The sequence below is a fragment of the Phalacrocorax aristotelis genome, chromosome 4 (genome assembly GCF_949628215.1).
Source record: "Phalacrocorax aristotelis chromosome 4, bGulAri2.1, whole genome shotgun sequence".
NCBI classification, from domain to species: domain Eukaryota; kingdom Metazoa; phylum Chordata; class Aves; order Suliformes; family Phalacrocoracidae; genus Phalacrocorax; species Phalacrocorax aristotelis.
In genome coordinates this window covers 55874739-56018917 of record NC_134279.1, presented here as the reverse complement: position 1 = coordinate 56018917, position 144179 = coordinate 55874739, and the positions used below count along the sequence as shown (strand labels likewise).

At 38.3% G+C, this 144179-nt stretch overlaps 1 protein-coding gene across 1 annotated transcript; it reads right to left on the bottom strand.

Moving 5' to 3' along the window:
- Positions 1-81479: 81479 nt before the first annotated feature.
- Positions 81480-136713, bottom strand: GABRG1 (gamma-aminobutyric acid type A receptor subunit gamma1). Its single transcript, XM_075092395.1, has 10 exons — positions 136569-136713; positions 130379-130424; positions 127826-128061; positions 119736-119803; positions 104167-104387; positions 101140-101222; positions 99741-99878; positions 99465-99617; positions 96157-96368; positions 81480-91242 (listed from the first exon to the last, which is right to left on the bottom strand). The coding sequence occupies exons 1-10, from the start codon at positions 136711-136713 to the stop codon at positions 90964-90966; spliced, it is 1581 nt and encodes a 526-aa protein (XP_074948496.1). The 3' UTR covers positions 81480-90963.
- Between the last annotated feature and the right edge of the window lie 7466 nt (positions 136714-144179).

The window sequence follows — 144179 nt, the reverse complement described above, 5'->3', positions numbered from 1 at the left end:
CATGTGGTGAAGTTTATATCAGAAATTCTTGTTGGAAAAAAAATCCTTCATGCAAAATGCATTACTTTTTCATTACTACTTTACCCAATTTTCCTAATTCTACTGCTGATTCGTTAAAACTTATCCTCTTTCTGTTACTCCATTCCTTAGTGCCATCTGATTCTTTCTGCATGACATCCTATACACAGGTCTTTCAGCACAAAGTTTGTCTGGTTAATATAATGTGTATTATCTAATACTTCCAGTAGAATTTTCCTGATCTTTTTTTTTTTTTCCTTCTGAGAGAATAAAAAAATGCTGGCATGGTATCCTGCTGGTCTGTTACTGACATTCTCTCCTTCGTATTTTTCCGGCTAGAAAAATCTGTATTGGGGAACAGCTTATCAGTTAAAAGTATTTCGCACCCCAACTACATAAGAAACAAAGTACACCACTACCTAGAGAATAATGGAGCCATTAAATCTTCAAGTCCCTCAGCACCTGCCATTGCTTTTTCAAGTCCCTCAGCACCTGCCATTGCCAAACTTAAGTGCTGGCAGTTAAGAAATACTAGTGATTTCTGGAATTTCATTGCTGTTGCAGGTGTGGCAGAGCTGGGACAGAATTACAACTAACAGAAGATGATCCATTCACTTTTAAATTACAGTTTGTTGCTCTAAAATGAGGTAGGCTTGGATTGTTTTCATTTTAGCACTTGGAACATGATGTTCTACTTCATCACTAATCTGTTGCTCAGATCTGCAGTTTAAAACATAAACAAGGAAACAACAGCAAACATTACTTCACTTAAGTGACCTAGTGTTTTTCCCTCTTCTCTGTAATCCTGTATAGAGCAGCCTAGAACAAGAATTTGGAAAGCAGAGAGCCTAAATCCAATTTTCTTCATTACAGTGGAAAGCATTTATGCTTATGTGTCGCCATCCAGAAGTCTTAGCAGCCTGTAATTTCTCCCTAGAAACAGAGTTTCTGTATTTCCTCTCCAGGAATGGGAAAAGAGGATCACTAACTTGCATGTGAGAAGCCATAAAATGGGCTGTCCAAGGAAGAAAGAACCTCCAAACAGTCTACAACCCTCCTGTGTAGCGTCCACAAACTCCAGCTTGAAAACCACCAGTATGAGCTTTGGAGAGGCTGTTACAGTGGCTGAAGTGCTATTGGCAGTGGTAGCTGTTAGGAGACCTGACACCAAAAAGAAATCTTAGGAACTCCAATATGTTTGAACTTTCCCTGTCCAAATCTTTTATAGGAGGAGAAATGGAGGAACCAAGGTGGGGGAAAAAACAGGTAATAGTGGCAACCTTATACTAATGAGGGATTTCAACATGGTGAGAAAATCTGTTCCTAACTAGCAAAGGTTTTATAATTCATTTGCAAACTGGCACAAAGCAGCTAAAACAAGCGACAGAATGTGTCACAGGCTCCCTGCCCCAAACGGACAACACTGCAGTGCAAAGCAAGATAAAAAAAACTGAGAACACTGAGGAACACAGGATGGGGCTCATTTTGAGAGGTAGTTTAACTACACATATTCATGGCATGGCTAGACATATATACATAGAAGCCAGAATATATTGTTTCTTTTAATTTAATTTCAGACTACACACATATTCATGGCACGGCTAGACATATACACATAGAAGCCAGAATATATTGTTTCTTTTAATTTAATTTCAGACTACAGCTTCAAAAGGGTCTGACTGATACACATTTCACCATCTTTACCTATACTCTGTGCATGCTGCAAGCTGAACGCTGTCTGCAATGTATCTTTAGCAAAAAGCACTGGCTGGTGACTGATACATGGTATGACTGGAATTCCTCTGCAAACAATCCATGCCAAGAGTTGTCTTCCATTTATTATCACCAGTACTCCCCTTACAGAATACACTGGCTTTGTATTATGCAGCCAAGGGGAGAAGTGCCTTTATACATCACTATGAACTACCTTGTATCATAGTCTGGAGCACATGTATCATCTCTGGCTGGCAGCATTTTTATTGTCAGAATAGAAGCAAATCTTTAAGAACTGATTCTAGCACTGTGCTCTCCTTACCCCAGAATCTGGGGGAAACATGAACTTTGGTTCATCTCTAGTTGTAGTTCGTGTAGGAGCAAGTTCTTCCAACCACTCCTCATTAGCACAGATGTATGTGATACGCTTCACGTTACGAGACTCTGCTCATTAGAGTAGGTGGTCAGCTGCCTGCTGACTTGTGGGAAGCTATTTAGGGATTTATGCTGGCCTGCATCTTTATTAGCAGAAAGTTTTCAGCTGATCTGTGGAAGCTGCCAACATGCTGCCTGAACCAGGTAGTATGGAGTTGTAAGTCAGTCCCTTCATTATTCCACACAGCAAAAACCTTTAATTTGTTGCAGAGCTTTCTCGACTGTTGTTTGCTGTGTTTCACTGTGGATATTAACTCAACACCTAGCTGAGTAACCTTTACTAAAAATAAATTACTGCAACTAAATGTCGTGTGGGGTTTTCAAAAGTTCTTTTTACAGTTACCAGAGGGAAATTACTGATTTATGACACTAATTAAAATTACATGTTTAATTTAAGCAAGCCAGCTAAAGCTGTGGTTGGGAGAAAGAGAAAATAATTCTCCTCACCTTAAAATAGGTGTATAAGGCAGGTGGGATGAAAATGCTGCCAGGGCTGCCTGCACTGAGCACAGAAGTATCCAAGACAGAATAGATACCTAATTTTTAAACAGCTAAAAGTAGGGCAAGACCCAGCCAATAGTGATGTATTTAAAATTAAGTACATCTTAATCTGATGGTGTTTATGTGCATTTACAAGATGGAATTTATATTTTTATGCATACAGCTCAGTGTATGTATATTGATGCATAAGCGCAGATATTGCAGACTTGTGTGCATGTGTGTAAGTGCATTTATAAAGCCTGCATCTCTTGTATGATTGTTATTGATCAACCATTGATTTTCTGGCACACCTTCCAATCAGATTTTTATATTAAACAGGAGTAAAAAGATGAAAGTGATTTCACAGACCGAAGAGCATTTTTTACAAATGTAGACAATACAGTTAAGAAGCTTACCGTTACACTGTAAAATTCATCAGCTGTTTGCTCCCACTATGCTTGTGGAAAGGTTATCTTAGAACTTTTTCCTTTGATATTTGGAATATTCTTCTAATTTACTCAATTAACATTCAAGTGCTTTTGGAGTATGTGTAAATGAGGTAATAGGTATTTTTAATAGTAAGTGCTCTCATAAAAAGTTAAGGAAGTCAACCAGTATTGCTTCCACTGCTCTTCCTTGCAAACTGCTTTCCTTTCTTAGTTTTCTTTTCCCTCACTTACCCATTCCCTGAAAGTACTTTTCAACTTTGTTGCTCTCTTCCTCCTCTTCATGAATCCAGCTGTTTCCACTGAGAGCAGTGTAGTCAGGCAGAGCAATTCTGGGGCCGGATGAGATGTCAGAGTGATGCTAAATTTTCAAACCTTTTCCTTCATTTCTACACCTTTCCAATGACAAAATTCTGCCTTAACATACGTGTATTGGTGCCCCCTTCTAGCTACTGTAGCCAGAGAATTATTTTTAGAAGCATTAAACAGCCAGCTGTGTTAGTCTAGGATTATATTAGTATTGTATTGAACTCCTGTAAGAAAGATAAGCTGAAATTGACCTTCCATATTTCAGCAACGTGGCTTTATATTTCAAATGAGATTTGGTTTTTTCCCCTGTAGACCTTTTCTACTATTTTTGTGATTTACTCAATCATCTCATTCCCCTAAGCACAAATGCCGGTGAGGTCTTTTCGTTTTTCATACAAAGGGACTTAACTTGTTCTCCAGATTCACAGAGTAGCCCTGAACAGCACCAGTTATTTGTTGCTCTCTCCCCCCCAACCCATTCCAACCATTTTACTCTTAGTAGGTTTCAAAAATAAACATATTTTATCCCCTTGAGCAATTCACAACATGCAGCCAAACCGAATAATATACTGTTTTTAGCTTGTTACACATGTATGATTTTAAATTTTCAGGAACAAAAGAGCTCAGGAATATGTAGAGATAGATATCCATGTATCTTTTAATAAAGTGTAATCAGATTTATTTTTGGTCCTGAATCATTGTGAGAAAAGATGTGCGGTTACTAGCGAGCATGCTTGCTTCAAGAATACTGCATTTCTACATGCTCAGAATAATTTTATGTTCATTTTTATTAGAGCAAACCGCTTACTCTCAAGAGGTTGACAAAGGTTAAAGATTTCCAGTTTAGTGGTTTACAATGACATCAAAGTGGCCTTAACTCTTTGCAAAGATCTGTTTCCTTGGTAACATGAAGCAAACTGTTCATTTCAGAGGTGCCTATAGAGAGCAACTGAGATTTTATTTTCATGTTAAATATCAAAACTTAATGTGGATAATGACATTGTACAAAATAACAACTGAGTTTAAAAGATGTTCAATCTTCAAGTAAATCATACTAATAGCCACTCTGGAATATCAATAATTTCTGATTTTATTTAGATCATATTAATTGTTGGAAGCCAAAGTGTGAGACGTTTTCATGTCTATGAAATGAATTTTAATTTAATGTAATTAAATAAATATGAGATTTTTTAATAAAAAACCCCAAACCCAGAATAATGACCGTGGAAAAGGCACCTGTATTAAGAAATATTTCATGGAAAAGTATTCCCCAACAATAAATTTTAAGAGTTTGCAAGTACTGTTTAGCTAACAATGAATTATTTCTCTGTCAGGAGTATCTTTCTCTGCTAAACACAAGCTTTATGCACACAGAATTACAATGAAAAATAGCTTATTTTATACAATCAATAAATGATTAAAACTCCTCGTCCTGGTTCCATTTATTTATTACACTATATTTGCTGATACTTGCTGTATCTTAACTAAGGCCCTGAAATGGAAATATATCTAAGCATGAGCTTGGCTTTGAAGTGGCAATTACCAGTACTGAAATGATCTGAGACTGGGAAAGATTTGAGGAAGACACGCAAAACCTACGAGTTCTTATGAACAGAATCACAGAATCACAGAATCACAGGTTGGAAGGGACCTCAGGGATCATTTAGTCCAACCATGATGTTACAGCTGAAATTATCACACTCTACGTGTAAATGAATACTCTTTTTCTGACAAAACATTTAAACACCTGTCTATCAGAGCATCTCCATGAAGGAGAGAAGTTACATTTAACACTCCAGTTATGATCAATAATCACTGTGCTAAAGGGTTCATTAGAAATGGGAAAATAACTATCCACTTTTTTCGTGATGGAAAGGGAAGAAATGCAATGTGAGGGAAAATCTTTGGACAGAGTAACAGCAGAAAGCAGTGAAAAAGAAATTCAGCAGCAGGACCCAGACAGAGAAACTTTATGGAGAGATACAGGGACCTTTAATGGGAGAAGGCAGGGAAGTGCTTTTATAATCAAGGAGGTAGTATACTATGAAGGCAAGGTGTAATTTATGGGTGCTGAATAAAATTCCTGCAAAGAATTCACCCCCTACCATCTTCCTATACACTCCTCCCCTAAATTATTTTAAGTAAGGGAGATGTAGATCTTTTATGGTTACTGTGATCGTCTGAATAAGCTTTTTTTGTAATGGCCACACAATATCAGCTTTTGTTTACCATTCCCTTGCAAGTCAAGCTGTAAGTGCACACAGTCGCCTCATGCCTGAAATTTTGTAAAGGTGCATTTAGTTTGCAGAAAATATCTAGTGCACTTCCTACAAAGAGTTGATTAGAGGATACAGTCCAACAATCTGCCTCATAACCAGAGGAATTTTACCAGATCTCTGACAGGACATCATGCTCAACACTAAAACATATAATAAGGTACTTATTGTTCTAGACTGTAAGTACTTTTTAATAGGGACTATGCATTGCTACAGGGGCTAGTACAATGCTACTATGCAAGTTAATAGCCAGAATGGGGCACAAAACATTACTTCCAGGGGATATTAGAGAACAATAACTTTTTTTTTTTCTTCCACTAGTTTCCATGCCAGTATTTTAGATAAAGTTAAAGACTCCTGTGAAAACTGAAGCTCTTTTCTGTGGACCATTGTGTTGAAAATTGATCTTTGAAGATTCAGAGAAAAATGACTTTTTAAAATTTCCCACAGAAGAGAAATGGCCACATTATTTACTAAAAGGCAAAGAGTCTTGTTTTGACCTTTCTGAAATATTTCCAAAGATCACTGACATGATTATATATGCTGCAGAACACAGTCGCCTGAACTCATCCCTTATGTTTTAGATGAAGACTTGCATTATCTTACAGTCTTTGGAGGACAATATTTACTTGGATAAAAACTGTACGTATGGATGCATTTTCCTTGATGATTCATGTTAATGCAAGCGTATAAAACTATTAATAGGATGATGGGCCTAACCTGGTTGTAGAGTATTTTCACTCATGCTGTTGGGTGCTTCAGGTCTGGATCCTTCTTCTAAGTCAGAGTAACTCAGGGTGGTAGTATTTGCCTTTTTATACTTCAGCTCAAAGATTTATAAATGAGTAATGGATGTGGTCCTGTCCAGCCTCATGGTTATAATATAGAAGCTAATTAAGCTGCTTTCAGTTCCCATTGTAGGATCATGATTACAGTTGATGGGTTTTGTTAGACCATTTGTTTACTTATTTAGTTTTGTTTGAGTAAGTTAATTCAGCTACACGTTTATCAGCTGGCCAAAATAGCTACCAGACAATCTAGTCTCTGCTGTTCTCAGCTTTTAGCCTATAACAGTACAGACTGTAATTAAGCACTATAGCTGTGAGCAACAATCAGCACCAAAAGGTGACAGGTTATTTAACGCCCTGATAAGTATTGAGCATAAGCAGCGCAGTGCACCCGTAACAGCCTTCCAGCAGGAAAAACCTAACAGTTTCAGAGAAGACATCTCACCAAAGAGCTGAATCACGTTGTCAAGAGGAATCATCAAGATCTAACTTGAGGTGCTGTGGATAACATGGACTCAAGGAGGAGCTACCTAATCTCACAGCCGTGAAATGCAGTAAATGTAACATAACTCTAGTTTCAAGGCTAAAGTAAGAGTGGAAAAACTACAATAATGAATCTTCATGTTTCATCACAGCTCTTCTCCTGGCAGATGGCACTTGAGGCATTGATTTAAAGAAGGTCTATTTTTAACAAATCTTTGCATTTTTAATGCCTTTTGTTTCTTGCATTCAAAACAAAACAACACATACAACTTGCAAACTACAAAACAAAGACTCCTGGAAATTATGTCTATTCCAGAAACTTCAGGAAGGGAGAATCAAGGTAAGTTATTTACATATGGTAGTAGAGTTATCAGTTTGTTTCACCTCCTGTGAAGGAACAGAGATACCAGAAACTTCTGCAATATGAACCTGGGTGTTCAGCACATGGGCTTCACATAGCTCCTCTTGCTTTACAGGTCAGACAAATCCTTCTATGGGCTTTTCGTCTAGCAGCTGACACATGAGTGTAGTTTTCTAGTACTTTCATATATAAGTCAGGAATCACAACTATAATAATGTTAGTATAATGCTTCCAACTTCACAAGGAGGGAAAGGGGAGAATCCCACTCCTCGAGGGAATAGGGTGAGGAGAAAGACTTCCCTGATGAGCGGAACAAAGACAGTGTGGGCCCTGTACATTGGTATGGAGTAGTTTGCTGGCAGAATTTGGGAAAAAGACACAATTTGGCAACAAGTTCTATCACCACAGAGTGAATTGCCGCCAGCAAAGACGTTGGTTACCAGTCACAGTTATAAAAAAGAACTTGCTGTGTTCTGAACTTATAATTTTATGTATCCAGCAGAAAAGGAGTATTTTATATGGCATGACGGTAGCAATGGTGATGGCAGTGAAAACAACACTCATAACAAGTAGAAAGTCAAATTTCCAGAATAGTCCTTCAAAGATGTTTTCCTTCCAAGTTAACCAAGTGACAGCAGGAAGCTGCAATATGTTTTCCTCTCCACAAGTAAACAGAGCGTTTGGTGAATGGCACCTTTTCTGGTGTAAGAATAACAGGAAAATGATTGCAAGATGAAGAAATCTTAACAAATTACTTTGGGGGAGTACTAGAATTTGCAAATATTTAACAAATGTGAGTAGAGTTGATAGGACCACGACTTTACAAAACTAAGATTTAAAGTTCGTTGCTGTTGTCCTGACAAAAGCTTTAGGATTTTTGTGTGCACATGAGAGTTAAACATGGAAAAGTTTTTTTAAAAAATAAAATCCATGAGTAACACAGATACATTTTTAGTGATCATTGGAGGAAAAATAATTTAGTCCAAAAGAGGTAACAAAATTAAATAATAATGAAATGTAATAGAGCATTAAAAAGACAGAACTATTCAATTATGGAATAACAGATTGATATTCACAAACTATCCATAAACAGAATAATGTGTGTAAGAACCTTGACTCATGTTAATACTTCTGTTTGGTTTTTGGTTGCTTTGGTTTTTTTTAAACTTGCAAACACAGCTGAACAGAATTCAAGACAAATGCTTAATTGTATTGTTTTTGCAAATCCTTTCATTTTATTAAACTAGTTGATATTCACTTTTAGCATTTTAATTTTATTAGTTAATGAATAAATTTTATTTAGTTTTAATTATTAATTTTTCTTCCTTTTACTCCTGTATTATCTGCTCCTGCTTGTTATATCATAGGGATTTTTTTCCAATTTTTTTTTCTTTAATAAAACTGTCTATTTCTACACTGAACGCCTTGTGTAAGTATTCTCACTCTTCAGACACTGTTAAGAAACCTACTCACCTGGCAGCAGAAAAAGCACTAAGAGGAATTATTTACTAGAAGCGAAATCCATAAATGTGACTATCAGACCTTTGAGCCTAAATCTTAAATCTTTATTGCCATGCAGCCAATTCACATTCAGCTACCTACCTTTTCATGCAAATTTATTTTATTCTACTTTGGCTGTAAGTGCATTAGCAATATATTTCATTTTGTTATTGAGAAATGTTACAGTACAACTCCACACTAATCTTGAGACATATATGTTATTCTCTTGGTAGTATACAGCACACATCTTTGGACAGTATTGCAACAGGATGTATTAGAGCTTTCACTGTAACCCCAGGTCGGCTCTCTGTCATATGACTGTCTGCCAAGAAGGCTATTGTCCAGCGTAATTACTTTCCCTGAGGAAAATATAAGCTCACTTGTAGGGATTCCATGAAAATAAAATGCTTTGATAACCTTATGAGTGCTGTACAAATGTATCATTGCTACTGGCCATTTTGCCTTTTCCTTTCAGTGTATTAGACAATTAGTCATTTGAACTTGTGCAGCATAAGAAGGTGTAACATAAAAAGCACAATATGTCTTCACAAGCATAAAGTCCAGTAGCAGAAAAGAAGTCTCACCACCAACCCAAATCCTTTCTTTTTTCTAGATGTTACCCTCTGGTTTCTCTTTGCTGTAATATTGTTAGAATACTCTTTTCTTTTTTTTTTCCCTTTCCTCCCCCAAAACACTTGAGGAAATTTACCATGTCACTGCCTCTCAAACAGTAATTTCCTACCCTTACTCCCAAGAGGATTCAAATTCTGCTAGAAAACTCAGAATTCAGAATCCTCCTTTTACTCTCCTTCTTGCTTCTTTTATTCTGACTCTACATCTTCTTGCTACAATGCAACAAACGTCTCTTTTGTCAGTTCCTGTCATCTCTTACAGGATTACATAGCTCCAATGATGTATCCTAAGGAAGGTTTTGTGTTTGTGGTGCAAAAGGTCTGTTGAGACAGTCACAGTTTCACTGTTCTCCACGCCCCATCTACTAATTCAGGAAAATTCTTTGTCCTAATCTTTGGAATTCCTGTGCTTTAAGACTTTAAGCTAGTTGTGGGAAAACCTGTGATCTTAATTTGTAGGTCTCTCGTGTGTGTCTGTGTATGTGTGTGTATGTGTACGCTGTCCTATATACACACAAACACACAGATACAAATGACACCTAGCAGAGAGATCCCAATTTCAGTTCCCAAGTATAAACAAAGTTGAATAAAAACATCTAGATGTTTGTATTCCTCAGAGTTTCAATTTATCTGGGCTTGTAATGTTTAACATTAAAATAGCATAACTCGGTAATATACAATATTGCTAAAGCGATTTATATAGAAGATGCTCTACATGTTGAATGCATACATTGCTGCTGATAAAGTGATATGCTGGAGCTGCTAATGAAAAACTAATTAGCCCTTAGATAAACAGATTATGGTTATGATGTGTGACATAAAGAGCAGTGATGAAGAAAATTAAGCAGTCTCCTAGCTCCAGAAATTGTATCAAAACTTCTTATTTTCGAGTGGAAAGAATATTCCTGGCTCCATGTGTTTAGGGCTGCATACGGAATTAGTCCTCTACCAAAGCACCAAGACAGGGAAGAGCTTCAAAATGGAAAGTGTATGTATGTATCAACTAAATTATGATATTTAACTAGTTTGTTTCCTAAATGATTGGTAACAGAATACAAATGAATTATGTGAATGTAGAAAATTATCTGTATGACCTAAAATAATTAAAAGACTTCAACATATATGGATATTTCTGAAGAACAAAATCAGTATGCCAACAAGAAAATAAGAAAAAGTATAATGTAATCTTGTACTATCAGAGCAAGAAAAATCCCTTCCTTCCAAGGCTTAAAGTTATAAAGTTTCAGGAGCTGGGAACACCACTTTCAGCTAGAGGTGATGCAGACCCTATCTCTCTGAAAGCAACACAGCTGTGCTAGGGCTATGAGGACTGAGCATGACAGCAGAAAGCCAGCTGGTCTTCTCCATGAGTGGGTCTGGGGCAGAGTTTCTTTACCCTGGAAAGATAACAAATGCCAAAGCCTTATTCCTCTGTTTTTCAGGAAACTGCAATGTAATGTTTGAGTAATTCAAATGATATACCTGAATAGCCTCAATAGGATGTGCCTCCATCAGTAAGAGCATCTTTCATTGAACGTAATTTCCCCTTCCTTAGGCCACTAACCCAGCACAAGTCATAGTCAACCTTAAATCTTTCCAGCTTGCTGTCTTCTTACAGTTTAAACTGGAAAAGAAAATAGGAGAATGGAATATACAGTATTTAATACCAAGTAAGTAAATACCAGGCAGAAAAATAATTCAAATACATGTACCAAGGCAGCACACATACCAACGTAGTCTAGGCAAAGGGACAAAACACATCTAAACTGATTTAAAAAATCTGATCATTTTTCATATTCACTAAAGAAACAGAAGCAGAGGGCCTGACTCTACAGAAAAGTACAAAATCTCAAGCTGCTTCTTCCTATCTAAGGAAATAAAACCAATAAAACATGAAATGATTCTTGAAATACTTTTACGGAAATGTCAAACATAGAGGGATACATGGGTGGGGATTTTAAAATAGACTTCAATTACACCATTTCAAATTAATTGTTAAAACATTTAAAAATCTATCCTGTCCAAGTTGTAAGAACAGCCAAACAGATTTTTGACCCACGCTATGGATCAGTTGCTTTCAATACATTTGAAGCCCAGAATCTATTCTTTTACCATATAAAACAGAAAACTGGACTCCAGGCACCCCTTTCCAGAGTCATTTGTGATCATGATACAGACCTCTTCGGGACACAGATGACTTCTGGACACCAGCAGGCTGATGTCTGCACCAGTCTAACCCGTGGACCTCTTCTCACCAGTGTTCTCATCTCTGACTTTGGTGATTTAAACTAAATCCTTTGCAGGAGGCTTATTTTTCAAGTACCTGGCATCATTTGGGAATCCTGAACCAAAACCAATCTAACTACAACAATTTTTTAGGTCAGTGAGGAAAAGAATCATCACAGAAAACACCCCAAAAAGCAACATGTAAAACCAGGGTTTACACTAGTCTTGCGTAAGAAATTATGAAAAGACAAAATACCAGTCAAGGCATCAAACACTGCATCAAGTAAATATCCACCCTTGAATTAGAAGTATCCAAGTCACAGAGTGTGAGAGCCTTTTCTGGTGAATACTGCACCCACCCATAAATTCTCTCAGTTATGAACAAAAGAAGGATTATGATGGCTCTTTTTGACTGGTCACCTCCAAACCAGAAAGAATCAGAGGGGTAGCTGGCTTCTCTAAAATGATGTATCCATTCCCACGTAATAAGTGCAAGGCATGATTCCATTATTTTGGATCTGTTTCCACAGCTGCAGGATAGGTCAGTGAAAATTAACCTCCACTCTGAAATCATGCCTATACTGATTGAACTAATCCTCAATGTGCTTTCAGTGTTCCTTCTGTTAAGATATAGACCGCCAAACTCTTAAAACTCAAGTGCAGAATCCCCATATAAAGAAGTCCAAAGCAATCTTTGGACAAAATCCTTGCTCATGTTTTTTGCCTAAGGTTCCTTACCCAAAGCAAGCCCCTTCCTCCCAAACTCCAGGTATCCCTTATTTAAGGCTCTTTCTGTAGCATTCCTGATGTTCTTTTCAGAAGCACAGTACTAATAAGTGTAAGCGGAAAGAGGGAATGGCACAAAGAAATTAAAGGACTTTTACAGTAGCCTTAAAAGAAAATTCTCCAGATTAATCACATCAAGCCTATTGTCATTCTAAAGATGTTACCTGCCATCATGCCTGTTTTTAATTAAAACCCATTAATGAGCTATATCCATTCACCCATTTACACTTCTGCGTCAAGTACTTTTGTCAAAGTACAGGTTACTATGAAATATAAGATTCAGCAGAAAAGACACTTCACACTGAAAGACATATCTTGAGTTATCAAAGAAGGGGACTGATCCCTCCTGAGACAAAAGGCTGTTATTGTTCAGTCACACACAAGAAATCACACCTGGTCTTACAAAAATATTGATGTCTATAAAGACAGGAACTGGCGCTATTTTAATTACAAGGAATGTTAAGACTGTCTTGTGAATAAGAAATAAATAAAAAGTTTCCTGGGGAAAGATAAAACTTACCTGAATGGATTTCAGGAATGAGATTTTATAGTCAGTTTGGTTTTTTTTTTAAAGTAAGAGCTAGCATGTTTCAGAGAAGTTATTTATTTGACATGGTCAGAGATCTAAGGCTTGCAGAAAGAAAGAATTCTTGAAATGGATGTCAGAAAAGTCTTTAGGAAGTCACATGGATAAAGGGTGAGAATTATCATTCCATCACCTCTGACTTCTAAAAATACTTGTATCAAGTCTGTCTATTTAGTTATAGTGAGCTTAATACTTTTGAGATGCATTTTACCTCTAATTGGCTTGAGTTAGGAGTGATTTCAACTGAATAATAGAAAAACATTTCTCTCCTGGGGGTGTGACAGGTTAATGCCAGAGCACTAGAAATATCTTTAAAAAAATTAAAAATCCCAAGCATAATTTGCAAGGCGTCCAAAGATAAAAAGAAGCCATACCCCAGGCACTGGATAAGCAGCTGACATCCCTGCCCTCAGGAAAGTAAGAAATACTTTATACATCTATCGGTAACTGGGAAAGCTTTCTGTCTTCCAGAGAGATTCTAGAGAGAAAATCACCATAAAAATCCAGCGGTGCCTCAGAGATATTGAGACAATCCAGCCCTGAAGGATTAAGGCCACTAAAGAGGACTGGGATTACAGCCTACCTGCTGCACTGGCATACCCTCCATCCCTCCTTATGTATATCAAGGCAGTAATTTAAAGTTACAGATCTCCCACCTAGTTTTTAGGTGCCACTTTGAAATATCATGAGACTCTTCCAAGTTCTGCATTATAACCTGACAGCCCTGCCAAACATATCATATGCTAACTTAGATCAGATGGCCTTGGAAAGGTACCTCAGGTGAATGAATCAAGCTCTTAGCCTCATTTTTACACTAATGATGGTAGTCTACTTCATAGAAATTATTATTCTTTGAAATGAGACAGATGTAGAAGACAAATCCAAATCTTTTTGTGTTTAATCCAAGCAGAACTGATCCAGCAGTAGTGTAGCCAGACAGTTAATGCACTAATCCTCACTAAAGAAAACTCTGCATCCCGTTACTATGGTCTACTTCCAAGTTTGTGGTTTGTAGACATTTTCAGATCACCTATCTTTCACCACAGACTGAGAAAAGTTTTGAAATATGAAGCATTTTCTGAAGTTTGGAAAAATCTTTCCCTATGTGGAATTTAGAGTCCAAAGCAAAAGCAGTAGATATATCTGTAAGTGTTTGCTGGATAAAAATTAGAGCAGTGCTGTAAGTAACTAGTTCTACATAAAGAAAAGAAAAAAGAAAAAAGAAAAAAGAAAAAAAGAAAAAAGAAAAAGAAAGAGAAAAAAAGAAAAAGAAAAAGAAAAAGAAAAAGAAAAAGAAAAAGAAAAAGAAAAAGAAAAAGAAAAAGAAAAAGAAAAAGAAAAAGAAAAAGAAAAAGAAAAAGAAAAGAAAAAGAAAAGAAAAAGAAAAAGAAAAAGAAAAAGAAAAAGAAAAAGAAAAAGAAAAAGAAAAAGAAAAAGAAAAAGAAAAAGAAAAAGAAAAAGAAAAAGAAAAAGAAAAGAAAAAGAAAAAGAAAAAAAGAAAAAGAAAAAGAAAAAAGAAAAGGAAAAAGAAAAAGAAAAGGAAAAAGAAAAATGAAAAAGAAAAAAATTAAAAAGAAAAAGAAAAATGAAAAAAGAAAAAGAAAAATGAAAAAAGAAAAAGAAAAAAGAGAAACAGCTGAAGTATGAATAACATTAATTTTTTTCATATAAATAGATGAAACGAGACAGTTCTATTTTCCCAGTTAATGGATTATGTACACTGGTGGTTTTAAGAGTATGTTTGAAAATGGAGGGGGAAGATAACAGACTATATAATATTACACATCAGCTAAAAATATTCATCCTGGAGTATTTTGGCTGAGGGGAAGGTATTGCCTCTAACTCCACCCACTTCCAGTAGTGTCTGGACTGGTTCCAGCATGCTTTTGTTCAGACCTCTGTCAGCAATGAAAACATTGAAGGATAATTTGCTGCTGTACTAATCAAAATAAATAACTTAATGTGAAAGCAAACAAATCTTGTCATATGTTCCAATAATTAGTTAATGGAACATCAAAGAGAGAATGAAAAAGACATAGCTGCAGCACCCTTAAGAGCAGATTAACTCACTAATTATGACTCAGACAACTTCTCCCCTTCCTCTCCATTGTTTGGAGATGGAAACTGTGAGGGCTAGATTAAAAAATAAACAAACAAATGAAAAACAAAACCAAATAGAAACACAGAGAAGACAGAAGGCTAAAAGCTACCTAAATCATAAGCTGTTCATCACCTATCCAACTGCTGCCTAATCCTGGAAGTATCTACACTCATCAGGTACATTCCCAGTTGACCTTGAAGGCTCCCAGGATACCTGGACTGGCATGCACTCCAAACTGCTGCAGTCTGTAGAAAGAAATACTTGACTCTTGTGAGGCAGAGACACCAACACCTCTGCCTCCGAGCTCTGTGCTTTGTCACATTTGGGGATAATGAGGTTAGCCCTGTAATGAATGCAGGTCTATAAACTGCCTTTAAAACAGCCCAGGTGTCAGGTTGGCACAGGGGCCAGGAGCTCCCTGGGAGCCAGGGGCTGCAGGAGTGGCAGGGCAGGCGTTGTAGCCTGGACCCATCCCACCACCTCTGTCAGGAGCTTGCAGCTGGAGGCACCATGGCAGCTTAGTGGTAAGAGTACACACACACGAGACAGGACATCTTGGTTCAGCATCCTCCTAGTCCACTGGAGTTCAAATCCATACATCTTGCAGTTGGATTAGATGATTGTTGCAGGTCCCTTCCAGCTGAACTATCCTATCCTGGAATATCCTAGACTATCAAAACTGAAATGCTCAGATGTTGCTAAACTCGAGCTGGCAGCAGAGATCTCCCATCCCTCTGTGGAAATCATGGCACTATATAACAAAGAGCATACGCTAGCAGGGCCAGTGCCCTCTCTCCGCTGTGAGCTGGTGGGTTCACTCTCTGGACTGCATGGCCTGGCACACCACTTCTCTCTCTTCACTCCCTCCTCAGCCATTGAAACAACACAAAAAGCATCTAGCATCTAGCAATTAACATTTTCCATCCTCAGCACAGATGTTATCACAATCAAGGGCTTGTCTGCACAGCAGACTCTGTCCTGTGCCATGATATAAAGTTACTATCTGCTCACTGCTCTGAACTAAATGGGTGCTCCTGGTATATTTCATGTGTGCATGGTACTAGCCAACACTGCACAGTTTCTTGAGCCAGAGAAAGCACTGTGCGCAAGAGGAGAAGACTGCAGCACTACTGTTTGCTACTTCTAAAGTTTCTCACTGAAATCTAGCAAGGATACTACCACACACCACCACAGTTTATGCATGCCCTCAGTGTGCACAGGAAGCATCCAGGGAAAGTATCAAGCTGAGATGGTTTCTTTCTGCTGTGAGGTGCTGGAGTAGCTAGGCAAGCTGCCAACAGAAACTCAGTTCCATGGAGAATAATTCCTTGCATGCCAGCTCTTAATGATTTCAAAATACAGAACGTTCCAACACTGAACTCATTCCAACTGGCTAACTGCTCTAGATACATAGTCATTAATGGGGTTTAACCTAATTCTGGCTCTGCAATTCTGCTTTGTAGAAAAAAAAGATAAAAGCTAACCAAGAAAAAGGCAGAAGTAAATGTGAGCAAGAACCGGAGCAAAGACTTTACACACTTGTGGCGATCTTAATCTGAGAAACCCTTCATAATTTCCTGATCAATCTACCCTTAGGAAGAAAGAGGACTTCAGTTTTGAAGTTGTAATGTATTTTAATTAGTGGAGTGGTTCCCAATAGATTTAGAACTTGATTTCCTCAGATTTCAGAAGAGTTTCACTAATATATGATAGTCCCACAAATATACACTTGACCTCCCAGTGCTTCAGTTTAATTTAGACTTGATTAGTTCTTTTAGACAACTTTGGATAGTATCTTGGACATGAATCATTTAGCATGTGATTTAGCACAACAACATATTTCCTGAGCAATTTAAATCCTCAGTGGCACTGAGTCCCTCCTGACTATCCTGGACTTGCAGAGAGACATTCACAGATATGTTGCTTTGAAGGATTGATCCTAATGAAAGTTTGCCTGTGCAAGGACATAGAGAGCTTGGACCTGAATCCTAAGAAATGTTTGGTTAATCAAACTATCTGAAACATTGTATCACAAATCAGATGAGAACACAGTTCATTCTGACATTTCCAGTCAAGTGGAGTGTTAAAGTACTTTCTTAAAGTTCCCACATATGATCTCAGCTGAAATTAAGAGCAGAAGCTCACAAGGATCATCATTGTAAAAGTTAAGATTTGTGCATAAGTTTTGATTGAATATTGCAGCAAAAAATGAAAGCAAGAGTCAATAGACAAGAAAGGCATGAGAAGCAATCTTTTTCCTTTTTTTAATCCTTACTTGAACTTAGATTCCCTGTTAAACTCTTCCTGGTTTGGGTCTCAAAAAATTTTAACAACTGAACATCACTTAAGGCAAGACACATGTACTTTAGTGGTGGCAGAAGTTGAAAGATAAGAAGTAACAACAAACTAGACTTCTATTTGTAAATATTCTTTTTTGTTTGTTTTCTCAGGTAGTTATCAACACTGAACTAATTCTGCTCCCACTAAAGTCAACAGCACTTTGGAACTATCTACAGCATTAGCAGAATTAGGGAAAGTTCTGAATGTGCTTCAGAAGCCTACACTATCATTTAAACAAAAGCATAAACATTAGGTGAATTCTTTGCCCTTTTTTTCCTTAAGAATTTCAAACTAGTCATCCAGATCACATAATTAACATGAAACCAATCAACTATCTAACAGAAACAAATTTCAGGTTATTTAATGATCTGAGCCCATAAGATTTAAAGGATGACTTACAACTGTAGGTTTGCTTAAAGCTCTGACATACCTGAGGCCTGCAAAGTTGTTGGGTATATGTTGCAGGAGGAATCAGAGATCACTCAGACAGATCTGATCTAGTAGTTAGTTTATTGAGTTCTAATCAGTAAATTTAGGTGCATAAAATATTTAATAAGTGTAGATGGATTGGCAGTCAATATTATTTACTATGCTTAAAGTTAGTATACAATACAAAGATTATCTGCTTAAGCTTACTATAAGTAAAAAAAAAAGTCTGTTACTAACCCATCGATGTTTGGTGTCAGGTAAGGGATCTCTCAGACTCAAGGGATAATCTTGAGAGGCATCCCTACTGAAGGGCAGATCACTGCTCCGCAGCCAGCTGCTATGGAGGGAGAGCTCAACAGGCCCTGATGGCTGCAGATATTTATAGTGTAAAGTGGTTGATTTGTAGTTAGTTTTTCTGCTGTGTTAATGCAGTTTCAGCCATTTATCAGCCCATTCTTCAGCCAAACCATTTTTGGGGGGGATTTTGGTGTTGAGTTCTCACTGATAGCCTTACACAACAGGATTAACTTTGATTAGGCCTACTTGCTGAGCATCTGCCTGGACAAAAGTTCAGTCAGTTCAAAAAGGAGTTGTCCACCCATCACAGTATATTGAAATAATACATCTAGAACTATGGAGACTCCTTCCTTGGGAGACTTTCCAAGACTGTAGAACAAACTCTTGTATGAAAAAAAAACCTTTTTCCGTTTCTGTTCAAAGACAGTTTTGACCATGTCTCCAATAATGTAGACACAAGAAACAGAAAACAGGTATTTTAGACTAACAGCGCAAATCAGTCCGAAAAACAAGTCCACTGACCACACTGTTTCTTTTCTTCTAGGGAAGATGCGGGAGATAAGGAAGAAATGCTATGAGACAGATATTAGTCATGGAGGTAAATACAACACTGGAAAATTTTCAAATTCTTGAAGTGACGGAAAGAATCTGTATAGAACAGAATAGACTTCTGGGAAAAACAAATTGTTTTGAATTTTTTTTAGGTTTTGCTCTGAATCATAGTCTAGCTTCCATAGAACATATGGCAATACTGTCCATGAATCTCATCATATTGTCATTGAGCCTGCTAAAAAAAATTGACCTGTTTCTGCCCTGATGTTAGAAGTCTGAGTGGAAACTGCTGGAGGAGATTCTCTCTTGCACAGCTAAAATCAGTTAAGAAAATATACTGCTACTGGGAGTCATAGTCTTGTGCAGAGCAATTCCCCGTGTAGCAATTAAAGTATGATAATCATAAAACCACTTTCTGTGTCAAGAAAAAGGTCGAATAGCACTAGCAACTGATGAGCCACAATACAGCTTTTAACCAACAAAAAAGATTTGTGGAGAAGTCTCTTCCCTCCTCCTCCTTGTTAACAGACGAGTTACTTTATGAACGTGCCATCCCTCAGCACAAACCATCAGTATGCTTAGCTGGAAGATTTTTATTAGTACAAGATCTTTCAAAAATGTCTTTCTAATTAAGTTAGAGATGAAGAAATACTAGTGAAGACAGAAAAATAGGAAAATGTCAACAAAAAGGAGAAGTATCTATGTGGAAAAAAATAGCTGAAAATTTATCACACTGCTGAGATCCTCAAAACTCTGCTTGCTGTGGGTTTGCCTATCTGCACAAAAGATAGCTGAACATGATAATCATCCATTTTTGTGTGTGTCTTACTCCCGCTTTTCAGTGTGATGCTTTCTTCCTCATGAAACTGTTCCTCTTAGTATGAACAGCTAAATATTATTTGGAGCAGAGATTCTGCCTGACCTTCTCTCATCTGAGCGGAGGGCCTTAACCAATAAAAAATGCCATTAGTTTATTCATCTTTAATATTTCCTCTGAACAGTATTTGTACATGACTAGTTACAATACAGCCCCATGTGAAATATCAATCTGCGTTGCTGAAATTAATGAGGACTGCACACTACTTAAGAATCAGCAGCCCTAGAAATACCGTAGTCTCTATATCCTTTGTATTGCAGTACTATTGTTTACTGAATCTGACATCTTTAATGGAAAAGTGGCAATTTTAATGAGAATTTCACCAGAAACTAGGCCTGTTTCATGGAGATCAAGCCTTTTCTCATATAAATTAGTGGGCTGTCACAGAGCCCAGAAAAGGCAAAGCTTATGTGTTAATAGTAACTTTGTTCCTCTTTGGTGTAGGACAGGGGATTAGATTTTTTTCCCTTCACATTTTTCCCTTTACATTTACTATTACTGTCTTAAGACATAAAGTACTAAAATATTTCCAACATAAGTTATTTAAAATACAGATGAAGGTATAAGAATAATCTGTCTGGTTGATTATTTTAAAAATAGCCATACAGTAATCATATTAAGAAAGGGTGTGTTAAAAATAAATGGCCTGAAATTTGGCAGAATGTCATTGGTTGCAAATGAGGTGGGCAGGTTGTTCTACCTACAAGTTAATGCCAAAGGAGGATGACTTTGCCTCTAGCTAATTGTCTAACTAATGATATGCTTAAGACAGCAAAGTGCACTGTACATAAATTACCATTTGTTCTTGAAAACTCAGTCTTTTGTTACACTGTAACTTTTTCTCAGACATCAGAAGACTTGCAAAATTCCCGAAAATATTTCATTTCTGCTAGCACAGAATGGACATTCTGACTAACTAGCACTTTGTAATTAAAGGACATTAAAATTTTTTCCATTATTAGAAATTACTTTGAACTTCAAGTGAGCCCATGTAGAATGTTTTAAATTTTTTTAAAGGAAAGATGAGTACAAAGGAAGGAGACTTTCAGTTTCTGAAAGCAAGTATTTTTATGCAGTTGTCTCATAATTATAACAATCTGATCTTGTTCAGTACGAAATTCAGGACAAGAACACATTCGTAAAATGGCAGATTGGAGTTCAGAAATGAAGAGACATTCTCTGGTTATAAATATATCACCTTAAACCAAACCATGACAAAGGGGAAAAAAATCAAAAGAGATTTCTTTCATTGGTATGTAATAGCTCTTAGATACCTGACTTACTATCTTGATTTAAGGAAACAAGATTACTTTCATCAACTTCAGTTTTTGACAAAAAAAAATCAACTTTTCAAGATATTTTCAAAATTGAATTTTGACCAAAGGCTGAATATAAATTGGTTTTAAGTAATATAAACTGAGAGTAGAATTAAAATGTTGGTCCATACTTGAAGAATTTTATATTAGTGGTGTAATACCGACTTTAAACCTGGTTTTCTTAAATGTCTTAAAATGTCTGGACCATATTATGTCCAATACTATCTCAAATGCAGTATCAGAATATTTTCTTCGCTTAAACAATGGTAGACAATTTTCTAAACACAGATTCTGCTAAAGCAAAGCTTCAGATTAAGTTTATTTTCTTGTATATTGTGTGTGTTTACTTTGTAAAAACTACAGGTATTAAAGCTAATTATAAATACTGCAGTTCATGATAATTGAATTCAGCATTTGAAGGAAAATCTATACTTCATAGAAAACTAAATGATATGTTAAGCACTTATCTAAACTGTGATTCAGAAAGAACACATTGCAAATTCTCTTCTTGTTGTTCTCCCTTTTTCCAGTAGAAGAAAAATGGTCACTTACTTCTCAGAGAAATACTACTGGCCTTAGATTTGAGAGAGATGAAAATGGCATTGCTGTCAGAAGGAAAGACTTCTGGGAATGCATAGAAAAAATCTTAAATATCAAAGTAAAACCTGTGGAGGTAAGAGGTATGGAAAAGCACTTCTAGGGTTTGGTGGCAGGTGCCAGAGGTTTCAGGATTGTAACTTCGAGCAAAAGCACGAAAATGAAATCTAAGTTCCATATTAAGCATCTAATAATGGTGGATATTACTACTGCTTTTAATTATGCTGGACTGCCCAAAAGAACATTGGCTTTAATTTAATTTCTGTACATGTGCCCAAATTTCTGAAATATAGGCAAGTGGAGATCAGTTCAAATGCATTATGCATCTAAATAAGCAAAACTGCTGATGTTGCTTCTGCCTGGCAATAGGAATCTTTGTTTGTTCCAGAAAAGGATTTTCTTACCTTACAGATTAAAAAAAAAAAAGCAGTAGAAAAGAAAAAAGCAACCCTTTACTTCCACAACAGTACTTTGAATGATATGTTCATTAATTCAATTAAAGTTAACTAGGTTCATGGTTTCCTGGGGTAAGGTCACAAAAAACTCATATGAAATTAAATGTTCTCTTAACAATCATATCACATCAAACACTCTAAGGAAAACCATCCAAAAAAGTTATGATTCTGACGCAACTGCAAATTCTTTCAGGATTACAGAAATTCAGAGATCCACAAGCAGGTTTTATAGAACTTCAGAAGAAGCTCCTCTAACCAGTTTAACAGAAAATCAGAAGTTTGGATGTATAGTATAAGCCTCATTCTCAGCTGCCCAAATCTTCCTCTAATTTAATACCATGAAGTGCTGTTCTTGTTTACCTTAGTCTGAGCAAGATCAGAATCAAATTCTTTACCTCATTCAGGAAGTCCCTGATTCCCTCAAGTAAAGCAAAGTTCAGAGGGAAATGGGGAGAAAAATGTGCAGACACAGATAATACTTTCATGTGTTCTTACGTTTGTTGATCCAGCGCTTACCAGGCACCCTTCTCCCTCCAGCTTTTCCCACTCTAGCTTTCCCAAACCAAAAAACAGAAAAGAATTAGCTACATAAAAAAGCACCAAAGAAAGAGAAAGAGAGAAGGAAGAAGACCTGTTAGAAAACAGATTTGTCAGCAGCCTGTCTTTCCTCTACTGGAACCTTCCTAGATCACTACAATAAACTAATTAATCTCACATCAGTAAGCGAGAGCATTAAAGAAGTGACTTGGAGCTTGGTAATAACAGTTTAGTCTCTGATTGCACTGGTCATAGATTTCTCCCATCTGAGGGGCGCTCTCACATCTCCTCGATCTCACCAAGTGGTTTTTATTTTCCTAGATGAGAAATTCAAGAGGGACTCGTTGTGAGGAACAGTAAATGTATGGAGAAAGGTGGCAAAACCTACTGCAAATCCTGGTGGAGGAAGCATTTATGTCTAGTCTACTGGGAAGTCAAAGGAAACAAAAAAGGCATAATAGGAGACACTTAAGAAAGAAGATGATGAAAGAGCTGTGGAAAGAGAAAATTAAGAAGTCAGGAGAAAGTGGCTGAGTGAGAAAGAGAAGCAGCCTTTGAAGCTCATGAAGAGGACAGCAGTCCATTGGGGAGAGCCTAGGAACAGAGAGGGAGAAAAGCACAGGACCCACCTCCTTTGATTTGGTCTTACAAAAAAGCAAGCATGATTAATACAAGATTACTAATGGAAGGCAGGGACTCCTTTATGTATAAAATACATTAGACTAGCAGGATGGAAGAGCAGTTGTATTTGGCAAGGGTGGGATGGCTCTTACCAAGCTGGTAGCATCATTAACCTAGCACCCATGGGAGTTTTTGCTTCTAGGATCAGCTAAAAGGTGGAAGAGATAGAGGAAAAAAGAGATGGCTCAGAAATTGACCGGAGAGGAAAGCCTGAGAAGTCCTGAAACCACAGATTCTTTGAAACAAATTCTTTTGCCTGCTGTGGATGCTTCACATTCTTTAGAAATGAAGCCTATCATTCAATGTACCAACTAAAATGTTAGTGCTGCATAGCACTGTGAGAGCACATCAGATGGTTAGGAAAGATGTACCTGACAGCTGTTGAGAAGTGTTCATTAAAAGTGAGGCAGAAGAGCACAACCCAAAGGTATTCTACAGGGATCAATACTGTGTTTGAAGTACATTCAGCACTTCATTGAATTAACTGAACAATTATTACATATAAACTGTGCAGGTAAAACAAAGGGTGGTAGCATCGTAAGTAGTAGTAGGGACAATGCAAAAGACAGGGCAATATTGCTGTCATGATAAACAGGGGTTAATTGCACTGAATGCCTTTTTTTAGCTACTGACAAAACTACACATATGCAATACAGGATGCTGAATATATATTTTAAAAATGGCAAAAGTATATGTTTTTAAAACATTTTTAAATGCTTTTGAAATCAGAAATATATCTGGGATTACTGAGTAACAACAGGGAAGTGATTTTCACTTCTTATGGCATGATAAGACCAACAGAAGCATAATGAGTAGCAATGGGGGTTCATGCTACACAAACACATTACTGAGAAATCACAAAGGGTGCAGAAAAGTATTCAAAGGCTAGAGAAAATGCCTTCCTGGGGAAGATATAAAGAATTCAATCACTACAGTTTATGCAAAAGAAAGTTAATGACACTGGCTTCACACTGTCCTAGAGAGAAAATTTCTGTTATTAAGGTATTTGGTGAGCTATAAGAGAAAAGAAATGCAAAACCAATGTCTGGAAGCTTAAACCAGACAAATCCAATACGAAAACACACAGTTTTACTACTGATTAATGAGTGGAAAAACAATTATCAGAGGAAGTGATAGATTTTCTTTCTCTTTTTATTTCTTCCCATTAAGACTGGCTTTCTAGAAACTAAACTGTAGACAAACCAGTTAATGGGCATAGGAAAGGGATAGCTGGAGATCAGCTGCATAAGCACTTACTGATCCTTCTAGACTTAGACATTCTAAGTCCCTGATTTCATCTCAAATTTGAGACATTAGCAGAGCACTCTTAGAGGGCATTGCTTCACTTTGGGGGAGGGTGATGGGAACTGGGGTTAATTTGTCACAATAATGGACAAGTAACCCTTCTCAGTGAACTTATGCTGCCCATTTGTATTTCCAATGGTAGCAAGGTGTAAAGCTCCTGTGCTTGATGAGAACAAAAGATCCACTTTGAAAATAATGACAGTTTGGGGAAAGTTATTCTGCTTAAGTAGGTGATGACCGCTTTAGATGCAGAGGTCACCACATGACTTGACAGTCGGGGGAGAAGCTCATTTCTTACTGGCCTGTACTTTATATCACTGCAACAGAAGCAAAAGTTGTCTCTACGTACTTTTCTTCTAGAGTTAGCCCAGACTGGAAAGTCCTTTAATTTGTACAAAGGTATGGAATGAATGAATGATAGGAAGTATATATTCTTTTGAGTAATGTGCCTTTCTGACATGACCCATCTTGAGGTTCTTGTCTCTCAGGAAATCTAGCATACAGGCAGCTAGAGGATAATGAAAGACAACAGTTGCTTTAATCCATCTTAGAAAAGCAGCTTTAATATGCTGTCAAGTGTTTGTTAAATCTCTCAATGTCAATCGTCTGCAGATATTTGTTGTTACAACTTCTAATCGTACAGCTGTAGCTTTTTCATATGGAAGGTAGATAATGAAGTTTTGTCTCTCTTGTTCTATATATGGATTATCAAAGTGATAATTGTCATCCAGCTTGGATTTACTTGGGTTATAAGATGTTCTGGGCCTGTTTCTCAGGGTAAGCTTCCTCTTAGAAGAAGATACGTGTGAATGGTGGTTTTGCCACATTTTTTTCTTCATATTATCTGTAGATGTAGCTGAATTCATTTATACTATCAAAAAGAGCAAAATACATAAAGGTTTCAAAATATTTTGTTTACAAATAATGCTACTGATTGTGCACTATAGAACTGTAGGGATAGACATTTTCAAAGGAAGAAAAAAGAAGCTCTCGTTGCAGAATTAGTGATAGAAGGCACCTGCACCTATAATGGACTTCATCAGTCTGAAATGTTGTTTTTTAACAATGTACTTAACCCAAAATGGTAAAAAATGAAGCATTTTAACAGCTGCTGATAGCTGCTGATATTTTACAACTGATTTAATTGACTATGCCATTTGAGACGTGAATGACATTTTAGCTGACAAAGCTCATGATAAATTCAGCTTCTGGCAGTGTAATTATCCTCAGTCATTTATTCATCTGTGTGTTTCCAAGTGGCAAGATTTCTGTGCTTTTGCAGATGTGATAGTTAACCGTGGCTCTTTCTTACATGATGATACCTGTGTTTCTTTTGTCTGTTTATTTGTTGTATTTCAGCCAAAATAATGATTGAATTTGGTTTAGTAGGAAGAGTACCTTCTTCCTAGAATAAGAAATACAGTACTGAAGAGTGGAAACTGGAGAAACTACCCTTTACAAATAATTCAGTGATATCCAAGGAGTAAAGGAGAAAGTTGAGTATTAGTTGTCAGAGTTTCTCAACAAAACAACATATGAAATCTTTTGCATAATCAGTGAAAAATAGGTCAACCTGAATATAAGCAGATAGTTTTAAATACGAATTTTCATTTTAGGATGAAAATAAAGCATAGGCTTGTAAATGCTTGTTTGCATGGAAGAGTTAGTGCAGCATAATTACATTGCAGTGATTTCTTTACACTAACTCCATGCCTGGAAAACCTCACTCTGTGCTGAGGGACCCTTTGCTGAGTCCCCTTCTAGATAAAGTTATCTCCTTTCTGTAAGTGTAGGGGAGCCTTGGGAGATCAACCTTACTAGCCTAAAGCTAACCTTTGTGAACTGGATCTAAAAGTGCTTGTGTGCTGTAATTTAGTAGCTGCCCAGGAAATATGTGCTGCTACAAATTATTTCCCTCATTAACTGCTCTGGGAAGACAAATGGTAAGTCAGCTGGGTGCCTTTGAAATCTATACTCACATTTTTATCTTCACAGAACAACTACTTTATTGTCATACTCAGACATAACAAAGTCTTGACCTGACCGAGATCTAGGAAGCAGCAGCAACTCAAAATCAATCTTTAGAAATACTCAAGGGCAGAAAATCAGGTTTTGGGGCAGTTCACTTTCTAAGAAACCACTGTAGGTTTCTGGTTGATTTCTAGTATTAGCTACAGAGGGAGTAATCACAAAAAGACACCTAATAGTTCATGGCACATATTTATTACACAATATTGCATTTTGTGAGGCATTTTTGCTGGTCAACTAAATTAAATGCGAATTAAGACAGCAGGGATCCTGGGTTTAAATACATTTTGTTTCTATTCTGATGCATATGAGCAAAGAGGACTTTCTGGGAATAGGGAAAGCCGACATCTAATAGACACTCGAAGCAGCTGATGTTGATTTCCAGGACATCCTTCGACTAGAAAAAATAAAGTAACAATATTCTTTTCTATTTTTGGTTTGTGCCTTTCTCTGATATTAGTAAATAGCAGTACTGCCAGCTGAAGATGTGATCTTGAATTTTTATTCTCCCAAAGTGTACAGAATGTTTGGTAAATTCTATCAGAACTTTTCAACCATTTCATTCAATGAGTTTTGCGTGTTAGCTGTCATGGTTTAACCCCAGCTGGCAACTAAGCACCACACAGCTGCTCACTCGCTCCCCACCCCTTTCTCCCAGGGGAGAGAATCAGAAGAGTAAAAGTGAGAAAACTCATGGGTTGAGATAAAGAGAGTTTAATAAGTAAAGCAAAAGCTGCGCACTCAAGCAAAGCAAAACAAGGAATTCATTCACTACTTCCCATCAGCGGGGAGGTTTCAGCCATCTCCAGGAAAGCAGGGCTCCATCACATGTAATAGTTGCTTGCGAAGAGAAATGCCATCACTCCAAACATCCCCCCCTTCCTTCTTCTTCCCCCAGCTCTGTATGCTGAACATGACATCACGCAGAACGGAATATCCCTTGGGTCAGCTGTCCCAGCTGTGTCCCCTCCCAATGCCTTGTGCACCCCCAGCCCGCTCACTGGTGGGGTGGGGTGAGGAGCAGAAAAGGCCTTGATTCTGCGTAAGCGCTGCTCAATTATAATAAAAATATCCCTGTATTATCAACATTGTTTCAGCACAAATCCAAAACACAGCCCCATATTAGCTACTGTGAAGAAAATTAACTCTACCCCAGCCAAAACCAGCACATAGCCTAGAGATCTATATATCTTATTTGAATTGCCACTTATTTTTAGCAGTTTTTATTAGCAAGAAATTATATTTGTAGTCAGGTGGGTTAGCAAAATCAATAAACTCCAGCACTTCGTTTTTAGCACTGTTTTAACATTGTTTTCCAGACTAAGGAAATGGTGTATAATTCTAATTCATTATATATAAGGCCTCTGGTCTAAATACAGAATTTTCTTTGGGAATAGCAGAGATACTTTGTTTGAATTATAATAGCTGTTATTGAGGTTGATGTATACATCACAGATTTGTTATGTGATAATTCTAAGTGTACTAGTCTTATAAAAACATTACATGACGTCTGATCATTTGTAAATGAATGGAGGAGTGAGAAGGCAGAAGAAAATAAGATGACCCACCCATTGTGGTTACTATGTGGCAGGTGGTTTAATACTGTTGAACTTATAACTCCAGGTGTGATGTTTAGAAAACTTCATAAGCCTAGTGATATCCCTACTGACTTCTGAATTAGCATGTGTAAGATAAAAGCAAATGCAATTCTTAAACCATTGCCATAGCAACATTATTAATGTTATGTTAGTTAAGACTGCAGCAATGTTTCTATTTTTAAAAAAGCAACAGTGCTTCCTCCTCTGTACTAGTTCATACAAAATGGAAAGTGTACAGAAATATTTACTTCATGTCTGCCTCAAAATGAGAGATTATCATCTCAAGTAATGTTCCATCACCACTGAAATCATATAAAATCTTTGGTGACTGATGCATTGTATTAAAAATTTGACATCCTAAAATAACAGATCTAAATATTTATGTTAAAACTGATCCACAAGCAATACTGGAAACTCCAATAAATCTTCTTATTTGGAGTGGTAAAGCCAATATACTTTCCACCCATTCCACCAGCTGCTACTTAAGGATACCTTTATGTGCATTTGCACACTGTATTTGCTAGGCAAAATTTTCACCACATTATTTGCCACAAATTACTTCAGCTCATAATTTTGGTACCTCAATATTTGCTGCCTTTGCAGCAATAGGACTCGCACGACAACATTTCTAATTACTGTTTGCAATTACTCAGAGGTAACAAATGTAATCCTATTCCTCTATATGCATGTAGCAATGCATGACAGTTACATTTTCTCTTTATTCTAGATTATCAACTTTTTTGCAATTCGCCTAGTTGTCTCCTACTATTGTTATCTTTTCTTTTCCTGGGAGATTAAATCCTAAAATATAAATGTATATTTTTTATCATGAAAAGAGGAAGAGGAAAAAAGTATTACTCAGGATATTGTTGATACATGGTCTTCTGAATTCTTCATCATTTCAATATTATGTCAACATTTTAACATGTGAAAATTAATTAACATTAGAATAATATGCTACAGGGGAGTTACACAGCTACTTGGGAGTAGAAATGCACCACAAGTCTCCCCAATGCTTTTATTTGCACAGCACTTGGATAACTTTCTTTTGCATTTCCAGATACCTGCAATGGAAACTGCCGTGGGAGAAGTTCCCAAAAACCTGCTGTGTCAGCCAGAACGATTGGCACATTATGCGATCTGCCTTTCTCCTTGCGTGTATGCGCCTCATTCTGGAAGGCATTCTGGGATGCAAAAGGATGAGAAGCAAGGTATTACTTGTAATCAGCCAAGAATCCTTGGCAAAAAAAACCCCGACACTGAGTTTTTTGCTTTCAGCAGGTTTTAAATTTTTTTCTTTTTTTTTTTCTTTTTTTGTTGTGTGTCTTCAGGAAAGGACAAGCATTTGTCCAGGCCTTACATAAAATAAATATAAAGTAATTTCTATTCCCAACAGTAATAAATTACCATTCTGAACGAATTTCTTGTAGTCAGCCTGAAATGAATAGCTTTCTCGTACTGCCAAAATCTTAATTTCTGAAATCAACTCCATATTCTCAATAAGGGATCTTTTTGCTGTAGTGAGGGGTTGATTTGCATGCTGTCATCTGAAATTACATTACTTCTAAATATATCCACATTTCCAGAATTTGGAAAAACACACAAAAGTGAATTTTTTACTTGTTGCTTTGAGATAACCAGATGTCATACTGATAGAAGGCTGCTAATCCAGAATAATTTGGTTTCTGTTAATGCAAGGTACCAGCAAGGATGAATTGTAACAGGAAGGGTGAAACTGCTCACTAGAGAGCAAGGGACTGCCTAACTGAAATTTGCAAAGTGAGGAATGAATCATGTTCTCTGTCCTGGAATGCTGTGAAGCTTTCAAAGGGAAAAAACCCTACTTCTTTCAGAATATTATCCAGGCTGCTTATGTGACCTAGCAAGCCATCTCTGAGTCAGAGAGCACTCAGTACACACTGACCTTCTGAAAAGCAAATTCGTCTTTTAAACTTTCAATGACCGTCTATGGAAGAGGTGGGGGGAAAAAGTATCTTGTTGTTACATGAAATGGAAGGTTTGGTTCTTTAAAAATAATAAAAAGAAAACTTCCCTTACCAATTCATTTTCCAGTGATGTTCCTACACTGATGATATATCAGATATATATATACAGAAAGCAATGCTATATCTTTAGATTTATACATTTGATTAAGACATATTCTTTATTACCAATAAGACATAAAAATTGTGTGACGCTGACTCAGGTCACAGTCCTACAATTTACCTGAAGTACTAAATTATTAATAACTGCTCCTCAATTGTAATTAGGAACTTAAGAGAGCTGCTGGATTAACATTTCTGATGGCCTATTTTCTCCTTTCCTTTCAGAAGTGCGAGTGTCTCTGTAGGTAAGTAATAAAGCATACAGTAACTTGGCATCCTTATAGGGATACTGGGGCAATGTTCCCAGGGATTCTGTTATTCTAGGATTTTTTACAGTTTTCTTATCCCAGAAAGCCTTCTTGCAACAGGATTAACCTCTTTACAGAGGAATGACTGTCCTGGGTCAGAACATATGTCTCTCTGCTGAACGTCTCATGCCCAGCAATGGTCAAGAGCAGATGCTGAGGGAAGAGCACTAGAACAGGGCAATCGAGCAACAGTGTTTTCCCAGAACACTCTCCAGCCTCCAATGTTTTACAGCTCAAGGACTTATTCTGCCAAAAGTCATATGCTTGTATTTAATAGTCCTTGGGGACTCCACTGATTTGCCAGATGGCTTTTTGAACTCATGTAAGCTTTTAACAATCACAACATGTCATGTCATGGAGCTCCATAGCTCAAATATCTATCATGGACAGATGCACTTCCTTTAGTTTCTTTTGCATAAGCCTATTGATAGTTTCTTCCCGCCCCTTGCTCTTGTACTGAAAGAAATAGTGAGCCGCATCTTTTCCAAGATCTTTATGATTTCGCAGTTTGTTACCATGCTTGCTCCACTGTTTCTTTTCTAAGCAGAGTCCCAGTTTTCCCACCTGTTCCTTGGAGAAAATGATTCCATATCTTTGATCATGCTTGTTACCCCTCTCCGAAGTTTTTTAGCTTTACCACAGTCTTTTTGAGAATGGAGTGGTGTGGGAGAGGCAAATGTTCAGAGCTATGCACATCATCCAAGATACAGGGGTACCTCAGATTTACTCAGTAGGATAACATATTTTTGTTAAAAGCCCAGGATTTCACTTCAGAGTACTAGTAGCCAGCTTACAGCCCAGTAGGTTTTAGATTTCCGGGTCGTTCCCTTGCCAGCAATATAATCTAAATTCTCTTTGCTTACTCCAATAGAACACTATGGCAACCAAGTCCTCCCACATGCTTCTGGAGTCACGTGTGGAGAGTATATAATCAATACTGCTTGGTGTCTTTAGTAATACCTCCCTGAGGTTTGTGCTAGCCACTGTCAGTCAAGAAGAAGGAATAATTGTTCCAGATGTTCACAAGTCAGTTATCAGTGGTGTAACTGCACAGAAACCAACAGTGACCTGATAAGATGCATTTAAAGGAAATGCTGGCTTCTCATGGGGAAAATAAAGCTTCTGCTCAGAATATAAAGGCTTTCAGATCATTTAAGCTTTATTTAATTTTGTAAAGTGTGCATGACCCCTGATTATCAGCAGCATTTTCTGCTTAATTTAACTAGGTTTTGTCACACAGTCCTATGAGTTTAAAAATGCTAAGTTCCAAACTGGCGCGCTCCTAACAATGAACTCTTTGCTTATATTTATTTTATGCAAAAAAAAAATTAACGAAGATTAATTATGTTTTCTGGGAGGTGTTACATTTCTGCCTCAAATCTTAAGTGGCCAGAAGCCGGAGCTTACACACTGACTCACTGTCATTCCAAAAATATTCCATGCCTACAAATTATTGTCCTCCTCGGATCAGCCAGTAGTCACACACGAGCTCAATGAAAGCTGCCAAGCTTAACAAAATAAGTTTTTCTTTCTCTCCAAAATATGTTCAAAATCAAGCTGGGTGAGACTGTAGCCCAAAACTACTTCTAGATTTAAACACAGAAATGGGCTTAAGCTCTTCTAGTATGCTATTGAACTGGCAGCTTTCAGTTGTTTCCTGTGAAGGCTAATAATGTCCTCAGTCTGTCCTATGTAAATGAGGACAGGTCCTGGTGGTTTTGGGGAGGTCTTTTTTTTTGGGGGGGAGGGGGCGTTGGATTTGTTTTTTTAATGTTAATGCAACAAAATTCAGAATGACTTTCAAAATTAAATTCCGCTGTTCTGTATTCATTATCTTACAATGCTTTCCAGCTCAATTTCCTCAATTGCAACGTAAAGATAATTTCCCCTGACTGGAAGCCTTGTAAACACATACAAGGATATGTGGGTCACTGCATAGCCGTGTGCTTGGAAACACACTCATGGTAGCACTGAGCAGGATAGTTTGCAACCCTTTCAACTGCCTTCATATTTTTAAGGAACTCAGTGTTTATGATTATTATCCCTGTACTAACATTAAATATAATTCATTATGTTTTAATATTAATGTTATTTATAGTACTGGGACACACTGAAGGAAGACATTTGAATAAAAATAACTCTTCTCCTACTTTGAATTATCATTTTAAAATACCATTTTAAAGAACCATAGAGCTAAACAGTGGTACTTTACTGCATAATTTATGTCTTTCAGCCAAAGATTTGGGTTGTGGACAGAAACAATTAAAACTCTACAGAAGAAAATACGTTTTAAGAAGAAATACTGTAACTCTGGGTGTTAAGTTTCCATTAGGCTCAATAAGTGAAAGACTTTTCACCCTGCAGACTGTTATAAGTCATTGTTACTCAAACCCTGAGGCAAACTCTGCTATATAATTGAAAAAGAGAAGCCACTGGCCAAAAGCATTTCCATGGGGAGAGCTGTTGTGTGTTTTTAATCCAAATTTTTTTTTCAATAAATTCAAGTAGCAGTAGGAAAACTCTATTTTGCATGTCTTTTAATGCAATATAGGTCTTATGATTTTGTTAAAATGGAAAAACTAGGAAGTTATGTTATAATTGTTGTCTAAATCTGATTTGATTGTTACCCAATGTGTAACTATCAGCAAAAGCTCAGCTAAATTGCTGTGCAATTTACCAGCTTTAGTTCACACAAATAAAAATTTCAGACCTTAGACCTTGTTACTCAAATTTCAAAGTGAATTTGTAGCTTACAGCTCTGGATGATTCTCACCAGGACACACAAAGTAGTTGGAAAAACTATGTTCTTTAAACCCTGTGAACAGTGTACTCAGCACATGAGCAACTCCGACACCAACACGTGGGAAAAAATACTGTGTTCAAACTGCCGCTCTCCTTACACTCCAAAGTTATGTGTCAGGGCAATTATTGACACCAACATTTTAGCTGACAGTCTCTGTTAGCATCATAACAGCAAACATTGTTTTGCGGTATCACTTTCCCATATGTGAATGTCTAGTCATGCCCTGGTGTTATTGGGTAGGAAGTCCCAAAATCCTGAAGAGTAGTTCACCAGCATCCTTCCTGTCCTAGGAAGCATTGCACAGTTTTACATAAGAGTCCTAACACTTAATCCAGTAATAACAATTTCAGTGACAATCTTCACTCCAGGTATCTTCTTCTACAGCTTTGCGCTACCAAGCGTAAAACCACATCTGAGTTGTTTCACATCAAGTGAAACATTGCACTCACAAGAGCAATGGATTCTTGGGACAGGATGATCATTACTGTGTTGTATTGGGTCTTCTTCATAACAGATGGTACGGTGATGTTTTGGATTTGTGATCAAAACAGTGTTGATAACACATTGATGTTTCAGCCGTTGCTGAGCAGTGCTTGCACAGTATCAAGGCTTTTGTTTCTCATGCTCCCCACTACACAAGTAGTCTGGAGTGTGCAAGTCGGCAGGGGGCACAGCCAGGACAGCTGAACCCAACTGACCAAAGGGATATCGCGTACTGTATGACATCATGCCCAGTAATAAAATCTGGGGAAAAAATGAGGAAGGAGAGACATTCAGAGATTAAACTGTCTTTATCTCAGCCCACAGGTTTTCTAACTTTTACCCTTCTCAGTCTCTCCCCCATCCCACCAGGGGGAAATGAGCAAGTGGCTTTGTGGGGCTGAGCTGCCTACTGGGGTTAATTGCCCACTGGGATTATTGTGGAAAACTATCACCTCTTTTCCACAAGAGTATAAATCTCTTTTAACAGCTGGTTTTCCTACTCGGCTCTGACTTTGTGTGGAGTTGCGGTGACTTTCAAAATCACCAGTGAAGTCCTAAATATTCTACTCAGGTGAAGCACCTTTCTAGTAATCATCTCCCTATTCAGAAACAGATGAAAGATGACAACTTTTGTACTACAAAAGCTGGGTCCCTACAGCTCTCTTTGGAGCATAAAACCCAAAGATTGTTATTGCAGTAAACTTTTGGAATTGTAGATAGGTAGCTAAATGTGACCTACACTTCAAATCACTAAAAGAGAAGAGAAATTGTTGAAGACAAAACAGCTCAAGTGTTTAAGGTTATGTCTGTAGTCTTTAAATGACAGTAGAATACAGCATCTACTTTTTTCCTAAATGTGAACTTAAAAACTGAGAAATTCTTTCCATTCTTTTGGATAATTTCTATGCAGTAAGCTCAAGTTTGTCTAAGATATTCTAGGAAAAAGAAAGTGAAAGTCAGAAAGGTACCTGGGGTAGAAGTAGTAGTAGATATACCAAATCGCCCTAGAATAAAGTGAACTAATGAAGAATAAGCCATAAACTCACCTCATTTAGTCCAAAAGAGTGATAATGGGAGAGAATACTGGCTGGCTGAATGTTTCAGAGATGTGCTGAGCATTTACACCTCTGTCCTGGTTTCAGCTGGGAGAGAGTTAATTTTCTTCCTAGTAGCTGGTATAGTGCTGTGTTTTGGATTTAATATGAGAATAACATTCATAACACACTGATGTTTTAGTTGTTGCTGAGTAGTGCTTGCACTAAGTCAAGGACTTTTCAGCTTCTCATGCCCTGCCGACTGAGAAGGCTGGAGATGCACAAGAAGTCGTGAGGGGACACAGCCACAACAGCTGACCCAACTGGCCAAAGGGATATTCCATAGCATAGGATGTCAAGCTCAGCATACAAGCTGGGGGAAAGCTGGCTGGGGGGTGCTGCTCGGGGACAGCTCGGCATTGGTCGGCAGGTGGTGAGCAATCGCATTATGCATCACTTGCTTTGTATATTCTTGTTGTTGTTGCATTTCAATTATTAAACTGTACTTATATCAACCCACAAGGTCTTTCCTTTCACTTTTACTCTTCTGATTCCCTCCCTCATCCCACCGCATAGGGGGAGTGAGCAAGTGGCTGTGTGGTGCTCATTTGCCAGCTGGGACTGAGCCACAACTACCTCCTACCATCTTCCCTTTCAGATTCAGAGAAAAATGTAGAGAAATGGAATAATGATCCTGAGTAGGACAAAGAAAAGGTGATAACAGTAAAATCAGTACTGTTACTGCATTATAAAACTGTTCATTAACACCTTTAATATCCATTAGAGATTTACTAATGCCAGAGATTACACAATAAGATTATACACCTTTTTCAACTCATTTGACAGGTAACACATTAATAAACGAACATTCTTGTCTAACGATTTGTCCATCAAAGAGTAAAATTATGTGATATTTCATGAATTGTGCAAAAATATAGATGCAGTATGAGAACATGTCTGTGAAGTGACCCTTCTAAAATGCTTTAACTGCCCAAACAGTTATTGTGTAATTTGCTGCAAGTTAAATTCACTGAATCATCCTTCAGCTGTCTAATAGAAGAGATAATGCACTGTACCAGGGGTTAATCTGGCTAACATGCATCTTTCTTTGGCATCTTCAAGCCTTGAGAAGAAATTATAAAGGTCAAAGTTTAAAAAGTTGTCTGCTATAAGGGCTTTTCTCCCCTAAGAATGCAAACAAAAAAAATCTTAATAGAAGATAATAAAGATTAAAATTATGATGATAATAAAGATTTAAAAAACCCTTTGCTCCATTTTTTTACATCCTTTGAGAATTAAATAAAATACTCATCAGAGAAAGATAAGCAGAAAGTCCTTAGTAACAGCATTAGACACACACTTTGTAGGTGAACCAAAGCTGACAAGTCCTAACAGCTCTATTAGTGGTTTGTCCTGCTGAAGCTTGCCATTTAGGCTGGAAGTAATCTTACTCTTCCCTTTAGAGCTGCACTGGTTGTCATTATCCTGGCAAAGTATCAGCTGTTGAGCCTGAGGGCAGTGAGGAAGGGACAGTGGGGAACGAGGGAAGTTTTTGCATCGTATGTGACTGAGCCAAGTTAGAGCTAAGGCTTGTTACTCCAAAACAGCAAAAGTCTAAACCCTATATTCTGCAATCTGGCAAAGCTGGAAACCCGTCTGAAAACTATTTCATTCTAATCAAATAGTAGATAGGATTAGGAATTTATTTCCATGGATGAGATATAGTAAATGAGGTTAAATTTGGATGTGCCAGTTCTGGGAAGATAGCAAAGTAACAGCCACAGTTTTTCGGTCTTGCCACAGGTTAGTTATTATTCAATGCTTGCTCATTCTTTTGTTAGAGTGTTGGCCTTAGACATTATGAATTATCCCTCTGTTATTAAAAGTATCAGATCCCATTGGGATTTCAATTATTCTTTCATTAAACAACTTTTTTTTCCTTAAATTCACCTCCTCAATATTTTAATCTGCTGTAACAACAAAAATGATCACAGAGATAGTCAGGACAAAGGTATAACTTTCATAAAATTATTATAATGACCCACATAAAGGTCTTTTCAGATTTTTATTAAAGGTTTTTTTATGAGATGCTTTATGGGTTCATCTCTGCATGTATTGAATGAATGAGAAGGAAAGCAAAATAGAGCCTGAAGTCACTGAGGGAAACATTGACTGTTACTCTCCCAGAGCAAAATAGGTGCCCCTAAGAAAGGGAGTAATCTTTTTTCTTGAAAGAAGTCATTAAGAACTAGCCTTCATTTTCCTTGGGACCATTTCCAAGTGTTGCTAACCACCAAATATTATATTTTTTTTTAATACTGGGTAACTATATTATTATTGGAGTAAAAGCTACTATTTTTTCCTAAGATCTTGTTACTCTATCAGTTATCCATAGACAGTGAACAGTCCAGAGTAGTTAACCCTGCATACCACATCCTGATGAATGAGCAAGATATTCAGCAGCCAGTGATTAATTTTCTGCTGCTGCAGTATCAGTCAGGAGCAAACAAGGTTAGTATGTCAGGCAGCAAACTGGAGAAGACTATATCACCTCTTCCTTATCTTTCAGTGGAACACAAGTTTTCATCATTCATTGTCAGTACTGACAACCACCTTTCAGCTCTCCACGTTTCCACCCACCTGCCCCAAAAATACTTTTAACTTGACAAAGCAATTATGGAGTCAGCATGGGATTCAGTTCTTCACATAGACAGATGTAAGAAGCTGTTACGTCTGCCATATTGTACGCTTCTGAGAGATGAAGTCTATCCACAGTTGAGAAGGTTTCAAAACAGACACTTTAGCATAGCTAAAGAAAGGTAATGTATTGAAAACACAACCCAACAAAAAAAAAAAGCCCAAACTTACGAGCTTTTGCAGCATGCTGAGTGCATAACTGTCATGACACGAATAACAGGGCTGCCATAAATTGGAAAGATGTATTGGAACAATGCTGTGTAAATGCAGAAATAACTTCTATTTGGTGAACATGAGTGTGGAAGAAAAAAATTTGAAAGCAGAGGAATGAACTTTGCAGTATATATTTTGATATCCATTGGCAGCAAAGGAACACCTAGGACAGGTAAGGTCATGGGCAGAGACAGAGAAGAGAAGGACAACATTCCCTAGGTGTTCAGCAACACCCTTTCATTATTTCATTGTTTCCCCTGTTTCTTTTCAAACATAAAAGTCAAGTTCCACGTGTGGAGAAATCACAGGATGCACCAAGTCTGTAAAAAAGACAAATTCATCAAAAAAGTTGGTCTGTACTGATCTTCAACAGTTTTAAGTACTTGTTTAAAGTTTTGTATGTATGGTCTTCCCTGAGTTCCAAATTGCTTATGGAGGAGCAAACTAATTCATCTTAATATCAGAAAATGTTTTAGAATTAAAGGTAAGAAAATGTGAATGTAACTGCAGAGTAGCATCTATTCTACACCAATTTAATTGCTCAGGAACTTAAATAACCTAGTGATCAATCTAAACTACCATTTTCCTAAGCATTACAAAAAGAAAAAAATATGGAATAGCATCTTTCGCAGAAATCTGAGTCCTTTAGCATTTAAATGAGATTTTTAATCAAGAATCCTTTTGGTTTTCTGGCACACATTTTTCTTTTCACAAGAACTGGAATTTGAGAACTCATACAAGAGTCTTTTAAATGACAAAAGAAAGCCTTCAATGACACTTAAAAGGAAAGAAAAAAAAAAGAAGACAAAGACAAAGAACAATTATCAACAGCCAACATCCCCCCCCAAAAAAGTATTTTTTTTTAGATACATTGAAAGGTAGTTTAGAATGTAATAGAATAGTAACAGAATGGAAACAAGATCAAACATTGTGCTACTCCACAGCAAATGGCAATCATAGCACCCTTGGATGCCCATCTGTGACAAAAAATACAATCCTGCTACATCAGGAGAATCCCACAGACAACATTAGTGTCTCTTATATGAGCTCTTCATTAATTTGTAAGGACAATATACATTCTTATGACAAGATATTTATAGTGACAAACCTGATGAAGGAACTGTCCAAAAAGGAAACTTGTAACTCTTAAAAAAAAAAAGGATGTTTGATTTTATCAGCAAGCCACATCTTACCACGTAAGAACCGGGAACTGCCCAAGCACGTGTTAAATGTGCAAGAAGTTCAAGGGCTCAGGCAGCAGCAAAGCTCCCAGCAGATATTTCTGAATTTCCAGATACTGTGTTGTTTAACTAGTGCAAATTCTACTGCATCAAATATATGCCAGGCTGTGGTAGTGTTTGGCCATATTTCTGAGCAACAGGAGCATCTCCTTTATTGTCTGGAACTGATTTCTTTCTCAGCTCCAGACTGTGTATGTGTAGCCCTGGATTCTGAAAAGGGAATTACTCAAAAGGTACTTAGCAACTAAAATGCTAGCCAGGAAGAAGACAAACATTGATGAAGTCCCATCTAATGTCAGACTCCCTGCACTGAAAGGAAGTTAATGGGAGGCACTCTGTATTTTCAAAAGCAGTCTAAAAAGTTATGCAAATAGTAAAGTGCCATTTCACAGACTGTAGACTACTCCTGACATTCCCAAGGTACTATCAGAGTATTTCTAAACTGGAATTGGATAGATGGTAAAAGTGCTACATCAAAAGCACACTGTTCCGAGCCTCACTGTGGAACCTTTATTTTTTCATAGGATTCAAAGAAAGAAAATTGATTTTTTGCAGGAAAAGTCTTACTTTGAATAAGGCAATGAAGTGTGAATTATTCAAGCTTACCTAGAAAAATCTCAGCTGCACATATCTGAGGGAATTACTGACTCCTCCACACAAGTCTAGGTGAAAGTGAAGCCTCTAATGTAGACATAAATTTCCTGCTATCTTCCTCTAGTTCATCACAAACACTAAGTTTAGTTGGCTTCTCTATTCCAATTTCATTCTGCATGCCACTAGAATGAAAAATGTAACAGAAACCCCAATTTATGAAGTTAAAGGGTAAAATCTATATTTATTCACTTACTCAGATGTTTAGAATTTCAAGTTAGCACTCAGTCATTTAACAGGGGATTTGAATAGCAATTTCATATAGGTAACTTGACAAGAAGGACCATGAGAATTTTGGTATTTCTTCTTTGACTTCATTTCAAGCCTTTGTCAATTTGTTCTTATAAATGAATTGTAACACAGCTTTATACAATATGGACAAATGCATCTTCACTGAAGTTAGTGGACTGTGTCCATTTACTACCAGCTGCAGATCTGGTCCATAATTCAATGTTTTGTTGAAATGTTCTATACAATGAAGTGAGTAAATGAAATCTATACCTTTGTGCTTAAAACCAGGCTTTGGAAAAACAGCAAGAATAGAACTCGTGCCAAACCATCTGCAAATCACAGGAATACAGTTCATCCCCTGCACATCCCTCTTCAGGAATATAAACTGGAATATTTGCCACTCTGTCTCTTAAGCTTCTCCATAGCTAACACAGGACATGCAAAAATTAAGCTTGTCCTCAGAAAAAGAAGTAATGTACCCAGTAGATATTAACAGGTGCATGCTATCTTAATATTAGAACAATAAATGTAGGCTTAAAAATATTTGTCGGCTTTTTCCCCAAGACACCTGTTACTTGATTTTCTCCATTTCTCCAGGTGACAGTGGGAAAGTCTGTCCAGGCGTCAATTAGCAGAAGGAGGCTTAAATGTGTTAACATTAAAACAATCCTTTTTTTCATCAGTATTTCTAGTTTTTAAAAGGAAAGATAATAATAAAAGCATTTTTTTCCCCATAGCTTTCTCTGCACTGTAGTTAAAACACTGGATTTGGATGTATTTTATACCAACAATGTGTTTTTATTACTTTTAAACATAAATACCTGTAAGAAAAAAAACAACAACAAACAAACCAACAATCACCTTATATGAGTGTTAATCAAAGTGATTTTTTTAACAAAGCAGTGAGAAAGACACCAGCAAGCCTAGTCCTTGTGTCCTGCTTAGGAGAAAATGAAGGGCAGGTTCTTTGCACTGAATATTGTAGAACAGCAAGTTTCTAAGATGAGAACAGGGTAGGCTCACTTTTCTTGGCTTAGGTGGGATTTTGCCTTCTCCTTCTTCTTTCTGTTCTCACTGGTGTCAGTGGATCCCACGACATGTGCCTTCTGGGAAGTGCCACAAAATGTCTTTAGAAGGATCTGTGCAACATCATTCAGCTGTAAGTTCTGGACAGTCAGTTCATTTTGGTTAGTGTACGTCATTAAGATGCAGCTGTCATTTAGCTGTTCACAATTCAAAACATAACTTTGCTCATCTAAACTGATGTCCTTTAGGGCATCATTCCCGATTTGAACTTTAGCATTGGTATGCCATGTGTTGTTGCTAGGATCCACTTTCAGTGAGAAGCCAGTCAAGATGTGGTTTTTCTGAGGGATCTTCAGGTACTTTATAAGTTAAAAGAAATGAACTTAAATTAATAAAGTCTAATGTCTTAATAAAGAACAGGCTGGTCTCAGTATAGTGATAGTAATGACCCAGAAGAAAAGCATTTACCTGTACTAGTGAAATTCAATATTCATTCTTACAACATAGTCATGCTTCCAGTTCTAATCAAAAGGAAATACTAGCGTCTATTCCTATAAGGATGTGCAACTGCCTAATAATTACTGGTAACAGTAGTTATATTCCCCACTTCAATTAATTTCACTAAAAGTTATCAGAGTGATCACTAGCTCATGGTTCTCCTACTTACTGTAGTTAATGCTGTGCTAGCACCTCAAAATCCCATCCAAAATTGGATTCCTGTAATATCTGATTTTACACAAACAAAAAACATGAAGACCAGAAAGTGGTCTTGAAGGCTGTGCAGTTCTCAGTTTAAGATTTAGATAGCATGTACCGGGTACACGAACAAAACAATTTCATGACCTATTCCTACTTCTATTATTCCAAGTTATTTTCTCCTTTTTCCTTTTATCTGCACAGCTCTGTGCAACAGAAGCAACACAGAAAAGTCAGATTATTTTGCAAAGTTACCACCTGCTGTTGGGTATTTATTTTCTCCTATTCATTTTCATAATGTACTCAGCAGTTTTAAATGGACCAGAAACGGTGTTTCTATTATTTGTCTAAGGGACTTATATTACCACTAATGGTTCTAAAAGTGAAAAGATTTAACCTCATCATTATCTTTTATGAAGCATTATTACAGAAAACATCAGTATCTACAAATGATAGCTATTCAAAGTTTACATACTGCAAGACTTTGAGATAAGTCTTGTTACGTGCACGAAGTGCAAGAATCATCTCTGGAAGCCAGTATGAATTAGCAGCTTCTGTGCAATAAGAAATGTTCTGTGTCAGTACATCCTGAATTAGTAGATAGATGTTAATAGAGAAAATTAAATGCAAATGGAAATATACAGCTATATTAAATAGACAGAACCTGGTTTTATAGGTTTCCCAATGGAAGAAATAGCCTATTATTTTCTCCTTCTGGTAAGTCAGAATTGGGTTTATTGACTAATATTACTGTAATATTAGCTAGCTTTGTGACAAACATTTTGTGCTTGGATTTTCTCATTGTATTTGTTTTGAGTTACATGCTTTGGCATCATTGAATTAAAAACACTATCTGTTATCTCCTTCTCCAGTATTCAACCTTACTAAGGTCTTAAATAACTATTAGATCTTGTTGGGCAGACTAATGTTTTTCATATTGCAAACACTAATAAAGAAATTGTACAACTTGTTTGAAATTCTCTGGAACTCTGCCAAGATGAGATTTTCCCCTTCTATTGAGTTTTAGCAGCCAAATTACACTGCTGAGAGAGATCAAACCTAGAAGCAATAACAATTCTTCATATATATAGAGATATGTATGTCCATATATGTATACATATATGTGTGTACATATATATTTACAGATTTGCATTCTTCCCCTGATCTGGAACTCTGAGCAAGGAGGAACCAGAACAACAGATGATGTAAAATGACCTATGAAGCCAGATGCATAAAGTCCCACTAAATTTATACTACAAAGATCTGCATTCCTCATTTTAACTTTTCAATAAACATAATACAATTGTTTGTAACAGTTCTAGTGCTGACAATACAAATTTGGACAAAAATGTTGGCAATACAAACATTGCCATACATTTTTTCTCCCACAAACCAGTAACATACAGTAAAGAACAAAAATAAAAGGAAGAAAAATGCAGCAGGCTTGTGGAAGGATGATTAGAAGGAACAGACAAACATCTGTTCTGTAAAAACTAAAAAAAAAAAAAAAAAGAGTAAATACTAGAGCTGAATTGAACAGGATAGATTAGCCTGTCATCTAAAAAAGCCATGTTCCATGATATATGTACACATATATGATATATGTGTGTGTGTATATATGTTGGGTTAACGGTTGGACTTGATCCTAGATGTCTTTTCCAACCTTAATGATTCTATGATTCTATATAAAGATATGTATATAATATTATATATAAATATAATATAACCTGTATATTACATACATGTCTAATGACATGCAGACAAGATATACACATAAAAATACATAACATGGTTAGCATAGAGTATTTTCATTTATTATAAATGTTTTATCTTTAAATACACAAACTGTCTCTACCTTGTCAGGCCCAGCTCCATATTCAGAGGCATAGAAATACTAACTTTAAATACAAATTTCACCATTCTAATTATCTTCTGTAATGCATAGGCAAGCCCTAAAATTCTCACTGCTATAGGACTAAGTCACAGCTAACAGACAAAACAATATTGTCTTGTTTTCAAAATTATTTCCGTTCTGAATGTTATCAAAGGTAGAAATACTGATGGGGAAATAAGCTGTTTCTATAAAGGCATGCAGAGTTTTCAAGTCAACACCATATCAAAAGCCTGTAGAATAACTTAGACCTCCAACTTTATTTAGAGAGTCATAAAATTTCAAAAAATACACCACTAAAATAAAAGAGAACAAAAATAACAAAAAAAGCAGCAACAAGTGGAAGCAATTCATGTTCCACTTATGTTTATTCTTGTTTTACCATCCTTTGACACTGACAGCTTCAAAAACACATAAAACATAACTTAGAATGGACTAATGTCATTTCTGATGTATATCTGAAATCTTCTGATTCCCTTTCTTCTCAAATCTGGTGAACTATTTGCAAAGGCTTGATCTAAAATCAGTATACGATCTTTTTAAGTACTTCTGGAACTCAGCCCATAGTTGTTACTAGCAACTTTATTAAGTAATATTCTTCATTTCTACTGCTGTCAGTTAAGCTACTCCTTTTTTTGTCCTACCTATCAAGGTGAATTAAAACCAGAATTAAATTGCACTTTAAAATGACCATGGAACAACAACAACAACAACAAAAAGTTATAATAATTATGGTGATGATGATTAAAAAAAATTTTCTGGTACCCACCACGCTGTAATCAGGAGAGATCTTCTTGGCCAGTTTGGCTATTAAATCAGCTTTATCATATTTGATGTCTATCTGAGTTGCATTTGGTTTGATGATTAGATTATAGATGTAATTTTCTGTCACCATCCCTGCTTTACTGAACTTAGCAACTATCTTGGTTTAACCATATGCAGCCCAGAAGGCCAACCGTATCCTGGGCTGCATCAAAAGAAGCAAAGCCAACAGGTCAGGGGAGGTGATTCTGCCCCTCTAGTCCACTCTGGTGAGACCCCACCTGGGAGTGCTGCATCCAGCTCTGGAGCCCTCAGCACAAGAAAGACATGGACCTGTTGGAGCAGGTCCAGAGGAGGGCCACAAAAATGATCTGAGGGCTGGAGCACCTCTCCTATGAAGAAAGGCTGAGTTGGGGTTGTTCAGCCTGAAGAAGAGAAGGCTCTGGTGAGATCTTATTGCAGCCTTTAAATACTTAAAAGGGGCTAATAAGAAAGATGGGGACAAACTTTTTAGTACAGCCTGTTGTGATAGGACAAGGGGTAATGGTTTTAAACTAAAAGAGGGTGGATTTAGGCTAGATATAAAGAAGGGAACAGGTAGCCCAAAGAGGTGGTAGATGCCCCATCCCTAGAAACATTCAAGGTCAGGTTGGATGGGGCTTTGAGCAAGCTGATCTAGTTGGAAGATGTCCTTGCTCATTGCAGAGGGGTTGGACTAGATGGCTTCTAAAGGTCCCTTCCAAACCAAACCATTCTATGATTCTACGAAGAGTAAGTCTGATGCTGAAAATCAGGATGCAGAGCACAACAATCAAGCCAAAAATAAGGATCATTCCAGCCAAGAGGGCAAACAGAAAAGATAGGAAAATGTTTGGGATGCTCGTGATTGTAAGTGGCCTGATGTAGTAAAAGCAGAACTATGGCTTTCAGAGAGCTCTGCATATCAATGCTGGCATGCTCGTGACCTGTCCTCAAGTCACAGGCAGCAGCTTCTTGCCTGAGCATGTGGGAAGTTTTACCACATCACAGTTGGTCACATCGGGGCAGCATACAAACCTTGTACGGCTGATGTGTCCTTGGGCAGTTCCCAGCTCTTGCATGTCATAGATTTCCAGTCTTCATATAGCCCTATTATTATTATACTAACCAATTTCTTCAGAAAATTGAGTGTCTCCCAGCAATAACCATGGGAGATATTAAATTACCTAAACTGTAGGTCATTTCTATAGTGATTCCCTACTCATCATCATAATCATGCACCAGAGATCAAAGGTCAAAGAATCATAGGATCGCTGAGGTGGGCAGGGACCTCTGGAGATCTTCTAGCTCAACCTGCAAGCAGGGGCTCCTACAGTAGGTTGCTCAGGGCCATGGCCTGTCATGTTTTGATGGATGGAGACTCCATGCCTTTCTGAGAAACCTGTTCCAGTGATTGACCACCCTCACAGTAAAAACATTGTTTCTTCTGTTCAGATGTGTTTCAGTTTGTGTTTATTGCCTTTTGTGATTTCACTGGATACCACTGAGAAAAGCCTGGATCCCTCCTCTCTACATCCTCCCATGAGGTATTTATACACATAGATAACATCCCCCAATCCTTCTCTTCTCCAGGCTAAAAAGTTCCTTGGTACCTCAGCCTCTCCTCACAGCAGAGATGCTTCAGTCCCTAATGATACCAGCCATTTGCCAAAGATATCATAAACTGTACAAGTTATGACTGAGTTCTCGATTCTTGGTGAAGTAAGAAGGGGGGTCAGCAGAACCACTACCATGGACTTCCGGAGAGCAGACTTTGGCCTGTTCAGGGACTGGTTGGGAGAGTCCCCTGGGAGGCAGTCCTGAAGGGCAAAGGGGTCCAGGAAGGCTGGGCTTTCTTCAAGAAGGAAGTCTTAAAGGTGCAGGAGCAGGCTGTCCCCAAGTGCTGCAAGACAAATTGGTGGGGAAGATGACCAGCCTGGCTGAACAGGATGCTTCTGCTGACACTCAGGAAAGAAAGGAGAGTCTATCGCTTTTGGAAGAAGGGGCAGGTAACACAAGAGTACAGAGACCTCGTTAGGTCTTGTAGGGAGAAGATTAGGCAAGCAAAAGCCCAGCTAGAACTCAACCTGGAAACTGCTATAAGGGATAACAAAAAGTTTTTTTACAAATATGACAACAAAAAAAGAATCAAAGAGAATCTCCATCGTCTATTGCATGCAGAGGGGAACATTGCAACTGAGGTTGAGGAAAAGGCTGAGGTACTACACACCTTCTTTGCCTCGGTCTTTAACAGTCAGACCAGTTATCCCCAGGTTATTCAGCCCCCTGAGCTGGAAGACAGAGACGGATCACAGAATAAACCCCCCATAATCCAGGAGGAAGCAGTTTATGACCTGCTGCTTCACCTGGACACTCAGAAGTCTATGGGGCCAGATGGGATCCACCCAAGAGTATTGAGGAAGCTGGCAGAGGAGCTCACCAAGCCACTCTCCATCATTTATCAGCAGTCCTGGTAAACAGGGGAGGTCCCAGACAACAGGAGGCTTGCTGATGTGATGCCCATCTACAAGAAGGGCCAGAAGGAGGATCTGGGGAACTACAGGCCTGTCAGCCTGACCTCAGTACCAGGGCAGGTTATGGAGTGATACATCTTGAGCGAGCTCACCAGGCAAGTGCAGGACAACCAGGGGATCAGGCCCAGCCAGCATGGCTTCATGAAAGGCAGGTCCTGCCTGACAAACCTGATCTCCTTCTATGACCATGTGACCCACCTAGTGGATGAGGGAAACGCTGTGGATGTTGTCTACCTGGACTTCAGTAAAGCCTTTGACACTGTCTCCCACAGCATCCTTCTAGAGAAGCTGGCAGCTCATGGCTTGGACGGGTGTACTCTTCGATGGGTAAAAAACTGGCTGGACAGTCGAGCCCAGAGAGTTGTGGTGAATGGAGCTAAATCTCATTGGCGGCCGGTCACAAGTGGTGTTCCCCAGGGCTCAGTGTTGGGGCCAGTCTTGCTTAATATCTTTATCAATGATTTGGAGGAGGGAATCGAGTGCACCCTCAGTAAGTTTGCAGACAACATCAAGTTAGGCAGCAGTGTTGATCTTCTTGAGGGCAGGAAGGCTCTGCAGAGGGATCTGGACAGGCTGGACTGATGAGCTGAGGCCAATTGTATGAGGTTCAACAAGGCCAAGTGTTGGGTCCTCCACTTGGGTCACAAAAACTTCAGGAAACACTACAGGCTTGGGGAAGAGTGGCTGGAAAGCCGCCCAGTGGAGAAGGACCTGGGGGTGCTGGTTGACAGCTGACTGAACATGAGCCAGCAGCATGCCCAGGTGGCCAAGAAGGCCAACAGCATCCTGGCTTGTATCAGGAATAGTGTGGCCAGCAGGAGTAGGGCAGCGATGGTGCCCCTGTACTTGGCACTGGTGAGTCCGCACCTCATATACTGTGTTCAGTTTTGGGCCCGTCACTACAAGAAAGACATTGAGTTGCTGGAGCGTGTCCAAACAAGGGCAACGAAGCTGGTGAAGGGTCTAGAGAGCAAGTCTTATGAGGAGAGATTGACGGAACTGGGTTTGTTTAGCCTGAAGAAGAGGAGGCTGGGGGAAGACCTTATCACTCTCTACAACTACCTGAAAGGAGGTTGTAGTGAGGTGGGTGTTGGTCTCTTCTCCCAGGTCACTAGCGATAGAATGAGAGGAAACTGCTTCAAGCTGCATCATGGGAGGTTTAGACTGGAAGTTAGGAAAAAGTTCTTTAGTGAAAGAGTGGTCAGACATTGGCACAGGCTGCCCAGAGAGGTGGTGGAGTCACCATCCCTGGAGGTATTTAAAAGATGTGTAGACGTGGCACTTCAGGGCATGGTTTAGGAGACATGGGTTGACATGGGTTGGGTTGACAGTTGGATGTGATGATCCTAGAGGTCTTTTCCAACCTTAAAGATTCTATGATTCTATGATTTTATGATTAGCTGGCTTGCTGGAATTTAGTATAAATTGGAAATGCACCAAATTTAGCTTTCTTTGAAGAAATATCTAGTTCATTAAAACAACATTAAGTCTTAATTTTAATATATTTAGTAGTTTTGTTATTTGATATTGTCAGTGGAAAACAATAGAAAAAGTATGTTCTAACATTGCTATTTATATTGCCACACTGCACCAAGATTCCACATAAATATTTATGAAGATATTTTTTGCTATTTCTGGAGAATGTCTTACTAACTGACAAGTTAGAAACAAGAAAAGCATCAGTTTTGTAGATACAACACTATATAACTGTGGGCTTGTGCTTGAAAATAATGAATATAGCTCATTAACACACCTTTCATGGAATCTAATTGCCAAGAAAACTTATGTGAAAAAATGAAGTTTAAAACAGTTGTCTAGTAAAAATTTGAGTTTATATATAACCATTTTCGCATTCTGAGTATGAAATGCATATTCCTCGTTTGGGTTGTTTTGTCATTTGCTTGTTTTTAATTGCCAGCTTATCTCTCTGGGTATAGACATGGCCTCTGGAGGCACCATAGTAAATGGGACTGGCACTGGCTCGAGCATGTTGAGCCCAAGATTTGTATTTAATTTGGAAAGACCTAACTCTTTCCAAAATAAAGGAAGACTTCATTTTGAGAACTTCTTTGTTCATAATCCGACATCTAAAAAGCAAATTTTAGCATTTGCCTGAAGGTTTAAGAAGATATTCCACTTTGCCTAAAGCAAAGCAGAAAATTCAGGCCAGAAGGTTTTTTGGGTTTTCTAGTAGTGGGAGGGGAAAAAAACCATAAAATCAGACTTAGAAATGTGTGTGTCTTATCTGTAGACGACCTTTAACAGTTTTACAATATCCTGAGAATCCAGAGGCCTAAGTGTACCTATGATTACATTTTTCTAAATTCAAAGCCAATGAAACTTGTGTGTCTGCTCTAGATTTTAACTTAAAGGCCACATCTGCATATAGTAAAAATGCTCTGGGGTTTAATTAAGACCTTGTTCTGTCTACCACAGCAGGCAGAAGTCTCCTTATGCACTGCTGACTGGTGCACAAACAGGTGACCTTACCATATAGATATTTTTAGTGTCCACATTAAACATGCTAGCGAATAAAGAGAAACAATGGGATATGAACCATGTGGAATGATTACTGGGGGTGAGATTATTGAAGTGGAAATGATTGAGGCTAAAGTTAAATCCACATTTCATAAAAGTTAACTTCAGAGTGGAATGCGGTTGGCATGCTGGAAATTTGTTCAGCAACTGTTCCCTAAGCAACACTACCTGCACTCTTAGATGTTAGGAACACCAGGGTTGCTCAGTGTCCTAATCTAAGGGAGATAATTGGAGGAGGGAGTGAAGCGAAGGCTTCACAGCCAAACTCATCCATAAATCACTGCAGATCCGGGGGCTGGATGGAACCACAGAGCCATGCCCTGACCAGCACAGTAACATAGTGCCATGTGGGTGAACTTTGCTCATTATAACCTCATTATAATACTAAAACACACACCTCCATCCCAAAGTTACCCACCTCCAAGGTACAACCGCGCCTCACTGAGTGCGCTCTGAATTTCTTTTAGTCTATACCTTTAAATCGATGTGAGGAATTCCTACACCAATCAATAACAAAAGTATGTATGACTAGAGTCACTCAAGCTCCACCTAAACATAAAATACCATAAAATAACACCAAGGGAGAGGGACATTAGGGGAGATAGCATCGCAGACTACTGGGATTGGTGGACAGGCTGAACATCTCCCCCATAGGGATGCCTATTGGGTAAAACTCAAACACTTGGTTATATTGAGTGAATCCCTGGGAAATTTAAAGAACAAGCTTGTTGTTTTGTGTTTTAGTGCTTTATACTTGCACGTACTTTGCAGACAGTGCATTTATCACTGGCAGTCCGATATGAACCTGTGTTTCTGTTGCTTCCATAAACTGCACTATTAGTGAACCTGGCCATGAATAGTTATTGGGCACGACTAGACTAATAGTGATTGTACTGTTAGTGAATCTCTCACGGACTAACAGTGCTGAATTGGGTATCACTCAGAATCTAAGCCCAGCCACCCCCATCCCCTATGACATCTGAGGACGAACTGGATCACAAGGGGGCTTACTTTCTGCCAAACTTCACCTATTAACACAACACCATAATACAGTCATACCTGCAAGACCTATCAATTCTCTTATTTTGCTGTAGATACAGAGAATGAAAACTTGATCCCATAGACTTCATGAGGTCCAGGTGAGATGTCATCCAGAAAATCTCCTGAGAAGGTGAATTCTCAACTAGAGTCTTGTGTGTTGAACAGCCATAGCATCTACTTTGAAATATATCAGTATCAAACAAAGTGTAAGACACTTTCACATCCTTTTGTCTGGACCCATAGGTCCTAATTAGATCCACAAGTATAGGTAAAGATTTGAATTATTGCATACTGAAATTATATATGTAAACTAAGGATAATCACAGTTCAAGGTTTTTTCATAGCAGAGTTAATTTCTTCAGTTTATTTTATGTCCTTGGCAGTTACCCAATAAAGTCACCTTTTCTAGAGAAAAACTGAACCTTTAATTTCATTGGGTTTTCTTTGCTTTCTCATAAAATTATAAAAGGATTAGCAGCTTCTTCTGGGAAATTAATACCCATGTGTCCCAGTTTTACAGAGCATCAATAATCAGATCTAGCCAGCACACTCTAAAAACTGGAACAGAGGGTGCTTCTATACTAGCATTTTAGAGAAGCTGAGGACTGCACTGAGGAAGCAAACCTTGTGCTTACCACCACCTACTGCACTTTGGTTGGCATAATGGAGTGGCCTGAAAGTGCCCTCACCACACTTCTTTTGTATAAAATTAAACTGGGAAACAGAGTCCAGGAGCACACCAGACTACAGCTATTTCACATCACCCCTAAGATGATTGTAATACAGCTGAACAGGTCCTCAGTGCCTCCTGTACAGGCCACTTCTATTAAGCTACACTGCTTGCTAATAGATACATAGCCTTAAAGAACTTGTCTTTTATCCCAGGGAGACTTCTCTTAGTCTCATCCCTCCCCTGAATTGAACTGTCACCTGTTCTGCCTGATATTAAGAACTGTAGCTGCTCTTAAAGCACTAGTTAGAGCCAAGTAAAAGTGTTTCTGATACTATAATACCTTGTAAAACTCTGCAGACAAAAATCTCACTGGTGCAGATGCTTGGCTAGCTGGCTTTTGCAACTGTTTCTGTGTTTTGTTAATAATTACAAATTTAGGCAAAGATGTACCAAAAATTTTTGCAAGCTGAATTCTTATCATTTGCTGTTAGGTTCAAAACTATTCTGTTCCACTGTAGAGTTTCATCTCAAAGAGAATCATTTTTTTCAGCTTAATATCAAAGGGGTAAATTAGGAATATCTCCCTTCAGCATAGAATATGTCATCACTCTAGAAAAATTTTTAAAAAACCTTAAAGGGAAAAGTATCATTCCATTTTTTTTAATCTCGTAACAGAAAACAATTTTGTAATTTTCTTTCCTGTCCTGTATGATTTCTTGACATGAATAGGTATACAGACACAGTTATTTCAAAAAATCACATTCACTTCCCATTTAATTTTTACAGCATTCTGGACCATACATAATGCATAGTCTAATGAAATTCAAGTACTGGATCTATCATGACAAAATTAGTTATTGCAATTAGCATGGGTGTTTTACTTTTCTAGGGACAGCTGCTTTATTGCAAAGCAGGTAAGCCATATTATCATGCCTTGCTTTTCCCTTCATAATGAATAGAACAAGATAGTATATGTTTTTACCTAGAATAACTCCTGTTGTGATTGCTTGTGGGAAAAATATTGATTGTTTGAGAAAAATCTACATTTCTAGAGTGGAATAAGTGGAAACTATTAAGTGACTGCTGTAATTTTTTTTTCCAAGGGCAAGTGTCCAACTTCTACCTCAGAAGTGAAAAGTAAACTATAGCTCTGTGAAGATTAGCTCTAACATGAAGAATCTGAATGAACCATTTTTAACTTAGGTTTCAAATCCCCATTGTAGAGGTTCATAAAGAAAAGGTCATTTTGTATTCACAGGACTCATATTTCAGCAAGAGAAGAACATTCTCAAGTATTATGAAGAAAAATTTGCATTTGCTTTTATAAAGACATTTTGCTTTATCTGTGATTTCCATTCTTTTCAAGACAACATCTCTTAAAGATATCTTGTGAATGCATAATGTTTAAATATGTATTTTTGTGAAGGGAGAGGATAAGGATGAAAAAGTACTTCATATTTTGTACATAATGACAATCCATGTTCTTGCCGCAATAACCTGAACAATACAGTTCTGTGTCTCTGCAGGTACCAAACAGCAAGAATTTTAAGTCCCTGTCTTCTCCCTACAGAAGGATAAAAAAAGGTCCAATCTATTATTTGCAAGTCTCCCTTCACTCCTTAGGCCTTGAAGAGAGGACAGTAAGAAACAGTTCCGCCATTGCCTGCTTTTGTTCTGCATAAAAATGAATCCTGGTTCTGCTTCCTTTTTAAGGATTACCATGCTGCAAACAATTACCACAGTGGTCACAAGTCAAATAGGTCTACACACAACTGTAGTTTTAATTTGACACTCTAGAATATTTGATGCCATTCCTTAGAATTCTGATCTGTTTACCCACCTTCCAATGGCCAAGACATCACTCCAGTTCTTTTTCTTACTTAGTTACCTAAATAAAGTAATGTAAACAACCTGGAAAAACTGTTATTCCAGACCTCACAATAGAAAGACAATGAATGTCTGGCTTTACAAGTTGTTTTCAGATACCTAATTACTTCAGCTGTCTTCATGTTTAATCTTTGCTTTTTCCTGTTATTGCAACATATTATTCAAAACATTATAAAAATTGCCAGTAATGTTTGCACATACTGAAGACAAGTGTGCTTTTTCATCAGGTTGGAGGTGAAGGGTGAAACAGCCAAGTGCCACTGCTTTCAGCTTCTCAATATTAAGAAGCAAGAAAAGCTTAGAACATCTCCACACTTGCAGCTTCCCAGAAATGACCATAATCTGCTCACTGCCACACATTCTACTTATCTTAATGAGATGCCACCTTATTCCTGCCAAAGACCATGAAAAAGCATGTTGAAGTGTCATCCTTCATAAGCTCCAGGCAGTGAAACTGAAATGGAGTAAGAGTTTTAGGAAAGCCACTTTTGCTGACTATATTAGATCTATCTTCATTTAAATTACTTATGTGTTGGAAAATTTTTATTACTATACTAAATGTGTCATGTTCTTTCCACATACCACATAATATAGTTCAATATAATGAAATAGTTTAAATCTACCTAGTTTAATTGTCTCTGCTTGTATTACATAACTGTTGGTGTGTAATCAATGGGATATGCTCACTTAACAAAGGCAAATTATTTCACTTGGGATTCTTCTGGCCTTATCAGGCTGAACTACACCTGTAGACCTAAATATAGCTATGAGCTATATTTAAAAGGGTAATATTGAAAACTAAAACGATAATAACTTTTAAAAAAATGGTTCTTTATCCATAATAAAATATAGGAAAATAAGAATTTGCCTCAATTTATCACTTACAGAATCCTTAATGAAATGTTTAAACTCAAGAGAAAAGATCTGTTGGCTTGGGTGTGATGTGTACAGATGCTGCTTTCTCACATATATTTAGTGAGATCGATATTAAGTGCCTCACAGGCACTTAAAGAATCATAGATTGGACTGGTAAAATCAACTACCTTACATGCTCAGGCAACTTCCATTATTAGATGTATCCAAGCACCCAAAAGCACCTGAATCAGCATCAGTCCTCTTAAAAGCTCTAAGTACTCATACTGCTATGACTGAAATGGAGAAAAAAATCCATAGAAAAAGATAAACAAAAGGACTTATCTGAAAATCTACATAGGAAAGCAACAGAAAAGCAGATAATTTGAAGGGAAACCACATTTTCAGGCTTTCTACTAGCTACTGGACTATTCTTATGCACTCAGAAATACAAAATAAATTTTTAAAGATGCACATTCTCATTTAATTTAAGATTGTGGTGAACAAGACAGGATGCAACTTAAAATGTAGTGCTTCCACTTGAAACAACCTGATTCCTAGAGAGTTGCAGAAGAAATTATCTCCACTCTACAATCTGGATTAGCCCACCTTCACAAATGGTGTCCACTTCTAGAGCCCATTACAACAGAGATTCAGTTTCTTTTGCAGAGGGTCACTCCTGACCTTTTCATAGGTATGAGACCAATTATATTTACACTTGCGTTGATCTCAGTTGTTAGTGTAATTCAATGCAAATTTTCAATAGCTTTTCTATCAGCCAAATCATAATATTAATAGCAAAAAAACATGGAATTCCTAAATTATAGGGAAACCCAGGAGAACTAGCAACAAACTCCAAGAAAGCCAGAGGTACTACAAGTACTTTAAAATTCTGTTTACTACATATGAGGGATTTTAGACTTACCTTTTCTCTTTGAATTCATGGAATACACCATGGCTTAATGAAAACTGACTCGGAGACAAATATGTTTCAGTAACCTCCTGGGACTTACATAGGTCTTGGCATGACTCTGACTATGTGGCTGCTAGCAAGCTGGCTTCAATCAGGCTAATATTTATAGAGAAAACTTTAATTAGGCATTTCACGCAATGGGCAGCTTGTAATTGGCATGAATGTACCTTCTGCAGAGCAGCCTTATTACTCATAAATAAGCATTGCAGTACTGCTGAGGGTAATGGATGAATACTGTGCTTTACCAAGGCTTATTGACTCGAATAGATCATGATGATAACATCATTTTAATGAACTGGAGCTGCCAAGGCAAAGTAGAGGACAGTTTGTGTCATAAAACTATAGCCCCAACATTTTAGATAATGAGCACAGATTAATTTAAGATGACACAAAATACCCCAATTGCAACGATTCATTTGCAATTGGGCAAACAGAAATATATATACAGTTGTGTAGGTGTAATTGGAGTTTGATAGTTAACCTTTCTGCAGAATAATCACAATTACACACGCAGATCCGATTTGCCACAACGTCCCAAGGGAAGACTATTTCAGTTATTGCCAAACTGACTATATGTTTATAATGCCATCTGGCAGACAGAAACTGGAAGTCAGATGCTGTTTCTCACTCCACAGGAATACGCTTGCTCCATATGAAGAACTACATTAAAGACAATTTGGGTTTAATAAGCACTTTTGTTTTAAGGCATTAAAGATATAGAAATCTCTTTGTTTCATGTTTCATAATTATATATACATATATTGTACACAGGTGTTTATGAAGGTATCTGTATGTGGTTATCTATAATTATGTAATTATGCAATTATAGATGTGCATGTGTGTACCATACACACATACATTCCCATACTCTTAAACAGAGAGGTTTTTAATTCCTGAGAGCTTGTGAACATTGGGGTATGGACTTTATATAATAAAAGCAATACTTTCAATCTTTAAAACTCAGTAGAATTACAATTGAAATGCTATGAAAGCACTATGATTACAATGGTTTGCTCTAACAAAGGCTATAGGGGAACTAAAGTGTAAAAGATGGAACTGTAGGTAAGAAAATGCTCTAAGTTAGAGATACTATGAAAATTTTTATGAAAATGACACCCAAATAGTGTGTACAGGATCCAATAGTAACAAGTTTGGGCATATCTATCAATTATACACTTTAATGCAGTTGGCTGCTGGCAAACTATCATTATGAATAAATACATTTAAGATCTTTATTACAGATACAACAGAAAGAGAAAAAGATAAATCATGTATAGCTTTTAACTTTATCCATAAAGTTTTCTCTTCAGAACTCTTTTTTCTTGTTTTTTGGGACATTTTTGTAGATAGTACTGAAGAAGGTAATAATCACTCTTGTTCAAGGAAAAGTGAGTTGTTCAAGGAATGATGAGAGCACGTTTTGAGCTTCTGAGTTTAATCCAATTTTTCTGAAGATGAAACAAGACAAAAATACCCAATAAGGGAAAGAAAAGAACAGGAGAGGTAAAAACCACAGTGTCTCTTTCTGTTGTACAATCTCGTTAAGAACACCTCTGCTGGATAATGAGATATCGGAGACTTTGGATGTTCTTATGCTTTTCAGAGGACTTAATGAAAAGTATTGTTTTCATTAATCTTTATCTGTGGGCAAGATTTTCTTACTGTTTTTCTTTCTAGCATCTGACAAAGTGGTTTCTATAATTTTGTTCATTTTTTTAAACTTTAATAATTATTTCTTCTTATTTTGTGAAGTTCTATGTTTCTTTTCAGTGACTTTTCAGAAAATAATGTAGTTGTAAAGATTATTCACAGCACAATGGTGATTTAATTAATCTTAACAGACCTACAAAACAAATGAGATTTGCTTATTTGCAACTTCGTTTTGATCACAAAATTCAGCCTGCATCCAAAATTATGTATGGTCTCTGCAATTGTCTATTCCCTTCCCTCCAAGAAACCCTCATTTACCATTTTCTTTCTGCACCACCACTTCTGAGAAGACTCCATCTTCTTGCAAGTAGTCTAGATTTGATATAGGCCTTTGTGCCTGTGAAAATATCTTGACAATAGATGAGAAACACAGGAAGTAGTGTGGAAAAGTTATCTGGACCTTTTGTTTCTGAGAATATTCATTTCAGTGCTCTGCACTAGAGTTTTGTAAGCACACAGGGCTTCAGATGTAGACCATTGCTACAGTCCAACCAGCAATGGTCAAAGGTATAAACAGTTGAGGACTGCTTTCTTACTAAGAACAAAGAGAACTGAACTGTACTTTAGTATTTGCTGCAGGAAAGCTTAGTATTGATGAAGAATCCAAGTAGAAAAAAAAACTAGGGCATGAATTCACAGCAGATCCAAGTTCATCTGGGTTCAGCTTTAGCCAGCTGCTGTTCATCCATGAGCTGACCTTTTATATGCTCTAGGCCATTTTGCTAGCAAGTGTGGAGTCACAGGTGATGCAGGCTAAGAATGACCATGTCCCACCCTACCTGCACAGTCTGCCCATCTCAGCTAGCGGCTGTATATGAATTCTGAAAAGGGACGGAGAGAACTGACACCAGTTCCATAACTGGGAGGCTGCGTACTGGAAGTACAGTACCAGGTCACTGTTATTCATATGAAGAACCTGAACAATATACCTTTTTCCCCCTCCATCCCAATCCAGAGCACTTTCTTCAAGCAATACATCAATAATTTCATGGGCAATAGTACTCTGGAATGACGTCAAAGATTAAATTTAGTTGATATAAGCCATCCATGCAGAAGTAAGCATTCAAAAGGAAGAATTGATTGTGTAGGAAGGAAGTTAAACTGTGCAACTTGAATTTTAAAAACCTTTCCTTTTTACCTCTGTATTAGCTATTTGACTTTTCCCACCACTATCTCGAAACATGAATGTGTTCTCTGTAAAAGAGCATCGTGTAGTGGTATAATTATTTTGGAAATAATATAATATTTTCTTCTTGAACATCCCTGTTGAATTCCAGCTGATGCTCACTGATCAAGATTACATTTGCTCTGTCGTGCTGATGAGCCTGTCCTCCAGACTCATCAGGGTAACCTCTCTCTCTCTGTTCCCAACATTTTCTTAGTTAAACCCATCACAACAGTTTGCCAGTGCGGCTGAGGAGCTTCTTCCACCCAAAAGTCCACTTTATAAAATGCTGTAATAACATCTAAGGACAGATTTCAGTTTCACTGATCCTGCAGTAATATGGATAGAGCTTTAGAGGCATCCTACCTAGTGGTATTTCTGAAGAAAGTGGTTCTACTTTACTGCTCGCTCAGCTGCCCAGTAACCACTGTTCATGGAACACGCATAGAGTGTCAGGTATTAATCTGTGCTACTCTATTTCTCCTGATCATCTTGCTAAACTTCTGAATTTCAAGTAAGATTATGTAGAAGAGTAGGAGCTGATTTAATTTCATGGTGTAAGTACCATAGCATAATACTTGCCACACACCAAATGCATTTTGCTCATTCTTTTTTTTTTTTTCCATTTTCATTTCCTCAGAAGAATGTTATAAAAATACTGAAAAGTTTTTTTTTACTAGATTTCTTAGTGTCAAGGTGTTAAACTGTGTAATTTCAACCATGATGAATTATTAGAACTTATTACTAAGTCTACCACTTGCTCTTTGCAAATGTCTTGGGGAAAATAGTTAAGGTACTGAACTTAGAAACATTTGCAGACAAAACATTTGCCTTAGTAAAAGGCAAAATCTCTATTCTTGATTTAAAGTAAATTTAGAACTTATATTTGTATACCAACTAGCAGACAGTGGAAATCACAAATTCATCTTCTTAGAGTTTTATTTCTTTATTCTACAGTTACCTATGAAGCACACACAATTTTACAGGACTTTTTTTTCTTTTTTTTTTTTTTATTTTTTTTTGTCCATTGCTACTTCATTACTCAGGTTACACATACACAAAATACAAAGGAGTAGTTCTAAATAGGTAGCAGTATAAAAGCACTTATTAGAAAGTAATCTAAGCTATAGTGTAGAAAGTCCCATACCCCTTTGATGAAGATGTTCTAAATAGAAGTGCTGACAGTCACATGGAGCAATGGCAAATCACATTATTCACTACAGGACAGAGTCAGCTGCCCAAACCCCTGACCAGCTTTGAACACAGTCTGGTCACCCATCATCAGATACAGTGACAAAGCAATATTTACTGCCCAGATAATGATTTTAACCCCATCAGGAGACGGTATTAAAGTGTTGACACTAAGGGTCTGAAATGCGGTCTTTATTGGTGAAAATATGCGTTCATGTATGGCACACATTTTGCACAAAGAATGAGTTTCTTCAACGGAAATGCAATTAATCTATGTCCTTTAATCTGAATTTTAATGCAGGATTTACATATTTACTGTTTTTCCAAATTTTTGAATTAGTAGGGTGTTTCAAATATTTTTACTAGCACTTTAGCGTTGTTTATTCCTACAATGAACTGCTGGCAAAAATTTGCCAGATAATTTGAAATCAAGGTCCAAGTTTTGACTGCCATCTCTTCTTCAATGACAAATAATTATTTTCTATTGTTATTTGCCAAATAAAGATCCTTTTTCCTCTTTCAGTCAGGTTTTATTTTGATCTAAGAATGTCCAAGAAGGCTTTTTCTTTTTACCGGTATCATGCTGTTAAAATTTTTTTTCCATTTTTTTCATGGTACTTAAGTGGCACAAGAGGAACTTTACTGCCATAAGATCACTGGGAGTATTATTTACCAATACCTTTGTCATTGTAGTTGTTATCATCTTCTAATCCTTATTTTTAATCATTGAAAACAAGCAGGCACAGAGAAATATGCATTTAAATGGCATCTGTTCTCTTTCTTCTATCAGCTGTCTTTATCTGTATGCTGGTACATAGACACTTATAAATGAGTCTGTGTGGAAACAATTGGTCTTTGACTGGTGCTCAGATACAGCAAAGATGCTCCTGCATAATCAGAGAGAGAATAGTATTGCCCTCCTAAACTTGTGACAGGAAAAGGGAATTCACAGCTCAGGAGAGCTAAATACAGCTGTTCTTATCTCAGTCAGAAACACTTTTCTAAACTGCCTGACTGAGCTTCACCATACCAGTAAGTTTCAGGTAACTATAGCCCAAAATAAAAGCTCGGTTATTGCAGCTGCAGTTAGAAGACTTGCTTTGCATTCCCAAGTCAGCAAAAGAGTGGGCACTATGGGGAGTGGCAGAGATAACTGAAAAGCAAAAAAAATCAAGAACAAACAGACCAGGTTTAAAGCCTAGCATGCTGACCTGGGTCAAAGCATTTAAAATGGGCTGAAGAGAACACTTTCATTACTATTTTTCAGAGTCCTTCCTCTATTCTTGTTCTTTTTAAACCCTAAGACTGTCACATCAGCATAAATTAAACCTGAAAAATAAATGCAGTTTTAGGAGTCTACAGTATCATTAAGGCTCCCTTGACACCTCTTTCTTAAATAGGAGTGGCCAGTATTATCTAATGCCATTTCATAAACAGGTCAGAGCAACAGAACCAGAGGTGAAAAACAGAAAAGGTGCCTTTCTGCTCTGCTGAAATACTGTGGTCCTCTGACATTCTGGTTTTTGCAAATACATCTGGGAACAAAATTTGTGGAGCTACACACATGCATCATCAGTCTAAGAATTGATTTTGTACTGACAGAAATTAAGTCTTGGTGATTTCAGACAGCTTCAAGATTAAGGAGATAAAATTTGAGGTCACAGGTTTGGATTTTAGCACTAAATGTCTGCATGGATCCTGCTTCAGGAATCTTAATCCTTTACAATGTCTGGTCGCTGATCCTATTAGCCTTGCCAAGACCTGGCAAACTTGCACCAGTGTAAGAATATTTGAGACAGTACTTTTTGCCACCTTTCTAATCAGAAAAGTAAAGCATTTTTGTTCAAGAAAGCCTGTCTTAGTCTGACAGCCAAATAGTCAGCAGAATGCAAATGGAGACAAAGATAGAAAATTAATGTGTCTGGGGAAGGAAAAGGAGACACAAGAGAGGAGGAGAAAAGGAGGACTCCATATTACACATTGAAATCTAGTGTTGTTAAGTTCTGCTGTGGAAATACCTCTCTTTCACTTATTTTGGTCAGGATGTCTTTCAGAATGAGGTTGATGAAGGTCTAGTGGTGTTGTGATGATCAGAGATGGCGACAGGAGCAGCTAGAAAGACAAAAAATCCTTACTGCCCTTGGTCCATCCATCCCTGTAGCATCATCATCAAGTGAAGGTCTACAAGAGGTAGAAAGCCTATTGTTTTGTTCCTCAGTTTGTCACAAGAATTCTGATACATGTATGTGTAGTGCTTCTTTCTTATCTGGCATAATCCTAAATACAGACCTCTGAATGGGCAGATTTATTCCATCTTTAAATGGATTCTGAATATTAATATTTGTCTGTTGAGCTAAGATGGATCTTTATTTCCTAGGACAACTCACCAAACTTCCAGATACTTCTCAGCATCTAAGCATATTTCTACCATTGTGTAACATGACCTGCTACACAGCATTAGTTTGGCATCCGCATAGCTCATGCCAGAGCCTTTTAAATATCTTTCCAAGAGTAAAGAGAGGGGCAAATGAAAAAAGGGGACCTGCCCCATTATAAAGCCAGCTAGAAGACAGAAAGGTTCCCTGGAAAGAAAAGAATAAGATATTGGAGGAAAAAAACAGATTTTCATCTTCCAGTAGATTGTTGAGACTAATGGAAATCAGAATATGGAAGTCTGGATAGAGGTCAGTTGGGAGCTTAGTGGGTAGTATTTTTGCTTTAGACTAGTTTTATGGCTGAGAAAAAGGCATAATGAACTACACAAAGGGTGCTGGTTCATTTGAGACCTTTTTTTGTAACTGCAGTTACAGGGGAAATAACCATTTTGCATGCATGAAAAAACTCTCAGGCAGATTTAATCAACTTAAGCACCTCAGGAAGTAGCTCTGGGCTCTGGTTAAGTTGATGAGACCACTTATCTTTCTGAAATTATATATTTCAGTCTTTATAGACCAAATTCCATTCATTCCTCTTGCTGCAGCTGTGCTAAACCTCAAAGGCCTTTTCTTAGCCATGTCTTTCATTTGGACATCCTATTTTAAATTGTCTAGTCTACCTACAGAGTTTAGTATTCCTCCAGATCATAACACTGCTTAATGTAATGTGATGCGATGCAAATGTCAGCTTGAATCACTGCTAAAAACAAATGACACTTTTTGGGGCAGCCTAGGAATTAGAAGCGGTAAATAAATATTCTGCTGTCAACATGTCTGTGCATCAGGCTGATCAACAGTCTGGCCTTTCCCTGCTGGGGTAGTCTGAACAGCAGCAATTTTGCTTTCACATTTTAATAATACTAGCAAACATTATTAAGGGCGCTAGGACTTTGAAATGGTAAATATTCAGTCTCATGTTTTACCCTTGGATAAAACAGGATGAGTACTATGCATCTACAGGGACAAAACAAAACTATGTGGCCTGAAAAACTATTTAGGTTATATAAATAGTAGTCTTCTTGCCAAAGGAAAATTTAGTTACTGGACTCCATTGCAATGTTTTGTTAGCAGCAGCTTTACTTTAACTTGGCCATTCTTAACATCACTCAAGCAGTTAGAATAATTTAATAGTATGAAAAACATACATATATGACCAGAGGAACATAGCTTACTGACTGTCAGAAATTACCTCATGACTTTGAGGTTTACTTGCAGAATTTGTAATTCATTGTTGATTTAAATCAATGGTAGTACACTGAGACTCAGTGAAGGTGAGATATATTGTGATCAGCAATGTTTTTAGACTGTAACTCTTATTCATGAAGATGAATGACTGAATTTTAACCTCCTGTGAAAAGGAATGGATGGTTTCTACAACCATCCTTGGGTCCTGGAGGACTTCAAGATGGAGAGGGGTCTTCTCAGTACAGTCATGCCATATTATCTTTCTCCCATGTCTGTTTCATAGTACAGAATAAATTTTTTCAAATTTCAAAACACTTCTACAAAGTTTACTTCTCAAAGTACATTTCAAGCATAGCTAGGAATTTGTACAAGATTGCCTATTGGGAAGAGACCAGGGTCCAACAAACCCACCATAGGACACAGCTGAATCCATCATCAAGCTGGTGGCATCTCTGTGAAAACGTATTTTTAAAAGGGCAGAAAATGCCACACCCGCAGTGGAGGAGGGAAAAAAAGAGTGAGAAACATCAGTGGGAGCACCAAGGCCAGAAGAGGAGGAGAAGGAAGAGGTGCTCCTGAAGAACTGCAGCCCATGGAGAGCTCAAGCCAGAGCAGAGGAAAAATGTGAGGAGGGAAAAGAGGCAAAGAGCAACCACTGTTGCCTGATAGTAACCACCCACTCTCCACCCTCTGCACCACTTGGTGGGAGAGTAGAGGAGTCTGGGGTGAGTAAGTGAGATTAATCCCTGGAAAGGGGGAGGAAAGGTGGTGTTTCAATATTTGTCTTTTTGTTTCTCCCTAACCAAATCAGTCATTAAATATTTATTTTAATTTGCAATAAATTAATTTTCCACAGGTCTACTCTGTTTTGCCTGTGATGGTAATTGGTAAGGGATCTCCTTGTTTTTATCTTTGCCCATCAGCTTTCTCACCCTTTTAGTTCATCTTTTCTCCCCCCTCAGCTGGCTGAGGAGGGGAAAGTGAACAAGCAGCTGGGTGGGAGTTTAGCTGCTGGCCAGGGCTAACCCACCACAGACGCAGTCATTTTTTCAGAGGCACTAGAAACTGAGGAGGTCATTTTACCTGTCCTCCAAGAATAACCAGATACTTCACCACCACAAAAGAAAAACATTTCAAAGGGGCTTACTAGCATTTCCACAATACAGGTACCAGAAATATCATGTCAGGAAGGCTGTTCTGCAGATCAATAACAGAGACTGGCCATGCTGCAATGACAAGAGCCGGTGCTTTCCAAAGCAATATCCTCACAGCTTGATTCACTTGTGTAAATGTCACCAGGCCTACATTCCTGTGTTTTGTTTTGTTTCCTTGCTTCAGTCTTATAAAAACTCCTGACAGAGATATGGGAACAATCTGCTAATGTCAGATATCTCCATAATAGGAGTGCAGAAATTCTCTAAAGTTCCAGTTTCCAGATGTACAGAATGTTCTTCTCTCTACCTCAGAAAGAGCAAGACTGTTTTTCTAGCACAGCCCAAAGAACAGGATAATAAATGTACCAAATCCCCTCTGGATGGCACTCTGGCTTAGAAACATCTTTTGCTGACCAGAGGGTAATTCAGTAAAAGTATGACTCAGCCATCCTGGCTACTAAGTAGAAGCAGTCACAAGCAGCTGTAATGTGCTTTCTCTCTGACAAACAGATCTTCTGCTTCTGGAATTGAAAAATTATTTTCTAAGAAAGTGTTTCAGTTGGATTCCTTAAACTGTCTTGCCAAAGAGAAGCCTCAACAGCAGTTGATATTCTTTCCCTTCAGGTGTGTCTTTAATGAACTTCTTTACTTTCCCAAAGGTTTAAAAAATCAAGTCAGAAAAAAAATCTATAATGTCATCAAGACTCAGCTCAAACCACTTGGTAATATCTAACAGGACTATACACAAGATTATCCAAACCCCACAGTTTCAATTACAAAGGAAGACTTGCTTAATACTTCTCTTATATTTCCATATTTTCATTCTACTGTTTACTCTGTGAACTGGGGAATAAAAAAAAAAATATCACCTAGAGCCTCCAAAGAAGCTGCAATTCAATTTAAGTTCAAAGCAAACTCCATAAGATCCAAAACAGTTCTCCCTGACTCCATTATTTATGATCTTCTGTTCAAGCCGAAGGCCTAACCCAGCTGATGCTTTAATTCAGGACCTACACAATGGATTGCAGTTTTCTAATTAGTTCTACAGATGTTTCTGCACCAGGCTTAGGCTAAATTAGTGCCTAGAAGCACAGCTCCAAACAAGAGCTAGTAATTCTAGATGAGCTTAGCTCTCCACAGAGGTGCAGGCATTTCTGAGCAGCCAACAATAAATGTCCTCCAAGGCTCTGCTGTTTGGAGGTGAGATATGGAGGAGAATACATTGTCATTTTAAAGCTGATTTGACTAAATTGCTTCCAGCTTATCCTTGTTGTAACTTCTACAACAGGATCCACAAAGACAGATCCCTGGGCTCTCAAGTTTGGAAAACATTTGTGAAAATCTCTGCGAGAGGCCTACATTTCATGTAGAAATGTCAGTAAAAGATGTTAACACAACTGTTGTCAGCTATGTGCACAGCAGGAGGAGTTGTCAGGCTTCAATAACTTCCTACTAAGGAGAAATCTCTGATAAATCTATGATTTGTCCATTTCACATCTACCCCAGTGCTAGAAGGGGTATAAGAAAATACACACACAGAGCAATGCAGAAAGAGTTATATTTCAGGGCCAAACTAATGACTTACCTCCAGCCAGCAGTTCTGCCTCAAGAACAGATTATTAGCAAAGAAAAATCACCAAGAACCGTGTGCAGCTACTCATGACAGAAGCTCCTAAAAATTGACACAAGTCATGCGGAATGCCATGTCAAAGATACATCTATGTTGAGAAGAGGAGCTTTTTCGACTATGGGCAGAATGATCTGATGACCTTTTCCATAGAATAAAGTGAGCTTATACGTTACTAGAAGTTGTCAAACACTGAAATGTGTTCGTTCAGACCATTTTAAACGGCCAAGTTCCCATTCATAGCAAGGAGGTATTGACCACTGACATGCAAAGTTAAAAGTAAGATATTGAAATTATGACTCAGAGCCATAATATGGAAAACAGTTCAAAGAAAGAGAGCTCTCAGAGATACAAAATGGTGAAGTGGGAAGTTAAGGCAGTCTCCTGCCATTTTCTTTTATTTCAATAGCATTCAAAACTAGAACTTAAAAAGCATATATTTAATGGTTGATGGGATACTAACGAACTGTGGACATTCTGCAAGGAAACCTACTAGAGTCAAAGCATTGTCTTTCTTCCTTGAGGTCAACCACAGGTGTGAATATAGTATTCCATTTACAGTAAAATATATGCCACTTCATTTCCACTAGATTTTAAGAACAGGAAAATAAAAAAAAAAATTTAAAAACCATAATGGAAAGAGCAATGAAAACAGAGTCAAACTCTACATTGCATGTGTATGTTAGTAGCTTTCACATATTTGCCATTTATATTTTACTTCAGTGTACTGAAGTAACTTTGAACTTCCTGGACCTGAAATTTTTTCCATTCATTAATCACTCCCCTTTCTGCATGGTGCAAACCAATTACTTGATCAGTTTCAGAGGTCTCTATTAGTGCGTGATGAACTGGTGAAGAAAACTATATAGAAACAATCTTTACATAGGGTTTTGAAAATTATCTCCTCCATTTTCATTTTGTTCTACTACATGAATCTGCTCCCTAGTCTATGTCCAGTGTCTGAGCACTGTCTCCTTCATATACATGTGCAAATCATCTTTGTCAACGAAAGTTTCACTATGTCAATGGAATACAGCTGGTCTGGAAGGAAACAACTTTAAGAGGAAGTACATGTCAGTCTTAACTTCTGAGAGCAGCATCCAGAAGTGGGGACAATACCAGGAAATTAACACTGGCATCACGATTATATACATTGTGTACAGTATTTGCATGCAAAAATAATTGAGCCTTCAAATTCTTCTAGAAGTCTTTGCTGCATTTCCATTGTTGCTGTTGTTAATCGAACAAGAAAACATAGCTGACGCATCAAGTCAACTCTGTGCTATATTTCTCAGTCTATAATTTAAATGGCCAATACAGTTTATAGAACAGGTGAAACACAGAACGTAAAATAATTTGTGTTCATGGAAAAACTACAGTCTGCAGCTGGATTTACAAGAACATCTAAAGGCCATTGTTTGCTGTTTTGAGGAAGTGTTTTTTCATTGTAGGCATGTTGCAGCATGTGCAGTTAATAAACATTTTGGTACCATAATCCTTAGATCACATCTCTGAGCCGCTCCAGGTGAGGGGCTTCTTCCTTACCCACCTCTAAGTTCTCCTAAGAACTCCGCTTAAATTTAAGTCTGAACATGAACGTATAACATGAACAGGAGTTTTAAAAGTATTGGGAGGCAATTCAGAAGGAAACAATTGGTCCCATGTGAATATACAAGGTTAATTAAAATACACGAACTAGAGGTTTTCTCTCAACTAGACCACTGATTAAGCTTATAAGAGAATATCGTACTCATCCTCAGCATTGAAGAGCTCTCAGGGAACACAAAGAGTTCCAAATACATTTCAAAGCCCAAAGAAAGGTGCCTCTGAAAAGAGAGCTTTTTCAGATTAGCATAAAGAGGATTACATTACATAATGGACTAAAATGTCAAGTTCCCTTCCAGGGAGAAGGTATTGGCTACTGACAGGTTCATTAATTCTTTAGACACAAACATTAGAAACACGCTGACTAGTACTTTAAACCACAGCATTCACAGAGAAAACAAGCAACAATGAAAAAATGGCAAGAAGAACTGACCTTTTTTCTGCATTATCAAGTTAAATGGTAGCAACTCCATTTTCTGAGTTTTAAGTCATCAGCAAACACCCTTTTGAAAGCCTGATGTAGTCAGATTCATGGTTTTTGGCTTCTGTATTCCTACATGAACTATATGAAATGTGCCACCTTATGATATACAGTAAGTCATACCGGCTAATCTCCTGGAATCTTCTCAATATCCCCAGACATTGCTTATTAGTGCAAATCTCTATGTTCTGGAAAGCAATACCTAAAAGAACATAAACCTTTCAGCAATAAGTGTTATTTTACTCTCAAATGAAAGACAGTCCTCACCAGTTGTTTACCCATGTTATTCACTGACCATGGATTTTATCTCCTTAAAGCATCCTTCTTAAGCAACTGCCTTCTTCATTAAATTAAAAGTGATCTGTCCAGCTATCCTAGACACAGTGGGTATACCTTTAAGGCATTGCCACCATGAAAAAGAAAAAGATGAACTTTGTAATCAACAAATAAATAGAAGATACAGACTTTCTGGGGGAAAAAAAGTATAATGTCTTGCTACAAAGAAGGTTAAGGAGTCCATCTTATAAACAAGTCATGTAATTAGTCTTTACTTCTGAACCGAACCAGAAAGAATATACAGCCTTCTTTCCTACACCCCAAATACCTCTGTGCATCAAGTCAGGCCAGAACTTCATTTACTTGAGACTCTTCACAGCTTTGAAGTAGAAGATACTGGATACTGCTTCTATTTTCTGAGTCCTGAGTTTATAGTTAGGCAGTCATTTAACTCCATCATTTTCAGAACGAGCCTACTCAGAACCTTGTTGATAAATGAAACTTTGCATGCACTATAAAAAAAAGGAAAACATTTTTGAACAGTGAGTCCTAGTAACTTTTTAAACAGAATTGTTTGCACAGCTGACCTTCTAGTGTATTCCCTGTTTATTAAGAAAATTGGTATAAATTATAGGCGATGAACATCTCCTTCCCCTTCATTAATGAAGGGCTGACTCCTCACTTACGTGATTGTCAGAAAAACCTTCCTAGTAGAAAAAACTATTGCTACTGGTGCTTTCAAGTAAGTCCAACTCTTGACCTTGTGTCACTTTCTCCTGATGACCCTTTCCATGGGCCTCTCTGCACCTTCACATGGTGCACAGGACTGTGGGAGTAGAGATCCCCCAGGTGACTGCGTGAGTAGGTACCCCTTCTCCAAGCACAGTGAACAGTTGCTGTCCCAGGAACATCACAGTCATTGCCACAGCACTACAGTCTAATTAGCTTTAATGTAGAGCAACCATCTTACTTCTAGTTCTGGTGTTTGCTATGTCAAAAGTAATTTGAGGGTCTGTGTGCTGTGTAGACCTACCAGCACCATCTATTACTGAAATTAGTGGGATTCTAATCAAGCACTGAGATCAAAACTGACAAAAAGCTGTATTTGACAGTGGATTTTTACTTCATATGACATTTCTAAACAAGACAGAAAGACAGACCTATATCCAAAATAACTAAAATTAATCAACAATGACATTACTGAGACTAGTTTATTTTTTAATGAGGTAGCTCTGAATATATTTTGACTTCCTCACTCCCTCCCTCCCTCCTTCCCTCCCTCTCCTGCTTCTCTTCATTCCCTTCCTCACTTTCCTTCCCTTCCTTCCCCAGCAGTTGAAAGCAAACACTTGAAAAATTTCCCATGAAATTTCTCTACAAAGTCCTTCGCCTCTCCCTAGAGTAGATTTGAACATTTCGGCTGTCAAGGTTAGTTTATATCCTTTATCCAACAATTTAAAGCAACTACTCACAGTCCCTTAAGGTATAGGAAATACCTTCCATAAGTTCTAACTTTTGGATCCTGAAACACTTGTTCTTTCCTTCTACAATTAGTTGTCTCTTAGCATAGCTTTCTCTGTTCCTCTTTGGCATAGGCTCAGAAAACCTTCCTACCCTATTGGTAAATTTTCACAGGTTTATAAATATAACCTTCCGGGTTAGATTGCTTTAGCTTTTTCTCACGACTGTGCACAGAGACACAAAACCCATTTCTGCTTCTACTCTTCCTGTTAAGGAACTTACATCTGGGATGGGGAAGGTGCAGACACCAGTCTCTACCTTTTTGTGTCACTCTTCAGGTGCTTTAAACAGAAAGAGCAGGAAACTGTCTAATTCCCTCTTTCCTTCATTTTCTGTAATAAAACTGTTCACATGTCATACAACTCGTATGCTTTCACAGCTTTCATCATGAGTACTACTACACTGAACATACTTTTGTGAGTAGTGCCTTACACTAAGACTGTACTGGTTATGTAGACCACAAAGGGATCAACAAAAAAAATCTGAGTAAAATGTTCAGAATACTGTTTTCTGGTAGCTAAGGTTCCACATTAAAGATAATGCAGTATTTCAGATGATTTGGGTTTCATGCTAAATCAGGAAAACAAAAAAGATGGTAGACCGTAATTCTTTTTTCCCGTAATATTTAGGATTGTCAAGATGCAGTTTACCTCTGACAGTTTGAATTGTCTTCAACCTGTTGTGCTGGTTTTGGCTGGGTTAGAGTTAATTTTCTTCACAGTAGCTAGTATGGGCTGTGTTTTGGATTTGTGCTGAAAACAGTGCTGATATCACAGGGATGTTTTCGTTACTGCTGAGCAGGGCTTACACAGAGCCAAGGCCTTTTCTGCTCCTCACACCACCCCACCAGCGAGTGGGCTGGGGGTGCACAAGCAGTTGGGAGGGGAGACAGCCGGGACAGCTGACCCCAACTGACCAAAGGGATGTTCCGTACCATATGATGTCATGCTAAATAAATAAAAACGGGTGAAGAAGAAGGAAGGGGGGACGTTTGGCGTGATGGCGTTTATCTTTCCAAGGAACCATTACACGTGATGGGGCCCTGCTTTCCTGGAGGTGGCTGAACACCTGCCTGCCCATGGGAAGCAGTGAATTATTTCTTTGTTTTGCTTTGCTTGAGCATGCAGATTTTGCTTTACTTATTAAACTCTATCTCAACGCATGAGTTTTCTCACTTTTACTCTTCTGATTCTCTCCCCCATCCCAACCTAGGGAGTGAGAGAGTGGCTGTGTGGGGCTTAATTGCTGGCTGGGGTTAAACCATGGTATCAGTATTTCCCTGATCCCTGACACTAGTCCCTGTAGATAAATTCCCCAGCAGCTAATTATATTGTTCTCAAACTTTTATGCCTTGAAGACTAAAACATCTGGTGATGTATTGAAAGGGGTAGTGTCTTCCTCTGACATTTAAAGTTTTGTTTAGCTCTTTCACTGTTTGGATCTTTCTGTTTTCTCTTGCTTCCCCTTTCTAGGGAAATGCCTCTGTAGCAGGAAACTCTGAAGAGACTATTCTTGAAAGCTTTATCTAGGTAGCAAATTTGAGTAAGGAGACATCCTCAGTTTCCATCTCCCAGTGAGTGTGTCTCCAGGTAAAATGTCACCTTCATATGGCCTTTCCCAAGAGAATAATGACTATTAGAATGCACCTTTAGTTTACCACACGGAAGACTATAATTTCTCTGTTTGACTATAAATCATGAACTAGTGGTTTATTTTCAGTCTAAATTATCAGCTAATTACTATTTCTCAGGCAAGCAATAATCCTTTTCATGAGGGAAAGCCTTCAAAGGGAATATTTTCAATCGAGAACACAAAGAGCTTAGAAATACAAAGCAAAGAAAGGTTAATCTCAGCTTGGTGCAAGCTTTCTCCCTTCTCTAAGCAGTCCAGAGCCTCAAGTGGCTGCAAAGGCCTTGAATACAGAGATTTTCATTTACCCCTCTGCTATAATCCATTTTAAATGTACAGATGTGAACCTGACTGTTTGGTATTTTAAGGGCAGTAGCCTGAAAGTGAAATGGTAGCAGGCAAGATAAAACAGAAAGACAAACAGCAGTGGTGGTAAATCTGAGGCAAACTCATGAGGAAAAACACAATTTGCCCAGGAGAACAGTAAAATACATGATTTTGGGTTAGCTGATAGCACTGGCCAGGAGGTGTTCTGCAGAATTGATTCTACAGATGAAGTTACTCTGGTATTTTTTACCAAGCAATATTAATATAGATGTGCTCTCAGATATTCATTTCTAGTTTCCTTCTGAAGTTCTGCACCGACCATCCCTGAAAAAAAAGTCAATATGGACTGTGGGGTTGGTGTGGAGGGAGACAGACAGTAGCCTTTTTCCTCCCTGGGAGCCATTAGTCTCTGAGCAGAAGGCACTGATGCTTTTCTCCCAGAAGGCAGAAGACTGGAGCGATGTCAGAAAGTCTGCCTGTCGGGTTTTAAAGCTTTCTGTTTCCCTGCTGCATTAAGCAGAGATGCTGGAAAGACACGCTAAGTAGAGCAGCTGATCACTAAGGCTATGAGTGCAAAGCAGGGCAGATGTGCCTGCAGCATACCACCAGCCTCGGGCTGGACACCTGGAGAGGTGCTCAGAGCATGCTAATGGTCCACCTGGGCCTCCTGCCCACAGAAATCATCAGACAAGCAGCAGGGTGTATTTGGGTCCTGTCACAGTCTCCCTTGCCTGTCTGATCCCAGTACTGAGTCAGGATGAAACTACACACTGCTCTGGGAAAGAAAAAGCTCTAGCACAGCTGTACCAAGGATAATGGTGCTCAGGACAGCACATCTCAGCAGAGCATCGCATAGCACTCTTCATAAAGCTGAGAGGTCCTCAGGAACCCATATCAGTTCCTCTCACCCTTCCAAAATTTTCTTTTAAACTCATCCTTTTTTCCTTCATTGTCATATTTTGCCAATCAAGGATCAAAGAGGATTATGCAGCTGCCTTCTTAGTCTGTTACAAAACAAAAATTCCAGGATTTTAATTTGATTTTAGTGGCAGGTCACAACATCTTGGTCCACTCCCGCCTGTTTTTCTTTCTTTGAACTCTATTTGGGTGCCTGAAATGTTGAGCTGTTCATCTGCCTGGCTCATAGCTCAAAATGCCGTGCAAGCATTGCTTTATAGCTTGATGGGTTTTTGGAGTATTAGTTCAGCTGATGCAGTTGAGTTTCCCTGAGGGGGGAGTGGTGCTGGGGAGGGGCAGAGGAGACAAGAACGAACAAAATCATGAAAATCTCTAATGTGAGAGATGAGAAGAAATGGTATCACCAGACGCTAGACCTTGCTGGTACAAGGAGCTGAAGGGACTGTTGATTGGTCAGAAAAACATTTACAAAGTCAAAATACAAATTACTGGGGGAAAAAAAAAACTACTAAAAATAATGTAAAAACTTTATAAGATTTTACTCATTTTTAACTAAGGATTAGAAACTGAATTGTAACTGGTCCTCCTAATCTCTCAGGTGGTGTCTTTTAGCCATATAGGCCATTCCACAACACTGGCTATTTTAATTCACTTGTACCTCTTTTAATTATTGTATGTCTTCTAGTTGTTTAACTCCCTACCTGGAATTGAAACTTGTTTATAAAAAGAGAGCTGTTTCAGTGAACAAAGGCAATCCATGCTAGTTTTACACAATGGTATAAAATATCATTCTCTAAAACAGGTTTGTAACAGAATAAACATGCCTCCAGTGCAGAATTCATGGGCAAATATGCATTCAGTACTAGCAAACCTGTCTTAAAATCTAAAGGAGGTAGCTAAGGATATTTCTGTTGCGTGTTCCCTTCACTGCACTTAAATCAACAATTCCAGTCTCTCAGTGGAAATTATAATGATGCTCTCGACCAAGCTCTAAGAATAATGTCTGGCAAAGTGGCTCCTGTCGTCTTTCCTAAAGCAACAATAGGATGGCACCGCCCCCATGCTATCAGAGATATTAAAAGGTTTGCTCATGGAGAGGAGCAAACTGAAATGCTTCAGGACACAAAGGCAGCAGAGTATACAGAAAGCTGCTAGATCTTAAACACCATCATACACTGAGGAATTAATAATTCTCACCAATTGAATCACATACTAGGTGGTCCACATAGCCAAATACCATTTATTTCTACATATCTTCACAACATCCAAGTTTTTGCAAGTTCATAACTGCTGCCTGTATCACAGGACACTCTGACTGATAGCAAGTGAGCAGGATTTTTTATCTTGAGGGTATGAAAGATCTACAGGGGGATCTGGGCAGGTTGAACTGATGGGCTGAGGCCAACTGTATGAGGTTCAACACGGCCAAGTGTTGGATCCAGCACTTGGGTCACAACAACCCCATGCAATGCTACAGGCTTGGGGAAGGGAGGCTGGAAAGCTGCTTGGCAGAAAAGGATCTGGGGGTGTTGGTTAACACCCAGCTGAACATGAGCCGGCAGTGTGCCCAGGCGGCCATGAAGGCCAACAGCATCCTGGCTTGTATCAGGAATAGCGTGGCCTGCAGGAGTAGGCCAGTGATTGTCCCCCTGTGCTCAGCACTGGTGAGGCTGCACCTTGAACACTGTGTTCAGTTTTGGGCCCGTCACTACAAGAAAGACATTGAGGTGCTGCAGCATGTCCAGAGAAGGTCAGTGAAGCTGGTGAAGGGTCTGGAGAACTAATCTCATCAGTAGCAGCTGAGGGAACCGGGGTTGTTTAGCCTGGAGAAGAGGAAGCTGAGGGGAGACCTTATTGCTCTCTACAACTACCTGAAAGGAGGCTGCAGTGAGGTCTCTTTTCCCAAGTAACAAGCAATAGGACAAGAGAAAATGGCCTCAAGTTGCATCAGGTTTAGATTGAATATTAGGAAAAATTTCTTCACCAAAAGGGTTATCAAGTATTGGAACAGGCTGCCCAGGGAAGTGGTTGACTCACCATCCCTGGAGGTATTTAACAGACGTAGATGTGGCATGTAGGTACATGGTTTAGTGGTGGACTTGGCAGTGTTAGGTGAATGGTTGGACTTGATCTTAAAGGTCTTTTCCAACCTAAATGATTCTATGGCTCTGTAATTCTATATTCTATGATTCTAAGTGTACCGTTAATGGCTATCTGCACAATTCTGACTCTTCTGCCCAGTTATTGACCACTAATCCCCAGTAGACTGGAGGACGAGTCAGTTTTGACGTATAACTTCCCTTAATGTGTTTTTTAGAATACTGTGACAATAACACATGCACATTTATCTTCATTGTTGCTGCTGGGAAATTTGAAGGTTGCTGTAACAAGATTTCCCCATTTAGTTAAATAATCATATTAGGATTTTAAAGCACTCTGTGTTATCAGAAGGCAGGCTTTAAACTGAAGGACCTGAGGGGGTGGGATCCATTGTGAAAACGCTCACACCAGCACATCCAATGGGGGAGTAAGTCAGGCCAAGCAGTGTGGTGATAAAGGTTCCTTAGCTGTCTCCCAAGAAGTGAAACAGAAGCGTAATCACCTCAAGTGTATGTAGACAAATGCACGCAGTCTGGGTAACAAACAGGAGGAACTGGAGCTCTGTGCCTACTCAGAAGGGTATGACATCATAGGGGTAACTGAAACATGGTGGGACAACTCAAATGACTGGGGGATGGCTATGCACGGTTACAGGCTCATTCGGAAGGAGAGGCAGGGTAGAAGAGGTGGAGGAGTTGCACTCTACATCAAGGAACACTTTGAATGTATCAAAGTCAACTACAGTGATTGTGACTGCTCTATTGAATGCCTCTGGGTTAAAGTCAAAGGGGTCATCTCCAAGCAGGACCTCACAGTGGGCATCTGCTACCGACCTCCTAACCACGATGACAATGCCAACAAAGTGATACTTGGGGCACTAAAGCAAGCTTCTGGCCAACAGAACATGGTCCTGATGGGTGACTTCAACTACCCAGACATCTCCTGGAAGAACAATACGGCAGCTTGCATGTCATCCACCAAGTTCCTGGAATGTATAGAGGACTGTTTCCTGATACAAATGCTAGGCATGCCAACCAGGAAGGAGGCGCTGCTGGACTTGCTATTTACAAACCAAGAAAGCCGGCTTTGTAACATCTCGATTAGTGATAGCCTTGGCTGCAGTGACCACAACATTGTGGAGTTCAGGATCCTGCTGAGTGTGCTGAAGGTCAGTTCTAAGACAAGGATTCTGGATTTTAGAAGAGCAAACTTCAGTGCACTCAAGGCTCAGTTGGGAGGGATTCCATGGGATGCTTCCATGGAATACAAAGGAGCTAGTGAGTGCTGGGAATTCTTCAAGAACTCTCTATTGGAAGGACAAAGCCAATTTATCCCCTACAAAGGAAAGGGAAGTAAGCAGAGCAAGAGGCCCCCATGGCTCAACCATGACATCCTGGGTCTACTCAAATCCAAAAGGGAAGCATACCAGGGATGGAGAAGTGGAGGATTATCTGTCAAGAGCTACAAGGGCATAGCCAGAGAGTGCAGAGATGCAGTCAGAAAAGCAAAAGCCCAATTCGAATTGAAAATGGCTGTAGACATGAAAAATAACAAGAAAGGTTTCTGCAGACATGTCAACCATAAGCAGAAAAAGAAGGAAAACGTGGGCCCACTGTTAAACGGAAAAGGAGAGTCAGTCACCAACGATGCTGAGAAGGCAGAGGTCCTCAACACCTTCTTCACCACTGTCTTTACCAGCACTGTAGGGTCCCAGGCTTAGGGAAAAAAATAGCCAATTGATCCAAACACCAATTCACCATCAGTGAAGGAAGAGTTAGTAGATGAGTTACTACAGGAGCTTGACCCCTACAAATCCATGGGCCCTGATGCCATCCACCCAAGGGTGTTGAGAGAGCTGGCTGACATCATCACAAGGCCACTCTCCATAATCTTCGAGAAATCATGAAGAATGGGGGATGTCCCAGAGGACTGGAAGGAAGAAGGCAAATGTTACCCCTATCTACAAGAAAGGCTCGAGGGAGGATCCGGGTAATGATAGGCCCATCAGCCTTACTTCAATCCCTGGGAAAGTTATGGAACGAATCCTCCTGAGGGTCATCACAAGACAAATGAAGCACGTGATTGGGAAAAGCCAACATGGCTTCACTAGAGGCAGATCGTGCTTGACAAACCTGGTGGCCTTATACAACAAAGTGACTTGCCTGGTTGACATCGGGTGGGCGGTGGATATTGTCTACCTGGACTTCTCCAAGGCCTTTGATATGGTCCCCCACAGTCTCCTCCTGGAGAAATTAATGCATTATGGCCTAGACGAGTGGTCTGTGCAGTGGGTGGGGAACTGGCTGACATGCCGCACCCAAAGGGTGGTGGTAAATAGCTCCTTTTCCAAGTGGCAACCTGTCACTAATGGAGTCCCCCAGGGATCAATATTGGGCCCAATGTTATTCGATATCTTTATAAGTGATCTCAATAATGGCATCAAGTGTAGCCTGATGAAGTTTGCTGATGACACCAAATTGAGTGGGGAAGTAGATGCTCCAGAAGGGAGAGCTGCTCTGCAGGGAGATCTGGATAGGCTGGAAGAGTGGGCCAGCAAGAACCTTATGAAGTTCAACAAGAAGTGTAAGGTCTTGCACCTGGGAAAACATAATCCGGGAGGGAGTGCGTCACAGACTGGGATCCACCTGGCTGGAGAGCAGCTCTGTGCAAAGGGACCTGGGGGTCCTGGTGGACAGAAAGCTCAACATGAGCGAACAGCGTGCTGCTGCGGCCAAGAAGGCCAACAGGATGCTGGGTTGCATCAAAAAGGGCGTCACCAGCAGAGATAAAGAAGTAATTATCCTGCTCTACTCAGCACTTGTCAAGCCACACCTGGAGTACTGTGTACAGTTCTGGTCCCCGCTGTACAAAAAGGATGTGGACAGGCTGGAAGGAGTCCAGAGAAGGGCCACCAAGATGATCAAAGGACTGGGAAGCCTGCCATGTGAGGATAGGCTGGGAGGTCTGGGTTTGTTCAGCCTTGAGAAAAGGAGGCTCAGAGAGGATCTCATCACCATGTACCGGTACTTAAGGGTTAGCTACAAAGAAGACGGAGGTTCTCTCTTTACACGGAGTCACATGGAGAGGACAAGGGGGAATGGACACAAATTGCTCTTGGGGAGATTCCGATTGGACACCAGAGGAAAATTTTTCACAGTGAGGACAGTCAACCATTGGAATAATCTCCCCAGGGAAGTGGTTGACTTGGCCACGTTGGACACCTTCAAGAGTCGTCTGGGCAGGGTGCTGGGCCATCTTGTCTAGACTGTGCTCTTCCTAGAAGGGTTGGACTAGATGATCCCTGAGGTCCCTTCCAACCTGTGATTCTGTGATTCTGTAACAAATCTCTAACCTAACAAATGGTACACAGATGAAGATATTTTAGCAAATAACACTACAAAGCCCTTCTGCACATGGCTGTAGAATTCCAAATATAGGGAGTCAAACCCAGCTCTCAGTAGATGTGACTCTACTGTTCAGTCATGTACATAAATAGTCAATGCAATTGACTGCATGGATTAAGTAGCAACTACTGATGAGAACAGTGCTGAACAGTTCATTGACAGTCTGAAAAATGACGATGTGATCTCACTATGTTTACTATGTGCTGAGAAGGCTGTTATTCCAAATCCAACACTTCTGTGATGCAAAACAATGGTGATACTTCTCACCCATGTCAGAACATACAGCTCTTAGTTATAAAATAATTTTGGTCATGCAGTTGCAGCTGTAAATCAGTGTAATTCTATTGATTTCAGAAGAGCAATACCACCTTACACTGAGACTCTGGTCCTGTCAACTTTCAAATAAAATTAAATTAGCATTCTCACTTCACAGACTAAACTTTGCTGTTAACTTTATTGATTCTCTGACAGATTTTTTGCCCCCACTCATTCAGACCTTAGGCAGTGCTGAGCTGCACTTGTGACTACAACTGAAATTACTGCAACTATTAAGGTCTTGGAGTCTTCCAATACTTCCTGTAGGACAAACTACAAATAAAACCAGTATTAAGATAGCATGCTTTGTTATCAGCAACAGACCTGAAACAGGCAACAGATAAGCAGGGTAAAATTGTTTTTGTGTATTATCATTAATAACAACAGAAAGATATCAACGTACTTAGTTTCACACATCTATTTCCAGAGAGTTTTCATATTCAGAGGATACTAGCCAGGTGGCTCTGCTCCTGGTTAATCTCTTGAGGTGAACCCTGATCACTAAGTTCTTTTGAGTATCTCTCTTCATTAATGACTGTTTTATTTAGCTTTTAATACTTGCGTAAAAAAATATTTGTATTAGTAGGGAAGTTCCAGGCACACAACTATCACCTGTCTCCTTAGCCAGCATAGTTCCCACTAAAGAGATTCACACATTTTCCTTCTCAGAATTGGAGGTCAACAACGTCATTTGTTCTAGGTCTCTGACAGGTCCTTCTTCACAAGAAAAGCTGAGTACTTCGCATTAATTAATTCAGTGTGAATTTTAACAGCTCCATGAGTAGCATTATTGACATCTTATGGATATAAACTGAGGCACAGGGAAACTACTTTTCTCAAATAAAACAGAAAATATTTGAGTCACACAGATTCAGTGGTAGAATAGAAGAAGGAGAACATTAAAAGTCCAAGTCTTAAGGCTCATATCTAACCTTCAATTCATGCTCTGAGCATAGCCCCAGCCATCAGTCTTAAGCTAGGGCTTCTCATAGTGGTCTCTATGGTAAATAACAGGAGCAGGGAAATCAGGTCAGTATTGATGTATCAGTGCCCCTGTTTGTTTATCCATTGCTGGTAGGAAAGCTTAGTGAAGTATCTGAACTTTTGTCAGGTTACTCATCTGAACATACCATAGGGAAAAAGCGTTCAAGAACCCAGTCAGCTTTGAAGACACTGCTGCTGAGAGCTCACTGACCTCAACAGCAGGGCTGTGTAAGAACATCCCAAACAAAAATCATTCTCAAAGACGTTATGTCCTTTTTGTCTTTTGATATCCTTAAAAGAGTGGTAGGAAAGATCTGCTGCTTATTTACCATTTCTTGTCAGATGACTTCACCCAGACAGAAGTCTCCTCGGACAGCAGGAGGCTGATATCTCCTGGCCGCAGAAGCAACCTGGTCTAGTAGAAGGTGTCCCTGACCATGGCAGTGGGGTTGGAACTAGATGATCTTTAAGGTCCCTTCCAACCCAAACCATTCTATCATTCATTCATTCTATCATATACTGCATCATCAGACTGCTGGTGGTGTGTGGGGAGGAAAGGTCTCGTTTCTTATGTCAGCACCACTTTCACAGCGATCACCTCTCACAGTTCTCATCTGTGAATGTGTGAATTAATCCAGGACTAAACAGAAAATGAGAAAATGAAGGTGCAGAAGCAAGTAAAAGGATGGAGAGTACAGTGGAAGTTCATGAAGACACAGTGACTTCTAATGCAAGGAGAAGACCCAGGTATTAGATTTGCTGAAGAAAGTTACAGTAAGATAGCAGCTGATAGCTCTAAACAAGGAGAAGGGGTGGGGAAACCTGAGGTGGTGTCTCTCACAGGAAGGAATACATGAGAAAACAGAAGAGCAACAGATAACCTGACACAATCCATCAGGGACTGGTAACAGATTATTAACATTTTCAGTTACCACTATGTACCTAACATTAGCTAGTCAGGTCTGAAAGCTGTTACCATACGCTAGCTGCTCACTGGCCTGTGTGGAATGACTTTAGTGTTCGCAGTCCCCTTCCCAAAAGAAGTCACCCTTACCAAGGGCAGCTCTGTTGGCAGTCTCAGGGCATGCGGGCTGGGTTACCCCCGCACAACAAGCCACAGTGCCAGACCTCAGGGCATGAGAGGGAGTGCAGAGACAGCTTTACCTACTACTTTGGAAAGTAGCAGTTGCTTCTTTTTGACTAGGATTTTTAAATATCCACAGGTTTCATTCGGACACTTTGAGCTCCCAATCCACATTTTAAAAGAGCTTTTCAATTTTTACTGCAGATATTATTAGCAAATAATAATATTGGATATTACAAATAAGTATTTATTTATAGTGAATTTCATTTGGTAATTATTACAACATAAAATATAATATTAGATATTACTAAGATAAAGTAGAGCTCTTAAAATCTGAAAAAACCCCTACGACCTCTTAAAACTTTACTGCCTGATTCAGGTTCTGCACTGACATATAGTAACTTCAGACAGCAAGACTTGTGCCCACCCCAAGTCTTACCAGTCTCGGTTTTGTAGAAAATAATATATTTTGGCTGTCAATGAGAAATTAATTCATTTTAGCTCCTTGCAGGCATGTATTGCTGAAAATCACCCTATTGACAGTAATAATGAAAAATGTTTACCTTAAAAATATAGATGATAGATTTTACTTTGAAGTCTGTACATAAAGGCTTTGCTAATTCTCTCATTCATCAGGTACGTCAATACTGTGCAAGCTAGAAGTTTGATTCTTTTGAGCTAAAAAGCCATTCAAAACATTACGCTCACAGAATTTTGCTGTTATGTAATGCCACATTTCATTGTACCATTGGTACAATGGAGAGGACATCAACAATCTAAAAGAAAAAGCTAAATAGAGTGTATTATACCTTAAGTAACCTTAATAATTTAAGTAACAGCTGGCAAGATATGATACTGGAGATAGTTAACAGGGGAAAAAAAGGACATAGGATGCTGAAGGGTATGTAAGCACTGCTAGGATCCCTGACTTTAATCTGAAAAGGATGTATAAGAGGCTGCAGAAATCTGTGGCATTTTCCAGAACACTGAGATGCTTAAAGCATCTTTGACTTCTTTCCCAGATGTTTTATGTTGACTGCATCCCTCTTTCATTGCCTTTCCACACTCTGTTTAGAATGAATGAAAACATTTCCTGGGACTGACCACATGAGGAAGCTGATGCTTTCAGGCAGATCCTCCTGTGGGCCAGCAAGGCCAGAGAACAAAACATATTTGAGGAAAATAATAAGGAGTGATTTTCCCCTGGATATTTGCTTTCAGCGTGAGCCCTGCTCCTTGTCCCCTGGCATGTCTAATAGAAAGTTACAACTTTTTCTAAAATGACAAACAACAAAGAAGAGGAAGCTGCACATCGTGGCCATGAGGGATCCTGGAAGGTGAAGGAGGAGAGTGGGATTAGCCAAGCACCAGTGCTGGCAGAAGTGAAGGGGCTGGGGGGGAGAGCAGGAGCACTCCTCTTGGCAGTAACAAGGAGATCTTTCATTAGCTCACTGCTGTAAAACTGGTCCCAACCAAAATGGCTGATAAAATGGAATTTCAGCTTGAGGTTTACTTCTGTGAGATGACTGATGTTCTATTTACATTATTATTTCGGGAAGGAAAGAAAGGGAAAGAAGAGGTGAATGGAGGGGACAAGGGAAAATTTTAAAGCAAATAAGGGCGTTGTTCTCGGTCAGAGCAGCGCGTGAGACTGTTTTCACCAGAATGAATATTATCGCCATGGTCCTAAAGAGAAAAGGATGTATGGCATGTAGAAAATAAATAACATCAGAAAGTAAGTAGCCTGGCACTATTTATTTTTTCACAGTGTAACCAATCAACTTCACAGCAGATACAGTAAAAACAATGCATTACAACTGCTTTACAAAGTTCATTGTTGAAACTCTCTTGATTCTTGCCAGTTTAAGAGACATCAGAGCACAAACATCTAATCTGTTCATTTTGCACAGAACACATAGTATTCAATGGTGGTTTTTTTGATTTATTTTTATTTTTTAGAGTATGGCTTTCAGAGTTTTACATTTAGAAGATTACAGGCTACATCTCAGAAACATCTGTATGAACCATGCACCGGGGTGCAAGCACATTCAATGCACAAGGACTAGTGCAACATTTATATGAAAATTCAGTAGACATTAACATTCACAGTACAGTCATGAGCTATAAAACCTATCCTTCAAACTACTGCCACTCTTCTCCCGGTAAAAGGTTTCTGAGATTTTGGTTTTTCTAGGAGTCCTTATAACCCAGATCTCTCCCGTAATCTTACTTCAGAAATTCTGTTTTCAAAGCCTTGAACAGCCAAGCCCCTTCTGATAACGAGGGCCACAAGCACCTCCTTTCTGAGCTTGTTAGTATTATTCCTGTCATCTGTCTCAAACTTTCTTCGGTTCTCAAATAAAATCAGCTTTTAGCAGTTGATGTACTATTCTGCATGAGGTATACTGTTGTCAAAAAAAACCCATAGGGTGAAATCCCTCCATTTGCTTTCATCTCTCCCCAGACCTCAAGAAAATAAATAATAAATAAATAAATATAAAACAACAAAATCCCACAGGCAAGAAAGAACAAAAGGCCAGAAAATTCTAGCCTGGAACCATACTTGAACTTTCTGCAATATTCTATAGCATTCTAAACTTTACAAACAACTTTAACAAAACTTACTCACTTTTGGAGTGCTTTAAACTGAAAGCTTAAAGGATGCTTTTTAGAAAGGGCTAAGCAGTCTTGATCTGAAAAGCAGGTCTTTTTCAGATGTCTTAACTGCACATTGGAAAATAAGGCATCCAAATTAAGGGTATACTAAAAGGCAAAAAACTCCAAGTTGATCTTTTACCATAGTAGCAACAGAGTTCTCGAAGTAAAGAGCAGAATCCATCTACTCCACAAATGCAATCACAGCAACATCCTTGGCACTAACATTTGCTCCTACCTACATCTATAAATCAACTTTTCACCAAAGAGGGAATTTTCACGTTCATCTTCAGTGGTATCAATGCCTATCTTCAACCAGAACACGTGTTCTCCCTTTCTTCTTTAGTAGAAAGAAGTTGAATTAGAAATGAATCCACAAGACCCATCAAATGGAGCCATAATTATTTTAAGCTTCTGAACCACTTCTACATTCTAACTGTGCAAATCTAAATGTTTTTTTTCAGGAACTTTCTGGGTCACATTTAGAACATAAATTTTAGGGGCTGGGGGGAAGCTTGTTAAAATGACAGTCAGAAATTGATGTATATATAAAAATTTTCAGATCTTGCTCTCCATTGTACATACAGATACATATGTCTTTGCCATTGCCAATATAATTTCTACCACACTCACAAAGTCTCAGCTGTATGGGATTTAGCCAAGAGCATCACCGGTTTATCACCTCTGAAGTCTTCTGGTTCAGCCATGCTCATTAATAATGTTGTCAAATATTAAAATGATGATATCTATGGTTCACTCTAACCTGGGAGACAGACTATCAAAATGCAGAAGCAAACAACACTCAGTTCAATACTTGCAAATGGTTTAGTTTTGGCATTGCACACAAAAGATTATGGTATTTTAAGAGAGACTGAAGAAGTCATGGCTTAATCACGTTAAAAGCCTGTGAGAATACCTTGATGTTTCTAGGTAATTGAATATAATGGATGAGGGCACACCAAGGCTATTGGAAAAGTACCAAATAACTGAGCAGAACTGTAAATATCAGCACAGTTATAATAATAATATTAGTCCAACTGAGAAGGCTTCGGGAAGCAAAACTGAAATGGAAGAATAAATTTGCACCAACATTGTGTATTTTATATATAATCGTTAGAAGCAGCACTGAGAGTTGCACAATTTATCTTAATGTTCCATATTTTTTGTGTTATTCAAAGTTATCCACAAGGGCTTTAATAAATAATTTTAAAAGGAACACTGATGCACAATATTGTAACATTGTCCACTGGTGCCAAAACACTATCAGATTAAACGCATGGTATGAATATTCACTTGGGTAGTTAAAAATACCAGGACTTTTTAAAACAGAATAAAGAAAAAAAAGGATGCACTAGTAAGGGGCAAACTGTGAATCACTGAAATACTCTATGAACTATGGACGTTGAGACAGAGACTTGCATTAAGAGTGTATTTGAATAATATAACCTCAATATAATAAATATTGATTCATTATGTGTCTCAGTAAGTGTTATTTTTGAAGGATACTTCTATAAATTTAGTTTTTAGACCATACATTGCAATTGTTTATAAAACATCAGTGAAGGGGAATACAAATTATACCAGTAATATTTATTTAATTGGAAACAGCAGTTAAGAACAGATATTAGATTTTTCAAGATAGGAATCACCATAAGGTTGCCAGATTCTGATCCCCTAGTTTCATTTAAGGAGGTATTTATATTCTATAGCAATTCAAACTGTAAGTAAAGGTATCACAGCACAACCCTTCATGTGCAGACAAAAAGTCTAAGCATTCACAGTGGACAACAGTGGGAAATACAAAAGATACTGTGAAGACACACAAACTGTTAAGATTTTTTTCAGTGACTGAAGCGTGAACACAGATTGCATACTTACACAGGGCCTATGAATATGCAAATGGGCACATTCACCTATATTGGAAAATCTGAGCCATAGTGCAAACATTGTTCCTGCTCCTACGCTGTCAGTGGGCAGAGGGACAAACGACTTTCTGTATTTAAAATGACCATGACATGCTTTCTGCAGACTTCACATGCCAAAAGATTCCTATTTACCATCTTCCTACGGAGGAAAAACAATTCAAGGGGAGATAGACTTCTTTAGTGAAATAATGACTCATCTTCACTTCCCACCCACAGTAGCTGGTTTTCATTTTTGTTTTTAAGTCTCAAATTGGCAAAAGTAATATATCTTCCTCTCCTACAGAGCCAGTCTGCCTCCTCAGCTGGATCAACTGAAAATCGCTCTTCCAGTTTTGGTGGTAAGGCATCTCATACTTGGAATGCCCAGACAGGGAAATTTCAAGGGGAAACCTTTTCTTTCGAATTCAGCAAGGCTCAAACTATGATGATAAAGATCATTCTGGTGAAGCTAGAAATACACAAAAGAATTGCTTCCAGCCTGAAAAACGTTTGAGTCTCAGGTAGGCATGCAGAGATGTATGGAAAAGCAGCTACTACAAAGAATGACAAAAGAGAAGCCTTATTACTGCAAGCAGACTCCTGTCTCTCTTGATCCTGACAGCTATTGGGACTCAGGCCCTGTTGTTAGTAGCAAATCTGTCCTCATTTACACACGCCATACACCCACTCTTCTGAAACTCTTTTCATGACTAAGAGAAGGGACTGAGAGGAAGAACCGGGTAGAACAGTTTACAGGTCTTCTGTCTTACATACCGTCTGACTCTCCCCACACAGCTCAAGTAATGTTGATCTACCATATGCAAAATTTGCAGGCAAAGCAAGATCTGTCACTGGGAATGAGATTCCCAGGAATTCTACGGATTTTTTTTTTTCCTTAAAGTACCATGAGGCATTTAAGATTTTTTAGAAACTACATACTGCTGGCGGGCAGTAAGACCCACATATGGAGAAAAGGTCTAGAACCTTTAGTCTGTTACAGTTTTAGCTAATCTACCTCCACTGGCTGTCTGAGGTTTCCTCTAAAGCCTTTGTCATGCTCTGGCTTTCTCAGTAAGATTTACTAGTAAATTACATCAAAAGTTTAGTATTCACTGCCCTTTTTCCCTAGCCTCACAACATATCCAAAAGACAACTCACAATCCACAATACTGAGCCCTGTGACAAGACTGAGACACCTTACCCAGGTGAGCAGTCAAAACTCTGCCCCAACAGCACACAGGGAACACCTCAGTGCCACTGAGGAGAGTCACCTCAGTGAAACCACTCCTGCGCAAAGATAAACACCAAATGCAGGGATGCTTTGCCGTCATTCTGGAAGTCACGGATCACATCCATCTTCTGAAGGGAAGCCTGTACCCTGTTCTAAATTACATTCGCGCAGGCAGAAATCACCCTTCCTTTTAACCAAAAACTGTTACCAACCTCCTTGGCGTACACTGGCTATCCTAGTTCTCGCCTAACGTGATCACAATCCACCTTTCCTAATCCCTGAAGGAGAGACTGACTCAATGACTGAATGCAGTCTGGGTCAGGTTTCCATTCCCAAATGTTGTAGCCCTCAAGGAGACCAACAGTGGTGTAGACACCTGGCTACTAGTTCTTTCCCAGTGTCTCATGTGCTACTTAACACTCAGTAAATTAGAAAATAGTTTTATCGTTAGTAATAAAAGGAGAAAAAAGATAAATTTTTTTTGATTGAACCTGATTTCTGATTTTCTGCCTGACATTTCACCAGAATGGTCACTGGAGATAACTGTCTATTGCTCCTTCAGTCTGTAACTGATGTATAGGAAATGCACAGGTGTTGTATTTTTTAAAAAATTAAAAAAAGATTTAATTATGTTGCAGGGAAATCAAGAGCATTATCACAGATAGCAGTGAAAAAACTATTAACTAATTATAAGTCACTCAGATCCATGACACTGGATTCTGGAATCACTCCCCCGTGCAACCTTTTCTCCCCCATCTTTCCCCTTCTTCCACACTAGCTTTCATTGCAGATTCTCAATGGAATGAAATACACCCATCATAAGAAGCCATTTCTCTGTCTCCAGCTGCAAGCTCCCATCACCTGTCTTCGGCCAGAACAAATGGTCACAGTCTTGCATGTTCAGTCAGATGGTCCCGCCCATCTGGTTGAAACATTAACTTACAAAAGAGTAAAATCAAGATAAATTTTCAGGTTGTGATTCATCTGGCAACATGGCTTTACAACTGCTATTGCTGGCACAAGTGAAGGAGAAGCAAGAGATGACTGAAAAAAGGACAGATCTATTCCTTTCATTGACTAAAACCACTTGGGTAGCAAGCCCATGGCATGAACCAACGCAGAGGCCTTTTCTGAAGCTCAGAGAATATTCTACCTCTCCCCATGAGTTAGTCTCCCCCACAGCACATTTACTGGGGCATGTGGACATTCACTAAGCTTCTTCAAAAAAGGAAGCACAGCAGTTCTAACTCTTGGACTTGTATTCCTTAGCTGAGAAGTTCAATGTTAGTTTCTATTTTCTATATCTATTATAATGACTACAAAATACAGTAGTATTTCACAAACATAAAAGACCACATTTAATGTATAACTGAGAGAAACTACAATGAATTTTAAAAATAATTACATTAACCACTATTTAAAAACATTTAAATTAGATGTATTTGCACTAATTCTCAGGTATTTAGAAACAGAAAACTGAAATGATGGCTGATGCAACTAAACAAAACATATCTTACTTTAGGCAGATAGATATTTAAATCCAGACTCCTCCTACTGGGCTTTCAGTTGAGAAGTCAAAGATGTTCACAGATTACAACGCATAGTTCATATATCAATTTTAAACAAATCTTTTACTACCATGGCAAATAAGCAACAGAAAATTATAAAAGCCATGTTGGAGGTGATTCTCCTTCAAAGTCTTACACAATCCTATATCTCTGAATGTCAGAAAACTGGATAAGGTTAAAGCCTTTGAAGCACATCGATGTATGAATACAAAATACGTTACCCATAGCTCATGCTTTTGTTGCACTGCCACTACATAAAACAGTTCATTCAGACACGCAAGACATGCACTGAAGATCAGTGAGGTATGATCATAGACAAAACCTTACCAAAAAATAACACACTGAGCTGTACTCACTACTAAAACAGTCAGGTGGTGAACAGGAATACATAAACACCAAGGAAAAGTCTCTTTTTTTAAAAAAATACATTTCAGGACATGCCTAAGATGGGTGAATTATAAAACAGTTGCCCCCAAGTTTCACCTCTCTGCCTTTATGGCAATTTCTCCTCTTATGTCCCGATCTTTCAGTGAGAAAACTTCTTACTGAAGAGGCTCTGGCTCACATCCTTAATGTTCAATCATTTGAGCTACTGAACACTCATTATTGAAATTAGTGCAAATTAAGCATGTGTTAATGGCATCAATTCAGGATAGCATCACTCTTTATGACAGTACATAAGCACACACTTTTCTGAATTCTAGTCTAATTACAGTACTGATTAGGAATAGGTTTAAGCATGTGCTTAAGCAGTAATGGTCAGAATAATATGACTCCAAATACTGTGATCCCAGCTATCGCTAAATGAACTTTTATCCACGTAGGTTTGCAAAATGATTGCAGAATCTAAGTCCAAGTAATTATAGTCTTCATTTCCTGTCTTTTTTTTTGAGTATCAATTAAGATTTTTTGGAACCAAGTGTTTACATGCAGATTAGAAAGAAAACACATAGGACTAAAATAACACATTTACCACATGCCGTGTTACAGTTCACTGCATTCCCATTTCTGTTTGCACTCACAGTACTATGGGAAACTAAAATTATTTCATCAGAAACAAATGAAGTACACAGAAAAGTTTGTCAATAGACAGAAGCAAGTGTATCCATAAGCCAAACAGGCACAACATTCAATAGCTTTAATACTCCATTACATTGTTTCATAGAAATTAAAGATGAAAGACTTCTTATCCGTCCCTTGCCAATTCAGGATGTTTTCTGTTCTCCAATTCAGTCACCGGAGGCTGACTGGCAACTGACAACGACATGAATAGAAAAAGCTAACTAGATGTGCCAGAGGAGAGCAGGCTGTGAAATTTGTATTTCCTCTTGTGAAGTGCCAAGTTCTTTCAAGTTCCTTTTGTTTAAAGGTAAATTAATGAAACTCAGAAGCTCACAAAATCTGGGCCTTGTATTGTATAGTGAGTAGACTACTTTTCAAGTACACCTCCAACATACTGCTGCTGAAGCCACCTTCATCCCTCCTACAGAGGAATGTGTTTAGCGTGGTGTCAAAAAGCATCAAATTGCACTACGGAATTAAAACTGACACATTTCTATTGTACTGAACATTTTCGGAAAATAAGACTCTAAAGAAACAATAAATTATAGTCGATCAGTGTTGTTAATGATGCCACACTTCTGCACTCAGTCTAACAGTCAGAAGGAACTGGTACTCAGAAAGGTCATGCAAAAAATGCCAGCCAACCTCGACAGCAGGCTTTCAGATTCTCTCAACCACTTTCATATTTCGTCAGGTAAATACTGAAGTAAAGTTTGTATTAAAATGGTGTCTTCTCTGTAACACTTTCTTCCAGAATCACTTCACATAGTCTTGCATTCTTTATTAAAATTTGGGGCTAAACACTGCATAACATTTCATCTGCAATGTGCATTGCATATCACATCTTATTATTTCTGGTACCAACTAGAATATAAAAAATACACTAATCTTTCCTGTAAAATTCAGAGGAGGGAGCCGGTTCAACAGAAATATTGGGCGGGGGGTTCCTTCATGTATCATTTTCTATTATTAGCCATTAATCACATCTTTATCTCCAGTACTGAACATCCTTACCTACAGCCAAATGTTAATCCCATTAATCCTCTTTAAAGATCTGCAAGGTCTTCTGTGTAATTCTGACTTTTACTTAATGCATATCTTAATTTTACAGAGATTTTTGCAAGCTCACTTGAGACCTATTTCTTTTTGAGAAAGGAGGAAAGACTGCACTTTTCTGTAATGAAGACAATGGATTTAAAAATAGAAATGAGATACTAAATGCTGCCAGCCAGCAATAGTCAACACAGAGAAGTCAGTCCAGAAAGGCTACTACTGAAGAATTGCTACCAAAGTGAACAGAAGCTCTGACCACAGAAAGGCTGGAGAACTGGTTCTGTGATTTTTGGGGGATACATGCCATCTTGGAGAAGAATCTGCAATGTGTAAGGATTACTTTTACTTTACCTCCCCCTCTACTAACGTGGCTTTTCCATTAGAAGCAAACAAATATCAGGGAGGTAATTACATGGCAATTTATAACACAGGTTCAGTAAATTCATACCATTTGGCTTTGGCTCAGTGAGTAGCATATGCACTAACAAGCAGAATCTACAAAATTATACTGTATGCAAAGTGGCGCATGTCACACACTACGCTCTTAGGGCTGGAGATTTAACACAGTGGCTTTGAATACAATGACTATAGCACTGTTACAGGTTTTTCCAAACTCTGATGATACAAATTCTACCGAATGTAGAGTTATGACTTTTTCTCTGGCTCTTGAGAATGAATCAGACAAAGGAGAGGGGAATGGGGAGGATGTGAAGAGCATTATGCTTAATGGCCAGAATCTCAGTTAGCCAACATCAGTCTTGTTTCCGTGAAATGAGCAAGCAGTGGTGGTAGGGTAGGAATTTTTGAAAGTTGTAGACCTCTTGGAGAACTTCAAAGAACTCACAACAGTGAAATAATGGCATATGGAGCACAGTCATAAACGTAATCTAAGGTTCAAAGCCAAAAGCCTGTACCAATGGTCAGATAAGACAAGCTCAGAATTACCCTTGAGGTTTTTGTGATATATCCACTTCTTGCTGCTCCAATCTCTGCATTCTGTATAAATCTGAATGTGATTAATTATGACTTAATCACTCTTTTTAACATACTGCAGAGAACACATAGCTGGTTGAAAAACAGAAATGTTCCATTTAAACCTTTTTAAGTCAGGGATTAGTAAAATCATCACTTTATGGATGAAATGGACGAGAATAAATAATCCCATTTTATTAAGGCTTTCTTTGTAAAGGTGTAAGAGATGTTACAAAATTAATCTGCATTAACACTTAGGATTAAAATTGAAAGCTTATGTAGAACTGTCCAGTTAAATAACATAGCCTCTTGACTCTGCATTTTGTTAGCGCTGGACAAAAATATGTGTGCTTTCAGGCAAGTTAAGCTTCAGGGATATTAATTTTAAAATTTTCTCTTCAAAGTACCAGTATCAGTTCTATAGTTGATCACAAGAGGGAGACTACATCACCATATTTTTCTCTCATTGTTTCAAATTTTTAAAGCATCCAAACAATTTGAGTCATTTTGGACCAGACCTAATCTTTGACTGCTCACTGAAAAGTGTTAATGACTGTTCAATTAGCATTTTTTTCTGAGTTTGTCAAACCTTTGAGATTTATAGATAAAGATAGCCAATCCAATAAACAAGATTGAACAATGCAAAGGCAGTTGGAAAGAAGATTCGAGAATAGGAGTCAATTTTTGCAATACGTATGTGTATCCTTCCTTCTCTCCAAGATCCTGTGCGGCAGTCTTCAAAACAACAAAAGAAGCTAGCACAGTCTTTCCCTTCTAGGCACTCATATCCATAATCATCATCACGTTCAGGGAGATGATTAATGTTATTAATTGGAATTAGTGTTGATCCAGGTCGAACAGCAATTGCAGGTGGTTTCTTAAGAAAAACAAAAAAGAAAAATACAGTTTTGCATGGTTTTTTATCCTCCATATAGTAAATAATTCCATAGGCTTTCCTTAGCAAAGGCCAATGTAAGCACATTCAGTACAATATACAGAAATTCTAATATTAAAGAAAACAGTTTGGGGAGCTTTGTGAATTATGAACTGCTGTATATAATTAGCTCATGCAGGCAAAAGATCATGAACGATTTTCACCTGCCACAGTGAAAACTGGGTTGTGCTGGGATTTGGGAATAGTGGATAATTAGTTACACAGACAGGGTTAGCTGATCCCATCTACACAACACAAATGAACATTTTAAAGTCAGTCACAGCTTGACAAATGGGTAACAAGTAAGTCCACAAGCAGGCTATAAGCATCACTACCACGGGAATGATGGCTCTCCCATCATTGGAGTCTTTTGAATGAGACTGGGTGTGTTTCTGCAAGCAACATTTTCACAAAAAATAAGCTGATGGGATTAGTACAGCATCACTGGTGAAGTTTAAGAGACTGAGACACATAAAGACAGGCTACATTATCTAACCCTCTGATATTAAATCCTTAAAGAATATGCCCCACCTTTAGAAATCAAGACATAAGACTCCTTGGGACAATGTCATTCAAGTCAGTGAAACCGATTAATTCAGCTCTTAAATCTTACTTTTACCTTCTCCGTGGCATAACCCAACCCTTTTGCAATCTGATAAAAACTCATTGTAATAGATGTTAAGGTCCATAAATAATTTTCATAGAAAAAATCTGGGTGCCTCACTGCCTAGTACGTATACTGTTTGCTCTTGCCTTTCTTGCGACTTTTGCCTTTTCACCTTCCTTCAACTTGCAGTACCACGGCCCATCTTTCCCCCTTTTACTGTTTTGCTTCCATGCAGTTCTTCACTTTTTAGCCTTGTTTTCCTCAATATTTCAAAAGACATTCTCTTCCTCTATCTGTCATTTTTTTCTCTCTCTAAATCTCACAGCGTTTTTAGATTACTCCATAACACCCTTTCTTTCAACCCATCCCCCACCTTTGGCAGCTCTTCTAAAATCTTCAGACTGAAGATAAGGGTTACAATCAACACAACAAACATTGTCTTCTCTCTTTTCTACCATCTCCACATTTTGTCATGCAAGGAATAAATACAGCAGGAAAGGATGCAGTCAGAACTAACTGGGTATTGAAGTGTAAAGAGAATCTCTCTTAAATAGTTATATGTGATAGGCAATGAAAAAAATATGAAAAAATATGATAAGCAGGGAGCCACATCATTTAGATTCTTGTTACTTTTCAGAGTCCTGTTGTCCCACTTCCAGGGAACTACTTTGGCCAGTACGTGGATGTCTATAAATTGTTAAGAAGGCACTCTATTGCTGCCGGGACATTTTACCCAACATCCTAAGGGGTGACGTTAAAGCACTGCAGTATCCACCACATTTTCAAATAGCTTTATTTAATAAGTGTCTTTACTAGTGAAAAGTTTCACACATACTGCTTTTTCAACACTTTTTAGATATGATGACCTAAAGAGATAATTATCATCCTAAAGGACCTCATTATTCTTTTCAGTTATGATAGAATACCGACAACACTAACAAACAGCAGTTACATGCTTCTACCCTAATTTGAGGCATTACAAACAGGGCTTATTTTTATAAACCATACAAAGTAAGTTCAAGTGTTATTTTAACTTACAAAATCATTATTTTGTTGAAGATATATAGGGAAAGATGTTTATTTCTGATTCATGCCTACTCTGGCTTTACAAAAATTTTCTGATTGTTGGTTCTGTCAATGTAAGATTGATGGCATGATTCCTTTCTACTGAGGGGGGTAAAAGATGAATCCCCAACTCATAAACACCATGGGAGGAGGAAAAAACAACGGTACTGCTTTTCACTAATCATGTCACCAGCACAGACTGAAGCTGGCTACAGGTTTGGAGAGGTTGCCTGAGAGAGGTAGAAAGATAGTGCCATCTTATAGGCTTAACTACCTATAGGGGATACATAAAATGTGTGTAAGAACGAGACAATGTGAGGGAAAATGGGAAAAAAAGGCCAACACCTCACAAGAAAATGACCTTATATCAATTGGCAGAGACCTAAAAAAAAAATGTAGATACAGTAGTACATGTTGATTGTCCGTGCACATGCCTAGTGATATTGTAGATCAAACTCCACGTATAGTGAGAAGCTTTTATAATACACTCTGATAGGACCAAAACCGAATTATTCTGCATTAACACTAATACATGTACAAAAGCAAGCCATCGTCTGTGGAGATCATAGCACAGGTGATGCATTCACTTCAGGTGAAGTGGCGATCAGAACAAGATCCACAACTAATTAAGTTTAATCCTTCCTGCCCAAACTCATTATCCTTACTAATGTGGATTTACGTAAGCCAATTCATACTACCTTTCCTGAATGCTGCCAGCACATATTTTGTAAGATAAAACTGCTGTAATCATTTCTAAAATCTCACAATTTTTTCACAAGATCCTTTATTGTACCTTCTTGGCATCAGTTCCTGGAATAATAAGCTTTTATTGCATTTTGCAATAGAAATAGAAGACCTATGCAAGGCAAGTTTTCCAAGGAAAAAACACTTGTCAATGAGAACTTTTCAGCAGGAATTAAACTGACTATTTTAATTAAGTTGGGTTTTTGAGTTACATATCCATAACCACAAGAGAAAAAGAATGAATAGAAGTCTTTGACAAAGAAGAAAAAAAAAAGAAAAAAAGAGAGAAGTATGTATTTGTAATTGTATGACTTCCCATTAATTAATCAGATGGCTTCTTTAATTGTTCTATTTGGAACAAGAAATTTTATGGCTTAAAAAAAAAAACAAACCACAAAAAAACCCTAGTTCTCAAATTAGAATCCTTGCACCACCCCCCTTTTTAAGAGTAATCTCTTATCTAGTATGGTCTTATAGCCATAACATGGCAAAACATGTTTAAAGAGTTCTGTGTGAAAAGATGGTTGTTTTTCAACTACTTAGAAATAAAAAGCATGCTTTAAGAACACAGTAAAACACAATTGAAGTGTTTTGAGTATTATATTGCTAATTTTAATCTTAGTCTGAACTCCAGCTATTTATTCAATAAGTGTCATAGTTTCTATTTAGCCATTATTCTCTATTTTAAATTGTCATAAGCACTGAAAATCTCAAAGCGTTTAGCAGATTATTGCACAAATGGCTGATGTGTGAACAGATTTTGGAAAGTCTCGTTACTCCGTTCAACAGAGTACACTTGCAAACCACTTCAATGGCTTTTGAGCTGCCAGCAGCTGATCTTCTATATCTCCCTGGTTTTCATAAGCAGTACTTCCTCTCCTCTTCCTTTTTCCTTGTTTTGTGTGCTGAGGGCAGACCTATTTCAGCTCCTTGTTCCCTAAGTGTTGTTGCGACCTCATTGCAACAGCCTAAAACAGAATCAGCTATGCTAACACTAGGAAGTCCCCCAAATTCTGCAGCCTCTGTTATCTTTTACTCTCATTGTTCAGCTGTGGCCTTTGCCAATGACTGTTATCCATACTTTCCATTGTGCCCACTTTTGCTTCTATCACTTATAGGAAGGAGATTTGAGGCTTCCATTTTCCAATTCTCTTGGCTGTGCTGGATTCCCTGAGGATCATGGTGATGTCCAACCAAGGCAGCACAGGGGAGTATTAATCCCTCACCACTAGCCTTGCCCTACCTACACAGCTGATCCCCTCAGACCAGCTCACCATATGAAACATAAGGGCTCTTATTTCCCTGGTATTAAGCCATAGCAGCCTCACAGAGCCCCCATAAGACAGTCTCCCAGAGCAGCACTGCTCAAAATGGGTGTGCCAGCACTTTCTGACACTAGTCACAGAATGGATATGGTTCATAACAGGATTTCTGCATTTCCATATCTGGGCCTCTATAATTTCTTTTCAATTTCTGTTTGATCTTACACAAGTGGTATTCACCCTTCACCCAGAAAAGACAACTGATGTTATGATTCAGCCCCAGCTTCCTTTGATGAAATGATCTGGAAGGGGGCATTATAACATTGTCCTTCCTCTTAGTCTCTCCAAAAGATGACTACAATCAAGCCGCAGATATTAACATCAGTGTTCGAATGAATAAGCTATTTAATGCCTTTACCTCAATGTTTTATTGGTTTAAAGATTAGCTTTAAATATTTGTACTGCCTTCCAACAACAGATTCTTTGGAAGTTTCAGTATTCTTACTACATGAACAGAAGCCTCTTAAAATTGAATAATACTTGTTCCTGGGATATGTGAGGATTTACACCATACAAACACCAGCTTGTAAAAGCAGAAAGTTCATTTTACCAGAAAGAAACATGGAAGTAAATTTTTAAAAAAAAAAAAAAGTTAAGTAGAATTTCCAAAGTGGAAGGAAGTCAGAATACTGACCAATAATAAGCACTTTTTTCTTTGCAAAGCTAGCGAGTTAAGACCCAAGTTAGATGATGAAGACCTAAACAAATCCTCATACTTTCATTTACTTTATCTTTACTACTACAGTCTTATCTATGGTTCTCTGCCAGGTGCTGTTTTCAGAAGCAGTGTGCCTAGACAGAACTGTCTCCATGGGCAGCTCTAGAAGCGCCAAGAGCTTGGACATGGCATGGAAGTATGAAACATTAAATTAAACCACCCTCTAGCTTAGGCTTATGTGTTCTGATTCACATATGAGTAGAATGACCCAAAACCTCTGTTCATTAGTAGTATTTACAGAAAATGAGCACGACCCCTAGCTGTGAAAAAATTATAAAATAAGCATTAGTGTAATCATCTTAGAACATTAGCCCTTCTGCTGAAGAACAAGTGTCTCAAAATTAATGCTACAATAAAGAGCATTCTGTATTTTTTTCTTCTTGTTGTTTGGCTGAACTTACTGATGACTTAGATTTTGCCTTCTTTTCTTTTCCTTTGTCCCCTTTTCTGTTGCTGGTAAAGTAATGCAAGGTGCCATATTCCATCAAGGCAGCAAACACAAAAATGAAGCAAACTGAAACAAAAAGGTCCATTGCTGTCACGTAGGAAACCTTTGGGAGAGACTTCCTAGCAATTGTACTCAACGTTGTCATGGTCAGCACTGTCGTAATACCTGTTTAAGAAAGAAAGGAAAAAAGGAAGAGGAAAGTGTATAAGTAATCCAATATTATTGTCACAAAAAAATCTGCAAATTAGCACTGAATTCATTCATGAGGCATACAAGAAGTGAGCTACAGCAGGATTCACTGCTGATCACACCCACACACATCAGTGCTATTGCAAGAAGCCATCCCTATGGATCCAGCGGCCACTGTGGGATCATATAGAAGGCAGCACATTTCAGCTTGAGTTTAAATCCTTCCCATTTTCAACACACACTGAATAAAGAAAGACACGGAGAAAGTTTGTGTAATTTTATAAATCTGTTATAGAATGCACACATAAAACAAATACAATAGACAAACAGGTACAAATAAGCACAAAAATTTTATAAACACAGGAAAAGTCCTTTGGCTCTTGAAAGATTAAAGTGTACAAAAGGAAACATTCAGAAATAAAGGTGTGTTATTTATCTGTGATTTCAAACTTTCAGAAAACATGAGAAGAAGGACTAATGTTTTCAGTTGTTTGCTTCTGGACTCATTCTATATTACCAGGTATTTTTTCAATACTGTGTCTTAAGTAAGAGAAAATGTTTCCCTAGATTCACTTACATACAAGTTAATTAAAAGAACAAGCTGGTCTTAATAGCTATGTGTTCAGAATCTCAATTATACCACTCTTTGCTGTTTTAACATTTAGGTGTTGACACTTTCTTCTTATATTTGATGCTTCAGGGAGATGCAAAGCCTTTTTCATAGCAGTCCAAAATTAAGATGTGACCTTTCCTTTGGAAAGCAATACTTGAGCGCATAAATAATTTGTTATTTACGTGCACTGTCTTACTGCAAAAAAATGTTACTCCAGTCTAAGGCTGTCTATGGCTTTTAAATCCAAGCATGGAATCAGGGGTCCCTACAGACTGATCCTGCAGCACGAAAGCAGTGGTGGTTTTGCAACAGATTTCCCAATGAAATTACATGCCTAAAAGGGCAAACAGATAACCACAGTTTTTCAAAAGTGCTTCGCTCCTACTAGATGCTTTTCAAAATCAATTAGGCATTTCTCTGCATAATTAAATATCTAAATACCTTTAATCATCTAAAACCTTTTGCTTTGGAAAACTACAATCTCCCAGGATCTTTCAACATATACAGAAGAAAAGGACTCAATCTTTTCAGTGTACCAGACCCCAACACAGCCTCCAGGTGGGAGGTGACGCCCACCATTCCCCTTACCGACTTCTGTTCAGAGAGGACAAAGGGAGACATGGACTTTCCCAGCCCTCTCCACTATATGAAAGGCATATGGGGGCTGTCACAGGCAGCAAACCTTTCACATCACAACTGCTTGCCACGATGGACCTTGCTTAGTTTTGGCTTTCTTGTCTTAATTTCTCAGTCTTTTTCTATAAAATTGTGTCTATTTGACTGCTATTCTCTTTCTTCTTCACCAGAACATCTGCATGTGAGAAAAGTCATCCTACAATCTGTCAAACAATGGCTTCTGTATGTTCGCACAAAAGGAGCTCAGAGTTAACTGCAGGGAGCTGTAAATATGATATTGCAAATGTTTGTAATACATCTCAAGTAGATGAAGATCAGTACTGCTGAAGTGGGAGCATGAAAACTCTAGCTTAGCCATGAGATCAAAGGCAAATTTGCTAGGTTCATGGCATAGAAAAAGCACTCTGTAAAAAGAACAAACTGGATACAGAACTAGCAGATACGAATGCAACAGTTTTTCCTGTTACAGCTAGCGCGTTTCCCGACAGTACCCACAATGATGTCCAATGATTAGTCAGTCAAAGAAATCTTATAACAAATTTCTGAATCAAGATTTGAAACGATCAAGAGATACTTTCACTTATTTACTCAAGATTTTAGGCTCTCTTCACTAAACTTTGTGGCACTTTTAAATAGCATGAAGTTAAGATCCAAGGTGCGGATTTTCTTCCCTTACCTTTTCATTAGGCTACTGAGCCATGCTCATTTTTGTTTACTTTCTTTCTTGACTCATTAATCTTGCAGGCTTGACTGCACAGTGGTCCAGTTTCAGTGGGAAAGGCAGGGAGTTAAAGCCTGGACTCACCCTTCTGGTAGGAAACGCTCCTAGAACGTGGGAATGGTGTGTTCACAGTCCTATAAGCTGATGAGGAAAATTAACTCACATCTCTCACTTCCTAAGATATACTCTCAGCTCTTGATCTTTCCCCCAAAATAGGTCATACTGCTGTCACCAGTTTTACTAAAAACATCTGTCACTGCTAAGCTCGAAGTTGCTAGTGTGCATCCTGTGTGCTCCACGCACCCCTGTCTATCCTGCTTTTTGTGGGGACTAAGATGCTTCTCCAAAACAGCACATGAATCCTAAAGTCAAACAGAGGAGACTGACACCATGCTAAACAGGTCAGCCAAGATGACGTTAACACAGAATTATCTCTGTAGCAAAACTTGCAACACACTTCAGTACTGTCTATAGTAAAAGCAGGACAGTGAGTCAGTTTTTGAGTTACATGCTTAACTGCTTGAAGTGAAACTTTGGTTGTAAATTTTCTGTCCTATCTTGGGCTTAAAAGAACAACTTAATAATTTCTATTATTAAAAAAAAAACCCTCCACCACCAACAACAAAACCCCAACAAAGCAAAACAAAACCCTCCAAAACAAAACCAAACCAACAAAAAAACCCAAACAACAAAAAAAACCCCACAGATCTTCACGGTTTTTGGCTGTGTAGTAATGATATCCTTTGTTCCATGATGCTAAGTGAAGTTTAATCATACTTGTCAGAATAATGATTGCCATATTGCCATCCCTGGAGATGACAGAAAGAACATAAAGGAGAAAAAAAATGTATTTATGCCAACAATAGCAGATCCACAAGGCTTGGATGCGGATTTCCAGATTTCCATTCTCATCATTCCCTCCTTAAGCCCTGCTGTGCAACCACAGCAGGATTCTCCTACTCTTAATCTTGCAGTTCAAGAGAAAGGGTGAGCAATGGTCACAATCTGAAGGGTTATAAACTGTGGTTAATTTACTCCCTGCTGCGGATTTCTACTCTTGGGGAATACCAGCCCCTTCAAGGTTGAAAAAAGACATTCTTACCCAGAGAAGTCCTTGCAGGAACTGCATCCTTATTGATCCAAAATGACACCCATGAAAGAACAACTGTGAGTATACAGGGAATGTATGTCTGAATAGTAAAATATCCCATACGTCTGCTGAGATCAAAGAAGATTGTCATAATAATATAATCACCTAAAAATTAAAAAAAGAAAAAAATATTTACACAACGTTGAAATTGTTTTCAGTTGTATCTTCATCTGTTAGTCTTGTTCTACATAGATATTACACAAAATAAAATTTAACACTTTGCCTTACCAGACAAGGTATGAGAAATTTCAGTTGTATTTCGTAAACCTACAAATGCAAACTGATACAATCTCCAGTATTTTGGATCTGCCACTTCAACAGAGGTTTTCTTCCATTTGTATTCAATTTCATTTCTGGGATATCCATCTAGAGTAAAACAAAGCAAATCAATCATTCAGCCACAGCATATACCAAAGTGTGTTTTGTGATCTCTGAAGCTGTTTATAAACTAAACCAGAGCTATACATAAAGCAGATCAGAGAGAAAGCCAATCTATAGTCCACGTGATCCACCTAAAATTTAACCACAAAATATCTAGCCTTAGTTTTCAGGCTAGCTAAATGTATCAGTCAAAAACTGTGTAAACACAAGCGTTTAGGAATATGTTCCACAATATTCTGGAACTCAGATACGAAAAACAGGCTCAGAATCATCCCTACGAAATAATACAGAAATGTAATATACATTATCATTAAAATACCACAAAGAGCTTAAAAGGACAGACACTTATTAGTACACAATTTGATAAAATTCCTATTGACATTTATTGAAAATTTCTTTGTATGTTATTCCCAGAGTGGATTTTTGTGGCCTGATTCACTGCCCAGTACTTCAGCCTTAAGGAAGTCCAACCTTCTTGATTTTCATGTGCCTCACATGTTGCCCCACACTATCTTGCAGAAAGGCAGAAATTAAATTAAGCAAGTCTCGTTTGTGTGGTACAACTACTTAATCAATGGAGCTACCAAAGCTCATTTAGTTGGAAGCACTCAAGAAGGAAGTTCTAAATGAAAACATTAATTTAAAAAGAATCACTGAACTTTGATTTTGTTGCCTATTAGGTTTCACATTTAGAAATAAGTCGCTCATCTGTGTTCGGGTGGTTTGGGTTTCTTTTGCCAATAATAGCACAATTCCCTTAGGAACCTTTTTTTTTTAAGGTAGTTTATATTAAAGAAATGAAGCCTGAAAGTTGTGTTTCTTGCTCACATAAATAAGTCCCACTGAAAGGAGAAGGACTTCTTACACTGATTAAGCATTTACAGGAACAGGTTGAAGAAGACATATTTCAAGTAAGGAAATGCAAGTCTGGTAGGCATAGAAAATAAAGTTCTAGGGCAATAGATTTCCATTAACTGGAATGGGCATTGCATCAGACTCCTAAGCAATACGATTATTTTTGAAGTTGCAACTAAATTACATGCATGTAATTCAACTTATTCATTACTGCTTTTAAAAATGCATTAAAAATGCAATAAATCTAATCAAAACATAAACAGGTCAGTTCTTTCCTTCACTACAAGGCTTTAAAAAGTAAACACTTGCACTCTTCCTGCCAGAATTTAAGGAAATTTAAAGCCTGAATGTAAAGACAAAAAAAAAAAAAAAAAGGTATTTTACCACCTACAGCTTGAAAACTCCAGTGGACAGGAGTGTTCATCCATAGGAAAGTTATGAAGCTGAAGATAACATTCAGCATTAATTGTCAGCCTAATTAGAAAAGGAAGGAAAAAAAAAGGAAAAAGATTATATTCAAGCATCTAGACGCTTCAGACTAGATGGTAAAGAACATGCACAGAAATCAGTTTTGACAATTAATGGATGTTACACATAGCCAACTGTGTATCTGCAAAAAACATCCAGCATCACCACCAAAGAATGAAAACTCATCATATACAAACTGAGGACCTGTGTTGTTTCAGTTGGCCTTTTGAACCATTTCAAAAGTTTCAATTGATCTGAGGTGATCTCTCAGCTCTCTACCAGAAAGAGGAGACAAAAGGGAGGGACTGAAGGCAGGGCAAGAAGGGGAAATTATGATAGCAAATAAAGGAAGCTTCTGAAGAACACATTTATGAAGTCAAATTCCATTTGGTGTCATTGTCTGGTGGCTATATACACAAGGGAGAAAGTGGGGACACTTGGGCTTGTTCTGTACTCATGGAAGCAGCTCTGGTGAAGACAGTAGCAAGGACAGGAAAGAGCAGACTTGATATTTCTATTCATTTAACGTCTAAGGCTTTCAAGTAATTCAGGCAGCTAATATACATTTTAGAAGTAGTTTAGGACTCAATGGTATTAACTGACTTGCTGCTTTTGAAAATGCTGTCACAAATTTCCAGAGACCAGTCCTGTTAACTTTCACTAGGAAGCTAGAGTAAGGGGCTAGACTCCAAACTGCCTTCTTTGCATTTAAAATAACTCATTTGTTGGTAACATGGTGAAGAAAGTCAGAATGTCTTCTAAAATCGATGTTGAAAATTAACGCAATGCTTACATACCAGACTGTATGCAATACTTACATACTAGACAAAAAGGATGGGGAAAGGAAGATTCCGCCACACAGTGTCAGAAAGCCCTCCAAGTCTGTGAGCAAAGTAGTTCTCCTACACAAAGTGTCACTAGGACCTTTCTAGAAATCTGTCCTAACCAAAAGAGAGGTTTATATGGGAATCTGTATTTCTTCCCACATACTGGGAAGGGATGGACGACATGACACAGAGGGGGCAGAAAACATTTCCATGTAAAACACTTGCTTCCCTCTGAAGATGCTTTACAATTTGTCAACTATGATATATGTATTAGTTGCCTTTGTTTTCCATTTTCAACCTTTGGATAGTTTTATTAAAGCAACACAACTAGATCTGGAATCACTGACGGGTGCAGTGGACAGAACAAGGACCCTCAGAGGAGACTCAATAAGCCTGACTAACACAATCACCAGGTCTGCTCCCTCAAATACCAACGGGGAAACAGCGGTGGTGCAGGAGAAACTGTGAACCTGGAGCACTGTCAGATCCTATTTTTGTTTCTTCAATAACAATATATGAACCTCCCAATGTTACTCCACCTTAGGCCAAACCCAGGCCACATCCTCACCTATACAGATGTTTTTGTGTTGCAGTGCTGGGTGAATACCTGTTCTGCTGTTTTATTACTAGCTCATTGCACTTCATAGCTCATACTCTAGCACAATAATTCTAACCTATTGCTCTACGAGAGCTCACATGGGGTTTTTTGTTGTGTTTCTTTGTTTTACTTAGACCCTGTTTAAAAGAAATTGTACATTGGAACTGAATGGACAATGGAAGGGTAAAGTCCGGGTGTGATTCTAGAATTGTTAACTACAAAAGGAAAAAAAAATATTAGCATGTGAACAGAAGTGACTCTAGTGATTTTTATAAACAGCAGCATAATAAACTGTTTAAAAAGTGCTCTTCAGATATATTTATATGCTCTCAAATGAAACATATTAATAAAAATTTCATGGAAGAGAATCCTTTTAAAACATTTGAATTCTTGCTTCTGATACAGAAGACTTATAAATTGTTCATACAACACAGCCAGCCTACATACTAAAACAGTGTAATCGACTGAAAAGAAAGAAATTAAAAGGTGCTACTTTTTGTTTAAAATAAATAAATAAATAAACTCTTAAGAGCAGAATCAGATTTATGGCATCCTCTGCATGGACTGCTTCTTCGATCAACTCCTAATTTATTGCAACGGTTTTTAGGCATACTTAAAAAATAAAACTGAGAGACAACCCGAAAAAGCTTTCTGTAGACTACAGACTTTCAAGACCTGTTTGATAAGTGACTCAAAGATCAGTACAGGTAGCGTAGATGATAAGCTTAAAACCAGCCCATGCATCCCCCATTTGCCAAGAAGAATTATCACCAACATGTTCACTTATGCCTAATTTGGATGAACAGATTTGTTGATTTTAGTAGCTTGCAACGGTAAACGTGAAGAAGTATATGCAGGACTGGGACCTTAGCTTTAATCAAACTTATTTTTATTATCTGAAGCACTTCATCTTTTACTTACAGGATATAATTTGGTGAAAGTTAGATACTGAACTATTTAGAACAGAAAGTCTGCAAAATTTTATGACTAGATCTGCAATATGTTTGTGACAGACCACCGCATCGTGCAACATGCTACGTAACATCTTTTTTTTAATCTTGCCTGTACCTAAATGAGATTACAATTTGCTGTCCCCTTCAATTGTCTTTATCCAGTTATCTAGGCAATATACTTCAATGCTACTAAATTCATGTTTTTAGTGATCAAATCATCACCTTTTTTCTCCTTTAGTAAACTCCTTGCAAATTCCTGTGGTCCAGAACAAAAAAAAATGCCAAGGATTTGATTTCATAGAATCACAGAGTCACAGAATGGTAGGAGTTGGAAGGGACCTCTGGAGACGATCTCGTCCAACCCCCCTGCCTGAGCAGGCACACCTAGAGCAGGGGACACAGGAACGTGTCCAGGCGGGTTTTGAATATCTCCAGGGAAGGAGACTCCACAAACTCTCCTGAAAGCCTGTTCCACTGCTCTGGCACCCTCATTCATTCATCGCATTCATTATTTTCATATTCCTGGTCATAACAGTTTTTATTTTTTTTCCACCCAGTTAATAAAAACCCACCTTAGAGTGTATAATACCCTTCCGTCACTCCAGATTCGAAGCAAACGATTTGGAGTTGTAATCCAATGAGCATCAGATTTCCTTGAGTTCCGGAAGAAAGTGTCTGGAATCCAAATTTTTCCAACCATGTTGCTATTGAGCATAAGTACTTTCATTGAGCTGTTAAATTTTAGACGACTGTCATACCACGTCTGGGCAAAAATTATATCTATGGTGTACTCCTAGAAACAGAGAAACAACCATACCTGTGTATACATTTACCAAAGTCTGCAAGCCAAGAATTTTTGATTTGTAGATAAATCTAAGGACACTTCTAATCTCTATTGTATTACCATTTGCATAGCACTCAGCAGCCTGTAACCCCAAACTGAGAAATTACAGAGTGATGAAAGGAGCACACAGCCTACTGCCTCTACTTCCACTCCCTTGACACACACTGATTAGTTCAAGAAGAGGAGATGTGACTGGAGCTTGCTGTAACTTGGAGGTCCCCACACAGTACAATCACCTCTGCAGGCCCGAGACAGAAATTCAACCTCAATACTCCAGGGCTACACTATGTTTGTTAAGACAGAGGTTCTACATCTCTTAAAAAGCAAACCAAATAAACTTCCTATATTTTTTCCCCAAACTTTAGACCATGCAATTTAAGATACTTCAAGAAATTTCAGATTTTGAAAAATTCATTAAATGCAGGAAGTAAACATCACGGTTCACAGAACTATCTGTCACCATCTGCCTCATATATCTACCTACGTACACACAAAAGTATACATAATCATTATCAGAAAGGAAAATCCCCTAAAGCAATTTCACTTTGCTTATTAAAGCCTCAAGAAAGTGCCTTTTGTGATAGAAAGTCAAATTGCTCAGTAGACTTATGGCCAGAAAAGAAAGGTGAATAAATAAATAAATAAATAAATAAATAAATAAATAAATAAATGGAAATTCCACAGCCTTTCAATGAGACAATTCCTGACACAGTAAAACCAGAGGGAGATTACAGATGCAACAAAATATTATTTTTTCAAAGAATCCAGCCAGTTGCTGCAGTCCAGACAAAGAAGCAAAGTAGCAGCCTCTTCTCTGTTGTATTTGTCACAGCTCCAGACCATGACTCTGACCTTAAGGGCAACGGTCTCTCTACTTGACAGCAGGTGTTATCTTTCCTGCACAGCTGCCCCATGAGGTCCCCAGTGAAGAACTCAGCAGCTCCTCTGCAGGGAAAAAGAGCTGGAGACTGGACTTAGACACTTGGTGTTGGTTCAATTCTCAGTTATGGGATGAGTGGGCAGGGCGAAGGGAGAAGGAGACAGTGGTTCAAACTCTTGCTTGAGCCAGCGGGGTGACTACTAGTTTACTTGGTCAATAAAAATGCGCAGTGCAGACAGCCATTTCTGTTTTTAAATAAAATAAAAGTGGAAGGCTTTGCTGGTTGGAGTGGGATTTTTTTCTCCATTTTTCTTTTAAATAATCACACCAGTCAACTGTACAAGCTACAGACTCCTCACTCACTTCTGCAATCAATAGCACCCACCTCCCACGAAAGTTTGTGAAATTTGGCACTTCATCCTTAAGAAGTGCAAGTGCAGATATTCCAGGACTACCTAAATCCCTCTCAATTTTCCCACCACTCCAGGTTGGGGAAGAACAGGTTTGGGAAATAGGTATGCAAGAGGGAGATTTGCCCTTGCTCTGTGATGTATGGCAACTGAATTTACATCTGGTTTGTGGTAACTCAGTGACTCTCAAAGGTTATGAATAACTAGTGTATGAGGCAAACAGTGGAGGGACAGAGGGAAAACAAGGAAAAATCAAAAATGCATTTTAGAGATTACTTTTCTCTAAAACACTGCTTATTCCTTGCACTGGCATCAGGGGAAGATTCTGCAGGTCAAAACAAGTCCTTGATTATTTTATTTCTGTAAACAATGTTCAAGATACCTGTGAAAACCCAGGGCCTGTTTAACCTTAAAATTCACCTTTCTGTGCTCCTCTGTGGTGGTTAAAACTGGAAAGGAAACTTGCCTTGATGTAGTGTAAATGAGAGCCCGAGGCAGTACGCCAGAGAAGTATTTTAATGGGCTTAAATAGAATAGAATGAACAAAGATTACATGTTGCCTTTACAGAATAAATAGAGAAAAAAAAGAAGTCAGTGAGTGAAATCAACAGACATGACCAAATGTACGGAAAGAGCCGACTGTCTGAGTTTGAAGGTGCTGCTCTAAGCAGCCACTTCACAGCAGCATTGCATTGTCTGAGAAAAATAAATTTATCAAAGTGTCATTACAGTGAAATCCACCCAGAGCAAGAAAACTCAGGTTGCAATAGAATACCAACCACCCTAACAAATTAAGATAAAAAAAAGAAAGAGGAGCTCACATATCATTTTGAACACACAAAGCAAAGGACCAGCCTCAGCAGACCCAGGTGCTTGTATTCTCTTACCGTTCAGTATTAAATGTGCAAGTTTTTATCATACCCATGTATTACAGGAGTTGTTTAAAGAACTTTTTTGGAAAAAAAAAGAAGAAACTTTGTTAAATCCTTCATGATATGTTTATCACTGTTAAAAAAAAAATTTAATGCATAATACTTTAATATCATAAAATTAGTAACTACTTGTTTTTGAGTATCTTGCGGAATGCATAACAAGACATCCAATTGCTATCCTCTTGTCACATACCTGCAGAGGTGGTCCTTCATTTTTCTAAGCCGATACTTCAGCACCCGGACATCCCCTGCTCCCTCAGGAGTCAGCTATCCAATGGCATAACCCTACTATTCATCCCACCTGAAAGTCGTGGACTTGCAGCCTCATGTTGGGTGGCAGCAGCAGTTCACCCCCTCTTCAGCAGGGACCCAGAGTCAGTGCTTTCTGATTTCCCAAGAATACTTATTCTGCTTCTAACACTTGCCTTAGTGGACATTACTACCTACTTCTTCAGCATATCTATTTGTCCTAGGCCTCCCTGAGACTTCTCTGTCTTTGAGGGTCCACAATATATCCTGAGGCTGCATATATTCTTCATACAATGCATTTCACACAGGATCACATCTTCAACCCATTATATCTATACTATCTCTCACTCAAGTGAACTTCAGCATAATGACCAAGCACATACATGTGCTCACATTGTAGAGGTGCGAGGCATGTGAAAATGGGACACAAACGTATATAAGCTTTCTTTCCAAACACAAGTTTCCCCACAGAAGAAGCCAGATGGCATATGTCCAAATAGACCCTGAGCAGTCACCAAGAACAGGCAAACATAAAGGATGATCAGACAACTAAGAGTCTGGCAGCATGCAGCTGTGACAGTACAGACGCTTGAGAGGAATAGCCTGTAAGGGAAACTATGCTAGTGGGTCAAGAAATAAATAATATCAAGAAAGTTGGAGTCTTTCTGAAAATCTACTTTTGAAGTGGGCCTGAAATTTTCAGATTTTATGAACTCATACACTGAATTCCCTTATATTTGCAGCTCCTGAACAATATTTCATATTCCCCTATAAGGGAAAATCTGGGTGCCTAAAATTTGTTGAAAATGAGGTAGAAAAATCACTATACTGTCTTTTATGGAAGCACTTTGATTCCAAAACAAGATGAATAAAAGCCCTATCTTTGTTCAAACATCATACAAGCAAGCACAACAGCACACCAGATTATACAACATTCTTTTAGTGCAACAAATCTTTCTGAGCAACTATTTTGTTTTCCTTGTTTTCTTACAAAAAGTTAAATTTAACAATCTTATCACTACTTCTATTAATCTTTCATAAAACTCACCATTCAATGTGACTGTGTAACCATAAAAATTGGTTTACTACTCTCTCTTTCAAATGAAACTAATGATAAAATAGCCATGCAGAATAAAATGGAATCAATCTGTGGCTGCATTAGTCACAGCCATAGCAAAATGCATGCTTGTTCATATTTAGCCTCACAGGTTTCAATAACCATGGCACATGTTAGCTCATATTTGGCATTTGATTAGACCACTGAACTCTTTTTTGCACAGCTGGCACAAAAAGACCACCTGCCTAATTATTTACAGATAACTGCAATCCTCCTCCATCTCGTTCCTCTATAAAAGATCATAACAAACTCCAAAGGCTGGGAACACAGTAACTAATTAGAGATTACCATTAAAGGACCAGGCAGTGAGCAAACTGTGAATATTGACAAGCAGGTGTATAGTCTCAGAGAAAATCATTTAATAAAAGCAAGTACTTCAAATAAAGTAGGAACAGCTACTGTATGGGAATAAACGGAATCCTCAACATCAGTTTCATTGTCATGCACAGTTCAATTACAGTGAGACATGAAAATGGGCCAGTGGATTGGTTTTTCTATTGAAAGCCGTGAAAGAAAGGGAGGCAAATACCATACTACACAATTGTTTCTCAGCACAAACCACATCACACCAATTCCAGCATAATATCAGTAAGGACAGAAGAAATAACACAAAGCAGAAAAAACATTTTTCTTGGATATTTTGTCTGGCAGTCACACGACTGATTTGATACTCCACAGTAAAAAGTGTGGAGAAGTCAAGCAATGAGTAGCTAAACTGCTGGCTGGATCATGTCAACTGCAACACATTTAGTCTGAGAACAGGGGAAAAATGGCCTGGGTTTCTGGGGCCAAACACAAAACCAATGAAAAGTCCCAAAACCAGACTCACAGCTGAAAAATCATGTTAGCCAACTACAGGCCTGCAATACAGTTCATTATAGTGAATTTAAAAGAAAAATTAATAAAAATATACTCCTGACATTTCACCTTTGCTCAGAAACCCATCCCAGCTTTTCTCACAGAAAGAAACCTGAAGGGCAGCTGGAGTTTTCTGGAACACAACAAGCTAATTCAGAAATTTGTTTCATAGGGAGCCCCTGAACACAGTTCAATTACCAAGTGGGACATGGCTTCATCTTACTCAGTTATCTGAGCTATGAGATATTTTCCCCATGTTTCTTCATTTTATTCAGCTTTCTAATTCCTTAAACTAGAACTTTATGTGAGGCAGGCAGGGAATTCTTCAGAAAAAAAAAAGAAGGGCAAACTAAAATAAACACTTTACCAACCTATATGTTTTCACATTAAGAGATGTGATTTCTTATGAAAGACTCAATTTAGTACGCTGATTAAGAGGTTTAAACAACAAAGAAAGTCATAGACAAAACCACACGCCTTCCTATGAAGTAAGCACCAAATAAAGGATCAAGCATTAGCCAATTTATCTGCATCTTGCCAGTACACGGCCAATAAACACTCGTAACCTTTTCCCTCACCCAAATATCTCTGGACATCAATAAGGGGCTGTTAAGTAATTTCTTACAATACTTAACCTATCTTTGATGTATAACTACACTTAATAAAACATCTAAAATGTGGTTGCTCTCCCTGGTGGGTTACTTTAAAAGCCCTTAAAAAAGATTCTTCAGCTGCTTCAGGGCCAGCAATGGTTTCAGAGCTTTATCCCCATGGCTGGGACTGAAGCAGAAGTAAAATTTATTTTTTGGTAAACCATTTTAGTTTGCTCAGTAGAGCAATCTAAACCTAGTGACCTTAGGGTGAGATCTAAAAGATCCAACAAATCATGATTCTGACATGTACCTGTGATATTACATTAATGATACTGCAGCTGTGGAAGAGGTGTGGGCTACAGGAAATACACTGAACAGAAGTGCACAGCATCTCCTCCCAGAGTCTTTTAACCAGTCAGGTTGTTATAATTGTACATATATTCACACTAGAGGATGCTATGAGAACATATGCACAGGATAAGTGCAAATATGGTAAATCATGTCTACAGAAGGTAAGGGTATACAGAGGGATGTACATAGCCACAATACAAAAAAAATCCATCACTCTTCACATCATAATTTGGCATCTGTGCTTATCCAGTCCCTATTTTGAACATGCAAAGTGACAGGTGCAAACAACAATATGAATAAAAGGCAAGATTTATTTCAATGCTTTGTAGATTAGAAACTATAATTAAAATCTTGCCAATAGTCAAAAGATTAGCTAGAAAAGTAACTAAAGCACTTCAGCAAAATCTCTGCCTTTATTTGATCAGCCTAGATTTTGGGTGTTTGAAGAGAGCATAAGGAGAGGAAGTAGGTTATATATATAATCTATATAAATTCCCACACTGAAAATGATGCAAAAAGTTTTGTTCTGCTTTTCAATTGAAACTTGAACTTTTCAGCCACTGCCCCTTATAAACAAGCATTAAACTACAGAAAGAACCAGAGCAGACAACTCAGAATGAAAAAGTCAGACACACACATATATATATATACACACACACACACACCAAGGAGTGAATATTGGTATGGATTAAGAGTTCTGCTTCAAGGTTGTCAGCAATGATTTATCAGCTCCATTAACTGTACTTTCTAAATTCTGCAGCCACATCTACCTTTCTGTAACTTGAGAGACTCAAGCAGTCAAAATTGGTCCCACAAACAACTTAAGCAATAAAGCTGCACATTACTCAAGCATACACAGTTTTCTCCAGTTTCATTTTATAAATAAGCTATAAAGTCTCAAACACAATGCTTCACCTTTCAGTATGGTACAACTGCTTTTAAAGTGAGATTAATTGCACAGTTACTGTTTGCTGTTTTATTTCCATGGTTCTCCTGTTATGCTCTGAAATTCCAACACTGATGGCATGGAGAATTATCTGGGTTTGTTTTCTATGCTGCAGCTCCTGTAAGATACATGAGCCTACATGAGATACAGCACTCCTATCAGTTTAGCTTTCTGGTTGACGAGGCAGTCATGCAACTCCAAATATCAACCACCTGCTACACTGAAGATGTATGACATGAAGAGCATGGACAACTCTTAAGAACTGCCTAAAAAAGCCTCTGTTTACTTACTGGTCTGAAGGGCATAACCCTTTGTCAGGATAACTCTCTACATAGAGACCCTACTGTTATTCAAAAAGGTGAAATCTCATGCAGCACTTACTGTATGCCAATGAATGGCAAACTCCAACAAAAAGAGGTTTAGATGTGTATTCTCCATGGTGGCCAAAATAACCATCCAGAATGTATAAGACATGATGAAAATGAAAATCATGCAACAATAAAAATAATGAAGGCCAAGACCAACAGGCATGGAAGTTACATTCACTTACTAGCAAAAGCACACTGCACTTCCTAATAGCTATTTTGCCCGTCTTGTCACCCCTACTAACAAGGGAGTTGGGCAAACACTCTTTCCAAGAGCAGGTCTGATTCCTCGGTAAACAGCTTGGAGGTGCTGCTGCAGAAAAGGGCATCCAGACCATTTTCCCCTTATGTAAAGTGAACTTCCCATAGCATGCACTGTGAGGAGAAAAATTCTGTTCCTGTAGGTGCCCAGCTTTTAACAGATGATGAGGTTTTGTAGTGTCAGCAAAGATACTGGCACCAGCCATTGTAGGGGCCAGTGAACAATGGCAGCCCTCCCCTGCAGCACAGCAGCGAAGGACGCAGTGATAACCTGTATGGTAGGAGCCATTGCCAAGGGCAGTTTCTATTGCAACGAACTGTTATAAGCCATTGTAACAATTGCATCCCCTGCCTTTTTTCCCAAAACCCTGTTCAAATCTAGGCCAGCAGAGTTATTCCCACAACTGGAATGCAGCATCACAAATTTCCATATAGACAGACAGATTAGGAATTAATAACAAAGAACAGGTGTGTAATGTTCTTCAAAATATTTATCATCTCTTTGGCACAAAGAAGTGCAAGGCAAAGAATTAAATGTAGCTTGTCGCAGCTGCAGACACAAGGGAGACAACCACAGCAGAAGCAGACAGAAAGTATTTGGAGAGGATACTAAGGCATCAGAAGTAACAATAAACTGTATGACAGAGCAGCCAAGGAATCTGTGCAGTTTTGGGGGGAAAAGCAGGAGTAAAGCACTGTTTGGGTTAGCTTTAGCACTAGTCAATACCTTTGCCTTCTCAGTGAAGTGCTTTGTGGTACTTATATCAACATTATTCTTGGTTTAGATCATCTCAGATCACAAGTGAATTGTGCAGGCACTCAATAGTGCTTATACAGGATACACAGAGCTTGCAGTCTGAATTTAATACAAAAGACAGGATTTGGAAAGACAATGGGGACATAAGTAACAGGAAACAGAGAACCCAATACCACTCAGAATTCCAGGTAATGATTTTAGCACAACAAAATCGTAATAGTTTGTGATACATTCTAGTCTCCACAAAAAGAAAAAACAAAAAGTAAGTTTAAACAGGAAAATGATGAAAAACAATGAAGTAGCTTTGCAGACATGTATAGAAAGGTTTTATTCAAGCATAAATGGTAGCTTGGAAGAAAGTGCTATGAAGAGTTGAAGGGATGGGAGCAGAAGCTAGTGAGATCTGAGATAGGAAATGACCTCTTGGGAAAAAAAAAAAAAAACAACTAAAAATGCCTGGGGATAGGTTTTGAAGTGCCTTTAAAGTGAAAGGAAACTGTTTATGTGTGAGGTCCAGTGAAACAGGAGACAGAGGAAGAACCTGAGCAAGAAATGACTCAGTAGAAACAGTGAAAAATTCTCACTGTAGGACAGCACTAGGTGGTATAAATGGAACAACACTGCAACTGGAAAGGTTACAAAAACACGTTATCGTAACAATGGGACTCTGGACAAGAGATTTGGAGTGATGGGTTAAAAAATAAAACCCCTCAGAGCTGCTTTGCAATCAGAATTTGCAAGACTCCAACTGAGAACCTACTCCTGGTTCTGAGATCCATCACAAATTTTTAGATTTCAGGCCACAATGACATACAGAGTAGTGATTATCCACAGCAACTGAGAGCATGGGAGGGGCAAAAAGTAGGAAGATTTGAAGCTGTGATTTAGCCTTATTGAGCTAACTAAGCATCTGTGAACAGATATGAGGGACACATGGCAATATTTTGGATGGGACAAAAAGAGGTACACAGAATAGCAGGCAACTGGCACAGAAAGGTAGCTGAATTTCTGTATGAAACTACCAAGAAGTAGTTGAGAGCAGAAGAGAAGGTGACCATGGAAGACATCCTGTGCAGAAGTACCAAAGGAAGAGCTTTAAGAACACGTCAACACTTAAAGTACTGGGAACACAAGAAAATAATAGCTTTTCAGAATTGTTTTCTGGCCCAAACAATGTCCACAGCTCAGGACTCCTGTTATTTCTTAAAAAAAAAGTAGCCTTTTGCAAATACAGACCACTAACATCTGAAATCTCAAATACTTCAAAGGGAGTTTGGTTATTGCTCTGGCTGTGGATGCTAAGAATCTGAGATGATATAAACTGGATTTCCAACCAGTATATGCTGGTACACTCTACTGATGTAAGGGGAGTTAAGTCAAAGTAATAATTTTTTCCATTATTTATATTGAACGCATGCCAACTGTGGCTTTAGTAATACAATGGTTCTATACAAAACTAGCACTTCCTAAAGCATGAACTAGTCTAACACAAAATTTAAGAGTGAACCACAGCACAAAACCACTGCAGCCTTAGATTATAGTATTGCTAAATGGCACACACAAATTAGGGCATATTTTACAGCAAAGAACGTAGATTTTTCTGGTATCTTGTGTAGAACCTTAACTACCTGTCCTGATTTCATATCTGTTAAGAGACAAGCAGTAAACTGCCACTGAGAATAGGACAAGTACTGAATGCTGTTTAAAGTGGGGGCTGAAAAGATGGCTGTACTCTGGTTTGGTTACAGAAAGCTACTGCAAACATTTGTCTATCATACAATGGCTGCCTTTTCCCTCATCCCTCACCATTCCCTTCAAAATGATGATAGAAATTGGGAGCAACCCAGGAACTGCTGTGCTGAGCCAATATAAGCAGAATATTGCCTGTACTTGGCCAATTCCCCTGAAACCAACAGGGCAAGCTTAGAGCTACCTGGCAATAACAATAGGCAAACTAGCCGCCTGCAAGAGCCAACTAATCAATTTAACCTTTTTTTTTTTCAGAATACAACAGAAAACATCTATCAAATGGCATTTGTGAGATATTACTCAAGTTCTTAGAGCTGGTAAAATAAGAAATACCAACAGACATAAGGTTTTTGACACTTAAATATAATTAATAACAAAGAAAAAAACAATGCTCAAGCCTACTGAAGGAATATTTACTCAGCAACCGTAAAGGAACACTGTGTCCATCAACCTCAAACACTCATCTGTGTAACAGTCAATTAATTTTGATCACTTGCAGTGCTGACAGGCACCAGAATGATTGGAATCTGTCTTTCCTAATCAAAATAAAAGAGTAAGTAGGGAAAAATTTATTATTCTAGTTTAATTCAAAGAAGATGCTGTATGATAAGAAATAGGTAATATTTAAAGACTTACTGGTACTTCTGTCCTGATTTATGAACAAATATTCCTGCCATTTGAAGGAGAATGGAACCAGTTTGCATAAAATGCACACACCTGACTCTCCAAACATTTGCAGTGCTTGCACACTGAACCCGCGCAACCATAGGAAACCTCATACATTCTCAAACATGGACAGGAGTCCATCCCTCATGCTCTTTCTCTCAGTCTGTCATCATAAAGCTTATTGAGACAACGGTTCTCCTCAAAATGGTCTTCAAACTTGAATGCAATTCCAACCTCCAGGAAAAGTTTCAAATGCAGTTCACAAACCATGACAAGCCCTATCAAGGAGTGTTCACCCAGTCCTGAAATATTACTTGCCGTGGTTTAACCCCAGCCAGCAACTAAGCACCACACAGCTGCTCACTTGCTCCCCACCAGTGCAGTAGGGGAGAGAATTGGAACGGTTAAAGTAAGAAAACTCATGGGTTGAGATAAAGACAGTTTAATAGGTAAAGCAAAAGCCACACATACAAGCAAAGCAAACCAAGGAATTAATTCGCTGCTTCCCATGGGCAGGCAGATGTTCAGCCATCTCCAGGAAAGCAGGGCTCCATCACACGTCATGGTTACTTGGGAAGACAAATGCCATCACTCTGAATGTCCCGCCCTCACTTCTTCCCCCAGCTTTATATACTGAGCATGACGTCATATGGTACAGAATATCCCTTGGGTCAGTTGGGTACAGCTGTCCCAGCTGTGTCCTCTCCCAGCTTCTTGTGCACCCCCAGCCCACTCACTGGTGGGGTGGGATGAGGAGCAGAAAAGGCCCTGACTCTGTGTAAGCCCTGCTCAGCAGTAATGAAAACATCCCTGTGTTATCAGCACTGTTTTCAGCACAAATCCAAAACACAGCCCCATACTAGCCACTGTGAAGAAAATTAACTCTACCCCAGCCAAAACCAGCACATTACTGTACACTGCAGCATTTGGATAGCACTGTGATTTATTATGTTTATGTTTCTTGTATGGAACTATGTTTACTTAGACACACAGCTCTCTGTAAGAGACAGACAGGGAGGCAGAGAGAGAGTTCATTTTTTTCCTTTTATATACATCTTACTTTTGATTTTTTCTTATCGTGTTCATTAAATCCTTAAGTCAATGTGACATGGGTCACACATGTAAACTGAAGTATATGCATAGGTATCTGCAAGATCAGGGCCTTGCTAATTCCAGTATCTATTTCTGTCTCATTCTAAGCCTCATCTTTCCTTCATGCTAGTTACTATTCATTCAGTAACAAATCATTTAATGTCATTCAAAAACAGAGTTAAAAATACATTGATTTATAGAACCATGCACACAAAGAGTGTGCATCTTTGAGTACTGGATTTCAGGGTAGCTTCAGATAATGTATCTTTGGGTCACGATTACTTATATTCTAGTGTGCTTAATGTAAATTACCTGGCACTGTAAAGTAAGAGTACAAAACATTCAAACCTTCAATACAAATTTAGTGACTAGTGAATAAGCGTAGTGACGCATCTGACCACAGAGCATCCTCCTCAAGCACAATAAAATTGAGCAATCTGTATTAGCATACTGGCCACATTGATATTTGAATACGTTAAAAAAAAAATTAAAAATCTGCTGCTAGTTACTGCAACTTGAGAATGAAATGGAATTTAGAAGTCAAAGGATACTTAAAACAATCAGCACATTCTACAGAAAGTCATAAATGGTACAATATAAGAGGAAGTATTGTACCCTAACAGTGTCCAGGCCATGCAGTTTGTGTACCAAAGTAGCACATTGTGTATCCTGTGAATATCTGATTTGCCCAGAGGTTTAGTTATCTTGTTAAAAATAAGAGTGCTAGGCTTCAAAGTACAGCCTTAAGCTTGTGGTCACAGCAGCCTTCAATGGATAACTAGCAAAGAGCATGTGACAAAAGATCAACTGCAGAAGAAACAGAAATGTTGGGAAATAACAGGGAAACTGAACTGCTTCAATGAAATGCAGTCCTACAAATTTATCCTGGAATTTTCAGTCTGGACCTTCTAACACCGAGTTCCTTTAATAAATATAAAAGCTGAATAAAGAGCATCGCCTGCATCCACAACAAAGGAAGAAAAAAATATGTAGCCCTCAAACACACTAAACTGGCAATGATAACATAACGTTTCTAAATTTTAAAACATGACTTAGAAACACACGGAAAAGCAAAGGAATTTTAAAACATCTTTTGTTCCTGTAAACATACATATTTATATATGTACACACTTACACAGACAGATATAGAAAGAGAGGTAGGGCATTTTCTTTTAGCTAGTTTTTAATCTATCAGTCAGGATGTCTATGCATCTCTACAGAAATGATCTGCCTCCTTCTGACCCTTCCCCCATGTTTGATACTTGAGTATTGCTCCACTATTTATTATATGAAACTCAATTAAATAGACATTACGGACACGGAAAGTATAAACTTTTCGCTTTTCATTTTTGACACAAGGATGCAATACTGTTTCTTACTTAAGGAGCTGCTCCTGTATTCCTTCTCAAAAATTTCTCTCATTTGGGATAGCAGTCTTTTACGGTCATGAGAGTTTTGGTCAGAGATTACAAGATCAGGTATTCTCTTAGTTAAAGGAATGTGAAAACATCTTGGAGGGCTGCCATGCCTCTCCCAACCCACTGAATTGCACACTTGCATGGTCTTGTCAAACAACAAAAGCTGTGGCACTTGCATGGCTCTCCCCTGGACCCCTTTGGGGCAGCAACAGCACAAAATGTTATGTATTTATGAACACATATGCTTTGGGGGATGAATACAGGGCAGAGAAAGCTAATGAGGGCCACAGGCAACACGGACCAACATATGTTTCTACACAGGGACCATATATCAGATTCTGCTACTTGTACCACCAGAGTGGCTTTTTTCCCTCTTGGTCTTAGTTTGGAAGTGAAGAGAAAGGTAGTAAGAGCCTAGTACATCTACATTAAGTGCTCACCTGAATGAGATTCCACATAGAGGAAAACTAGGCTTGAAATATTTATTGCATGTCTAAATTCTGCTAAGAAATCCCTAGACCACTGCAGAGCTATTGAGGATCAAGATTTTGGACATAAAAACGCAGTTAGCTGTATTTTACATTATTGTTGCATGATGCATAGCACAGGTTAGCTCTAAAAGACAGATTGAAAAATCTTTAGACTTAATGGGTATTAGAAGCCTAAATACTCCACTGATCCAGACACCTGTTAAAAATGTTTACTCAGGTTGAGGATGCCTAAAGAGATCACATGCTGTAGAAAATATCTCTTAAGCATGGGGTGTCTATACCATCTAGAATTTTGTGTAGGCCTTTGTTAAATAGTAAAAGCCAAAACACAACAGCCTTCAAAAACAAATTCTAATGAATGTCATATATACACTTAAAGCATTCCTTTTATGAAAGTTAAAGTCTATCAGATAGCAAGAGGAAAATAGGCTGAATTATGAAAATAAATCAGTTTCCTCTCGTAATATGTTTCAGTGCATGATAACACTGCCTCCCAGGCTCTGGGCTGAGCAAGCAGAAGGCAGCTGCGGGCACAGGAGAGGCTATGGTACATAACAGCAGGGAGGTTGTCCAGGGGCTGCAGAGACAAGAAGAGGGCATGGGAGATGGGGCAGGGCTACTCTGCAAAGCCAGCCACATGTTACTTCTTTAAAACTGGAAAACTGAAGCTGTAAGCATTTCTCATTTTCAGTTCCAGTGTATACATTACCTACAGGCTACAGGCTGAATGATTTACACTGGTTACTGGAAAAGGAAGCCTCTACCATTTGCTATATCCACCTTACAGGTAGCCCCCTGTCCTTACATTTTGCTCCCACAGTAAGTTCCTGCGGAAGAGGAAAGGATGGAGACAAGCAAAAGAGAAAGACTGCAGTAAGAAGACAAACGAAACCAAAGACACCACTTACACCAGATATGGAAATTTAAAAGTTTCTCCTACCCTATCACTCTTCTGCTCTTTCATTCATTTCTTTATGTGCAGCCCTGGCCTGAGACATGGACTTTCCTGCCACAGTCCCAGGTAATGACAACCCTAAGCTTGTTAGACCATTATGCTGGAATGAGTATCCTTTGCCACAGATCTGTATCATCTACTTTTGGCACCTTTACCCATAGTATCTAAGTGCCACCGTTTTTTCCTGCTTGGCTTCCCATCACTGACAGTCAATATTCCCCTCCCAAGCACGATGACATACATGTAAACCACAAGATACTTATTAATAATCTAGAATTACTATGCTTTCACCAAATGCTCATAAGGCCCCTGCACTGGCATCCTCCAGCCTCAGACTGAACAAAACACTTCTCTGCTGTGCAAATTCAGCACTGTCAGCAATTCTGTAGAGAGGAGGAAAAGGAAAAAGGCAGGAGGGGCCTGAGCTCAAACCTGCCCCAGGACCAGTCCCAGTCTTAGTCCTGGGCAGCAGTCCCCAGGAAAAGTCATGCAACAAGGTCTTGCTAAAGCCTGCAACACTGCCATTTCATACAATGCATATCATAACAGAAAATCTACGTAATTTAAGAAAAGGCCACAGACTCAACTTCCTCATAAGTGCTGTTACTTCAGTGTTGGTACCAAATAGATAGGTCAGATCTCAACAGGTCTACCGGAAACTAGATGAGATGCATTGCTTAATTTCTGAAGAAACCAGCTATGTGTACAAACACACACACTGAAGAGGACCTGTAAGACTAAATAAGACATGGAAAAAGGAGGACAAAAGAGTTAATTTCAAATTTTTCTTTTTCTGAATTTGAAAGATAATAAATCACTGCACTGAAAATAGTTTTATTCACAAATGCTGGGTCAACTGTTATTTTTCTTAACCTCTGAAGTAGCTCCAGGAAATTATACTGGGCCAGAGATAAACCAGATATAAACAAACATAGTGAAAATGTTCAACACAAACCAAAATAAGGACCTGAATACAATGTCCTCTGTGTGGCCTCATTTTTTTAAAAGAAGAAATATTTTTTTTAAATTACAACAATTTCAGATAGAGAAGTCTAAATGTGTTTCTGCAATAATCACAATCGTATCCAACAGTATAGAATACATAGTTAAAAATAAAGAAACTTATTTAAATGAGATTAGAATTATTTCATAATATTAACCCACAGCACCATTCAGATAATGTTTTCTGTCAATAATCAGAACTTACCATATTGATTGGGTCAACTGGGCCAATGCTGTTAACATAGACATCTGTTTCAATTACCGTAGTTCTCACTAAACAAAACAGTAACCATAACAATTACATATTTAATTAACTCCATACATTGTTAGTAATTTAACCTTTTTACTAAAACAACAACAAATCTGATATTATTTTATTAGATTCAGAATAATTAAATCTCTGGTTTGTTCATTCTGTGAAGGATCGTATATGACTTGGCTCCCTTATTCCATGCAAATTGTTAGAATTATCAACATGAATTTTTTACTTCATACTGCAATCCCCAGCTGCGCTTTGTGAACAGATATAAGATATATACAAAAGATATAAAAGGTAGAGGAAGGGGGAAAAAAAACACAAAAAGCCAAACTGTCTTCTAACTTAAAAACTTAATCATGAACAGAAGAAAAATGTTTGGAAAAAATTGCTCATACAACAAACTATGAGGCCTGGGAGCAGATGTGTTTCTCAGCTGCAAGGAATCAATATGCAGTGCTTTCTGTCAATTCCTACTGAAAATGTGTAACAAAAATAAAATAACTTTTCACCACAGATTTCTTCAATTTATGCAACTACAGCACACCTAAGGATTACTAAAGTCCTTTCATCAGCTGGATTAATACACTGCTTCAAACAGCAAATTGAACACTCCTCAAGTGAAAGTCATTTGAAAGTTAAACATTTCCAAACTTACTTTTCCATAAAAACACATGGAAACCACTCTTACTGGGCAGACAAAAATTAACTGTTTAAAAATATGTTCTCTTACAGAATACACTCTGTTACTTTGTACACTTACAGAAGGGCAAAAAGTCTAAGTGACTTCCCATGAAAGCTACACCTGAAGTACAGGTGGCACGGAGAGTTCATTTTTGTCTCCTTATAGCTTGTTTATAGTGGGAAAAGGTACAAACAGAAGAGGTCAGGATGCATTTTAACTTCATCAATTAACCAAGCATTTTCTTCTAGCTTGTACTGGAGAGCCAGCATGTGGACACAAGAGGACATATGTCCTAGTCCCCAGTGGAATGAAGAGGGTTAATAATAAAGCTCTGCTGGTCTTTCTCTCATGATCTGGCATGTTAAAATGAAGCATCTCTGTCCATCTGCAGATGGAAAAGGGGGAAAGTACAAACAAAAAAGCACATTGATCTCATAGGAGAGGGACCCTAGGTCACCAGATTTGATTTCCTATTCCCCAAGTGCTCTATAACAAACCTAAAATCTTACAAATCTCAGAAATCTAAAACTCGAACAGACTCACAGAAAGAAACAGGGTATCATTAACATCCTTGCCAGCTACAGTGACAGGCAAGATACATTACCTAAATATCCTAAGATACCTTTTCCCTGCCAATCTCACTTGGGAGGAAATTCTCCCAGATTCCAAATCCAATTACTGGCGTGAGGCTGAGCCTGACATCAAGACACACCAGTGAGGCTGCACAAAGGATGTTCTGTTCGAGCACAGAGCACAGAATCAGTTGATCACCATCCTGTCCCCAGCATGCTCCACAGGAAGTTTGAACAGACTCTGGAAACCAATTTATTTCCTGAGGAAAAAAAATAAGTACTTCCTGTGCTGGAAATGTTTTCACTATCTTCAGGGCTAATAAAGGAAGGGGGGCAACACAAGAACTCATATCCATAGACTGAAAAATCAGAGTAAAAAAGTATATAATATGTGTGTGTATATACACATATGTGTAGCATAGTTTACATATGCCATGTCTCGCAGACAGATATCCTCTTCCTTTAATTTTGCAACCCTATTTATCTATATAACAGCAACTCCACTGCTAGACTAGAACACAAGGAGGTGGATCTTGCCTCATTGCTCAAGCAATGCTGAATCCACTATTTTCCCCCGTATTAGTAGGAAGCATTTAATTCCCCTTTGTGTTAGGAAACCTTGTTTTGTTCTGAGGTTCAAGTCTTTGAGTCCAACTTTCAGCACTGCCTAGCCATATATCAAACCTCTTCTTCAGATGCAAGTACCTACATACAGTGATTAAGGTCACCTCTGAAACTTGCCTTCAGTATGCAGAACAGTTCATACTGCATACTGCAAACACAATTTACAGATAATCTGTTCAGCTTTAACTTTTAAACTTGCTCCATTGTTTTCAGATCCATCTTGAAATGCAGACACCAGGACTGGAAATTTTTGTAACAGTGTTACCAGTGCTGCTTGAACATTTCCAGATTTCTACTTATGTTCATTTTCAAAAGGAGACTTACCTCAGGACAATGCTCAGGGGGTGCATAGCTAAGATCTTATACTACACAAAGTACTGGTTTTCCTCTAAATCACTGTTTTACTATGCAGAATCTCTCACCTTGAAATAAGACCCACAGGCTTCCTCCCCCCACCTACTTTTTTTTTCCCCTCTCAATTTATGTGCCTCCAGATTTACTGTAGAAGCAAATTATTACTCTGCAGATACAGCCTCTCCCTTTCCAACAGTCTTTGTGTCATTGCCAACTTTATTACAAAAATCCATTGCTGAAATAATTCAAAATATCATCACTCTTGATCAAGGATTTCCTATGAGACCCTACTATAGACAGTGCAACCACTAATATTTCCTTATTAACAACTAAATTTTGAGATCTGTCAGTGAGCCAGTTTTTAATGGGGGCTGTGTCAATTTTATGAAATTCCAGCTTGCAGCGAGCTGTCCTTGATCTGCCACAAGGGCTCTCCTGTAATGTGCCACAGAGTTCAATTTGCCTTTTCCATACTGCTCTGAGTAAGATTATTAAAGCTATTAAGAGCCAGTTAAGAGTGTGAAAATCTGCCTCTGTTGAAATTATTTTAATTGACCCAAATGATCCAGAGAAAAAGATCCAATTCAAGAAGACTGGAAGAGGCTTTTTTGTTACCTCAGTTCTTCTGTATGGTACAGAGCAAAGTACTTCTGTGAATTAGAAGAAAGAATTCATTCTTCTCGTGTTCTTGAACTAGAAGTGATACAAGTCCAAAAACATTACGAATGCTGAAGGAATACATTCTTGATACTCATTTGATGTCCAAATAATTACTATTGTTCATTTAAACCTCCACAAAAAGCTAACAGAGAAAGATGATTTGAGAAGATGTTTCTGCAGTGAATACTTCTTGTTTTACTTTAAAAAATTGGTATCAGCCTTGAAAACACCAGGAGTAGGGAGAAGGCTATTTAACACTTCCTGCATGCAGTGCAAAACAGTACTGTAACCTTACTGAAGTTTCTAAGGAAGGAGAGAAAGAGATAGCACACTTTAAATATTTACCCTGAAAGACAACATGAGCCAGGCTAGAGTAAAGTAAGAAGGTGAGAGGACAGCAAATTGCGTACTTAACAGAGAAAGAGAAGAGCACCAAGGGGCAGCTTCCCCCAAGGGATAGTTTATCAGCTCCTAACATACCTGAAGCACACAGGGAACCTATTTCCTAAGCCCTATCTAGAGAGATCTACTCACACTTTCTGATTTCCTGCTTTGACACCTTTTTTTCACTAGACTAAAATTCTCCTCTTCTGGTTTAAAAGGTTTGGCTGGTATTGAGCATCATCAAACACAAGCACATAGCTAAGGATAGTCTTGCCTCAAGAAACAAATCTAGTAAATAAGTGACTCTTGTGCCTGGAATTCAAGAGCAAGGATGAACTTCCTGAGTAGCAATAAAACCTGGAAAAAAGTCTCTCGGCAGGCATGAACCACTGCCCTTCTAGTAAAGGATGATGCTGCATATTCTGAACTCCAGTTTCAGTTCCAAATCTGTATTTTGAAAAATGTTTACTCTCGATTAGAAAAATCATAGTAATAAAAACCTACCTCAATCATTGAAAAATTATTTTAGTAATTGCTCTTGCTATCAAAAGTGCCTCTTTCTTAGCCTATATTTATCCAGGCCCAATCTGCAGCTTTTGATATTTGAAATATCTCTGCCTGCTGCACTGAAGAGCTCTCCTTATCAGTTATTCTCATTTTATAACCCCCCATCTCCTGACAGAAATTACTGTCATTATTGTTGAAGTGCACTTTTTTTTGCTTAATATTGCACCATTTTCATTACCCCATCCTCAGCATTACCCAAGAGCGTGTAAGTCCATCTAAATTCACTATCCAGTTGCCATATTTTACCACAATTCCCCATTCTGCAATGAGGTCTAATATATATCACCTTTTTTTTTTAATTACTATTACTTATTACCTTATTTAATTTAAACTAAGACCACTTTTGATCATTTCATCCAGGCTTATTTTCTTTGAGCATGTTTTCTATACCTCATCAATAATTGCCTAAAGAAGCATCTCTTCTTAGTGATAAAGCAGTTATTCAGGAAGCAAATTGACTAACACATTCACAAATAACAGAGGTCTTCAATTTGTAATAGTTTTTAATGGAATAATACAATTCTCACAACCAATTATCGAAGAGTATTACTTATATGGCTATCTATATTGAAAACTCAACCTCAAGTGTCTACGGCAGGCTTGCAGCTCCATACCTGAAGAATTTTCTTCAAAGTTATTTTCATAAAAGCAGAGCCCTGTTCTCCGCACTTCTGCTTTTACCTCTTTATTTAAAAGCAACCCATCTTTAGCAAATACTCCTGCCCCACAACTTTTATCATTTCCATAATTTTCTATGCAATGCACACATCTAGTATCCTTAACATTCACTGCATATGCTCTTCTACATCTTGCTCTTGTATTTCAATTTCCTTCAGTTCTTGCAAAACATTCTTCATCTCAGAATGCATACCTTTCTACCTTTACCTGGTGTTTTCCTGCTTATTTGGGCTTATTACTTTCCTGCCTATATCATCGTTTCATCAATGCTACACTAAGAGCACCTGTTCAACAGAATTTCCCCTAATATCCTTATCTTTTCAGAATTAGTGCTTCTATTAGTCTCTTGAAAGTCCACTTTGTGTTCATGTACCCTTTATATCCCTGAGTACATGACTTTTCTCATTAGCACACTGAGATGCAATTACTTACCCATGCCCTGCTTATAGGGCAATTACAACTACAAAAATTTCTCTAGGTATCCAATTTCTCTATGTCCACAAGCAATCATCCTCACCACTCTTAAAAATTCTATCAGTGATGACTGTCCTCGAACTATTGATTGAAAACACTCTATTAGAGTTGTAGACATGTGATGATTATTCCCTATTTTTAATTAAACTTTCAGATTGATCAGTTGTGTTTCACTCATACAGTACACAACACTGGACATGAGACATAGCTGGAAAAAAGGTGCTGTAAATTGATAGGCCATTTTTATATTGGCTATAATTATAATATTAAGATATCAGTGGACCTAAGGTGTGAGAGATGGAACAGTGTGCAGCCAGAACTTTTTCCTTTAAAAAGGAAAGCTGAAAAATAACAGCTAGTTTGATGCAGGACTGAAGCTAAAACAGTGTGGTTATAAAATCAGGTATCCAAAAGACAATGGTACAATGAGGATAATACTGCTTTTTAAATATATCAACACTCCAAGGTTGTATCTTTAATTAAAGGTACTTCTACTACAAATAAGAGACTTCATCTGGTAGTTACTATTACTTCATACCAAGCAAAAGGTACTTTAATGCTAGTTCCTTTATGCTCCAAACATCTCAAAGTATATTACATAAATTGAGTTAAAGACTATTAAGATTAACAAATACAGCAAAGGGTAGCAGTTAAAAAATCACTACAACTTGTGGATATTTGAATGACACAAACAGAAAATGACTCAGTGTGGTTTTCTCTTATTAAATTCAGCATTGCCGCCGATGTTTCAATTTTAATTTGGCTCTCCTTTACGATCTCCTTCAACTAACTGCATGTTTAACAATTAAAACCCTTATCTCACTCTGAGATGCTGAAATTCTGTGCCAGTATCAGGAAGAAAACAAAATTCTGCTCTGGTATTCAAACCCAAAAAGTTCAGGTTCAAAATAAAAAATGTTGCGATTGTAACTGAGCCTTGTAATTCAATAGTAATAATGTTCTGTGGGATATTATTGCCTTGAAAGATAATTAGAATTCCAGTTCAATAACCTTGTTGTACAAGTACTGACATAGAGTCTGAAGATGTGGAATCTGACACCAGATTTTATCCACATAATTGAAGCAGACGAAGATGAATGCACTATAGCCTGATTTTGCTTTTCTCTCTGTTAAATATCTGCTGCAGTTCCCAAGCAGCCGGACAGAATGCAGTGCCTTCATTTGAAGTTGGAAATTTCATCTTATGTTGTCCAAAGTTTCTGCCGTGGCAGAAGTCTGCAACTTCCATTCAGAAGAGAGTCAGTCTTAACATGTGTTCTCCTGGCAACAAAGTGAATATTCTCAAATGTCTCCTGTTCTCATCTGGCTGATATTCATGAACCTTATATTTTAATATATTGGATGGGAAGCAGGTCCCAAATAGCAGAGATCAGATTGGTACAAAAGTATTGCACCAAGAGAATGAAGAAAAAAGAAAGGCAGCATTTATGTGAGAGAAGCTAAAACCAAGCATCTTCTTTCAGGAACTGATATTTGGAATCCAAAAAGTTTCACATTGTACAGTAACTCACAAAAAAGGCAGAGTTCTTGCCCTATCAAGACTCAGTACATAACCAGAAAAGTGAAGGTAAGGATTACACCAAAATTCTTCTGTGCCCATCTAAATCCATTTGACATGTCAGAACAAACTCCTCTTCCTCTGCTTTCCCTCTCTTCGTTTCTAAGTTTTATGGGGAGAAAAGAGAAACAGGATTCTCTTTCATCCCCACTTACCAGCTAATCATTAGAAGGAATCCTAGTGGAGACAGTTTGTTCCCTCATAACCCTATTTGCTGTTTGCTGCATCAAGCAGTCAGGGAGAAAAAAAAAGAAAGTAATGCTATACATTTGTCACACATTCAGAATTTAGGGAAAAATATGCTGGAAGACCTTTATTGTTGTCTATATGTGTGCAGCAATTCAATTAAATCAACATGAAGGCAAAGACTTACAACAGACTTCATGAGATTCACATGTGATTGTATTATGACAGCGAGAGAAAAATTGGCGTTTAACATCTTTGGGGTAACAGTCAACAACAAGACAGAAATTTGGGGAAGAAAACAATTTGTCAAAAGCTTTCAAAAAAAAATACTTAGTTTGATATTGCATCTCTCTGTTCTCCTACATAAATGAAACAAGTCTAGATTGTTGTATTGTTTATTGTATAAGCAGCTTACAGACTTACATGGCATTCCTTTGATAGGGAGTGCCAAGTATTTAACAAATAATTACGTCCTCCACCTCTCCCTTCACAGTTCAGAAAACAAACTCAGAGAAAATAAATTACTTTTCTTAGTTTGATCCAGCATACATGTGGTAGACAAGAACTGGCAAGTTTTCATGTATTCCATGTTTTCTACACAAGATCATTCCAAATATTTACACTTATCAGGTATATGCAAATTGATGCTTTGACTATTGAAAGACAAAATAGCCTTCCTACCAGTTGCAAAGTTTGATCTACAGTAATGCAGTCTTTCTTCCTATATTCCTCTAGGAAAGATACAGTCCTAAGTTATTGTTTTAGATTCTTATGAAATTTTTCAAAATCTGAGCTAAGGGAAGAAGAGAGATGGGCTAAGTTAAATTTCCTTAAAATACACACTTACAATGCATTTTTCTACAGTAAGAGTAAAAATATCTAGGAATAGTTCTTTAATAAACTCCTACAGACTCAAGATCAAATTTTTAAATAACCATGGCTGGTTTACATCTACAACTTGTTCTGTCAGAAGAACTTAGTTAAACAAAGCAAAATATAATTTCTTTCTAATGATTTATTATAGATTGCTCACTGTCCCAAAAAAGCAATACTTTACATAGGAAAAAGAGATTGTAAATAGAACATTAAAATTCTACTTTTGCATAGAACATTATTTTTACCAATTCCAGAAAACCATTGCATTTTATTGCTGTTATATTTAGCTTGCTATACTAAGTTTTAAAAATTGCATTAAGTGGATTTTTGCCATCTTTGACAAAATGCAGGCCATCTCTAGTTCACATTTTCTACTTACTGAATTATTTTAAGGCCTTACCCCCAATATCTGGCCGAAGCTTATTGTCATATCCTTGAAGTAAGGAGTCCAGTATGTGAGTTACATCCCCACCATGAATCTTTGGTGCAAGGACCCATGTTTTATTCACAGTTAGATCTTCATCGTCCTCATCATCTGCTTTATCAGCTCTATGGTGAGTGAATAAAAAAACACGGTTAGGAAAACAAAAAAAAAACCAAACAGTGAAACTAAGCACACACGAGGTAAAGAAGAAACTGATAAAATATTACACACTATTTAGAGTATTTTATAAAAATCCAAATGTATTCTGGTGCCAACAGAAAGAGACAGGCCCTTATTTAAAACACCAACATTTTGTTTTATGGCAGTAGAGAGTGTAAGCTAATAAACATGTCAAGAGAAGCATTAATACATCACCCATACAGAAAAACTCAAGCCATGAGTCAAACTCATAAAAGCAGCAGCAGGCAGCCTCTTACTGTTAGCCTTTTCCTTTTGTAAGATACAAAATGTAATTCCCAAGCTTTTCCCTACACGTGTTCCATTTTCAAATCATGGTACCATACTGGGTTTGCATGGCAAGGTTTTGGTAGTGGCAGGGCTACAGGGGTGGCTTCTGTTCAGAAGCTGCTAGAAGCTTCCCCTGTGTCTGACAGAGCCAGTGCCAGCCGGCTCCAAGATGGACCCGCCACTGGCTGAGGCCGAGCCCATGAATGATGGCGGTAGTGCCTCTGGGATAACATATTTAAGAAGGGGGTGGGGGGGGAGGGAACCCACTGCACAACTGCAGCCAGAGAGAGGAGTGAGATTATTTGAGAGAGACAGCCCTGTAGACACCCAGGTCAGTGAAGAAGGAGCGTCAGGAGGTGCTCCAGGTGCCGGAGCAGAGATTCCCCTGCAGCCTGTGGTGAAGACCATAGTGAGACGGGCTGTCCCCCTGCAGCCTGTGGAGGTTAATGGTGGAGCAGATATCCACCTGCAGCCTGTGGAGGACCCCACGCCAGACCAGGTGGATGCCTGAAGGAGGCTGTGACCCTGTGGGAAGCCCGTGCTGGAGCAGGCTCCTGGCAGGCCCTGTGGCCCCGTGGAGAGAAGAGCCCGTGCTGGAGCAGTTTTAATGGCAGCACTTGTGACCCCGTGGGGGAGCCCTGCTGCAGCAGTCTGTTCCTGAAGGGCCGTGCCCCACGGGAGGGACCCCACACTGGAGCAGTTTGTGAAGAACGGCAGCTCACGGGAAGGACCCATGCTGGAGAAGGCATGGAGGACTGCCTCCTGTGGGAGGGACCCCGCACTAGAGCACAGGAAGAGTGTGAGGAGCCCTTCCCCTGAGGAGGAAGGAGCAGCAGAACCATGTGATGAACTGACCACAACCCCCAGTCCCCCTCCCCCTGCACCACTGGAGGGGAAGAGGTGGAGAAATTGGGAGTAAAGTTAAGCCTGAGAAGAAGGGAATGTGAGGGGAAGGTGTTCTTTTAAGATTTGTTTTCTTAAACTAATTTCCCCAAGTCAAGTCTGTTTTGCTTGTGACAGTAACTGGTGAATGATCTCTCTCTGTCCTTATCTCAACCCACAAGAATTTTGTTATATTTTTTTCTCCCCTGTGAAGGAGAGTGATAGACCAGTTTTGGTGGGCACCTGGCATACAGCCAGGGTCAAGCCACCACAGGTACTAATCTTTCTAAGAGATGCTTAATCATGGTAATAGATACATCTTGGCGTCTAGAACATTAACAGAATCTCCTTCGTAGTAGCCCCCATTCTAGCTATGATATAAAAAAATAAGACTTGTATACTTACTCAGCTCCATTCAAATTTTAAGAAAGCAAACAATATTACATCCACATGCTATGACTAAACATTCACAGAAGCTGCAGAAATGTGTCAATTATGGATCTGCATGTGTACATGGTATAGTTAAAATGCTGTACCATTCCTTTCAGTTAAGAACATTTGTTAACTACCTATTTTATCAAGATGAAACAAATGCATACGAAAAACACTTACAAATTCATTTATTGCCTATCTTTTAATTAGATAAGCAGCAATATATAGTTTATCACTAATTAATTAGGAAAAAATCACAATACCTTGGTTGTGTCTGCAGATTCACTCAGATGTCACCAAAAGGTCAAAGAATGCCTGGAAGCAATTTTCTTTCCATTTGAATCAAATGAGTGTGGACTTAAGTATTCCTCCAGTGCTAAAGTTTGCAATCTATATTACTCATCCAGCTTATTTCAGGGAACTGCTATGGGCTTCAAGTCAAGCAAAGTGCATCAGACTGATGGCAGCAACTCTGACAGTCACACAACGTATCTTCACAAATGGACACTGGCTAGCCATTATTACAGAGCGTATGCAATCCATATAAATCAGTTCCAATGTTAGCTTAAGCACAGATATTCCAGTAAAAGAAAGGAATTAAATTACTGTCCTTGTACCAATTTGTATTGTACACTAAAACTAAAAATGCTACTGCTGTATTATTAGAAAGGGATTTAAGGGCTTCTAAATTACACTGACATACACTGCCCTCAAAACTAAAGTGGAATTTTTCAGTAAATTTCCTACAGGAATGAAGACCACCAGTATCTTCCACGCAGAGACAACGCTATGCCTTCAGGAGGAAAGGACAGAAAAAGTCAGGAAGGGACAGAGATGGAGTAGGCACGCCTGGCTTTTATTGCACTCTTTTGTGGAATGGAGCAAAACAGTCTGTATTTATAAGACCTTGCATTGCCTCTCAGGTAACACTAGCGAGACTCACTGAAAATCAAGACTCATGGCTGTGGAAACTGCTCCGTGGTTTTGGCATGCCTGCTTCATTTGGGAAGTGCAACAGGGAGCTTGCCACAGCTCAATAGGTTCCCGGAGGATGAACAAAAGATACTGCCAGGATATCAGGACTTTCATACCTAGCTTGCTGCAAACAAGTTGCAAGAGTCTATTATAGCTGAAAGTAATATGCAATCTAAATACAAGGTTCACTGACAGCTTCCCCTGTACCAGTCTGAAAAGTGCTTTCATTCTTTTAAATTGAAATGCACTGTAAAATACTTAATCTTTACTGCACTACATAGACATTATAGAAATGTCAGATATTAAATATTTAACATTTCCCATTAGCAGAATCCCACTAATGGGAGCACTAAAAGAAGTAGGAAGCTAAGTTTTGTAAATGCACACTCTTTTTTTCCTCAAAGCTACCTATTGCCATCTCTTTCATGTTTTTATTACCACTCTAGTTTTTTATATGTATTTTTGGTCGACTTGTACTTTATGACATCTAATTACTATATAAATTAGCTTACAGTTGCTAAGAGTGCAGAGGCAATCCCAGCCTTTCCCCAGGGGCATTAAGATGATGAGGAGTTAATTTATCAGCAGCTCTCTAAGGAAAGAGACATGCCCACTACAAAACTGACCTTTTCTACTTCCTCTTTTTGTCCTCCATCCCACAAACAGCAGAAAGTACAGCAAAACTACCAGGGCACTGTACAGACCCAAGGCACCTGACTCCTAGGATCAGCCCAATTATTTGCAGAGAATTTGAAGAATTTTAACTCTTCTTTAAAATGTTCTGAAGAGCATCAAGCATGCAATAAAGACTACAATGTCTCTGCAGTGCTGATGGCACCCAGTCCTACACTTTTGATTCCTAAGCCATAGCCACTGGCACGCAGCCACAAGACTGAGATAAGATAGCGATGATGCTGGCTGGAAAAGTGAAGTGACCAGAATATACAGAAAGTCTTCTGTATGCCCTCCAGTGAAGCAGAGCACACACCTGCCAGCTTGAATTCTCAGTCCAGAGGTTTTGGGAGGAGTTGCATAAAGCAGCTAGCTCCCCCAAAAGAGCACCTAAACACATGAAGGCAACAGGACAGACACTGTGTACACGTTCATTTCTAGGCATCAGAATTATTGATCTTTGTCATACTAAATAGATTTGACCCACTCTGTTTCAAAGGTAAAAATCCCTTCAGAATTACAGTCGGAAGGACCAATTGAGATGGTGCTAGCTGGTTCTAACTGTGGTTGCTAGACCATGTTCTTTAAAGAAGCATTCACTTTGGAAAGTAAGATGGAACAAAACTGTTGACCTTTTACCTAAGTTTCTGTGTGTCTCACAGTGCAAAGTCCAGCTTTTTCCCCAGGGTTTGGAATGGGATAGAAGACAGAAGACAGCAAATTTCATTCCAGACCAGAAAATAAAATGTTACATTCAGGAATGCCATTTAAATATTTAGCAACAGTTAACTTGGGCTGAGCACGTTTTTACCTCTTTGCAGTCAAAATAAATCTAACAAACCCATGAAGATTAATGTCAATTAACTCCACACTCACTTTAACAGTAGCACTTTTCCCTCTCTATCACAACCCCAGGAAGAAAGGCAAACTTAATTAAAGAGGAATTCTTTTCCTTTTCAAGTTCATCTAAAGGTTATTTCACTATACACAGAACATAATACTTGATCCTCTCTCCATTTACTGTAAAGTATTTTTTTAACAAAATTCACTCAGTAGGTCTTTTTCAGAATGTCTGCAGAGACAATGATTTAGAACAAAAATATGTCATCAGACATTAAAACATTTCTGTTCAATGCACGATGTTATTTTACATCTATTACTGTGGGTGTTAATACTGATTTTAAGGATTTTATAAATAAGGAAGAGACCTAACTTCTTAACACACTCGCTGTTATACCACTTCAGCTAGCCTCATAAACCCAACAGTAAACTGCATGTATGCAGTTAACAGTAATCAGGCAAAAAGTGCCCTAATTATGCTCTCTGTCCTTCAACTAATTGGAGACATTACCATGACTAATAAATCCCTGAGCACAAGTGACTAATGACTAAATAAGTCTTTTCAACATCAGGCAACATGCTCGTCTTCAGACATTAATATCGTAGGTCTTTGTTCTCCTTTAAATATGAGAAAAAACAATCAGATGATCTTTAAGTTGCAATTAACATCTGTCAGGTTATGTAATGAACTGGAAAAGAATGGATATAGTGAGAGTGCTTCTACTGCTATTTGCATCATGCGTATCAAAGTATTACATGTAGAACTACTCATATACCATAGGTGGGAGTATTTAAACACAGCCAGGGATTAATTTAGTTGTCGGTTCCCAGGCTCCTATTCTCACCCAACATACCCATGGGTACCCAGTCCTCCAAGCAGGCTTGCTTTATAGGGAACCCGTAGACTTCTGGAGAGGCAGTAGAGACTGGGCTGGCAACCTTAGTTATCTTCACCGACCGTTCATGCCTGTGCACCAACATTTCATTCCTGTGCACAAGCAACTCAGTGAAGCCCTCAGTGGCTGTGAGGCTTAAACAACACTGCACAGTAGCTCTGTCTCTTTGGAGGTACAGCATTCCTTCCATACAAGGAATGCTCCAATGACCATATAATTAATAAATAAATAAGACAGAAAATCAGTGTTTCAGATAATTTCTGTACTGAAAGAGCTGAAAGGAACATAACGTTTTCCTTTTGGCTTACACAGGCCAATGAAAACCATGACACTAGTCTTCCTAGTGTTAACAAGTGTTAGTCCATTTAGCTGAGGATCTTCTCTAACAGCAGCCAGAAACAGGAGTTTTACCAATACATGTGTAGGGCACAGTGACGCTGTCTATATCACAAAACATGCCTTAAAACAGCTGTTCTTCACTGATCATGCCTCCCAGTATATTACGTTTATGTCCTTTGTCTAGGTATAATACAATTTAACTTTCGTCTTCCAGTACTTTAAAAAAAATTACTATTTTTCTTAACTTTCAGACAAAATGGTAATGTTTCCCAAATTGTAAACATTGGAGAATACTTTGTTAGCAACAATACAACTTCAGAGGTTTGTCAAAATACTACATTTAACCAGACAATGCTTCATAAGGAGTCAATCAAGACAGACAAGGTTTCCTGCCCTGGAAAGGGCAGGTTTCCAACCTGTCAGACATTTAACCAGACCCTACCTTACTCCAGAACACCAAACATTATATGTTTGTATGTCATAAAGAAGTGCTTTCATGGCTCCATCAATGAGACTTCAGAGGTCATCTGACCTAGCCAAATCCCACACATTAAAAAAGACCTAGAGCATTGCTGAAAACAAAATGTCACTGACACCCTCACATCCAGAGTCAGAAATTTTTACAGATGCTGGTGATGATTCTAATTCAGAAGCTAAAAAAGCAATTACTTAGGCATGTGTCACGTGCATGACCAAGGTATAGGACCAGGTATAGATGAAAATCTAAACTCTAGAAGGATGGTAAGTTTAAGCAATGCCTGAGACAGAAGAAACTTCCTTACAGAGTGAAAAATGCAACTTCAACACAGTAGGAATCAGCAATTACTCTTATCTCAGCAGTTTAAAATACATATTTACATATTTCCTTGGATCTCCCTAAGATAAAACAAGGGCCTCAGACAGACTTGTAATATCATTCAGAAGCTGAGAAAGGATTGGGACTACTGCACATACACAAATATTACTTCTTTTCAGTAGCAGCAATAGCAGCTGGACCACATAGTCATGACTCCTAGAATAGGACACAATTACATTTTTCTGCAACAGATTTTCTTGAAAGCTTTCTTCCACTGCTAGCTGTCAGTACTGGATGGTTTAAACATCTCTCAAGATTTATCTTCCAAACTTGATGGCTGACTTCATAATCATCACTTCTATTACATTTCTGCAGAGATGAACTCCCTTTTGCATTTCATCATCAGCTTCTTCACTGATATGCTTTATTCATCGCAGAAATTTGCTGTGAAAATAAGTGTAACTGCAAGCAAAGAAATGCAGCTACTGAAAATACATCTCCAGAAAGCATTACTTGCTCTTCTTAATCCTGTGGGATACAGAGTCACTGATGTTGTATTCCTTCATCTTCATCCTTCCTAAACTGGCTTAGACGCTCCTTTGACAAAAACCTATTTTCTCTTCTCCATACCCATTCCATCTCAGATACTTTTGTCACCCTATTTCCCCCTCCTTCTGCCTTGCCATACTCTGGCTTATGTATTTCCCTCCCCCACTGAAGTATGTTTTACTTATTCCCTACATATTTCTCCAGTATGCCTACCACATACTCTTAGGTCAATTCTTCTTATGGATGCACATACTGCCTTGTGCTCATTGTCATCTCTAATCTCATATTTATCTGGCTATTTATAATTTCCTGCCTGTTTCCTCTTTCCCCTCCCCTTCCTGAGTTTTTACTGAAGGGATGAATCTGGACCTTAAGTCAGCAGTAAAATCATCAGGGAAAAGCGTGGAAAAGAATATTAGAAATTCTTATTCAGAAAGGAACATAGATTTTTAGGATAAGCTACATAAAAAAGTTTACTTATTATTAAACAAGTAAAGCTTTGTTTAAAAACAAAAACAAACAAAAAAGAACAATCATAGTACTAACAAAATAAAATCAGGTAACTTTGCTGTTCATTCCCTGTAATGGAAAGAGTCGGCTACATATTTGAGTGTTTAGACTATCAGGCTTGTAATAGTATAATACATATCACAAGCATCAGGTGATCAAGCTCTTTGAGTCATTACAGCTTTGAAGTACATCTCTGAAAGATATGAAACATTTTCTCCCACACACATAAACTTCAGCAGAATTAATTTTAGTCCCAGGAAGACCTTCACTTAAAAGCATTATTACATTTCTTATGAAATGATCTTCAACATCTCTGTGATACTAATATAACAAAATCTAATCTGAACAGAAATTACTGAAAAATACAACCAGACTTAACTCTGAACACTTAATAAAGGCACAACATGTCCGCAAAGAGCGTTTATAGAAATGTGAATTTTTAACGTTAAGAACAACAGGTATTATTAAAGATGTATTCCAAACAGTTTTGTTCTGGGATCAACACAAATTGCTCTCCTCCAAGTCAACTTTCAGATAATGCTACATATTATGTGAAGTTACACTGGTCAAATTTGTAATTAATTCAAACGTTCTTTAAAGATCTCACAAAAGTTATCCTCTGGACTCAAAGCATCACAGATATTCTTTACCCATCAGTCCTCTCCTATAATACAGAGTTAATCTTCTCTCCTTGAAAGTTCATGCAAATATTGATATACTCAGACCAGTATAACTGCTGCCTCTACTCCTATCAAGTTGTAGTCCAGAAATCAATTGAAAATTTTCCTCACATCTTTCTATCCAAGTACAGGCAATTCTCTCTGTCAGTTCAGAGCTGCTGGATTCTCAAACATATTCAGCTTGATTAGTATAGTGATCGTGCTTTGACCATCTTAGTAAAAATAGCTCTTTTCCTCCATACGCGGTCACAAAAGTATTCTTCCCAGTTTTGTAGACCTGATGGAGACAACTATCTGTCTCTGTACCTCTCTCTTTTATGCTATACAATAGAGAGCAGGAACCTTGCACAAGTAAGACAGCAAGCAAAACCCAACTAAAAAAACCCAACAAACTAAAAAACCCAGCAAGCTGATTTCTGCCGTTTTCTACAGAATCATGCAACTTAGAAGAGACCTTGGGAAGTCAACTTCTACTCAAAGGAGGGCCAATGCTGAATTCAGACCAGCATGCTTAGAGCTTAGTCTAGTGGGTCTTTGAAAACTCCATGGACAGAGATCCGACAACCTCACTGGACAACTTGTTCCACAGTTTAATTATCCTCATAGTGATTTTTTTTCCTTAATACCTAGCTGGGATTTTCATCGTTGCAATTCATTGCCATTGCTACTCATACTCTTACCATGCACCACTATGAAGACCCCACCTCTGTCTGCTCGATCACTCCCCTGTAAGTGCTGGGGGCTGCTGTTGGGTCCCCCCAAAGCCACTTCTTCTCCAGGCTGAACAGCCCGCTCCTCACAGGACAAGTGCTCCTGTCTGACCATCTTGGTAGTCCTCTGCTGAGCTCCCTCCAGGTTAAACCCAAAACTGGATGCAGCAGCTAGATGCAGTATAACAAGTGCTGAGCAGAGGGAGATGATTATTTCCCTCAGCCTCCTGAGTGTGCGCCTGGTCACACATCCCAGGAGGCTGCTGGCCCTCTTTGCTGCCAAGGCACCATGCTGTCCACCAGGAACTCTAGGTCCTTTCTGGCAGAGCTGCTTCCCAGCCAGCTAGTCCCCAGCCTGTCCTGCTGAAGGGGCTTCCCACCCAGGTGCAGGACTTAGCACTCACCCTTGATGAATTTTATAGTGTTCTTGTCAACGCATTCCCCCAGCCTTTCCAGCTCCTTCTGATCAGCAGCCCTGCCCACAAACATGTGAACTTGGTAAAAACAATCTTTCAACATGGAAAAAAATGTCTTCAGGAAAGGCTATGCTAATATTGTTATTCTTGACGCTCTCAGCAGTTCTTGTTCCACCCCAGACAAGGAAGGAAATAGGACACACTTCTCACTTCTCTTTCCTCACATCAATTATTCCACATTCTGATTACAAATTTGCAGAATGTGTTGTGTGTTTTGTTTTGGCTTACAAAAACTGGGTAACTTATTGATCATAACACCCACATTTGCAGTGTAAGTACACCTCTTCCTCTGTTCTGAGAAAATAATTTCTACAATGTCTTAAAGAAGCTCTTTGCCTAGGAAAGTACTTGAAAGTACCCATTATCTTCAGTAAGTGGGTTCTTCCTTTCTTCTAGTACAAACATTTCTAATGCTACCTGAAAAATTCGTAGGGGCCCTTATGCCAACCGTATTTTAGTCTTAGAGATCAAGAGCATTTTGTTATAAAATGTTTAGAAAAATACATATTCATCTTCCTCTACAAAATGTCTTCTAAGGAAAGCCTTCCAGCCATTGCATGCAACAAAAAATAAAATTTATCAGGAAGATAAAGTAAGCCTTAGGATAATCTATACTGACTTGACTGAAACTGAAGTGTAAACCTAATAAAATTCTTCGGGACGTTTATTTGAGATGTATTTGAATGAAACCTAGAAATGTAAATTGGTAAGTCTTCTCACTTGCTAGGTCTTGCCTTCTCTGTGGGTTTTGGCCAGACCATGCACTCAAATAATTAAAATGCAAACAGACGTATTCCACTGTTCATCCAGATAGAACAGTGGGGAATAAATGGAGGTTCAGAGAACAGAAGATAAAAGGATAAGGACAGTAAATTATAGAGCCTAAGTAGATATAACTGAAAAGGGACAAATGGTATTAAATAAAGACAAAAATATCCCCAAACTGCTAAGGAAGGAGATGATGAAGAAAAGGCATCATGTGTCTGGATATCTGAAACATGTACTAACCACAGCAGTATCAGATACCCTGGGAGTTTCAGACTAAGATCATCACACAAAGACAGACACACATAAATCCATGTGCCACATGTCAGGAGTCCATTCAAGAGACCGCAGATCATTATCTACACTTGACTGATGAAAGGTTAATCATCATCAAGTTCAGAATGAACTGATATATTGTTGATGGGTTAAGTGCCTTGATCCAAGAAACACTTTCCATAGTGGAACTAGACTTAAACCAAACCTGACATAAATGAACGCTGAGAACCATAACCTCAATAAAAAGCAATTACCCTAATTAAATGCCATCCCACAGTCACTATAACATTCACCAGACTGCAAAGTCAAATTTGTAAGATTTCTCTTTTAAAATGTCACCAGCTTGTCAAGAAACATATAAAATGAGCTTTCCTTTATGAGGGATTTTCAGTTTTTTAAGCTGATGATATTTCAACTTAGTCATGTGAACATTTGTTCTAACACAATTCATTGCATATTTCCTGCAAAATCTTCATGTAACTAGGAATCTCCTACAGCATTTCACAAAAACAATCTTATTTGAGATACTTCCAAATTCTGGTAGACATGTGAGCAGGTATCAGTCTCCTCCCACAGGAAGCAAAGAAATATGTATGGACTGAAGTAGCAACAGAACCAGAGACTTCCACCAAACTGTGGCTAAGAATCAGAAAAAGACATACAACTACAGTAACCAGGCAATGACAACATCTCACTAAGAGAAATACGGTGAATAGGTTCTACTGAAATTTTAGTAACTGTCATTAGGCAGTTATGGACTAATCCAAAGGTCAATGAAATTAATGAGTGATTGTACAAAGAGGTGAATATACTCCGTAAGGGCTAATGTAAGTAGCTAAATGATGTAATAAAAAGCTTGCTGTCTCTCTCTCTCTGCAAGCAAAATTATCTCTTCTCCACTGTAATTTATTGTGTATTAAATGTAATACATATATTTTACAACAGGAGTATTCCACCTCTTGTCAGATTGTGACTAAAATTTATGGCTGTCAGAGTTGTACCCTGCTGAATGCAACCTGCAGGCCATCAGCTGGATAGCCCTTATCGACAAAGCACCAATCTAAGGTACAGGTCCATAACTCACCTGCAGCAGGTCTGATACAATCCAGTATATATTTGATGGCTGCATGCTGGTGAGATCAAGCACCTTCCTCCCCAGGGAAAACACTAAGGGAACTTTATTTTTAAAAGCATGTACATAATGTATTCTGCCATGTAAATATGGCATTGGACAATGAAGAAAAAAATTTATCATGAGTTACAGTGACAGAGTTAGCCACCTAAATTAATACAACTATTTCTTAATATAAATTCCATCCAACTGAACTTTATTCTGAAAGATAAATTGGACCATAATATTACATTAATAATAATAAGATTCAATAATAATAAGACTAAATCCCTGTGCTACACTGCCTTAAATAAAAAGAAGACAATATTAAATAAAAGGACAAACAATCTATTTAAGACGTCGAATAATTTAATCCAAAGGAGATGTATCTCATGTTAGCTTAGATCTTTCCTATTCACTCTGTCTGTCTGTCTTCCTGAAAATGAGAAAAATAACTGCATATAAATTTAGAAACACAGAATTAGCCATTCACACCTTACCAGACATGAACGCAGTGACACAGAAAAGGACTTGAGGATCAAGGCAGAAAGCAAAAAGAACATGAGGTACACTGGAGCAGCACTGGAGCTAATCCTGGGATAGTCTATCTCAGCAGTATGAAGCAGGAGTAGGGAAGTAATATTCTGTGTGTCTCTGCCATTAATGAGGCTAATATTTATATAATCTACCCATTTTTGAGGTCTGTTCTTCAAAGAAAAAATGGAAAGGCTTTACAAAATGGTTAAACAATCAATTCAGTATTTTCTGAGGACATTTCATTAGCTCAGTTTACTTATCTGGGAAAAAAATGTAAGCTGCTATCAAGTTGCCTCTTAAACTACAGACACCAGGGAAATACTGCTACCAGTAGTTAGTATGACTGTAGCATGGGTAAATCCATTTCAACAGAAATTTCCACTCTGCATAGAGTATATCTCTGATTGTGACAGATTTGTATAGAACTTTCATTTTGGAGTAGATCATTCATCCCGCAACAACTGCCTGGCATATAACTGGACTGCAGCTTCTCATCTCTGAGGTGAGGAGGTTTCCCTGAGCAAATAATCTACAACATATCATGAAAGACTAGCCTGGAAAGAGAAGACAGCAGGATGTTTTCTGACCAAAATGCTGTTCCTTTTAAGAATTTTCAGGATTCATTTGAGTTCTATTCAAGGCAAAACTTGGCAGAGGTACACAGGGCAAGGAAGGGCTTTGGTGACTGGTTTCCTTGTTGAAGAGCAGCCACCTGCAGACCACACTCCATTTCTGAAGAGCCACTGCAGCCATGGGACCGCACCCTGAGGCTGCCCTGCAGAAACAGCGGTATGAACCAAGCCCTGGATTTCCCCACGGAGAGATGGACATGGAATCCAGTGGCTGAGCCAGCTGTAGCAGGTGGTACTGGTGAAAAAAAAAAACATGCTTTTTTCAGCTAGCAGAAGACAGAAGATCCACTGGCTGGAAGCCGGAGAAACCTCCAACTAGAAATACTGTAAAATACTTCATTGGATTCCTCCTTATCCAAGCTTTTATGCAAGGACTTAGAAAAAATATACTGAAGCAACAAACCTGATGCAGAAGCCAGGGTAAATTCTCTGCTTTTGTTTATCGTGCTTTCAGACTGGATTATCACAGTGGATCCTACTGACTTGAACATTCACCAATGAAAGTATACTTCAGAAACTATTTCTTTCCATCTTTCCCACATCACTCAGATTTCCCTCTTCTTTGAAGCAAGTTCAGTTCTGGTCAACTCCTGCTGACCTTTCTAGCCCCTCCAGTCACCTCTACCAGTTCAGTGTTGTTGCATGATTTGCTATTTTAAGTGTAGATATGTAGAAACAAGTTTTTACATAGGCCAGTAGGCCACTATTTTCAGCCTTATTAAAAACGTTTGCATGTGTAAAACTGCAAAATCAGGACTTCCGTGTCATCTGCAGGTTAATTTAATTGCATCTGAATTACTCCTTACAAATTATTACCATTCAGAGAAATTGTTAAGAAATAAAAGTTAGTGTCACTGTCATCCACCACCCTTTCAAAGGTTCCTGTCAGTATGCTATATACTGTCATTTATAATTATCACTTCTCTTTGTTGCTCTTTACCAAATAAGTTATGATACTGTTATTTTACCTAAGTACACGCTCAATTCAGTATGCAATGCAAGAAAGGGCTACGCAGGTAATTGAAAAAGCCCTAGTACTCTTCTCTCATAAAGGTTACTGCAAAAATGGCTCTTGGCCCATCTTGGGAGACCTTTGTTTTTCTGAGTTCAACATACATGACTTTTTAAGTATATATATGATAGCACAAACCAAGGCAACCCACTTTCAAACAGTGCATATGCCAAGTCCATTTAAGTAGTCCTATCTACTGGCCATGTTGTTTTCAAGCCAGGTTATTACAATTCCTCTATAGCTTCAAAGAAAACCGTAGGTCCCCCAACCTGCTTGCAATAAACTCTGTGGCCAAACTTATGCAGCCACAAAAAAGTTGACCAAAGTCAACGAGTGCTCACCTGTAACCCTTTCTATCCAGCTCAGAAAGGCTTGAATTGGTAGCAAGGGTGCTGTTATTTAACATCAGGCATATTTAACAAACAGAAAGTTATAAGCAATTGAAAATGTAGTTCAATTTGCAATGAGAGCCTTTTTTTTTTAATGGATTGTCCTAGTTTGAAGATTTCCTTTAAATCCACTGTAAGAAAATTATGCACAAAGAATATACATATTTCTCAATATTTATCTCGTTAAACTTTATACTAACAAAATACAATATTAATAAACTTTTAATAAAATAAACCATGTTTTAAACTACTGGGGCTGCTAAATAACAAGTTCTTCACTGTCACATCATGAACAAAGCACGTAAGAGCAAGGATAATAATGAATAAACATCACAGATGTTCAAATGAAACAGTAAATCACTATTATCAAGCATTAAGAAACCCATGTTGTTATGACAGGTTTACTCTGATCCAGGAATTTGTATGAGAAGAAAACGTAGGCCTATTATATAAGTATTTTCCTAAGAGATACTTTCAAATGGAAAAGAAAATATTAGTTGACATTTGCACCTGCTGACAGTTACATTGCAATGGAGCATTTATAATTGCTTTTTAGAACACCAGGTTACAAAACTAAAGAGAAGGTATGGCCAAAATTAAGTTAAGCTTACAGTATGCTGTTACAGATGCTGACCAGCACGTACTATTTAAACAGTATAAATTAGAAGAAATGCTACAGTGATGCTGCACCTCTATGGTTAGAATTAAGGAAATATTATTAATTATACTGTCAGATCTTATGCTCCCCCTATGAATTATCTATTTATCTAAGTTCAGCAAGAATAAGGGGTTTGCCGAACATTCAGCACTGCAGTGACTGCTGGGTAACTACTCTTTTTCTGCACACACCTTACAGAAAGGGTCTCAGCTCAATTTCTGCTACAGAAGAGAAGCCAGCTATTGACAAAAATAGTCCTTCAAAATACTGACTCATGCAGTTACATCAGGTGCATTGGCCATTCTGGTCTGTTTGTGGTGCATGTGCAGAACTGGGGGAAAACCACTGTTACACAGGGGACAGCTCAACTGCAACGAATCCCTTTGGTGAAGGAAGGCTGGTCTAATGTCACACTACAGCTTTTGGGACAGTACATTAAAAGGAAAAAAGCTTGGTTGGACTCAACTTCCAATGTCCTTGCTTAGGCTTTAGCTCCATTTGTTACACCCGAAGTAACTTTACTCATGCCTAGCACAAAGTACTTTCTGTGTGAATGCGCACCAGAAGTGATGCAATTTGCAACCTTTTAAAAGTATGTTTTGAAAAGGTGGGTTGGCTCCTGCAAGATGTTTTTAGAAAAACACCCAGAATTGGTGCAGCCTGTTCCATTCTTGAGAAAAGCATTACTTCTGTGGTTTAGTTTGAACTTCAAGGAGAAGCACAGGCTGAAACTACAGAAAAGCATCCAAAGAAGCAGAAAAACCGTCTTTCCATCCTACTTTATGGCAGGCTGCTGAAGGGCACTAGAGCGCCTGACCTCTCCACAGACACCCCTGAGTTGTAATGCACTACCTACCAGAGAAGCAGGGTCTGAAAAACATGTCCATTTGTGGTCAATTTAAAAAAAAAAAAAAAAAAAAAAAAAGAAAAAGAATCCCTCAACCCCATTTTCCCATGTAGCCTCAGAATGAAAGGCGAGCCTGAAAGTAGTTGGTTCACATACATGGACATTTATACCAAAGGTTCCATTTTATCTGAGATGTTCTGGGCCACAAAATAAAATAATGCATCTAAGCTACCCCTTCTTCTCACAGAAGACTTCTTATCAATTTATTTATAAATGCTACTGTTAATGGCATGTATACATAATAATCCACATCTAGTCCTGCAATCACAACCACACTTTGACAAAAAAAAAAAAAAAGATAACTTTTTTTTAGCTACTCCTCCTCCTTTGTAACTAAGTCTTTGAACTGAAAAATTAGCAGGCATATTCTTTTCTCTCAAACCACTTGATAATTTCTTTCATACCTGAGGTACAGTATGTTCATTAAGAAACATTCTGAAGATGCACAGCTGCACTGGTGTAATTTCCATCAATGCTTTTGAAAAATATTTCCATAACATGCCAAGGTTTTGAGAGACACAGATTAAGAAAAGTATAATCAGTGGTGTTTCCAACTAGGATAACACAGCAGCCTTCTGAAGACGAGAGATGAGCTGAGATCAACACACTTCACACAGATTGATAAATCATCATTCAGTATGGGGAAGGGGTCTAGAGCCTGACAAGTTTGACAAAATGTTTAACAGATTTTTTTCTTTGTTTCTTCTTTTTTGCTAGACTTTATACTACACATTCTGTATATCCTCTTAGAATGATAATTTGATCCATCGTTAAAGGCACACTGGGCAACAGTCAAATACGCTTTCAGTACTGCCTTG

Excerpts from the sequence above, each read along its gene's own strand:
- GABRG1 (XM_075092395.1), bottom strand. The coding sequence starts at position 136,713 with ATGGTCAGACAGGAGCACTTGTCCTGTGAGGAGCGGGCTGTTCAGCCT. Across the intron at positions 101,223-104,166 it reads AGGGTATTATACACTCTAAG|GCTGACAATTAATGCTGAAT; the intron begins GTGGGTTTTTAT and ends TTTTCTAATTAG. Across the intron at positions 96,369-99,464 it reads TCCTGCAAGGACTTCTCTGG|GTATTACGACAGTGCTGACC; the intron begins GTAAGAATGTCT and ends TTTCTTAAACAG.